Below are 137546 nucleotides of genomic sequence, written 5' to 3'. Positions count from 1 at the left end.
GGCCCAGCCTCCTGGTAGTTGTGAAAAGATGTGAGATGTGGTTTTTTTCATGATTTTCTGACTAGATATGTCAGGCTCAAAAATAAAATTAATAGAAAAAGTATGTAAAAATGAGTTAAAAATCTTTATTCTTTGTCATCATAATCTGAAATTGTGCAAAAATGAAGGAGCATGACTTTTTTTTTAGATTTTATTTATTTGACAGATCACAAGAAGGCAGAGAGGCAGGCAGAGAAAGAGAGGAGGAAGCAGGCTCCCTGCCAAGCCGAGAGCCTGATGTGGGGCTCAATCCCAGGACCCTGAGATCATGACCTGAGCCGAAGGCAGAGGCTTAACCCACTGAGCCACCCAGGTGCCCCGGAGCATGACTTTCTATAGCCTTTTACCTATCCCCCAGAGCAACATCGCAGAACATCACAGAAGCAAGTACTTTGAGAAGAGGTTTGTTAGGGAGAGAAAAAGTCTTTTCCCCCTACCCATCTTAAGTTTATTGGTCCCCGTGAATCAAATTTGCGAAAGACAGACTAAAAGAGAAAACAATTTAAAAAGAAAAAAAGAAAGAAAAACATTAACATGTAAGGCACTCATACACATGGAAGTGCTTAGTGATGAGCATGGGCTTACTACATCTTAACAGAAGAATAACAAATCTGTAGAGGAGTGACAAGACAAAGGAAAAAGACTGAGTTTCAAGAGTGACAAATTGTGGAAAGGTAAATATATGGGAAACTAATGGAAGATAAGGGCCAGTTAAGTTTGTGATTCCTCTGGTACCATCTGGGGGCTGATAAGGGTCTAGAGTTGTCTCTGGTAACTAACTTCTTCTTTTTTTAAAAGATTTTATTTTATTTTATTTATTTATTTAGTGAGTGCAAGCAGGGGAGGCTCCGCATTGGAGCCTGATGTGCAGTTTGATCCCACTACCCTGAGATCATGACCTGAACAGAAATAGTCAGATGTTTGACCTGAGTTGAAATCAGAGAGATTCAGAGGCTTAACAGACTGAGCCACCAGGCTCCCCCTGGTAATTAACTTCTGTCCTTTCTGGTAGTAAGGGGAGGAGGGACGTCTTTACAAATTTATGTTCTCCTTTTAGGCAAATGGGGGAGAGCAGAGAGCTTTTCTTATATCTGCTGCTTCTTAATTGTCTTCAGCTCAAAATACAGTTAGTTGACCCTCAAACAATTGTGGTGTTAGGAGCAGTGATCTCCTCCCAACACTCAGTTGAAAATCCGTATATAACAGTTGACTCCCCCCGCCTCCAAATTAACTACTAATAACCTGCTGTTGATGGGAAGCCTTACCCATTACATAAGCAGTTGATTAGTACATATTTTATATATTGTATATGTTATATACTATGTTTAAAGTAAGTTAGAGAAAAGAGAATGTTATTGAGAAAAATCATATGGAAGAGGAAATCCATTTACAGCACAGCACTGTTTTTATTTTTTAGCAGTCTTAAATATTTTAAAGTTCTTATTTAAATTCCAGTTAGTTAACATACAGAATGATATTAGTTTCAGGTGTACAATACAGTGATTCAACACTTCCATATGCCAACTGGTGCTTCTCAGGACAAGTACACTGCTTAATCCCCATTACCTGTTTAACACTTCGCCCCACCTGCCTCCCCTCTGGTAACCACCAGTTTGTTCAGTTAAGAGTCTGTTTTTGGCTTGCTTTTCTCTCTCTCTCTCTCTTCCCTCACCCCTTGTTTGTTTTGTTTCTTAAATTCCACATATCAATACTGTTTGTTTGTTTGTTTTTTAGATTTTATTTATTATTTATGTGAGAGAGAGAATGAAAGAGAGAGAGAGCATGAGAGGGGAGAAGGTCAGAGGGAGAAGCAGACACCCGGCTGAGCAGGGAGCCCGATGTGGGACTCCATTCTGAGACTCCAGGATCATGACCTGAGCTGAAGGCAATCTCTTTGCCAACTGAGCCACCCAGGTGCCCAGTACTGTTTTTTTTTTTTTTAATATTTATTTATTTGATAGAGAGAGGTCACACCGAGGTAGAGAGGCAGGAAGAGAGAAGGGGGAAGCAGACTCCCAGCTGAGCAGAGAGCCTGATGCGGGGCTTGATTCCAGAACCCTGAGATCATGGCCTGAGCCAAAGGCAGAGGCTTAACCCACTGAGCCAACCAGGCACCCCAACCCAGGACTGTATTAATCGATAAAAATTCATGTGTAAATGGACTCACCCAGTTCAAATTGGTGTTGTTTAAGGGTCAATTTTAATCCTTATGCCAAAGGGGTATATTTTGGTGTGGCAAATTCTGGTACTCTTCAGGTTCTAGGGCTATCCTCAAAACAGGTTGTGAAGGAAAATGTTACTAAATATGGGAATGTAATGTACTATATTAATTTTAAACTGTATAGAAATATAAGGGCATATGGTCACCCCTAACACAAGCAAATTATTTTTAAATAATTACAACAAATCAGGCAATGGTGAAGTTTCTTGAATGTCTTTTCTTTTGGTAAGTATAAGGCTTAAAATATATATATTTTTAGAAATAATACATGTTATTATGGAAAATCTACTCAGAGATCAGCATAGTTAATATTTTAGCAGCTTCTTCCAGTTTTTTAAAATGCATTTTGGGATTACACTGTATATTTACATATAAATGTAATTCTATAGCTGTCTTTATTGTTACCTAATATGTATATGTATATATGAGTAAATCAAAAGTATTTATTATAATGGGAAAGTATTTATGTAATATGGAGTAAAAATTAGAATACAGAACTATACATTATTTTCTTTTTAATACATGTGCTTTGCTCATATATATAATATATAAGAAATAATAAGAAAAAGGGAAAAATATAAAAAGAAAGAGAAAATCTTCATATATGCATGTATATTTTGCATCCATTGTCATATTCATGAGTAAAGTTGAGGTATTTGGATGTACTGTGAGGTGAGAATGGCATTTGACATGGACTTGAGGAATCTGGACTTGAGTTGGCCACAGTGTGACCTTGGGCAAGATACTCAACTTCTCAGACTCATTTTCCCAAACCTAAAAGAGGAACAACAGTGCCTACCTCCATGAGGCACTACATGATCTGCTGTGAGAAGCAAATGACCTTATAAATATGAAGTGTGTAGCATAGTGCCTGACCCAACAATGCCTCTATTTTATTTCTGAACCCTAGCTCGTTCTGCCTGAAGTTTGAAGTTTTCTCCACTAGATGGTGATGGTAGAAAAATAAAGTGAATCTACCACACAGATTTTTCTAACCAAATTTAAATTTTCTTTTAAAAATCAGCTAAATACAAATAAATTTAAACCATATGATAAGGTTGCAGGAAATGAGACTATTGTTAAGCAGTAAAATCCAGGCTTAAATTTTCTCTTTAAATAACCCACTGTTTGTTTTCAACTGGCCTTGCAGTTTACTTTGAGCCGCGTATGTATCTTCTCTGTCCTCCTTCCCCAGAGTCAATTTGGGAATGATATATTTAATGGGTAACTCGAATAAGCCCTCTGGTCAGTAACCACAAGTATTATTGAACCTCCAGACATCATCTTGCTGCCTCATATTCATACCCAAGATATGTTGGACATTTTGAGTCCATTTAATCCCTGACATCTTTAGTCGCCATCCTAGAAGTGAGCCCTGTGATTATCTGTTCTCCTTTCGGCTTTGTGATTCCTCTCCCTAACCTAACCTCACGTTCCTTTCTTTCCTGACATTCCCCTGTATCTTCTGGAATCTATGCCACATTTTTTATTCAGTTTATTCTAATAGGTTGTGTACATTTTCTTGATATTGTAATAAGGTCTTCTGAGTGTTCTATTTTCTTATTGGTCTTATTGGTATAAAAGAAATGCATTGACTTTTTAATTAATTAATTAATTAATATATATATTTGGCTTTTTTAGAACTCTTTTATTGGTTTTAAGTGATTTTCTATTGATATAATATAAAAATAATATATCTGAACTTTGTCCCTGGTTCCTGACACAGAGCTTCAGAAACCTTTGGACTCTACTGAGTGACAGTAGAGTATTATGCCAATTAGGTTGCCTCTGATAGATTCTTAACATAGCCTCAAAAAGGTGACTGGTCACCAGAAAGACCACCCACACAATTAGAACTTCATATGTACCTGGGGGTGAGAGGGACATTAGAGATTGAGTTTAATCACATGGCTAGTGATCTAATCAATCATGCCTACATAATGAAACTCCAGTGAAAACTTTGGACACCAAGGCCCAGTTGAGCTTTTTTATGCTTGGTTGGTGAGCATACTGTTGGGCAGAGAGAGTAATGAGCCTTGTCTCCAAGGGAGAGGGCATGGAAGCTCTGCATCTGGTACCCTCCCAGACATTGCATTCTGTGTATCCCTCCCTAAAAGAATTGTGATTGTGTGTAGAGTGCTTTCAGTGAATTCTGTGATTTGTTCTAGTGAATTATCAAAAAATGAGAAGGTCATAAGAACCCCTCAGGAGTGCAGCTGGCCCCTCATACTTGAGGAGGGTGTGGGGGCAGTCTTGTGGAGGACTTTTCCCTTAGCCTGTGGTGTCTGATACTAATCCTGGTTAGTTGGTGTCAGAATTGAATTAATTACAGAACACCGAGCTGGTGGTGTCAAAGAACTGTTGTCAGAACAATACTCTTGCCTTTTCCTTTTCAGTGCATTTATCTATTATTTTGTTTTCTTTTTGAATTGTGTTAACCAGTACTAGCTATTATTAAATTATTGGAGAGAGCAGGTCTCTTAATATTCTAAAGTGAAATTTGAAGTGGCGTAGACAAAATTTTAATTCAATCCCTGATTTAAAAAAACAACTTTTAGCAAAATAGGAGAAAGATGTCTTCTTAAGGTAATTTTATTTTTTGCCACAAACTAGCAGCCATTGTTATATTTCATGGCAAAAACACTAAAAATAATCATCATATTTTCACACATATGCATCTTACTTCCTTGCCCTAGGGTTTCCTTTTAGTCCTTTGCTACATCTGGATTACTATTTACTTTTCAGTTTAGATAAGTTCCTGTTTACCTGCCTCAACCCTGTAGGCTGCTTTGGCGCCGTTTGCCATATGCTCTGGTGCCTTTTGACACCTTGTCTATTCTTATCGTGGATACCTTCATAGGATTATACCTGCCCATTTACAGGTCTATTTGCACTCCCGCCTCCACTTCCATCATAGGATAGAGTTTGTCTCCTTGCTTGAGCAGGGCCAGACCACAGGCTTGTCATGTAGTGGACACTAGGAATGTACTTGAATGGAATCCATGAAAAAAAGCAATCAGGCAAGCTTCAAGTTCAGACTTAACACTTTTCTCCTAAGGTTCACATCTGGAGCATTCTGTTTCTTCGTAAAAATCACCTGACTGGGTTTTCATTTATGGAAAGGCTTGGTGAAGACTTCCTGCTGACACAGAGGTATTTAGACAACATTCCATAAAGAAAAAAGATACCTTTTTTCCCCATCAGGTGAGAATAAGGTGGTCATCTAGGACAATGGAGAATTGACCCTGGAAAGTCAGACTGAGTTGCTTTGTGGAGACATGGATTTTAACTGAAGGTGGCAGAAGATGTAGAGGGCTTACCATGGCATCTGTTTCTTTCTTGCCAATCAAACTGCATTTGAAACCTCATGTTGAGAGGGCTGAAGACCAGAAGATGAACAAACTGTGAGAAACTGGATGTTCTGGGCGTAAATGGTGCTGCTTTGGGAGCTAGAAGACCCAGCAGCACTGAGTTGGAGAGGAGGCCATATTCCCTCGCTCTGCTCTGGCTCCTGAGCACTTGTGGACAGCACCTGTGGAGAGCAGCCCCAGCACAGATGTTGATATTTGCACCGTGGACACCATGAGCTGCAGCAACAGTCAGGCTTCTTCGAGGAGGCTCTTGAGCATTGGCCTTCACTACATGTAGAGCCCTATAGACACAACATGATGACTGCAGCCCACAGAGTAGTTGGTAACACAATTAAAGCAACTCTTTGAGGAATTTCCATAAATAAGTTGGGGATACATTGGGAGCTGCTAGGTGACTGGTTGGTAGAGTGAGGCATTGCAAAGAAGAATCTTAGAGACCTTTTAAAAAAAGACATTTAAAATTAATGTGAAGGTCACAAATGATCTTGTCAAAAACTGAATAAACAAAAGAGAAAAATGAACTTTTGCTTCTACCTTACACCACAGGCAAGAATTAATTGATGGATCACAGACCTTGAAGTAAAAGCTAAAAGTATAAAGCTTCTACAACAAAATGTAGAAGAGTATCTTCATGACTTTGGGGCAACGATTTTTTTTGGAAAACACAAACAGCATTAGTTATTAAAATATAGGCATATATAAATTGGACTTCATCAAAATTTAAAAATACCTGCTCTTCAAAAGATATCTTTAGGAAAATAAAAACACAAGCCATAGACTGAGAGAAAATATTTCAATACCTTTATCTACATTGGACTTACATCCAGAATATATAAAGAATAATTGCAATTCAATAATAAAGCAGAATGGGGAAAAGGTATAAAATAATATTTCATGAAGGAGATACATGAATAGCCAAAAACCACAGGAAACATGTACAGGGAGATGCAGATTATTTATTTTATTTTATTTTTAAAGATTTTATTTGTCAGAGAGAGAGAGAGAGAGCAAGAGAGCGAGCACAGGCACGCAGAGGCAGAGGGAGAAGCAGGCTCCCTGCCAAGCAAGGAGCCCGATGTGGGATTTGATCCCAGGACCCTGGGATCATGACCTGAGCCGAAGGCAGCCGCTTAACCAACTGAGCCACCCAGGCGTCTTGGGAGATGCAGATTAAAAGTACAGTGAGGTGCACCTGAGTTCACTCAGTTAAGCATCTGCCTTTGGGTCAGGTCATGATCTCAGGGTCGTGGTATCAAGCCCCATGTTAGGCTCCCTGCTCCGTGGGGAGTCCGCTTTTCCCTCTCCCCCACTCCCCCAACTTGTTCTCTCTCTCTTCAATAAATAAAATCTTAAAAAGAAAAACAATGAAATGCCACTACATACCTGCTAGAATGACTGAAAAGAAAAAAATTACTCACAATATTAAACATCAGAAGGTAAGAAACAATTGGTGCTCTAACTCATTTCTCATACACCAAATTGGTATAACCATTTTGGAAAATCATTTAGCAATTTCTTAAAAAGTGAAACATACCCTTGCTGCATAACCCAGTGATTCCACTCCTAAGGAAGTTACCCAAGAGAAATGAAAACATGCCTACAACATCCAACACAACATAACTTGTATGCAAATGGTTATAGTAGATTTATTCATAATAGCCCCAAACTGGAAACATTCCGAAAGCCCATCAACAGATGAATGGAAAAACAAACTTTGGTTTGGTCATACAATGCAATTCTACTCAGTAAAAAATAAACTGCCAGTATATACTGCAAGATAAATAAATCTCAGAAACATTATGTTGAATGAAAGAAACCAGACGTGAAAGAGTCTCTATTGTATGATTCTAATTATGTGACATTCTAGACTAGGCAGAACTAATCTCTAGTGATAAAACTCATGTCAGTGGCTATCTGGGGCAGAAGGGTGGGCATTATTGATGGTGACAGAGTATTAGGGATTTGGTGAGGTAGCGACAGCAATATGGTGTGTATTGATTGAGGAGATGGTTACACAGTTGTATATATTTATAAAAATATCAAACAAAAAAAACCCACATCAAACTCTACCTTTAAAATGAGTGCAGTTTATTAATGCAAATTTTATCTGAACAGTGTTGATTTTTAAAAATACAGTGAGATCCTATTTCATACCCAAGCAAATGATTTAAATTCAAATGACTAGCAATACCAAATGTCAGTGAGGATGTAGAGTGACGGGAACTTCCATACGTTGCTAGTACGTTGCCGGTGGAAGTATAAATGGTGCAAACACTTTGAAAAACTTCTTGTAAAATTAAACATGCATCTACCCTATGACCTAGCACTTGTACTCCTAAGTACTTACACAAGAGAGATGAAAACATGTCTACAAAAAATTTGTTGAAGAATGTTTATGGAAGCTTTATTCTTAATAGCAAAAACCCCCAAATCAAACCAAAACAAAAAAACACCTGGAAACAATGTAAATCAGTAGGTGAAGGGATAAACTGTGGTCTATTCCCACAGTGAAGTACTACCCTGTAATATAACAGGATGAACTGCTGATTATGCAACAACATAAAAGATTTACACAAATATTAAGTGAAAGAAGACAAACACAAAACAGCATAGATTATGATTTTGTAATAGGAAGTTCAAGAAAAGGTAAGAGCAGGAGAAATATATTGTTTGAAATTAGAAGGATGGGGGCACCTGGGTGGCTTAGTAGGTTAAGTGTCTGAGTCTCGATTTTGGCTCAAGTCATGATCTAAGAGTTGTGAGATCAAGTCCCACATCAGCTCCACACTCAGCAGAGAATCTGCCTGGGATTCTTTCTCCCTCTCCCTCTGCCCCCCAACCCCTTAAAATAAATAAATAAATCTAAAAAAAAAAAAAAAAGGAATTAGAAGGATGGTTGTCACTGGGGTAATTGACTGAAAGGGGCCATAATGGAAATATTCTATATCCTGATTGGTTTCTTGATTAGTTGGGCATACACATCTCTCAAAACCCACAGAACTGTATAGTATTTTAGATTTCTGCATTTCCCCTTAAACAAATTTTATCTAGATTAAAAAAAAATGAGTGTGAGGGGCTTTCATTTTTAATAATGGCAGCTGGGAAATTCAGATCAATACCCCTGCTGGAAACAACTGAAGATGCTGGTAAAATATTTTAAAAATATTTGAAATATCAAAGGCCTGATAAAATAAGCAAAACTTCAAGGGAAGTCCAAATCCAGAGACAAGAGGGACCTGCACAGGAAAATTCTTGCCCTGCGGGATTTGGCAATTCTGCCAAATGTGGGCTTGGGTTTTGGTGGCCTCATGGGATGATAGTCCAGCTTGGGGTCTACCCAGGCGGAGGGGTCTACTATACCTTCCTCTGCTAAGCTGGTACCCCCAAGGGGCAATACCCTGATGGTAAGAGTGAACTGGAAGTAAACCCAAAGCCATAACTGCTCCTGTGAGATCATAGGAAAGGTTGCCTTGGCACTGAGCTATATGTTAAAAGTGCCTATCTTTGAGCAGTGTGGCTACAGGCTCAGCTCTGTGTGATTTTGTAGCCTGACCTTGCGGTTTCCTGAATTGAGCCTCAAGACAAAAACTTGTTAGGTCCTGAATTTCGGAGAAGTGCTCCTAGTATTTGGCAGAGGGACAAGGAGACCCTCTACGCAGAAAGAAACACATTTTGGATAACCCATTAGTCAAGAATTCAGAATGGAAATAAGAACATATTTTGAGGGGCATCTGGGTGGCTCAGTCGATTAAGTGGCTGCCTTCAACTCAGGTCGTGATCCCAGGATCCTGAGATCCAGCCCCACGTCAGGTTCACTGCTGGGCGGGGAGCCTGCTTCATCTTCTCCCTCTGCCTGCCGCTCTGCCTACTTGTGATCTCTCTCTATCTCTCTGTCAAATACATAAATAAACTCAAAAAAAGAACGTGTTTTAAGTTCAATGATACAACAATATTACATTTCAAAACCTAAGAGACATACTTAAAACAATAGAGATAAATTTAAAATTGTAACATTAATGCATGTGTTATAACAGAAAGAAGGCTGAAAACCCCATGAGGACTTTTTTAAAAGGAAAAACTGTAGGCTAATATAACTCAAGAAATAAAGATGGAGAAATCTCAAAAACAAAATATTAACACATCTCATTAAGTAATATGTGAAAGATAGTAGGGAATAACAAGTTGAGTTTTTCTAGAAAACTAGAAAGGTTGATTTTACACTAAAAGATTCAATAATGTAATAAACCACATTAATGGATCTATATTGGTGTATACATTGAAAATATACATCAGGCATGCACAATAATTTCATACAAGTCCCAAGCTGAAAATAGCCAAAATGTTCATCAATAGTAGGGTATAATCATAAATTTTATAATATTCAGAGAATGAAATATTGCATAATAATGAAAAATGACAGAGACAACTATGCCCAATAATATGATGAATCAAAGACGGATTTAACAGAAGAACAAGATAAAAAATAAGGCAAATAGTATGAATACATCTACACACAAATCCAAAGCTGGCAAAACAAAACTGTATATTGGGGCACCTGCATGGCTCAGTGGGTAGAGCCTCTGCCTTTGGCTCAGGTCATGATCTCAGGGTCCTGGGACTGATCCCCGCATTGGGCTCTCTGCTCAGTGGGGAGCCTGCTTCCCCCCTCTCTTTGCCTGCTGCTCTGCCTACTTGTGATTTCTTTCTCTCTGTCAAATAGATGGATAAAATCTTAAACAAACAAAAAACGCCCTGTATATCTAGTGTGCACATATAAGCGGTAAAACTACAAAGAAAATCAAAGAAATTGTTATAAAATTTCAAATTAGTGGTTAATTTAAGGGGGAGGCCAAGGGAATGGGATTTTGGGCTGCTGGCAGTATTCTAGTAGCTTTATGGGTGTTTCTAATTATTTCTTAGCTGTACATACAGTTGTATGTCCTTTCTAAATATGTATATTCCAATGAAAGAAAAATACATTTTGAGTTAGCATGACTTCATTTTGCAGCCATAGGCTGGTGAGGCCCTGATGTACAGTAACAGTAAGTGATCTTGCACTGTCCTTAAGAAAATTGAGGTACTTGGGAGTATTTTTCCTTCTTAGAATTTAAGCTTTAAGTTTTTCAACTGATACCTTTTATTTTTTATAAAAATACTACCAATGTATATATTGGTAATATTATATTACCAATGATAATAACCATGTAGGCTGAAATTTATCAAGTCTCTCTGATGCATTAGCCATTCTTATCTCCTTTCTTATATTTAAATGACCATATAAGGTAAATGTGGTCTTCATTTAAGAGATGAAAAAAGCCTAGGCTCAGGAAAATGGAGCAACTTTGCTGACTTCAGACAACAAGCAACCCTCAAATGCATGCCTAAATGTTTCCAAAGCCCATGCTTTATCCACTAGGCTGGTCTCCTTAGTATAGCATTTATGATTTTAATGGCATTTTTTTCAGATTAAGAGGAAAATACATGTTTATTTTAGAAAAACTGGCAATTCTTGAAAAGCACAAACCGTAATTCCCATCTCTACTCTAGAGTTACCCATTGTTAATATTTGGTGTAGCAACCTTATCCATTTTCCTAACAGTGTATCTATCTGTATTACCATTCATCTATATATTTATAGAGTATCTTTTTTAAGTCAAAGTTGGAATCTTATTGCATACACTGTTCTATAATCTGTCCCTTTCCTCCTGACTACCACAGCCATCCTTTCTCATGTTGTTAAACATTCTTTTACATGGGACTTAATGGAAGCCTAATTTTCTTTTTTCTAGAAGTACCATATCCATTCAACCAGCTTGTACTTAGGTTCTCTTACAGGGTTTTAAATATAATAAATAATGTCATCATGGATGACTTAAAATATAATATTTTGTGTGTAACTATTTCGGGATAGGCAAAATTCTTAGGAATGCACTTCAGAGTCAAAAGTTATGTCTGAATTGCCTTTCATAAAGATTAGAACAATTTACATTCCAACGAGAAGTATATGAGAGTGTCCATCGCCCTATGCCCACCCAGGCTTCATTTATACTGAGAATGTTTCTGTATAAGGCCACTCTACCAGCTCTTATGGTCCTTTCTGTGTAATGCCATTTTGCCAGTTCCTATGGTCCTTTTGCACCTCACCCCCAAAAACGAATCAGTGCTTTCAAGTATATAGCATAAAACCCAAGAGCATACTGTGAACCATTACATAATAGCTAGATTTATTTTCTACGTAAAAATACCACTTTTACCTTTATTAGGGAATAACACATCTCTAAAAGTAGGTGAAGTATTCACCCATCTCCTCATCAGCCACTAATACCCTCTCTACTGCAGTATTTTTCCCCATGGAAAATTTCTCCCCTGAACCTTACCCTCTTGGGAAGAGCAGGCCAACATTTGGTCAGAAGAGCGTGACTTGGGCTTTGCACTTCTGTAATTTCATGCCTTGTTACTATCATAAGCTTCTTCTAGCTCCTGAAATTCACTTCTAATTTAGAAGGTAGAAAAGCATTCCCAAGAATGTAAACATAAATATACCCTTCCTCCAATTCCCAAAACTAAGAAAATGATGATTCACGCTGTAGAATGGAATTTTTAAAAATTGGTAGTGAACACTTTTAGACTTTGCTCCATTGCTTGAAATAGGTAGTCACATAGAAGCATGGATTTTACCTTGTAGCAAGCATTTTATTATGTTTTTTATTTTTATGGTTAAATAATTAATGGGAGGGAGATATGTATATGGAATGGGGGAAGGGGAAGAAAGAATCCTATGGTGTTAGGTTGGAATTAGAAATTTACAAGTATGAACTCATGATTTTTTTAAAAAACTATATTTCTTAGTTTTGTCCATGAAGGAGCTAGAAGCAATGACACCCCAGTAACAAAGAACACTCCTATTACCCTTGTCTTAAATTTTAAATACCATCCTTCTCTAAAAGGAACCAGGGCTCCTTTGAGAAATGGCAGATTCTAGAAATAGAGCTGGAAAGGTACGACGTGAGCTATGAACATCTTGTTATGCCAAAAAAGTAAGGAAGTACTCAAAAAATAATGGTGGCATGTCAAAAGTACACAGGAGCATGCTCAAAAGTGCTCCCATGGATCAAATCTAGAAGAAATTGAGCATCAAAATGAATAATATAGGGAATGCATATTCATTTTTAAAAATCCACCAGTTCGTGGTGATACTAAAAAGCAAAGGGGGCCAGGATGGGGATGGAGAACTCTTCTCTTACAGATGAATACCTGTTAATAAACGGAGAAGAAATGATACAATTAGAAAATCACTGCTTTGAGTGCTGTGAAATCTGTAAGCCTGATGATTCACAGACCTGTACCCCTGGGGCAAATAATACATTATATGTTAATAAAAAATAAATATAAAAAGAGAAAAAAAAAAAGAAAATCACCACCTAAGAATGGCTCTGGTAATGATTCAGGCAAGAATAGATACTAAAATCATAAGGTGATAGATTTTTGGGGAAGGGGATATCCATAAATTCACAGAGCTGCTTATTAATTCCAAAAAGAAAAAGGGTAACTTTACATTGGAAAACTTAATCAGATCATCAAATTTCACATGACTGATCATACTACAAGCTACACCATGTACCACCTCTTGTGACATTTGGAAAGGCACAACATCACTTACATGGTTTTCATACCCAATGGTTTGCTCAGTTCTAAACATGAAGAAACAAGGAGATAATTCAAATTGAGAGATATTTTGTGAAAATATAGGTCTGGAGTCTCCAATGCTATCAATGTCATGAAGATGACTGGGTGATTGTTCCCCAAATATGTAAAAGTAGACTAAAAAGACATGCCAACTAAGTGTGCTGTGTAATTTGTGTTTGGATCCTGTTAGGTGGGAAAGTATCTTTATTCTCAGGAGATATACACTAATGTATTTAGGGATAAAGTTTCATGAGGTCTGTGACTTACTCTCGGAGAAGACAGCAAATATAGGAAACATTAACATTTAGTGAATCTATGTAAAGAGTATATGGATAGTCATTGTTCTATCCATGTAAATTCTCCGTAGGATTTAAGTTTAAGAAATAAATCAGAGGACGGATGCCTGCGTGGTTCAGGTGGTTGAGAGAGGGACTTTTGGTTTCAGCTCTCAGGTCAGGATCTCAGGGTCTTGAGATCAAGCCCCGTGTGACCTCTGCCCTCAGCAGGGAGTCGGCTTGAGAATCTCTTCTTCTCTCCCTCTAACCCCTTCCCTGGCGCCTGCCTACATGTGCTCCCTCTATATATAAAACAAATAAAAAATCTAAAAAAAAAGAAAAAAAGTCAGAGGAAAGGAAAAATATTTAACAAAAATTATATGAAAGTCATATGAGCTTTGGAAATTTATTTATGCACAATATTTATACAATGTTCTTTCTTCCAATTGAATATTACATGTATTGTTTAAGCCATAGTATATTTAGTCAGTGACATGTATTTACATTTTATAAGAAAGTAAAAAAGAATATAAATAGTCGAACAAATTGTTAAACCATTACAGAAGTAATGAGCTAAAACGTTATTTAATATTTCTGAAGATTAATTTTTAAATTGTCCCATCTATATTTTTATCTAGTATTTTTTAAACCCTCCTGTTTTTATTTTCATTTTTTATTACACAGAATTTAGCTACTTATGCAAAGTCACTTGGAAATATTAAGGGTCTAATGTAAATACATCTGTACTTTCTGCAACATCATTATCCTTGCTCTAAGAAGAAATGTCTGTCTCTGAGAAGAAAATGAGAGTTTAGTTTTAAGTTGCCACTAATTTTTCTATTAGTTACAAATCATGCACTATGTAGTGTTCATACCAGAAGAAGAGAAGAGTGAGAGTCTTGACTTTTCCCCCTCATTGTTTCCTTCTCCTTTTCTTTGGCCCCAGGTGACCCAACAAGTATGGGTATATTTTATGTCTCCTTGGATCCCAGCCTTGGTCACCCGGAAAAGCTGGCCATAAATGTTCAGGAGTGCTTTATTCCTTTATTTTCTTTTAACAAGCTTACTCTTTGTCAATTGTATTATTAGGTTTTCTTTTTTCTTAATTATATTACTGAGGTATAATTTACATGTAAAATCCACTCATTCTAAGTATACAATCCAGCAATGTTTTAGGAAACTTAATGAATTGCACGCTTATCACCACAGAACAGTTTTTTAACATTTCCATCACCTCAATAAGATTTTATTTATAGTTAATCCCTGTTCCTGCTCTCAGCTTCAGGCAGCCACGAATCTACTTTTTGTGTCTGTGGATTTGCCTTTTCTGGACATTTCAAACAAATGGAACTCTTTAATATGTGGTCTTTATTTCTGGCTTTTTTCACCTAGCACAACGTTTTTGTTTATCCAAGTTGTAGCAGGGATCAGTACTTTTTTCCTTTTTATTGTTGAGTAGTATTCCATTTGAATGGATGCATCACATTCTCTCTTTCTTTTTACCAAACCAATTGATGGACATTTATGGTGTTGCCAATTTTTGGCTCTTGTGAATAATGCTGCTATTAACATCCATGTGCCAAGCTCTGAGTGTTCATGTTTTCATTTCTCTTGGGTAGATATCTAGAAAAAAAATTGTTAGGTCACACAGGAAATAACTTTTTAAGAAACTGCCAAACTGTTTTCCAAAACCTGTACCATTTTACATTCCCACGAACATATATGATGAGGGTGCCAGTCACTCCACATCCTCGCCAACATTTACTCTTGTCTGTCTTGTTAATTATAGCTCTTCAAGTGGGTGAAAGAGGCTATTTCATTGTGATTTAATTTGCATCTTCCCTAATGCCTGACTTTGAACAATTTTTCTTGTGCTTTGTAACCACTTGTTTATGTCTCTTCTTTGATGAGATTTCCTTCAAATCTGTTGTCCCTTTTTAAAAATTAGGTCATTATTATATTGGTTGTTGTTGGTTGTATATTCAGGATACAAATCCTTTATCAAATGTATAACTTCATAGTATTTTCTTCAGGTCTGTAGCTTGTCTTTTCATTTTCCTATGCTGTCTTTCGAAGAGCAAATTTTGAATTTCTGTAAAGTGCAATTTATCAGTTTTTGCCTTTATGGCTCATTTTAGTGGTGATTTTTGAAAGGAAGAAAATTCAATAGTTACGTGGATATCAGGGATGTCTTTCATTTGCATTTTGGTATTTGTGAAGATTGCTCCACTTTTGTGAATAAATGTTCAAGAGGCTTGCTGTTCTGGAAACATTCAGAATGCTGTATCCAAATAGAAATTATAAGCACTATCCAGCTTTGTTTGAATACCAACCAGCACACAGTCATTGGCAATCCATGCTTTATATGGCTTTTTTGACATTACAGTCTCTTGTTAATTAGTGAAAATGTCCCCTGAAATGAATTGCAATTCCCATGGCTTTGTGGAATGTGGTTTTTCTGAGGGTAGTACTTTTTTTTTTTTAAAAAAAGGATTTGTATCTCCATAATATCAGGGATAGCCAGGAAAAATATCACCGAGTCTGTTTATAGCCTCATTGTCAACTTTTCCAAGCATAGGAGCATCTTTAAGACATTCCAATTATTTTTTGGGTATGGACTTAGGATGCTGAGGCTATGCAGACAGATCATAATGGACATGCATATGTTACATGGTTTTTTGTTTTGTTTTGTTTTTTGGTGGTCAAGTATTGTACCAGGCTGCTTGTCCTCTGTGCTATCAGAAGCTGGAAATAATATGACATAGCAGGAACTGGACTCTCATCTAATTTTAGAAGACAAGTAGCATAGATTGCTTTAATTGAGTTTTCCTTTTTTATGATAAATAGACATAATTTAAAAGCTTCTCTCTAGTTATTAATCAACAAATATCTATCAAATACATATTGTGCATAGAACTATCTACATGTGATGACTTCCAAATTTCTATCTCCAATCTGGACTTCTTCCCTGAAGTCGAGATTTCCATTTCACAACCTATTCAACTTAAATGTCCAGTGGACCTGTCAAAAGCTGAGCTCCTGATCATCCACCCCCAAAATTGTCCCCCCTGCCATGCCCTTCTCCATCTTAGTTAATGTCTACTCTGACCTTCAAATGCTCAGGAAAAAAATTGAAAAGTCTTCCTTGTCTATCATCTTCCTTTCACACCCCAGATCCAATCCATCACAAATTCTGGTGGCTTTAAATGGAATGAAAATCCCTAGATGAGATTCTGACACAGAAAAGGGACATTAGGGAAAACCTCATTAACTCTGAATGAAACATGCAGTTTCATATCGGCATTGGTTCATTAACTGTGACAGGTGTCGGATGTTAACAATAGGGGAAATTGGGTGTACAAGAGGGCATTTGGAATCTCTCCGTGCTATCTTTTCACTTTTCACTTTTTCTGTACATCTCAAACTACCCTAAAATAAAACAACTTATTAAAAGAAAAAGCATAGGAGCAGATCTTGCTGTTTTCTTGTTCATTGGAGCCTGTACCTGGTTTGCTGGACTGAGGGGATGGAAGATCTGATCCTATATGGATGGTCTGGATGGAAGTTATGGTCAAATCAGCAGAAGGCCATACATGCTGCCTTTGGGCAGGGGATTTGTCATTTTATCACTTTGTCACTTTTTTCACGATTTAACTAGTCCAAGCAAAATTGTTAACCTCAAATTAGTTCACTCTTTTTGCAACAATTTTGTTAAATAATTTACTTTTAGCAAATACCTAGTTTTGTTTAGTTACTCCCCCTAAAGAGCAAAGTTCTCTAATCCTAGAAAAACACCTAAAGTTTTCCTTTTTAAAGGTCTTGCTACAATTCCTTATATGCTACTCAAAATGGAAATGTATTTTTATATTATATGGAGCACAATGATCTGAGTTAAGAATAAGAACTTTTTTTCTTTTGGAAAAACAAGAGAACTCTAGAGGCTGGTGTTGGTGTGGGGAGTGCAGGGGTCAGCTAAGGCTCCAAAGAGGAAGATAATTTCTGGGTCTTGAAGAATTGTACGATTGTCTGTATTAGGAGCTCAAGTAGTCGAGGTTTTATGCCACTTAACTAAATCCAGGGATACACTCCTGTTAAGATCATGTAGGTGGGTTGTTTGCATTAGATTCCCTTTTCTTGACCTGTGCCAGACATTGGGAGGAAAGTCACAGTGTTTTTTGTAAGGAGAGTTTATGAAAATTCATTCTTGTTTTTGCAACTCTGTGGATACCTAAATAGTTGACCTTTCCTAGAGCTGGAAACAGTTGGAGATATGGCAAATCAATTTAAGGACTGAGAAAACCAAAACTTGCTGTGTTTTCAAAAGATCCCTCACATTCTAGTTATGTATGTTCTACATGCCACATGGGCAAACAAAGGTGGCTGTGGGATTCCCACACCCAGAATCCGCTTGGCTGGGAATGAGCACTTAAATCATCATGAGTCTAAAAGGGGCAGGAGAACAGGGCATCTGATCGCCAAAGGCAAATGGTCCTTGGTAATTCTGAGAGTATTGCCACACTGATGAGAAGAAAAGGTGAAGGTGATATTTCATCCACTGTTCCCAGTACATCCTCTCCTTACCTGACCTCTGAAATGGAGCCACTGGCCTTGAAAAGCCTGGTGTCTAAAATTAATGTTCTTCCCTTTCTGACTAAGAAGGCAACAGCTGAGCAACATGAGATCAAGGACCATATTAGTTTAAACAGGGGCTCAAAGTGGCATTTGAGAGAGGATACTTCCTTTCAGAGAGGACATTTGTCTTTTCAGAAGACTTATACCAACTGAGAGTAAAGACTTTTACCAGGGAATTGCATAGTCATCTTGAACTCTGCAAAACTTCCTTTTATCTGCCGGAAATTATACTCTGCACTTGGAGTGGTCCAAACCCTAGGATGTCCTCCTATACATGGTAATTACCGTATTTTAAATAATTGTTATAACCTCTTGCATCTCCTCTTTCTATATTGCCTTAAACAACAGGTTGTACCAAACTCCAGGTAGAGCTTAACACTTATTATTTCTTTGCAAAATTATTATATCTTGGACCTGTTTTCTTTTTAATATGTTAATTTTTATGTGGCTTCCTAATCTAACCTGAGTACCATCTGCAGCTACATATTGTATATAAGTCTTAGTTTGCCTTAGAAATAGCCATGCATCTGCCTCCTTATTTTAATAATGATTTTTTTCAGGGCAATTTGAAGGAATGCTAGTATTGATCTATAATGTATCGTAGAGAACTCTGGTTGGTACTACTTACATTTCAGAGTGTTTGAAGTAAGGTCTTTGTGTCTAAGAAGAATTTCACAGAGCATTGGATTTTTAATAATTTGGAACTCAAGGTATATATGAATTTTCCTATCTGAGTTCAGAGAATGAAAAATGAAGTTTTGTGGAAATAATTGAAGGTGATTTTAAATTTGAGAAAAAGCTGGAAGTAATTTTCAGAAAACGTCCAGCAGGGGGCCTCAGCAGTCAGCGGTGAGAACCCGCCACAAATTCCAACCAATCTCTCCCCAAACCCCCATACCATCAAGTATGTGGACACATACTGTGTGTAGATCTTTAGTATCAGAGCGGTATTATGTGTATTACTTAATTTGTAATGAAAGTATTTCAAGGAAAGCACAACGAGTTGCACTCCTTGATACCTAGCAGTAAATGACAATGTGAAGAAAACTATCTGGGTATCTTATCTGTGTGAGAAGCCTGTAAGGAAACTTCATTTTTAAAATAAGCATTTCTGGTGTAAGCAGAGAAGAGCTCTGGAATTGAGACATCTGGTGGAGATCACTCCCCAGATGGACAAAATTCCCCCAGGGAAAGGATGAGAGACCCCCTCACACAGGAAGGAGCCCTTCCCACTGGAATGGGAGGAGTGAAATCTGCAATCCCAGTTAACCCCAACGAAATTTTATATTCTATATTTAAATTGGCCACTTGATATAAATCTTATTTTATACAATGAGGGACACAGTCACCCAGGGAAACTGAAGGTTGCCTTTTACTGTTCGCTTTTGTAGGAAAAGGTGGGGAAAAAAAATCTTTTTTTTCTTTCAAAGTTCCAGCATTTGAAACTTGATATCAACATTGGCATTTCTCTTCCTAATTTTGGATCTTCTTTACAGTTTAAATAGAAGGGACTTCAAAATTCTCACTGGTCATTTTCTTCAAAAGTCAAATATGTGAGTAAGTGATGAGAATTTTGTTTCCTTTCTTTTTTTTTAACAGTCAAGAGGAAGGCACCCTCAAAGCTCATGATTGCGTCTTAATTTACAAATCAGAGACAGAGGGAGATGAAAACCACACTCCAGACAGTAACTTAATCGGACTCACCACCAAGATGTTAAAAGTGAAGAGGCTGGAAGAAATCAACACATGTTATAACAGTAACAAACTGGAGAAAATGGCCTTCTTCCACTGCATGGAAAAGGTTGAGAAAGTGAAATGTTTTCTGGAAGAAAGTTCTAGTGAACAGGACTCAAGATCTGGAAAGAATGAGGTAATTATGTGGTAATTTAGTCTTGTAAAATGTATCAGTTCTACTTTATCTATTTTTACGTGAATCAGTAAATGTAGCCACTTAACAGACTCGTCAAATTCTATTTTTGTCGCTTGTGTGAAGAATTAAGAAACTTTTACGGTTAAGACATTTTTCGTTGTGTTTCTCTGAGGATTACGTGTTGTAGATTATACACCTGAGTTTGGTACGTAGATGCCTTTGAATGTGCATCTCTACCAGCAGGCTTCTCTTCATTGTGGTTAGTGGCTTAGACGTTATGAATGGGAACTTCTGGAAACACACATTTCTTGAGCAGGATCATTTACAAGGATGGATCTGGGTGTGAAATTCAGAGAAGCACTATGAGGGGCACAATTGCTCTGCAGAAGAGTTTCTAATTTTCTCAAGACTTTGAGTTCCTCACAGCGTGGGTGGCATAACTGTTGACAGTGACAGTCAGTGACGGGGACAAGCAAACCTTCCCTGAAGGCTATGCCTGGGTCCTCAGTTGTCCACAATGAGGTCCTGAGCCTGATTCTGACTACTTGATCTTTGGCAAGTTCCTAACCTCAGTCAAGATGCTGCCGCATCAGAATAATGGGTTGATGACTGTTGAGGAAGCTAAGTGTGATAATGTATATAAAGCACTTAGCACAGTATCTGTCATCATGATAAGTGTTTGAGAAATGTCATCCAGCAGCAGTCTCCTCTCCTCTCTTGGCTCAGTCAATCCCACTCGTGGATCCATGGAAGTACATTTCCTGGCCCAGCGTTGGTCTCACAGCATGGTGTCTGTGCCTTCCTTCTAGCATATGCTATTGTTTTGAACGTCTGTCATCTTTCTCTCAACAGTGCTCTTCAAGGTCAAGACCTTGAATCATTCGTGCTTGGACTCTCCTGGTAACTAGCACAGAAGAGGTCCCCAAAATGTCTGTGGAATGAACAGATCTGTAGAAGTGAATTCTGCATTCTGGCTGAAGGCTAGGAATGAGTATTTTAGAAGATCAGAACAGGTGATTCTTACTAGGTAGGATTGGGAAACATCCTTTGTCCAACTACTGTTCTGAAGAGCGCTATTCAGATAGGGAGGGCATTTCTAACTGCGCCACGGACAATGAAACAGGGCTCTTAAGTAACTAGGGCAGAAGAGTCTTCTCACTGTCAGTGAGTATGGAATGATAAAACGTGCTGGAGAAAAGAAATGAGTTGGGTTGAAACTTAGGTCTCTTGAGAAAAGAAATTTCCACAGACTAAATGGAAGTCCCATATGAAGGACTTCCTCCTTAGGGCTGTTTTGATGCAAATGAATAAACAGAAGGATTCCTTTTTCTGTTCATTCATTTCTCTAGGACAGGGAAGACAAAACAATCTCATTGGATAACTTTGAAATAACCAGCTACTGGTCATAGTTTATATGAATTTGATTATTTTTCCAGTACTGTTTTTCTCTGGGTTCTGTGGTATAATTTTTAGAAGTAGGAATGATCTTTGAAGAGTGAGGTGGTGCTAAACTGGAACAGAAGAATTTTTAGGAAGAATTGTTTTCATGATAAACTGCTCCAGGATATTTGAAATCAAATGATTGGGACATTAAATATTTTGGGATATTTCTGAGGACGAGACTCAGAATGCTGCTCCTCAGAAAGGAGTGTCCTTCGCACTTGGTCTGATGTCCCACGTCTAACCCGGGCCTCCTGGCCTCGATCCTGCAGTCGACGCCACGCGGGAGGTGGAAAGGAGTGGCTGGAAGCTCCATAGGTCCCATTCAGCTTCTTCTTTGTAAGTGGCGAAGGGCCCAGAGATGTCAGCAATAAATTTCCCTGTCTCTCTCTCTCTCTCTCTCTCTCTCTGGCCCTCTGGCAGATGGATGGAACATGAAGGGGAGACACAGAGCTCTTCTTTCTGTGGCTGCCAAGGTCATAGTCCTGGAGGCCCTGGATGGCCCAGTCAGCGGGTGCCAGGATAGGCAGCGGGCCCTGGCCATGGGTGGGTGGAGAAGGGCACGCCAGCTGCTCAGATGTCTGCAGGTCTGCAGACAGAGCTACACTGACATGTCTCCATCTTCTGCAGGGGCCACAGTAAATCTTTACAATATCAGTCGTCACTCTCCAGGGATGGTCTAAAAAAAAAAAAAAAAAATGCTTGCCATAATGTACCGTAAGTGAAGAAAATTTATTCTCCTTTCTCTTTTTATTCCTTCTCTTTTTGAGAAGATTAGCATTGCTAATCACAGTAGAAAATGTCACTGTGATGCACTGGAAATAATTTACTCTGAATTTCGAATATTCTAGTGATGTGGAAGCTTTGTTTGGAAGGCGTGAAGCACAATTTCTTTCTAGAAAGGTCTTTGCTCCCTAGTCCAGGCTGGTTACGCTCAGATTCCTTTTTTCCCCCCCCTTATTTTAACCAAGTTTTTCTATTTCACTTACTTTTCCTCCACTAGATTAATTTTAACTATCTTCTTTCTTTTCCTCTACTTTACTTTTTGTTGAATTCGTTAAATGCCACATATTCTACTTTTCTCCTGTGGTTTGCTCCCTTTCTTTTTCTACTTCCCTTCTAATTCTGTTTTCTAGTGACTTTTCTCATTGCATTATATTCTAGAGGGTGGTTCAAAATCACCTAAATAATGCAAAACTTTTAAAAAGCTTATAGCAGAGATGCCATAATAAACAGTCTAAACCTACATAATATGGTGTTGAAATGAAGTAAAACACAAAAAAATTAATCTGCTCCATACAAGGGATGAGCTTACTAGCGACTGTTATATTATATTATATGATACTATTAACTCGTAGATGGTAAATGACTCTCAATTGTAATTAGTATCATTTTTATAGAATCAAGTCCAAGTTTTCTTCTTTGGTTAGTTCCTTATTACCTATATGAATAGCCCCTTGCTATACTTCTCTTAGATATAATTTACTGTTTAATACACACACTTCTCTTAGAAATAATTTACTGTTTAATACACACACACACACACACACACACACACGTGCATGCACACACTTGTTTAATAAAAGACAAAAGGGCCAGACAAGGAGGGTTCTACTCTCCCAATTGGTTCTGTCTGCCTCCCTTTGCCTACTCCCGCTTATGAAACATACATCTACTTTCCATGCCCAAGGTTATCTATGTTTCCCTCCTTGTCCTTTGCTCTCCCTCCCACCCACCGCCCTTCTGTAGAACCCCGTTCCCATCCTCCATCTGAAAGGCACGGTCCCAACCAGGGGGGTGAGGCAGAGCTGTGGGGGTAGAAATAAGGATGACTCTACCAGAGGCAGACTCTTAAATGCCTGCTACAAAGGCTCCAAAGGCCAAACAAAAAATATTTATCGACAGGATGTGAATAGCACTGAGTGGGTTGGAGCAAAGCGTGGAGCTCCCTATTTTGATTGCAGTTGGTGTGCTTAATAGCAGATGGCATTTCCTGACTAACCACTGTGAAATTGTACCACCAGCGGTGCTCAGAGTGACTGACTTTTATGTCAAAATACCACGGCCGAGGGCGGGCGTTTTGTGATTTTTAAAATTGCATTTCCCCACCCGCATCTCTTGGCTCCTTTGCTCCGAAGGGCGGGAGAACGCTCCCTGGCGGTGACCCAGCCAGAGAGCCAGAGGCCCGTTTCTGTGGTGCTAATCGTCCTTGAACTGGGGACAAGTGCACTGGAGTCGGTGTCCCTTGTCACCGGCGGGTCTGTCGCTGCCCCTACACCTGTTCCAGATCTGTCATACAGGCCATCCTATTTTTCCTTTTAAAGAGACAGATTGTCTGTTGATCGTGTAGCTGGAAACACAGATCGCAGGACCCCGCGGGAACCCTCTGCCATTGGGCAACGCCTGCTCCTCGGAAGCGGGCGTGTAAACAAGCGTGCGCTTGGGAACGTGCTCGTCGTGCTAGATCAGGTGAGGGAAGGAGCATATAAGCCGGGTGGCTTCCCCTGAGAAGTCCATTCTCGCTCCCCGAGAATGGACTTAGCGCTTAGAAGAAAAGGCATCTGGATTGTAGGTAGCGCGTGCCTTATCTCGTCTTCCCTACTCTGGCGTGTGTTCCAGTCCGTGATGACACGGGGAGGTCCCAGACAGGCTCCTGCTCTGGAGGACACGCAGGTAGTAACATCGCTTTTAACTAAGACAGAGTCATTTTACTGTTCTATTTACTGTGCTATTTCCAACCAGGGAGCGGTGCTTGCCAAAGGAGACGGAATGCATGCCCCGTCTTAATCCTTGCCTAAGACTACGGCCTGAGGAGGGGTTGGGATAATAATAGTGGCATGTGGCACATTTCAACATTCCACACACTTGCACCAACTTTCGGGGAACCTCAAAGCAGCCGTTCCTGATGCATGTTAACGTCGGTGAGCTATTTTTGTTTTCAGAGCTAAATAATGTCAACGGCTCTCCACTCCCCTACTACGCATATGACTTAATTATGAAAATAAAAAGACACGAGAGCAAAACTTCCGTCCCCCTTATCACATCTATGGTGAAAGCAGCACGTGAAGGGTGGCCACCTCCCCTGGGGGAGGCCCATGGGGGAGCCAGCTTGCCCAGCCTAGATGCTCTTTCTTTGGAACCGTTGCCAGATAATGCCTTTCACGTGACGCTGCCGCTATTCCAAGAATGGAATTCAGTCAGGAGAATAGCCCAATTCTGAAAGAAGAGAAATAATTCAGATTCTAAGGATTTTAGCACCTCCCAAGAGAGGGTATTTGCGTCTGGGAAAACAGCTCTTTCCACAAATTTAATTCTTTTATCAATTAGCATAAGATATATTATTTTAATGACAGTAGAAAACTTTGGAAGAGACTACAGAAACAAGCCTGGTTCCCAGGAAGGGGATGTACAGCAGTGTCCCTCCACTTTGCCTGATCACCATCTACTCTCCGTACAGAGCTTTTAGGTTTTTCTCCCCCTAGTGAAACCCCTCCCATTAAATCTTTTTTAAAAAAAAGTATTTTGTTTATTTATTTGACAGAGAGAGAGAGATCACAAATAGGCAGAAAGGCAGGCAGGGAGTGGGGGTGGGGGGAAGCAGGCTCCCCACTGAGCAGAGATCCTGATGCGGGGCTCAATCCCAGGACCCCGAGATCATGACCTGGGTTGAAGGCAGAGGCTTAACCCACTGAGCCACCCAGGAGCCCCCCTCCCATGAAATCTTAACACCACGGATATACAGTATACCTGCTTACGTATTACAGGTATGTCTGTGCTTTATACTTAAAAGGAATACTTTTCTTCCACCCCTCCTAAAGAAACAATTTTACCCCCTTGGGGGGTGATACTGTCCTTGTTGAGAATGCATGATTTATAGTTAAAAAAAATTTCTCCAGGGGAGTTGGGCATATATCCTTGTCCCTATACCTGCATGTAGATGGCTTTTTTATATTTATTCAAAAAGGAACTGCCCCCTCAGCATCCTGATGGTGTTGGAGGACTGAGAGCTCCGGGCATTGGACTTTCATAATGCTCCCTTTCCAGGGGACCCTGACACAATCAATATTTCGGGGACCGTTAAGTTCACTTTCAGAGGAATTGCCAAACCTTGGAATGGTTTATTATCTGATCTATCTTTGTTGAGGACAAGGTAAAAGAGACAGGAGAAAGATAGATAGGCAGGAACAGACTTTTTTTTTTTTTTTTTTTTTAGTGAGATCATAAAACATTCTAAGTCTCTTTGGGCCTGACCTAGTGTCACCGTTAGGTCTGTGTTTTCAGACTTGGTCAGTGTTGTCCAAGCATTACTCATTTTTGGCTTGCTTAACAGATCTCCTATGGGAAATACCATGAGGGTTTTCATCTTCTATATGGAAAAAAATGAGTTATTCACCCAAGCTCTCAGAATGTAGCCTTCATACTATTTCCCAATGACAAGGTCAGCAAGATATATGCGCTAATTGGGAATGTTGTGGGAATGTGTTTCAAGAAGTTTTTGCAACTTTTTAGCTGTAATGAAAATGTCTCTTAAGTTAGATTTTTATAACATATCTTATTGCTTTTCTCCCCCCACTGCTAATGGTTATTTAGAAATGTGGACAACTTATTGTCTTAGAAATATCTGCAAGCACAGAAATTTTAGGAACTGCCTTTTCCAAAGGCATCAGGAGATCATACTTGTGATATTAGTGTACTCTGTATCCATAGAACATAAAACATAGCATTGGCATACAGGTATAGGGATATCCATAGAACATAAAAGAGTTGAAAGATTTTTCCAATACATTGGGTACAAATTCTTGCCTATGTAAAGCTCTGGATATCCTAGACCAAACACACTGAGGAGTCATATTGTTTGTGTCATTTCAGGTTCTCAGAATAATTAAAATTATGAGAGTTTGATGTTATTGGGTGTAATATGAGAAAAAATCTTATTTTCTTTAAAAGTTAAAACTATAAAAAATATAAATATTGCAAATCAAGTCTTTGCTCTTAAGTAAGAACATGCTTAACATACTTGATAATGAAATTCACCTCAAACATTAGAGTTGTGAAAGCATGTTGAGCTGTTAGGGTTTCTCAGACTTCAGGTTTTCAGTCCACCTTCATGGGTTTTGCTGTATCTGCAAACTACTTGAACCCCTATCGATTACCATTTTCACATATCAAGTCATTTAAAAAATTTTAGTGAAAGCAACAATAGAGTGAAATCATGGTTTTGATATGTTTATTCTAGATTTTCAAAGACACAGTAACACACACACATACACTTTTAAAAATGGTTTATTAGTGTACAATCTAAAATTACCCCAAATCCCTAATGATGAGGTGATCCCACCTTAGCCTCTGGACCCTCAGGAGGCTAGTTCCAGTTTTTTGCCCTGTGCTACTTGGTACTTTCAAATCTATTTCTCATTTTCTGCTCACTGTGTAGCGACAATAACAAAGACCAGGGAAACTGGTGATGAGCAGACAGCCTTGGAGAGAAGAGAAATTCAAAGTGTTCCTTCAAGATCATGGGTACACAGAAAACTGGTAATAGGTAAAGTCTACATGGCGCTTCTTACATGCCTAGACCCGTGTTCTCCCCATTGTCTCTTTTTAGGTCCCCTCAGAAGGCAGAGCTGAGACAAAAGCATGTGGGTAGATGGTTTGTTTTTGGAATTGACTTCAACAAGTATGAGTAGGGGCCTGGGGAGTGTGAAGTAGAGAAGGAAAGAGGCCCCAACAAGCTCACATTGCGAGGCTCACCACTGCTGTGTAGGATGACCTCAGAGCCGTCCACCCAGAGGACTGAGGCGGGCAACAGTGATGCATTGGGTCATCGCCACTCGTCAAGAGTTGTCCCATGGGGTATCTAATCCCCTGGCCCTTTCAGTTGCGTATAGGTGACTGTCGGTTCCCAGGGGCGTCCCATGCACTTCAACCTCATTTGCAACTTTGACTCCAGGAAGAGCGTCTGATTTGCTAGTCCCTTGATTTGGTAGGAATAACGTGCTCATTTGGATCCCAGCACAAACCTGCAGCATAATCCATGGCTCATGGCCTTCGTCCACTCGGGGGTTCTGAGGAGCCCAGGTTAGTGTGGCATTTCCATAACAAATGGGACACTAAAGACCTGTGCTCTAGCAAGGAAGCTGTGACTCAGAGATTAGGGACGTAGACACATAGGAGCCTTGGTGGTCAGCTCATCCAAATCCTTCTTTGAAGGGGGGACTCAAAGCCCAAGAGAAGTAAACTTGTCTTGACCAAGATTCATTACATGGAGGGACTATTCTCAGCTAAAATCAGAATTCCCATCCCAACCATGTTTTCCAAGTCGCTCTTTACAAAAAACAAAAATTTCATTAGAGTCAGACTTTTTCACGGAAGGAGTGGGCAGCGCTTTGCATGGTGGCTGTGAAGGCTCGGTGTTGGTCATGTCCCATGTGAACACAGTGCCACAGGTATCCTGGGCAGGTGCTGGCTCGGCCGGCCTGGAGCAGGACAGCTTTTCGAGTCCTGCAGGCCTGCCTCGAAGGATGGCTGGCCATCATCCAGGCCCGCTGGCATCTTGCCTTGGCGCCACCTCTTTCTAGGCAGGAGCATCCTGTGTCTTAACTTTCCCGTGCCTCAGGCTCTTCCTCTCTGAACAGTTCCCACAAGGCTTCAACTCAGGAGGTGGGCACCTGAGCAGCAAGGTGCCCAGCTGGAAGGCTCCGGTGGTGAGAGAGCAGGGTGAATGCTGCTGTCAGTGGCGGGATGTCAAGAAATTCTAAAGCAAGGTAGTGACCTGGCTGGAATGAGGGGCGTGTGAGCCCAGCCTCTCGTTTGTCTACCTGATCTTTAGCTTTTAGCATTGGCATTCCAGATGTAAGCAGTGAACAAGGTTGTAAGCTTTCCCTGTTCTATTTATTATATGGTTTGGGGCTTATCTGAACTAATGGGGGTGAGGGGTAAGTATAAAAATGAATTACAGAGACAAGATTTTAACTCATAAGTGTATTTTTTTCTTGTGTCCTTGAGAAATGACTTTACCTTGTGTGCAATATAAGTGTTTTATAATAGCATTTCCCCACATCCAGCCATATGGATTTTTAAAAAAAAAAATTTATTTATTTGAGAGAGAGAGAGAGCAGGGGGAGGGGCAAGGGGAGATGGAGAGAGAGAGAGAGAGAGAGAGAGAATCTCAAGCAGATTCCCTATTGAGCAGGGAGCCCCATGCGGGACTTGATCTCATGACCCTGAGATCAGATCAAGAGTCAGATGCTTAACCGACTGAGTGACCCAGGAGCCCCCAGCCGTACAATCCTACATGGACTTTTGCTCTGCTATTTCTGGAATGCCTAGTGCAGGTATACCCATAGAGTTTTTAACTGCAGAGTTTCGATGGGGCATAATAATCAACTTCTGACAAGCATTGTGCTATCTCTCTATTCCAGAGTATCTGCCATTTCAGGGGTCCCCTTCTAGCTTGGACATCTTTGCTTTTAGCATATATTTGGTCTAGAGGATGGTTTCTGATTCTGAGCTCCCTTGGACACTGGAGGATAAGAGAAGAGGAACTAGCAGGAGCTGAATATTTTATCTGGAGCTTCTAAGTCTCCTAGAATCTGCCAGAGGCCTTTGCACGTCCCTGAGTCACTCATGTCCCTTCAGTTCTCTGGAGAGGGCTTCAGATAATATCATAGTACGGCCTCAGAAAGTGCTCATCACCCATTCCAGCCTAAACCCTAAGGAAGGTCTTAGCAACCCTTGGTATTTTCCCAAATTGTCCAAGAAAGAGAAACAGGGGGATGGAACAGGCAAGGGGAACTCATGATGAATCTTACCTTGTTCAGCACTGTCTTTCACTGGGACATCGTCTGCTAGGCCAGCAGTTCTCCAAGGGAAATCCCTGGACCCCCTGGGGTACCCTAAGGCCCTTTGGAGGTCCGAAAGTTCAAAACTCTTTTCATAATCATTCAAATTATTGACCTTTTGCACTGCACTGACATTTGTCCTGATGATGAACAGGCAATGATGGGTAAACTCCTAGCTCCTCAGCACAAAATACGGTAGTGGGACCAAAGTGTCCTAGTAATCATAGCATTATCCACCACCAGATGCTCAAAGTTTTTGTTCTGTTTTGTTTTGAAAGAGCCAGTCTTCCTTAAAACTGTACTTGATGAAACAGGAATGTAAATGTAGTTAATCAGCCTGTATCAAAAGTCATTTAGATCTTTGTGTCCATATTCTATATTAATCTACTCAATAAAGAATTACTGAGTTTCTACTGCATGAAGACGCACCGTTGATTCTGCTGGAACTGTCCCATAGTCGTTGCAGGATACGACTCTGGTTTGGAGTGTGGATACCTTAAACCCAAAGACACAAGCAATTTCACATATTGGTGCCCACTGATGGCGTCAAAAAGAGGCAGAATCTGATGAAACAAGATTATTTATTTAAAGGGTAAACACAGGATAAGCATTTAGGTAGAAAATGGCTCTTTTCTATTCAGTCTGAGTTCCCTGTTTTAGAGACGTTTTATGTTAGGATCTTCCTTTAGACCCCTTGGCAATCGGTAGTTATTTAGAAATTTAATTTAATTTTCTTCCCAACCTTCCAGAATAAGCATGTTGAATTAATACGATAATATAGGTAAGTTTCTGAATTCTTAAGGCTGTGTTTGCATTTGCCTTCTAGGATTTATGCTTTAAGTTGGGTCTGTTTATTTATTTACTTATTTTATTTAACAAGCACGTAAGTGGCCCTCATTGTGTTCCAGACCCTGTTCTAAGCAATTTACAAATAAGAACTCACTTAAACCTTGTAGGCACTACCTGATTGGCTCCATGGGTTACACTAATGATTGCTAACACTTATGTTTATTGTGTCCCAGGCACCTGTTAAGAATTTTCATAGAGCGTCTCAGTTAATCCTCAGTGGTCCAGTGCATTTGTATAATTATTACATCTATTTTATAGATAATTGAGGCTTAATGACATCAGGCACTTGCCCAGAGTTATAACGCTATATATCATGATATCTGCTGAATGTGTTAGCTTGCCCAATAACACGAAAAGGAAAATTACATTTATTTGAAGAAAATTTAACTGGAATTTATTTTTTTTAATTAAATGTGAAGTATTTGAAAACAAATGGTCTCTGATGAATTTTCCAAGGACAGTTTGTATTATCTTCACATTATCTGAAATGTAGCTTCCATTTGGTGAATAGCTTGCTTGTTTGTTCTATTTCTCTATGCAAACAGAGCCAGAGCCGCTAGGTTGAAAGCGGTCCAGTTTCTTTGGCTTGACAAAGTGAGGCTCTGTTCTGGAAATGTGATGTAACAGTGACCTCTAGTGGGGAGAAGTTGCAAAAGTTAACTGTGGCTGGGCAGTGACGTCACATCACTTTAGGCTAATCCTTATTGTAGGGACTGTGTGTCTTGTGGCTGCAGCCATCAGCAGGTGTTATTCCATGAACACAGCAGAAGCCAGGTGAGAATACATTGGAACTAATGCTTCTCTCAAACATATGATAAAGCTGGAAAATGATAAGCCAAATCAACTTATTTTATTGTAAAAATACAGTACATCACATACAAAATACGTGTTAATTGGCTGTTTACATGGTTGGTAAGGCTTCTGGTTAACAGGAAGCTGTTGGTAGTTAAGTTTTGGGGGAGTCAAAAGTTATATGTGGATTTTCAACCATGCAGTTCAAGGGTCCACTGTGTTTGACACAGAGAAGGATTTAGTAACGTCGGCTTGATAGAACATGAGAGAAGGAAGAGGCCATTTATTTTATTGGACACATGTTACTGAACATGCCACAGGACCAGGCAATGGGTGGCTCATAACGCCTGACACAGAAACAGTTAACAAAGATTTATGAACTCCCAAATTATAACAGTTACTATCACCGGTATGACGAAAGGCACAGGAGACTCCACTGATGTCCTGTCCAGCACCATCATCTCTTGATATTTCAAACGGTGAATGATAAGACCTGACTTACCTACCTGTTGGGTACCACAAGAGAAGTTGCACTCTCTACCTCTCGACTCCCCGACCGTGTTCCCTGAGAACCACCCCTGGTCCCAAGCTCAGGAGGGCACACACAGTTTACTAACAGAGCTGTACATTACTGGGGGATACAGGGAAGAATGGAAACTCACCAGACATAATATCTAACTCTTAAGCTTGTCCACCAGAAGATAATGACCTCTAATTGAAGTCTGTCAGTCTATTTCCAGTTATTCTATTTTCATACTGTATGTTTGTATGATCATATCATGTTATGTGGGATTATTAATATTATTTCCCAACATATAACATTGGAAATTCCTAATGCATATTACAGTATTAAAAGCTCCAAGAGGTCCTCTGTTAAAACAACAGAACCATTTTAACCAGGCACATGGGAAGCATTCAATAAATGTTAGCTGATATCTGAAACATTATGAGCATTCTACTTTATCCTAGAGCTTTCAAAATTTATCTAACCACTGAACTCTTGTTTCCTGACTCATCTACACGTCTTAGGATGCCATAGATGCACCTTGGGGAATGCTGGTTTGGAGAGATCCATTATCGACTCTGGTATCAAATAGTCCCAGATTCACATCCCCGTGGGGCCCCTTACCCCTGTGTGACCTTAGCCATTTAACCTGAATCTCTATCCCTAGTTCATCATAATGGGTGAGAATGCCCATCTTGCAGAATAATTGGGAGAGTTAAATTAGCTAATCTGTCTGTTAACAAGTGGCTTGGTGCCTAGCACAGAGATGTGACCCCCAAAATTTAATATCTGTTCCCACTTCTTCTTTTTTTTTTTTTTTTTTTTGGTCAGAGAGAGTGAGCACAGGCAGACAGAGAGGCAGGCAGAGGCAGAGGGAGAAGCAGGCTCCCTGCTGAGCAAGGAGCCCGATGTGGGACTTGATCCTAGGACCCTGGGATCATGACCCGAGCCGAAGGTAGCCCCTTAACCAACTGAGCCACCCAGGTGTCCCTGTTCCCACTTCTTTATTTTCATCATACCTTACCTCATTCTTTCTCCTCTTCTATGCCTTTTGAAATTCTTCCTGTCCTTCAAGGTTAGATTCAAATCACACCACCATTGATTCTAATCTGACATCCCACCTCACCCTGCCCACCAAATTTGCCTTGACTACGTCATTTTAAGTACACCATTTAAATAACATGTGCCATTTGTGTGGATAGTTTTTGTATCCTTTCTGGTAATAATTTTTTCACAGGTTGGGTCTCCGCTCCTAAAAAGCTGGGACTCCTTCCCTTTGGGGATCACTCCCTAGATTTCTTGTATCCTTCTTCGTAACCATGTTAGGCATGTCCATTTTCATTTGTGCTCTAGTTATTACCAACACATTTTAGGAACAATTTCATATTTTAAGTCTTTGAAGTGAAGATAATTATTAATATACTTATGTCAAATATTTAAACAAAGCAATGAGTAGAATTCCAAGTAGCAAAATATTTGGAATGATATTGATATTGGACATTTCCCTCCAAAGTTCCAAGAGGTTGTGCTTGAATAAAATTTTAATCATTTCTAGACAATCAGAATCAGTTTTGAGAGATTGGTATGATCTGATACACTCCAGCATTCTTCATTTATCCACAGATCAGTGTGTCTGCAATAAGAGAGCACCCATAGTTCTGGGTGCTTTCTGCCTCCTTCTGAAGAAGGAGGCAATCTACTTCCTCTTTCTCTCAAGTCGAAATCTGTCTATCCACTTGTACTCTGAAATGGCTCTAATAAAATTGAGTGAAAATTGTTTATAATTATATCTAAGGGACACTGCATAGATTCTGAAGCCCCTTTTGAAATTAATTATCCAATAAAGAGTAAATTAATTTGAACATAGTTTTAATTTTTTTTTGTTCCTATTATATATTCTGATCCTTAACGGTTCCTGTTTATGTGCGATGAAGATGGTCATCCGCTACAGATCAGAATCTCATAGTTCAAAGCATGGTCTGTGACTTATCAGCATCTCCTGGGAACTTGTTAGAAATACAGACTCTTAGGTCGCACCCAGATCTACTAAATAGAAATGCATTTTAATAAGGCCCCTGGATGATTCATATGCATATTAAAGTGTGAGAAGAACTAGAATATTCGTTACTCCTAGAACTGAAAAACAAAGGGCCAAAGTTTACTGCAAAATATTGCTAAAAGGAAAATACACATTTCCGACTGTACTTATGAATATATGCTTACCTAAGTAATATATTTGTATATTACATGTATACACACACATATATATTCAGGACATAAATGTATACATGTGTTTCCTCCAAGGGGTCTCTCTGACTGCCTCTTGGGAACCAGGCAATATCCTTTCTTGAACATTTTATGAGAATATTTTCCTTGATAAAATAAATATGTCTAATAATAGTTCTTTCCATAAGATTTCCCAGGCTGACAAAATACAAAGCTTGCATTCTGGCCAGTGAGATTAGCTGGGTGAGAGAACTTGTGGAGTGTCAGGAATGGCCTGCTCTCTCTGCGAGGGTCACACTGGTCCTCTCAGCGATGGGTGCGGGCATCAAGTTCCTTGCTCATATGAGAGTTTGCAGCCCTCTGATGAGACTGTGCGTCATGGAAATCCCTTGGTCTGCTCTTGCCGGCAAAGCAACAGGCGGTTTAATTGAAAGCCACGTATGTGCTGAGTAAAGGACTAATCCCTGCGATTCTATCTGGTCCCTGAATTTCTTCTTGCGCTGGTGCTTCCTAGCACGTAAGCATGAGCACGTGTGGTGTGGAGCAGCTGGACCCATCGTGTTCCACTGGCACTGGTTTTGGGATGGCTTTTGATTCAGAAGCAGCTCTCAGGGTCAAGTGGAAAGATCACTGGTGTCTGGAGTGTGTGGGTCCTTCTGGCCTTTGCCACTCACATTAGATAAGTGGCCTTGACTACGTTATGTAACTCTCCGGGAATTTGTTTATCTGGGAGGAGAAACACTGTTGGAAGGCAGCATATCTCAGACGCTCTTGAACATGGGGATCACCTAGGAGCCTTGGGGAGTGCACAGATCCCCAGCCCCCCAAGAACCACTGATGAAGAATCTCCTTGAGTGGAGCTTGGGAATCTGTGCTTCTAATCACCCTTCAGGGGATTCTTATGGGGAGTATGGTTAGCGCTGTTCTAGGGAAACCATTTGATTGACATCCTGCTCATTTCCCTTCTTCTATCCCTAAACTTTTTCATATCGGCCGATTCTGACCGGCAACTAAGAAGGTGTTGTTATGTGATTGCTGGGGTTGGTTAGACTATAAAAATATATGAAACTTTAGGGGTGTTCTGGGTGGCTCAGTGAGTTGAGCCTCTGCCTTCAGCTCAGGTCATGATCTCAGGGTCCTGGGATCAAGCCCCGCATCGGGCCCTCTGCTCAGCGGGGAGCCTGCTTCCTCCTCTCTGCCTCCCTCTCTGCCTACTTGTGATCTCTCTCTCCGTCAAATAAATAAGTAAATAAAATCTTTAAAAAAATATATGAAACTTTGAAATATCTGGCCTGAGGACTCATCATCCCTACCTCTTACTATGAAGTTAGTCTTGTGACCACTTGAATTTTCTTATCTATAGAATAAGCTGGTGATAATACATATGGATGAGGTGATTTTTGTTCTGAGTCAATGCTGTATAACTGTCAGCTGATATTATAGAACTTCTTGACCCTCCTGTTGCTTGTTTGGTTTCTGGGGATTATGGATTCATGGAAAATTGTGGGAAACTATAGTTTTTACGTATATATTTCCATTTCCACCATAACTCTTCTCTCCTTGCATCAGTTGCATCAAGACTAAAATGAGAAATGTTTTGTAGGATTAAAAATTTGGTTCTCTCATACCCAGTGAGAGAAGAGAGAGTGCTGGCTTCCTCACAGTTGTGTAGAAGATACACTGGGTAGTCAAGGTAGCCTACAAAAGAGGATTTATCCTGGATAAAACCAACAGATTAACAATAATCCGGTAAGAAGAAATATATAATACAAAGGTTTAAAGAAGATTTGAGAACCATTTTGCACGACGTGCAAGCAGGTAGGAAAGCCTGTCCCTGTCTGAATCATTATAATAAAGTAAGCCTTCTTTGAATGTATTTGAGACACTGGATGAAATCCAACCCCAGTATTCTTAGCCCTCAACATAGCCACAAATAGATTGGGAGAGCAGTTGGGGACAGAGGGTCAAGGAAGGTTTTCAATGAAAGAATGTTTGGGAGGAACAGCCAAGGTCAGGCGGAGTGAAGCCTAAGCCTTCTTCAGTGTGAGGTCACTCTCAGCAGAAATGAAGCACAGTCTAGTCCCTTTGGCCCTTCTTGCAAAACTCTGTAGATTTTCAGTTTTATGGCATTGGCAATAAAGATTCCACTAACCTCCCGGAATGCTGACTCCACCTCCTCCCAAGACTCCAGCAGCTTCAGGGGTCATGACCTGGCACAGAACGGCATTCCTAGGGTCACTGCAGAGTTGACCACTAAGCTCCGTCAAGACCAAGGTCCAGCTCAGATGGATCCTGGCTGTGTGTGTGAGCCCAGGTGGGAACTACTGTCACCAGAAATGCAAGGAACTATACTGTTCGGCTCAGGCCAGCTGGAAAAGATTTATGAAATGCTTCTTAAGTGCCCAGATACCCACTAGGCTCTATAGAGGAGGCCAAAGAAATGGGATTTACAGTGCCTGTCACGATTAGCTGTTGGACCTACGTCAGTTCCTGTAGCTTGCTGAGCAGGTATTTGAAATATGGGGTTAATAACACTGCTGTCATGCGGCCTGCTATGCGGAATACATAGACACTTAGCATCCTGCCTGATACATACTGAGCACTCAGTAAATGGGAGCTCACGTTAATATTATTGTTACTGTTACTCGAGAGGCTTATCATTTAGTCGAGGTTGAAATGTCTGATTATATGAATCAGGAGGAAAACCAAGCTGGGCAAATTCAAGCATGGTCCTTGGGGACTGTAATTCTCCAAGCGCAGCTGGCAGGCGGGTCCAGGCCGACCTCCTGTGGGACAGACCCACACACTTTGGTTGTCTGGGGCTTTCTCTCCTCCCACTTGGGTTTATGCAGAAATGGAGTCACCCGCAGGACAACCTCACTACCATGTAGAAGGGAGCACTCATGGACATCTATTGTTATGATCACCCCCTCCTCGCTGCCACTTTCCCTTCTATACCAATTCCCTTAAGTCTCCAACTTCGGAGCCGAATCTCCAAGTCCTTTCGGAATAAAAGATAAACCAGATAAAACGGCCCGTGAAACTGGGATCGCGGTTTGGAGTTCATTCGTTTTGCCAGTCCTCGCTGGACACCCCCATGGGTGGATGGCGGGTGGGTGGTGAGAAGGTGTGGATGCAGCTGTGAGTGAAAGAAACCATCTCCCCTCTGTCCCCACTACCTCCCAGAGAAGTCAGGCCATTGAAAACAGGGCTGAGGGAGAAGAGAAGCCCAGAGGCTGGGGGACCGGACCTCACCTGCAGGTAACTCGCCACGGCCTCTTAGAGCACACGGTGCTTCAGTTCACCTCCGCAGATGGAACAAGAATGGACAGAGCCCGGCGGCATACAGGAGGTGCTCAATAAAGGCGGACTGAATAGGTGGACTAAAGAAGGAGGCACAGCAGAGGGAGATGGAGGGGAAGGGCTGAGTGCCCCTCCAGACCTGCCTGACCAGAGTCTGGGGAGAGAGGACCTCGTAGCTGGCTCCGGAGTGCAGATAGCAAAGGGAAGCCTGTTTCCTTGCATTTGACAGCTCTGATTTCCTGCTAATACCCCTACCATTATTTCATCGCCCCTAAAAGTCAATTCTGGCAATTCCAGGGCTCATTTCTGGGACTTCTTAGAAATGAAATTATACTTGGTGCCATTTCCCTTCCTTCTGAAATTACTATTGCTATATTTTTAGTATGTTTTAGGGGAGTAAAAAGCATTACTTACCTCTAGTTTTCCATATAACCACTTCTGATGACTACTCCTTTTAAATACTTCTTCTTTTTTTCCAGGCCATCCAGCCTGAATTAACTTTTCTTTAAGGAAAGGTCTTTCGTGGTTTATAAATTTTAATGCAAGATGCTAACTGCCAGGATATTTTTGGACCACAACCAGGGATTTAACCAGCCTCCCTTAACAGATGAAACGAGGCGAGCCTGTATGCACCTGGACACAGTGGCCCTTTCATCGTTCACTTTCAAAGTCATGACACCTCCTGGTTTTAACCTCAGGACGTCAGGAATTTTCTTTTAAAACCTGTTTCCTGGAAATAGGTCTTTGCTGTGCTAATGGGTAATTTTTCACTTCATATTTCTTAAGGTGCATAAATTCTATTTTTTTTCCTCTTACAAATAAACACACACGCGCACACATGCGCGCACGCACGCGCGCGCGCGCGCACACACACACACACACACCAGGGTATGGAGGGGCATGGTAAGAGTCTCCTCTGTATTAAATAGTACAGACCATCCCTGTCCTGGATTTTAAATATTTCATTAGCAACAAGGGATTCTTACACTGCCCTATTCATTCCCTGTTCCTCCTCGGACACTGGACTGATTATTTTGATTAAAAGTGCTGAGTAAGAGAATGTGGGCTGAAAATTAGCCTCTTAAGCAAACGCCAGAGCCTTTAACCACGTAAGGACCTGCTCCTCTGGCTATTTGGAGTTCTCGGTCCAATGCTGTAATTAAGGAAAACTGATTTTTTGAGACTTGCCCCTCTCGATGTTTCCTTAGTCTTTCTCCCCTTGTGCTGGGCAATTCTCCTGAAACAGAGTCACTCCAAGCCGGGAAAGTACCTTTGTGCAACATTTTGAAAAGTGTTCCCTCTAAGGCAGTAGATTTGCAGGAACATCCTTCTACATGTCCTATGGGCTGAAGTCTTGGTCAGCTAACATCACTTATGGGAGAAGAAAAAGGCATCTGTTCCTTAGGCTTAGCTGTGGGAACACACTGGCTTACCGTCCATTTGCCTCCTGGAGGAGCAGCCTTGTGTGGTGTGTGACCCACACACTGAATGTGCACGTCCGGCTGGAACCAGAACTTGCTCTTAGTCTGCTCTCCATTCATTCCTGTTGAACTGCTGAGAGTTCATCCTTAAGAATGTAAATAATGCATTTGCGAAAGCTTAGTGGGTTTCCTGGGAAGGCAGTGCTTTAGGGAGAAGAAAAGCTAGCATTTGCCAAATGCATCTCCATCTGGATGGAGGCAAAAAGTTGTCTTGGGCCCAGTGGTCCTGCTGGGAGAAATTGCTTGAGTAACCCTTCTGGGTTATGTAAATAAGAAAATCACAGAAACCACTGCCTCCCAGATAGGTTTCAACAGGCTCCTTTGTAGTTGGGCAAAAACTCCTCTCCCAACGGTCTTGGTGGGTGAATGCTGAAAAATGCCCCTAAGGGGGAGCTCCTAGAAGGAAACAAAATGAGACCTTCGCTTTTCTCCCTGAAGTTATTAAAACACATCTGATGAAGATGAAAGTCTCCCGTCTGGAAAGGGTCCAAGAAGGCCTAAAGAGAAACTCCCCGTGGGGGGTTCTGGCCCACTGCTGGAGGGCAGGGTTGCCAAATAAAGCTTAGGACCCCCAATGAAATCTGAATTTCACATAAACCGTGCATCATTTTTAGTGTAAGTCTGTTCATGGAATATTTGAGATGTACATATATATCCTAAAGTTACTCATTGCTTATCTGAAATTCAAATTTCTCTGGGTTTCCTGTAGTTTTATTTGCACAGCAATGGGGCATGGCTCACAAGTAAGGCTGCCTAGCATTAACTAATGCCTAGCATTAGTTTGTGCCTGGGGCTGGTTGCTAAAGCCCCAGAACCTTGGGTGTGATTGTGAACTGGAAAGCTGACAGAGGAGCTTAGCTTGAAACTCCCAAAGGCTGGGTGTTATCAAACTCTTATTTTTTTTTTTTTAAGATTTTTTATCTTTATCTGACAAAGAAAAAGCACAAGCAGGGGGAGCAGCAGAGGTAGAGGGAGAAGCAGGCTCCCCACTGGGCAGGGGCTCCATTCCAGGACCCTGAGATCATGACCTGAGCCCAAGGTGGACACTTAAGCAACTGAGCCACCCAGGTGCCCTCAAACTCTTTTATTTTTAAGCTCTTTCTTCAAACATTGCATGATTAGGTAGGTAAAAGACTGAAATGGCCCTTCCAGACAGCGTGGTGCAAACCTCTCGTTGTGTAGCAAACAGGCAGGTTTCATTGTACCCCCTTTGTCTTACCTCTGAAAAACACCTTAAAACAAATAGGAAGAAACAAAGCATGCTGCTCTGGGACAGGACGGGACAGGACGGGACGGTACTCCCTCACCCCCCGCCCCCTCGCCACTGTCTGATGCTACTTGTCAAGATTTTGTGGCACCTGGGTTACCTTTAAAAATCGAGATAGCCACTCTACAAATTACTACCCACGTTGCCTTGGATTCATTACTTCACTCTTCTGTGCCTCGGCTTACTTGTGTGTGGAATGGAAGAAAAATGAGCAAGATTGTGGTGGCTTAAATAAGAGCAGAGCCAAGCCATTGTGAAGTCCTCAGTAAATGCTAGCTAATAATAGTAATAATTACAAGAAGAAGAAGCAGAAAAAGGAGAAGAAGATAGGAACCAACGAGGCAACTCTTTTTTTTTTTTTTTAATTTCTGAGCTCTACCCCAGACCCATAAAATTAAAATCTCTGATCCTTATATTTAGGTACGACCCATAGTAATTCGTAGGTATTCTAAACTTTTGAAAACCCTGCCTTTTTTTTGTCTATGAAAGGATGCCTGTCTGTGGGCGGCTTCCCGCCTGCTTTTGGGGGAGATTGTGTCCTTGAGACTCTGAAGGAGAAGGGGACCTTTCTAGTGCCTTCCTGTCACCAGCTCGGCGGCAGCATCTTATCCTGGCATGCCCCCCACTCTTCTCAATTTCCATTTTACCCCCCAAACCCCTGTGGGGCTTCCCTGTGCCTTGTTCTTTTCTTGTGTCCAGACTCTTAGATTAATAGAATCCCAAGTTTTTGTGTTTGAGGAAGAAGATTGGATCCACTGTATTTTGTTTTAAAGAGTAGCAGCAATTGACTTCAATTTCATTAATGGAGCCAGTTCTTTAAGATTAATAAAGATTGCCAAAGAGACCAGAAAGAGCCAATTCTCCAGGCCTCGGGGGTTCCACCCATCTGCCTGTGCCTACGCTCTCTGAAACCACACAGTAGACTTGACTAGCGCCACATTTCAGGTTACAGTATCTGACACATATTTATAATTCCAAAGTATTACATACCACAAAATTGGTCTTTCCTGCTGTAAGGTAATAATCCAGTCTTAAGATATTTACATAGAAATTTGTTTCAGCTTGCGTTATCATTTGGTTAATTATATAGGAAAGAAAAGCCAAGGGTGTGAGGGCTGCTTTGGTCTGGGGTTGCTTTGAGGCACTTCTACTTTTCCTTCTGCTTTCTCATCTCTTGTAATGGCCTTACAACTCTGGGCAGGGCTTTTGTGTCTTCTAAGTTGGAGTGAGGAATTTTTTCAATGGCTGGGAGAGTGCACCAAGGATGGAATTTACTTAAGCAGACACCTAACACTGAGATCTGGTTTCATGAAAACCACTCACCTGCCTCCAAACACTTACAACTATTTCCTGGCAAACGGCTATGGCTTTGTGTGCCCAGAGCTCCTTCCTTCCTCTCACCTCCTACATCTTCTCTGCTTTTTATTACATCTGTCTGTAACTTGAAACATTGTACTTTTTTGCAATTCTATAGTTGCAGAGTCTTAGTACCATTTTTGGACTTCAACAAGCATTATATGTTTCCTAAATACGTTGGAGATGTTGATTATTTCTTAGTCTTTTTAGAAATGCCTTAGTGCCTCTCAACTCCATGAGACATTTGATAGTAGGTACAACTGATAAGGATAGAAGTCAGCCGAGAGAAAAGAGCCCAGCACCAATGGCCACTACTTGCTCCTTGGTAAACTCAATGTTAGTGTCTTTGAAGATGAGACCGGGAATGCGGACCTTGGTATATAAGAATGGACCTTCCAAACACTGAGGTCTTTCCACATTGGAACATGACTGTGAAGTCATGAGCTTGTAGCTGGACAACTATTTGTCAGGGTTTTGAATGAGACACGTTCACATGCCTCTCCAGACTGTAGGATTCGTTGATTAAAAAAAAAAAAATATATATATATATATATATATATAGAATCCTGAGATATGCTGAATTCTGATTTATATTCCCCCATATATGTGAGATTATTTTGAAAAGTGCTCTGCACGTCAAGATTTAATTCAAAAGATGCTAAGTCTAGCATCCTACTTAACTACACAATATATTTTTAATTTTATATATAGTTTTAGTAAACTTGAGTTATTTGTGTCATGAGCTTGAACTTAAAACATTATGTTTCTTAATAGAATATGAGAATTCTCCATGAGGATTTCCCTGTCAATCTTAATTATCATCAAGAAACGAACTGATTTTTCATTTGTCTGCTGCTATGCTACATGCAGTGTTTAGAAAGACTACATTGTGCTCTAATATGTTCACCCCATCATGATGAAATGGATTCCCTGAAGATCTCCAGTAAATAATGAACTGTGGAGTAGATTCAAATGTCTTGGGTTATTCCACAACTGACCATAAAGGTCTAAAGGATGAATTTCTGTAGTGTGAGTTTACTTGGCAAAAGAAGAAAAGAGGCTTTCTTCTTTCCTTTACAATTTCCCTTATGGCTCTCAGTGACCCTTCTCACTTTCGTTTCTCAGCACAGGGTGACTAAGATCTGTAGATGCCTTTCTGCTTGGCTGCTTCTCAGCTGGTTCGAAGTTGGAGAACCCCTTCACAGCTCCTATACATCTGAACCCTCTGGGATTCCTGTTGTTTTTCCTTAACAAACCCCTAATCCAGAGCAAACCCCTGCTGGACCCTCAGGAGCAAGAACATCAGGATGATGGTGGCTAAGCGGCCGCCAGAATGTCATAGGTGTCTACCTCACCAGCACAGGTGCTAGGTGAAAAGGAGAACATCATTCTTGGTTACAGGGGGGACTAAAGGAGGACAACGTAATCTTTAAGGGCCGGTGTAATGAATATCAGAAACAGTCAATAGAACTTTGTGTAGAAGAGCCCAGAAAGAGATAGGTTCCTCGGAAAGCTAGCAACCTAGTGAAAAGTGTCTGTTTAGCCAGATATGACTGGAGCCAGAGTTACCCACAAACCAAAAACTTCTACCTGAGCCCTTACTGAGGATGCAAAAAGCCCCAACTTTATTAGGTGTTTTGACTAAGCCATAAATGAAGAGGAAATTTGGAGAAAGGATTCTAAATGAAAGAACAAATGCAAGCCCTAGGGTGTCAGTGAGAAAGAAAACCTCAAGATAGCCTAGTGTGGGGGCAGTCATCCAGTTTTATTGAGATCTTTGCATCTTCTGTACTTTTGACTATTTGAATGCTGAATTGCTTGAACAAATTTACTTCACTGCAGACTTTAAAATACACTCTTTTTGATGCTGCACAGGGATGAGAAAGCTTACCTTTAAAACCTTAGTCACCTTAATAGTTAGCAGACATCACAAAACTTATTTTTTTAATTAGAGAAGAAACAATATGAGAAGTTGGTGTATCATTGAAAAAATGTGAATTAGGAAATGTAAAAGTGAATTATTAAGGTGATATAACAGGGTCTCAAACTGTCTTGCCAAAATGGGGGCAGCTCACTCATAATTAAAATATTTTACATATAAGACACATAAAATATTTTTACATAAAAATCTTCATATTTTTCATATAATTTTTAAATATTCATTATACATTCACATAATCTAAAGAGTCATAAAGTTCTATAAATTTTTGGTGAGAAACAGTGGTCCCTACACTTATTCTCTATTTCCCCCTTATCAGAGGCAATATTTTCATTTGTTTTATCTGATTCTTTTGTTATTTACCTGTCTGAATAACATGTATGTGTTGTTTTACCATTTCATATTTAGGCTTCTTTAATTGAATGCTGTAGAAAGAAAGATAAGAATTAAGTCTCTTTCATCTCCTGCCTCCACCACATACACACCCCTTTTATATCCTGCCTACTCTCCTCATTCTCCCAACATAATTGTAATTTTTGGTTAAATAAATTTTCAGTGTTTCAATTATGCTGTTTTTGAAAATTCTATTCATGACTGAGAGCAATGTAGAATTTCACTGTGTATTTTCATTTCTTGCTCAGCCTTTTCTTTTCCCTGGTGTTAATGGTTGCTTTGATTTTAAAAATTTGTTTATTAAAAAAATTGTCATTAATTTCAAAACAAACTATTAAATGTCTAAATCTTTTCTATAAAATTTCAGATATATTAGGTATCCTATCGACTTTACATTCTTGAAGGAATTTCTCCCAGAGACTGCTGATCAATCTGAACTTTAATTTGTTCTATGCTGGTTGCTATCTAGGCCTGAAGCACAGTTGATATTCTAGGATTTCTACTCCCACTTGGTGTAGAGAGATCCTGTCTACTATATTGGGTATCTTCTGGTAGATATCCTTTGTTTTTCTTTCTCGTTTTACTCCTTTGTTTAGATAGAACACATCTTCTAGTAGTTTCCTGGAAAGTGATGGAGGAATGTAATATTTTGAGAACTTATTTTATATATGTACTTGAATAATGGTTTATCTGGTGTATAATTCCAGACTGGAAATAATTTCTTTTCAGGATTTGGAAGGCATTGTAACTTGTCTTCTAGCTTTCAAGTTACTATGAAAAAGTCCGATAAGTTCAGAATTCGGATCCTTTGTATGTGGCATATATTTTTTTTTCTTTTCGCTCTAGCAGCTGTGAAAGACCCTCTATTTTTTTCTGAAATTTGGAAATTTCATAATGATAGGCCTTGTCCAGTTGTTTCATCCATTGTGCAGGATGTTGCTGGGATCTTACATCTTTGAAGCTGGGAAACTTTCTTGGAGAATCTCATATTTCCTTGTTCTTGAGCTTCTAGTATTTGAATATTGGATCACCTAGTCTAGTCTTCTAAATTTATTATCTTTTCACTTCATTTTTATTTTCTATATCTTGCTCTGCTTTCAATGAGACTTCTTTATTGTGGAAGTTTTCTTTAAATTTTATTGTCTACTATCATAGTCTTAATTTCCAAGAATTCTTTTGAATTCTCTGAGTGGTTCTTTTTTAATGAATCCTATTCTTGTTACATAGATTTAATACATTTTCCTATTTCTCTGAGGGTGGTGATGAGTTTTTCAAAAAGCTTTCTTTTCTCCACATAATCTCTGTTTCCTCCAATTGCTTTGTTTTATTAGTTTTAAATATCTGTTTTTCATGTTAGGGCAGGGATCCCAAAATTTGTCTGCATATTAGAGTCACCTAGGAAATTTGAGAAAAAGTCCAAACTCTAGGCCACATGCCAGAAAACAATTTTTGGGAATAGGACTTGAAGATAAGCACATTTGAGGGACACCTGGGTGGCTCAGTGGGTTAAAGCCTCTGCCTTTGGCTCAGGTCATGATCCCAGGGTGCTGGGATTGAGCCCCGTGTCGGGCTTTCTGCTCAGTGGAGAACTGGCTTCCCCCTCTCTCCCTCTCTGCCTGCCTCTCTGCCTGCTTGTGATCTCTATCTGTCAAATAAATAAATTAAAAAAAAAAAAGATAAGCACATTTGAAGGTTTCCAGGTAAGGTTATGGTGTTTTGTGGGACAATTTAAGTTACTTCTCAGTGTTTTCCTCTGAGAAATTTAGCTCTCCTGCATGTGCTCAGTTGATTACCACTTATTCATCTGCCTCCAGCTTCCAAAAGTCTATTACTGTCATCTCCTTTCATTTTTTTTAACTGTGTGTTTGTATTTTTGTTACTTCACAAATCCCTTTACATTATTTTAAGAGGGTTCAAAGAAGGAGCAGAGTGTGGAGTTAGGAAATTTTTGAATCTGAAATTTCCTATTGGTACATTTACAAATATATCAGCTGTGATTTCACTTCACATAATTTATTCATAAAGGGCTATTAGGTCAAAAAACAACACCAGTTTTCATTAAATATGAGAGCATATTAACACAATATTCACACAGTAAAACCTCATGTAGTCCAACTTTGCTAACCTATCATTAGTGATAACGGAATTGGTTAAAGTTTACCTTTGTTCAGCTTGGCAGGACAGGATTTGCTTAAGAAAAACTACTTTTGTTCTACTTGGCAGAGGGAGGATTTGATTAAGAATATTAGTGTAAACAAGATTGTAGATTAGCAACCGAGGTAAGAGAGAAAATATTCAAGGATATTATTAGAACTTACACATAGAAAGACAAACTAGTTCTTCTGATTACAAACGCTCCTTGTTGATGTGAATCTGATATGGCATGTACTTGAACCATACTTTATTAGCTATTAATTTGTATTATAGAATTAAAAGACCTGGATTAAATTTGCACTTCTTTTTAAACAAATTTCATACTTCTTTTTTTATAGACTTCTCAGGTACCCGAACTTGGAATTGTTAAGAACTTACTCTAATGAAAATAACAGAAAGACAAACTGTGAAATATAACATGTCATTTATAATTAATAAATCACTAAACACAGGCAAGAAATTCAAGGGCTATAAAATGCCATGCATTTTCACAGTCAATTAATACTAAATTATTTGGCACATTCAATTCTGTAGCTGGGTGGGAAAAATTACTATGTTTAATTGCTTTCAAAATCACAATTTTACCTGTGAAACGGTGGCCCTCTTTTCACACTCTAAGGGACTATTATAAAAGATGGGGAAATTGTGCCTCAGCCTTCCATTTCACAGGAATGTTGTTTGTTCTGCTTCTTTTTAATACTACCCATTGCTCTTTTCTTTCCACTGTCCATTCTTTCTTTCTTTCCTCCTGTCCTACCTTCCTTCCCTCCTTCCTTCTGTCCTTCCTTCCTTCTGTTGTCCTTCCCTCCTTCTTTCCCTCCCTCTCTTTCCTTTTTTCCTCTTTTTTCTTTTCTTTTCTCTTCTTTCTTTTCTTTTCTTTCTTTTCTTTTCTTTTCTTCTCTTCTCTTCCCCTTCCCCTTCCTTATTTCCTTCCTCCCTTCTGTCCTTCCTTCCTTCCTCTGTCATTCCTCACTGATAAACATTCAATGTGCTAATCTTTATGCATAAAATTGGAGTGTTTTCTGCCATGTGGATGGATGTGATTCAAAGAAATAACCCAAGATTTAGCTGCACTTCCTGCTCTTTGAAGAGTCTTCTTTGTGAAGAGTGCTGGCTTTCCCTAAGAAGCCCCAAGAATTTTGCTCAAAATTAGCTCCCCATTTCTGCTCACTCCCTGTTTGTATGATCTGTCTGCAATAGCAATCCAAAGCAATGCCAGTGGAATGGTGGAAAGAGGACCCCATCATGAATCTAGAGAACTAGACTTACAAAGTCACTTAGGGATCTAATGAGCTTAGTGACTTCCAGCCTTATTAATGTAAAAGAAAAAAGGTTCACAGACTCCCTTACAATAGCAGCCATACTTCTGTTATTTCCTGTTGAGAAAATACATGACTGAAAGCTATTTTTATTCAGCAGTTCTTTCAAGTAAGCCTGAATTTTACTAACCACACCAGTATAAACAAACATTTGAACAATAGTCCCACATTCAGTTCGTGCTATTATTTAGCCAGTATATCACTTAGAAATTTTATGTAGCTTCTAGACAGAGAGCTCTAGCTATGGTGGAATAAACACATAAAGATTCAGACCCTCACAATAAAGAAACCCAGAGGTGTTGGCTTATAGCCAAAGTCTCTGAAATTCTCTGGCCTTTTCTGCATGGCCCCAAGGTGGTTGCTGGAGCTCCTGCCACAATCTCTGCTTTTCTTAAAGCTTGAAGAATGGAGGGCAAAAAAAAATTCTTTAAAGCTTTTTATTCTTTTATGCTTGTATCTCCATATCTACCCCATTTGCCAAGGAGGTTGAAAGGATGTAGCACATTATGCGGTAGCTCAGGTGTCTGTTAGAAGGGAAGATGGGAGAAGGATGTTGGATAGGCAATGCATGACACAGGCTCTAGACAATGCTTAGGGTACGTATGGAATCATGGGCAACAAGGGGGTTCTCAGTGTATGGGTTGGAGACCACAGGGTAGATGTTTAGGACTTCGTCCATCTTTAACACTCTCTGATACTGTGACATCTTGGTGTGCTGAGTTTAAGGCATTTCTCAGAGGAGGCAGCAGATAGTGAAAAGAGCACTGAATGCAGAATTAAGATGTGGCTACAAATCCTAACTATCGGCCAGGAACTTGGGCAAATTGTGTAACTTCTCAGAAGCTCAATTCTTCCCCTACAAGAAGGAAATCAGAATGCTTTCCCAGAGGCTTCTTGTGAGGATTGAGTGAGACTTAGCACAGTGTCAAACACGTAGGTGCCCACTCCAGGTGACTTTGAGTTGAGGAGTGTAAGGTCATGGTCTAAACTCAGATCTGGGGACAACCAGGGGAATGTGATGATGGGCTGGACTTTGCCTTGAATCCCGCTCAGTGGTGCTGAGGCACACCCGTCACAAGGCCATTTCCCAATACCCAACAGTGTGTTGCAAATGACTCAACCCCAGAAGCAGGTGTCAATTGGATTGCAGAGGTGTGAGGCCTGCTCCATCCTGCGTGTCTGTGCTCTGGAGGTCTGTGTAGGTATCTGCTTTATATTTCAGGATTTTCATTTCTTATACTAGTTCATTTACAGATGTTTGATCAGGTGTGAACTTCTACCAAGAAGACTATAAAAAAGCAATTTAACAAGTGAGTCTGAAATGCCATATGAAGGGTCAGACTTTACACAAATTACGTGCTGGACTTTAAAAATGAACAAAGTTGCTCTTTCTTTTTCATTTCCTTGAGACGCTCCTGGAAGGAAAGTTCAGGAGTTCAAACTGCCTGTTTCGGGCGGCTGTCCAGGCAGTCACATCGCCTTGCCCTTTCTCACACTGCTCTCTTTCCCTGAAATGTCCTTTTCCTTCTATTCACTGGCAAACATGGATTTATCTTTTAGGGCCTGGCTCAAGCAGCGTCTTCATTTCAAAGCCTTTGATAACCCGGGACCCAGGCAAAAGAAATCTCTCTTGTCCTATGCTGGTGTACTACCTATCTCACATCTTTCCCATAATAACATTAGGAGTTTCGTGAGAACGTCCCATGTGCCTGACACTCTCCTAAGTGCTTTACATATGTTCATTCAGTGCTCATAAAAACGTGATAAGGTAGGAGCTCTGATTATCTATGGTAGGAGCTATGATTATCATTAGCTATGATTAGCCTATTGTGGATGAAAGTTGAGGCACAGAAAGGTTCAGTAGTTTGCCCAAAATCACACAGCTAGAAAATGGCCAACTTAGAATTTGAACCCAAGTTCTTAAACAATTATAGCACATACATAATTATTTAATTATTTAATAATGTATTTATTAGATTCTCTTACTAGATTATAAGGAATTCTCAGGGGCTCTGTCTTATTCTTCTGAGCATATCCAACATTTTATCTTGAAAAAATATATATATAGTGTGTGTATATATATGTTTATGTATATATGTATATGTATATATGTATATACATATGTTTATATGTATATATATTTATCTTGAATATATATATTGTGTATATACATGTATATGTGTATATATATACATTGTGTGTGTGTGTATATATATAATCTATAAATATAGATAATGTATATATAGGCCTGGATTAGCAAATTCAGTCTGTACAGAAAACTTTATTTTATTTTTTTTAAGATTTTATTTGTTTATTTGACAGACAGAGATCACAAGTAGGCAGAGAGACAGGCAGAGAGAGAGAGGGGGATGCAGGCTCCCTGCCAAGCAGAGAGCCTGATGCAGGGCTCGATGCAGGGCTCGATCCCAGGACCCTGGGATCATGACCTGAGCTGAAGGCAGAGGCTTTAACCCACTGAGCAACCCAGGTGCCCCATGTACAGAAAACTTTAAAATGGACAGAGATTACTCTGTGGTCCTAATTCAAGTTTCTCTCTTCACAGTAAACACTGTTAATCATTTCTTGTGATTTCTTTCAGAAGTTTTTATGTACATATCAGCATATATGCAAAGACTTTAAAGGATTTATCCCAGTAGGATCACACTTACACACATTCTGATCCTTGCTAGTATTTGCTAGTCTATTTTCAACCTAAAAAGAAAAAGAAAAAGCAAAGAAGAGATGATTCATATTTTGACTACGATGCCTTGAAAACTCCATCGACCTAGGGTCCATAAAAATTGTTGTCATTTAAAATTGTTGATCATGGTACCAAATCCAATTTTTAAAATGTTTTAACCACATGGTAGTAACCTCAAATTCTTTAGGGAAGAGGAAAAGAAATAAGGAAAGAGATAATTATCTAGCTTAACCAATGCACTTATCAGTAGTGCCTATGCAGAATCTTTCATTTTTGTTATTCTTGTGCATTTACAAAGAAGTATTTATTGGAGGTTTTTTCAGGAAAAGGAACTGGGGAATAGAGAGCTTTGAGTGTGGTGTGAAGACTCAAAAATTCACGGTGGCAGCAGTCTTGGGAACCTGGGTGGTGGGTGTGTAACAAACCATGGGCTCTTGCCTAGCAGAGAAAAGGTTCCATAAATCTTGGATTTTCCAAAGAACTTTAGTTTCACACATGCTCTGAGTTCTTCTACTGTGCAAACATTTCATCTCCTTCTCTGGCAGGGAAAAAACCTTCATTTTCCATATGGTGCAAATGTGTACCTCTTTCAGAAATGGAAAAAGAACAAGTATTTCTGCAAAGGTGAACCAGAGAAGAATAGCGTATTTGTTTGTGATTTTGATCCTCACCTATGGACTGCACACCTGAAGCAGGACCAGCTCGTTCTTGAAAGTCAGCAGAAAGCTTTGACTCAGATGCCCTTTAGGGATGTACTCCTTTCCCCCTTAGCAGATAAAATCTTCTGTGCTCAGCCTTTAATGTAGCCAGGAAACCTTAACATGGCACTTTTCTCTGTCCACAATTGTCTGGTTAGCCTACTTTGTCTCCAGAAAGTTCCCCCAAACAAAACATATATTAGCTTCTATGGCTTAAAAAATTATGGTAAAATATAACTTAAAATATACCATCTTAACTATCTTTAAATGTACAGCTCTGTGGCTTCAAAGGATATTTACACTGCTGGGCAATCATCACTACCACCCATCTCCAGAACTTTTTCATCTTCCAAAACTAAAGCTTTGTACCCATTGAAGACTAACTCCCCATTCTCTCCTCCAGCCTCTGGTAAACATCCTTCTGTTTTCCGTTCCTATGAATTTGACTCTCTTAGGTACCTTGTTTACGTGGAATCATACACTATTCTTTTGCGATGGGCTTATTTCACTGCTCATGTTTTCAAAGTCCATCCATATTGTGGCCTGTGTCAGAACTTCCTTCCTTTTTAAGGCTCTATGTATATACCACACTTTGTTTATCCATTCATCTGTCAATAGATCCTTGAGTTGTTTCCTCCTTTTGGCTATTATGAATAATGCTGTGAACATGAATATACGGACGGTTCTTTGAGTCTTTGCTTTTAATTATTTTGGTATAAACCCAGAAATGGAATTGCTGGATCATATGGTAATTCTATGTTTGTTTGTTTATATATGTATGTATTTTTGTTTTTAGCTGCTACATTATTTCCACAGTAGCTGCACCATTTTACATTTCCACCAACAGTGCTCAAGGGTTCCAATTTCTCCACATCCTCACCGATACTATTTTTTGGTTTTTGTTTGTTTTTGTTTTTGATAGTAGCCATCCTGATGGGTAGCATCTCATGGTGGTTTTGGTTTTTGTTACTTTTCACTAAAAAAGAAATTCATTCTTCCTTCTGGGTTCAAGTGGGAGTGGCCATGACTTCCTTGTGTTTTGAAGACGAATAAAAAACGCAACGTTCTCGACTGAATGGTAGCTCAGGGCACATTGGCCAGCCTCTCCTTGGTCCTAAATATGGAATACGACCTTTAAATGGTACTGGCTGGGAAACTCTGCACCACCTGGCCATCCGTGCTGGTCCTTAATGACCTCCCCAGGGGATTTCTGACAGTTAAAGCGTGTCCTGACTCTTGGGGTGGGGAACTCCCCCTCTCTCACGGAATACCAGTGGCAGCTTTGTGTGAACTCTTATGTAAGAGGGAGAGTGTTCTTCCAAGCATCAGGGTCATGCTTGGACACCTTCTATTTCAGCAGTGGTGACAGTCTAGGTGTAGAGATGCACAGAAATGTTTCCTTTGCCAGTAGAGAGAGGATTCAGAGCAAACACCATTTGTGCAGACACTTGAATATGCTTGTTTGTGGAAGTCTAAATCGTAGTGTTTAAGTTGCTTTCCTTTTTCCAAAAACACTTCCACATTTATCCCTGTATCTTAGCCTCCAAGTAATCTTTGGATCTAGTAGAAAGTATGTCCATTTGGCAGAGAAAAGTAGAGTCTTTGGGATATGAAATGCCTTCCTCAGGGGCACACTGTTGGTAAGCGGAAATGGGACTAGAACCCAGGACGCTGGGTTCAATTTTGATGGAGATGATCCCACCTGGGAGTTAACATTTCATGGGTTTGAAGAGCCTTTTTCTCCAGGACTTTTTATGACTTGAAGCACAGTACCCTGCCGAGCAGTGCAGAACAGCTTGTATCTGGCCCTTTTGCCATAAAGTCTTAGTGTGAAAGGAGTAGGACTCTGACTCCTTGAAGATAGGCATACCTCAGCGGGGCTTTCTTCACCTCAATACTCCTAACCCTTAGAAATTTAGTTTGGTTAATCCTGCTTTAATTAAATTTAGAAACCACTGCTTATGACTTTCATGATCATTAAAATCAACTTCTCAAAATATGGGTGTTATAGACTATTGAATATTCTAGGTTTTTATTGTTAATACTTTGCTTAGCTCAAGTCAGAGATCGCTTGAAATTTTGTATCACTGATGTTATTCTCCGAATAATTGGTGGTTTCCTACTGGGTTTTAAAAGGCCTGAGGTAGACACGCAGGCCTGGGCAGAGCTCATCAGGCTATTTGCAAATATGCAAGCCTCTGCATAAGCGGTCCATCCTCTGGAATTTGCTAGCTTGAGACCTATGAGACCCACGTGTCAGAGAGAGCACATGGGTAGTTATGAACACAGCAGGTGAACACCACTGATAGACAAAAGGGAACCAGCTGGGACTTATGGCTTCTCTCCACAGAGGTCATCCATCAGCTCAGGTGGCCCCTGATGAATAAGAGCCCCAGAACATGATGAAGCTGTTGTTACTGGGAGAGTAGTACCAGCGCTTGAGGGTTTTAGATTACAGTGAGTATTAGTGGGAACACGGTGATGGTTTCTTTAAATAAACCACTTAACAGCAGTCTTTCTTCTGCTTTAAAACTAACGCTGAGAAAAAACTTACTTCAAGGGCAGACTCTGATATGTGCTCTAAAACATATTGGCCTGCATAATGTATAACTATTATTTTTATTGTTTATATCGGTGTAGAAGTACCTTTGGAGGGAAGAGCATTAGTGACTGTGGGAAACAATTATTACTGTATCTTGCTCTCTGGAGTGAAATCCTCAGTGCCTACTTTAAAATTACAGACCTTAAAATTTGCCTTATTTTTTTGTTTAACCAAATATACCCAACTTTAAGCATTACTGAAAAACTGTTTTTAATTAGTGGATTCCATTACATGCTGAATGCTGCCTCAGATGCCATTCCAAACCATTCTGACACCTCATAGAGCCTCAGATAATACCATCCTGTTAAAGCTTATTCATGTACCATCCCACGGGGCTGACACCCCACGGAAGAACTCACGGAAAACAACCAGAAAATTTTCTTCTGGTGTCATCCTAAAACACAGTTTGAAAATAAAAAGAGACTCTTCCGCTCATTTTATCTCATCTTTACTGAGCCATTTGCAAGAGAATTTAATGAAAAATTTGAAACTAACTGGTAGTTAAGAATATTTAGTAAATAGCACCATCTGGGAGTGAAAGTAGGGGTTTGCTAGCATACCAACACCAACAAAAAATTGTAGCTTGCATTCATCAAGAAAATGTCATGCTAAACTCATCCCTTTTCTCCTGGGATGTGGGAATGCCATGACTTAGATTGATTTCTGCAATTGAAATCTATGTCTACCATGTCTAGTGGGAAATTCAGAGGTATTATAAACTGGATAACAGAAGGTTGAAGTTTTAAGTAATTAAAACACAAGACTCAATGTGTATTCATGAATGGATTGATAGGAATCTAGAGCTGTGGTTTTCAGCATGTGCTCTGCTGCAGCATGCATGGAAGATGACGGTTGCTATCCTAGATTGTATACATGGTTGTGGGCAGGGCTGTGCATTGGGCAGCAGACTGGCCACAGGTCCACCCTATCTGTCTCACTCAAGAAAAAAACACCTGGCAGGGCACCTAGGTGGCTCAGTTGGTTAAGTGTCTGCCCTGAGTTCAGCTCATGATCTCGGGGTCCTGGGATCAAGTCCCACATCGGGCTCCTTGCTAAGTGGGGAACCTACTTCTCTCTCTGCCTATCACTTCCCCTTCTTGTGTTCTCTCTCTCTTGTCAAATAAATAAATAAAATCTTAAACAAACACACCTAGAGATGAGTTCGTGCAAGATATAGTATTATGAAAAATCAACATACCACTCTGATTTGGAAAATAAAAGGCTTACAGATTTCCATACCTTGTGCATTGTTAGTAACAAACTATTTGTGATGCTGTGAGATATCAGCTGTGATATTGCAGTACTATAAAATACTCAGCCCTTTGTCCTTTGATCTCACCCTGTTCAACATTTTAAAACCAACTTTAAAAAATACTAAAAAGTGTGCTTTGAATCTCCTAAGGAACCACGTGGCTTGAGAACTTCTAACACTACCAAAAATGAAAGTGGGCTGCAGGAGGGAGACATCATTCAACACTGGAACTAGCTTTCAGTGCTGGAAAACCTATAGATGAAGGAAGCTTTAATCCAATATTTAAAAGTTTGTTTTTAATAAGGTACCTTTGATAACTCTATTTAAAGAGTTGTTTTCCTATAAGTCATGCTCCAAATGGACTTTTCTTAAAAGAAATAATGACAAGAATGTCAATGTGATCAATTACTATCTAGGTAATTATTTTTTAAAAGGTGTTTCTTATTTTAATGGAATATATGTACAAGTATGGAAGATTTTATTTATTGTCAAATCTTAGCATGTCCTCAACAAACACTGGTAGTTTGGTGAATGAAACTCTAGTTCACCAGATCTGAAAGAGGAGCCTGAATGTGGTGACAGAATTCACTTTCCACTAAGACAAACTTTGAAAATTCAAGGGATAGCACCCTAGCAAGCTAACCTTAGCGCACTTGTCCCCAACCCTTGACTGCACATTAGAGTCACATAGATTGCCAGAGAAAATATACAAGGCACCAGTTAAAATAAGACTTCAGATAAACAATCAATAATTTTTTTAGTATAAGAATATTGTATGGACCATAGTTATGCTAAAAAATGTATTTTTTTATTGAAATTTAAATTTGACTGGGCATCCTATGCTTTCATTTGCTAAATCTGAGAGCTATAAGCCTTGAGACAATACCAAAGTGTGGGCTCCACTCCACAATTGTGGATACAATTGGTCTGAATGAAGACTCCAGGATTGGTATTTTTCAAAGACTCTTCAGGTGATTCTATCATGCAGCTAGGGCTAGAGGGTCATTGTCCTGTCATGAATGTTTTAACTTTGAACCTTGTTCCATGACTTCCAAGTGTAAGCTTAAGCTCCTTTTCAAGGGATCTCATGTCTTAGTTTCCCACAGCCACCCTCAGTGAGCTGTGGATCCACAGGCTTGGTGTGAAGTAAGAACCACTAGGCAGCCTTGACCTCTCTGCCATTCCTTAGATGGGGGGGCTTTTATTTTAGGAATTTCTCACTATTCAAATATTTGGGAAATGAAATGTTTCTGTGCAGGTACTGGGTTCCTTTTGGTATCTCAAACCATTGCATGAAGCTTAAGCTGATCCTGGCCTTAACATAGTTCACAAATGTGTGGCTTACCACTGTGGGTTCTCTGAATCCTCATAATGAGCCTGTTACACCTGAACCCCTACACCAAAATACTCCATCTCCTGAGGATGTGCCAGATATTAGGATTAGGCTCTGCTGGCCCCTGTTTACATTTTTGATGGTGTGTGCAAGAGCTGAGTCTAGACCTCAAACCTAGGTTGTCTTTTAGAGGCTGGAGCTGTATCATTAGACCTGAAATCAGTACATAGTTCATTAATAACCATGGGCAGACCTTTCGAAATGTAGTCTTGATTGGAATTCACAGCAATGTTTCTCTGGATTCCCATTTGTTCTGCTTTGTTCACTTGTTGGATTCCTGTCGCCATTCAAGGGCTCAAACATTGGAGATTGTCATGGCCTTGGATTCTAAGATGGGTGAGCTTATTTTGTGAACTATGCATGGTGAGAGGGTGGAGGGTTCTAGTGCAAGGCCCATATCTGTCCTTGTCTTGCACTGAGTGGGACCTGACGCCTCACTAGAAGATTAACAAATAGGACACAAGTATCATTGCACTATTGACAGAAACTGGAAAAACAGGAAGGCAAGCCAATGTGGGGCATCGAATTGTTGAGTTTTAGTTTAGATATTCAGAGTTCAAAATTCTTATACCATGTCCAGATATTAAGATCTAGTAATCACTGGGATTATGGGAATAAGACAGTTTTAAGATCATTTGTATAGAGTTGAGTGAAAGGATTGGTGAATTCTTCATGAGGAATAAATCTTCGATCAATGTTCGTAGACGTCAAATATACCAGTAGATGAAAAGACCGGTAGAGTGTTACGATGACCAAAATAAGGAGAAATGTCACACAGCTATCAGTTTCTGATGATGCATGAATAATTAGTACCACTAACAGGATAAGATCTAAGCAGAAGAAACCAAGGGATCTTTTAAGAGAACAGGAACCACCAGAAATCCGATAGGTACATGGCTTACCAAGAGATGTTAAAGTTTTAAGATATTTTTAAAAGTGCCATATCAGAGCTGCTCATTTAGAAAGAAACCAGATAGTGTTTGCAGGGTGATGTGCTAGGTAGGAAAATACACTGAGGTGTTGAAGCCAGAAGGTGAACCCAGGCCTTCCTATAATATAAAGACTTCAGCATTGAGGGAACCATGTAAGGAGGAAACCAGAACTTGTAGGTGTGAGTTGGAGTACAAAGTCACAAGCCAAAAGATTAAGTGGACTGGAACATATAGTCCTGGGTAGAAACAGAACAACAACACTGGTGAGAAGCTGAGAGCTCCCAGAATCTCTCAGTGTGTTAAGGAGTAGCCAACTTATCCCTGCACTCCCTCAGGCTAGTAAGACTAATGGCTTAAATCAAAGCAAATATATTTTTTGATATTGGATAATTCCTTCTGTTTTGTTAGCAGAGGAAATGGAAAGGTGAGCCATGATTTTTTTTTTCCCCACAGCCAAAGTTTATGACAATGAAACCTATATTATATGGCAACTTTGTGAAGTTGAACTTTGATAAGTAGAGGTCAACTCTTTCACATCCTCTGAAAAGTTATCCGTAAAAGCATTGAAGGAGAATGTACCAAAATATAATGCATCAAGACAAATTTTTTAAAAATGGAACTTTCATCAAAGAATATCAATCATATGCACACAGTTCTATTATTTCTAAGCACAAGTATACAAATATATTTATATACTCACTGTCAGCTTTTTCAGGTTCTAGTTTGGAGCTAGTATTCTTTGATTGGAACTTGAGCTTAGAAAGGGAACTTATTTTAATATTATTAGTTATTAAAATGAAACATTATTTAGATACTAGGTTGGGGTTAATTCTGTTAAAATTCTTATTTTTAAATTTTAATAATGATATTAGGTCATCTAAGGGGAAAGGTTATGTATAGTCTGCAGACATTAATTTGGTTAAATCAGTATTGATGGGGCAATATTTAATAAAAATATGGATGATTGTGAAATGTATGTGAATGGTATGCTATTTCATTAAAATATATATCCACATTATATAATATACTAGCCCTAGTTATTTAATCATTTCAAAAAAAGATTTTATATATATAAAATATATATCCACATTATATAATATACTAGCCCTAGTTATTTAATCATTTCAAAAAAAAGATTTTAGGATTTTGAGTTGAGGAATTTTTGCAGCTGCAGTCTCCATTTTATAGAGTGTGGATTTTCATAGGAGTTGTAATTCTTATCTGGTTAATTCTCTTTAAAATTCTAAAGAAAAACTGCATTTGACTTGACATTTATTGTAACAACTTTCAGTAAATTTTGTGGTGATTCTAATTATAAGTAGAATTCATAAAATGTACTTAACACTATTATAACATCTACCTAGAACTTACTTATTTTTAAATAACACTACTTCTCTATTAGATAGGAAAAGTTGGTGCCAATAGAGTAATTCTGTGGGAGTGAACAGAAAATGAACAACAGCAAAGTAATAGCATGTGAAGAAGTTCAGAGTTGACCGATATTGCTAGTAAGTTATATATATGTGTGTGTGTAAATGTATTCCACCAGTAATGAGGTCAGTTTGAAAAATATATTGCTTATAGCTGAATTAAATCAAAATGAAACATTTTATAGCGATTGTTAAATGCCAAATTGAACTGATCTCATTAAATGTGAAATTCAAGTATATTTAGACTATTGCCTAAATTTTAATACATGAACATAATGAGATATGACCAGAATAGTTGGAAGTAGTTACTTCTATTTTTTTTTTTTTCCTTTTAGCAGTTTCTCATTTCACAGTTTAGATTTATTTTCTGGAATTTGATGAGATAGTTGGCGCATGAGTATGAGGTATGTAGTCCCTTTCAGTCAATGGAGGACGAGCACACACATATATTGGTCTATGCTGTCTTATACAAGTATTTTGCTCATAATAGTTACTTAAGACTGTAGCTTTGAGTGTAAGTCAGTGTTCACAAAGAAGAGAAAGTTCATTAAGCACGTTGAGAGAGGTGCAGCTGCATGTAGTAAACACAGATGGAGTACACTTTTATGGAGGCTCCTAACTGAAAACAGACTTTAATCCTGTTCCTGGAATACTCACAATTGAACTTTCCCATCAGTGATTGTGCATTTCTGCTGCAGAGACCAGCTGTCACCTCATCATTGGCATGTATTTATGTCTTGCTCTCTGGGTGTAGTCTAGCATAATCCCCAGGAGGGTAGAAGTGCAAGTCTGCAATTGTTTTTTGCTTCCTATGGAAATACATGGCATGCATGATAGTGCTCTCCTCTCACCTCACAGAGAGTTCCAAGTGGGGCTCTTCACAAGCCAAGGAAAATAAGCCAGCCACTCCCCATTCTCAGGGGATGTCTAGCCTAAGGCTAAAGATTCTCTTCAGATAGTTACTGCAGGTGCTAATAGAGTTTTCTTAATCCTATCCATCATTATGTTTTATTTGAGAAGGATTTGTTTATCCTCCAAACAAAAATAGACACTTTAAAGCTTACTTGACCTATGTACTTCCTACAATAGTAACCCAGTACCAAAATATATTTTAATGCTTATGCTTATGCCTATACCTAACACAACCTATAGCCCCCTACTTATTTTAAACATCATAAAAAACTGATATATAATAACAAATGAAAGGCCAAGAACTATGTGTACATTCAAAAACTCTATTGTGGTGGGTGGATTTTTAATGAGAAGAAATAAAGATCGAGACTGTATGCCACAATGTCCTATTATGTTTTTAAGGATGAAGGTGTTTTGGGAAAAATTACCAGTAATATCAACAGCCTTCCTCTCAGCAGGAACATGTTAAACATTGTTAAAATCTATACTTAGGTGAAATTGGGTAGAATCTCATTTCTCATCTCCAGTTGAGCTGATTGGGCTATGTTCTATCAATCTTTTAAAAGAGAAATCTAGTTTATTTGGGAATAACAGAGGAATTGAAATTCAGGACAAGCAAACTAAGGCAAACCACTTGCCTATGAGAACAAAGGAGGAAAGTGTCCATTTATAAAGAAAAGGAAGAATTTGAAGGTGTTGTTTTGAACAAAAGTTCATTGGAGAAAGAGAAGTTTGAAGTGGTGGCAGCTTATCATTGGTTGCAGGCATTGGAAGTGGTGGTGGCCTTTCCTTCGCTGTAGGTTGGGCAGGGGAGAGGAATTCTTCCTTTCTCTTGCTGGATTTTGGAAGCTGTGACAGGTGCCAGGAGCATGAGAACTACCCCCTTCATGGCCTCCTGGCTCCAATTTTGTATTAGGTTTCCTTAACACATTTTCACATTTCCCCCAATTGAAAGAGATGTTTCTTCAAAAAGATTGCTGATCAAGAATTGGATCATTTATTCCTTATTAGAATTGTTTTTGTCCCTTGGTACCAGGAAGGACCTTTTCTGTGTGTCCTGTCCCATGCTGGAGGGAAAGTACACAGACTGGGAAACACTGAGGCCACATTTGGATAACAAGCAAGGATGGGGTGGGAGAGCTTCCAGGCATTTTCCACTTAAAGTCTGCATCTTTTCAAGGTTGTAAGTGTTGGGTCCATCTTGAAGCATTGAGTCAGCATCACACTACTGGTTACAATGTTTTTACAAAGGTTCAACAGGCAATAGGCACAAAGCTTTAAAAATGTTTACAGAAAATAAGATGAGGAGCAGAATAATGACCCCAGCTTGTATTATAGCCCTAAAGCAGGAGCCCAAACCAGTTGAGATCAAAGGACCATGGATCATCAGGTGGAATTTTTTGTGGCCAACGTGCTTGTTCCCAAGTATTATGTAATTGGGTTTTTACTTCTCTGGAGGAATTTATTCTTGTGAACAGGTACAATTCATTGCATTGGGAGTTGTGTGAGAGATGACAAAGCAAGATACAGGAAAACCTGGTTGTTGAAGTTTGACTCAGTGAGAAATATCTAGAAGGGTGCAAGTATAATTAGGGATCACATTGGAGATGAAGGGAACATTTGTTTTTGGAAAGACTAAAGAGTCATGTCTGTCACAGTGATCTAGATTTCTGATGACAGGTCCTACAATCAGAAGGGCTTCTTCCTTTTGTGATGAATTAGGAAACACAAGCAAGGGCATTGTCTCTCCAGGACAGAGAAGGAGAAAACAAGGTGAGAAAAGGCAGAAAGGAAAGAATATACAGGCCTGATCCTGTCATCTTGGGAAAGCTGTCTGCTTCAGTTCCCAGAGATCTTTAATTTGAGGTCACCAGTTGGTGTTCAGGTCCAGTCAGGGTTTGGGGCTTTCGTTAGATGAGACACATGGATCCAGGAGTCAACTCCTTACAGTGTGGTGACACAAGGATTGGTTAGTAAGATTTGATAGGGGCCTTTCCAGCATGGCTGAAAAGAGTCTTTCTGGAGATGTCTTTCCAATAAGCAAACTTCTTAGGTTACAGAGTGTGGTCTTTGATGTCTTTGTGTCCCAGAAGTGTGCTGTGGAAAGGCTGCTCTACTAGAGTATGATTATTTTCAAGGGATGTAATTAGAACTTTGTAACAGTAATGTGTATCTCCTTTATTAAATGCAGGTCAGAAGAGGGAGACGCTAGATTCACGAAATGTCCAATAATTTTCTCAAAGGATGAGGGTTTACGAGTTCTAAGGGGATGGATCTGAGATTTAGAAGGGCCAATGGCAATACTTTTGGTCAAGGTACTTGGAGGGTTTCCATAAATTTTTCTAATTGAGTTCAGTTTGCTTGAGTAGTCTTGAAGACTGAGGATGGTAAACAAAAGGAAAATGCTTTCCAGCTGCCCAAAATGGCACAGACTTATAATATTTGATGAATAAAATGGGCTCTTCAGTTGCTATGGAGCTCAAGAGAAGTTCTCCAGGTAGGGATGGTTTTATCCTACTGAAGAAGGGTAGTAGCTTGCCTACGTGGAAAGGTTTTGGCTCAGTGGGAAAAGATGTAAATCATTACCAGGACATATTTGATTCCATGAAATGGGGGTAGCTGATAAAATCCATTTGCCAAAATTTGAATGGTCCATAAAGCAATTTAAGTGTCCAGGAACAGTGTGGATAGGTTTCCCTGGATTGTATCTGAGGCAGGTAGGGAAAGCAAAGTAGGTGCTTTTGCAGTCTTGTTGATATTTCTCCACCAGTGTTGATTTATAAACATCATTTTATCTATAGACCAATGGTTAAATGCATGTACAGTAGTCAACAGTGGAAGCTTCAGAATTTCTGGTAGGACCAGGTTTATATTTGGTCCAAACCAGAGGTTTCTCTTCTTATCATACTAGCAACTACTTGATTGCCAATATTGTTTTATTGTTGGGTGTCCATAGTTAATTTCTCCATATTATCATCTGGAGGAGAGTTCCTTCGGACCATGACAGAGATTTGACTTCTAGACCCTTTGAGGGTAGCATTTTTAAAAAATATTTTATTTATTTATTTGACAGAGAGAGAGAGATCACAAGTAGACAGAGAGGTAGGCAGAGAGAGAGGGGGAACCAGGCTCCCCGCTGAGCAGAGAGCCTGATGAGGGGCTCGATCCCAGGACCAGGTTGAAAGGCAGAGGCTTAACCCACTGAGCCACCCAGGCACCCCGAGGGTAGCATTTTTAAATGGAAATGTCAGTGGTGTGATTTCCTTTGGCTTCCAGAAAGTTAAGTTTAAAATGCCCCAGGATTTTAGTAACAGTCAAAGCAGCAGGTAAGAGTATGGCATCCAGCAATTCCTGAATGTAAGGGCTGCTTTTAATTTTATCTCCACTGGAAGTAAGGAAACTGCATTCCAAAATTACCAGTCACTCTCAAGGCATATATACTGTTGGTGTAAATGTTGGCATTTTCACCTTTGGCTAGACTTGGACCTGTATATGCGTATAGTTCCTTTTTAGGCTGAGGTAGTCAAAGGCAAGGGTGCTACTTTGCTTGCTTCAAAAGGAGTTAATATTGAATATCCACTTTTCATCTTTCAGCTAAGAACCCCCAGTGAACAATGAAAAGTCACTGTTATCCAAAGGAGTTTCCTTTAAGTCATGACAAGGGTCAGAAGGTGATCTGTCAGTATTAAAAAGTTGTGGGTGTTTTCACTGGTAGAGGAGGGGAGACAAGTAGCAGGGTTAAGGTTATTATAGTAAGAAAAAGTAATATAAGGGGCAGTTCACAGCAGAATTTCATAGGAAGTGAGATGGCTTATTGAAAGATGCTGAGTGTGATGAGAGGTAAGAGGAGCTTTGGCAGCACAGAATGGGTTAAAGGGTATCCCAAGGTGATTTCCTCAGTGGCCTTTACAAAAGAGGCAGTAAGTAGCATGTAGGACTTTGAGGCATGGAGGGTATCCCCAGGCTGTGGGACCTAGTTGCTGCTGGATCCTATGGATTGGTGGTAATCTCCATGATTTTGGTTGAGTGTCCCAAGGGCATTCCCTTTTTTTATGTGGGCAAAAAAGAAGAAAGAGAGCTGATAATTTGGATGTTCAAGGGCAAGGGGCCTTATTAAACTTTTTTTTAACATTGGAAAGTCATGTCATCTGGATCTCCTTAGATGATAGGGTCAGGTTTAATTGTTTTTAACAAGGTATATAAAGGTGGGGTCATAAGAAGAAGTTTGGGATACAGTTGCAATAATAGTCTGACAATTCAAGAAAACCTCACAGTTGACATCTGTTTTGGAGCTTTAGGAAGCTCAGGATGGCATTAAAACTGTCTAGATCCAAATGCAGTCCTTGTTCTGAGATTGGATGTCTTAAATATTGAACTTGAGTTTGAACAAATTATAATATTTCCTTAGAGATGTTATATCTTTTTTTTTTTTGGCTAGGAGTTTTAGCACATGGATGCTATCTTCTTGTGAAGAGGCTTGGAAAAGGGAGCAAAAGTAAGTCATCCACAGAATGTATTAAAGTGGAGCCTCCGGGGAACTTGATATCATCTGGGCCAGCCTTTAATGTTTGTCAGCTTTCTGTGAAACCCTGGCATTCCTGTCCCATAACATTGCTGTCCTTCCCAAGTAAAAGCAAGAAGATACTGACTACCTTTATCTACGGGGATACTAAAGAAAGCACTACATAAATCGATCATGAAAAAATTTGCTCTCAGTAGTGTTGGAGGTAAATAAAGTGAAGGTTGGGAAAAATAGAATGGTGGGGGTTGACAATATTGTTTATGGCTTGGAAGTCCCGGACAAGCTATTTGGTTTCTTCACAGGTAAAAATAAGAATGTCGCAGGGACTGATAAGGGGATAAGGGGGCCCTGGCCCTTACCGTTTTATTATAGGCTTAAAGTTTTGAAGGGCCTCTTTATTTACAGATATTGATTAATTATGGGGAGAGGTTTTGGGGGATCTATTTGTATCTTAATAAGAGATGCACTGTATATTCTGACAATATCAGTTGAGGATTTACCCAGAAGGGTGGTAGCTGATCCAACAGGGACAAATGATTAGCATCCTTGGAATTAGCTCTAGGGGCGATCAGAGACACAGCAAATAAAAGATGTCGAGTGTCCTGAGATTTACCTAGTGGGCTATTTTGGTTGCTGCTGTGAAATTCTAGAATTATTTCCCCTTTTCAGGAGAAAGAACTTCCAGCATGTTATTTTCCTAGGAAATCTTGGCGCAATAAACCAATAGGGGTGGAAGAACTAAGGAGAAAAGGATGGGTATCTCCTAGAGCGCCTAAGCAGAAGCGGATCATTAGACACAACAACCTGTTGCAGTTTATTACAGACTTTCACTCTTTCAACTATTTAGGACGCTGAGGCAGGGGCTGTTTAATGGTAGTGGATTTGAACACTAGAGTGTAGCTCTGGTGTCAATCAGGAGAGAGAGAGAGACTAATTTCCAGTCTAGAGCGTGGTTTCTCCAAGCACATTCCAAGTACAGAGAACAAAGGAGGAGAGTGTCCTTTCACGGAGGAGAGGAGGAAGTTGGAAGAGGTTGTTTAGAACAAAATTTCATTGGCGCAGAAATGAGAGTTCATAGTGGTGGTGGCTTCTCATTGGCTGTAGGTGTTGGAAGTGAAGGGTCCTCTCATTGGCTGCAGTTTAGGGCAGTTACCAGGGTTGATAGGAAATCTTCCTTCTTCCTGTGGAACAAAGCAAGCTACAATGAGCGGCATGTGTGTGACCATCCGGGCATGGCTTCCCCCTTCCAGTTTTGAGTTAGATTTCCTTAACTCATTTCACAATGCTCTTTAAGGTCTCTCCAGATTCAAATGGATTTTATGATTTAGTAAGTTTTTGAATTCCTTGTCTTGTTTTGAACCCTTAGAATATTGTGGATTTTGGGGAGTACCTTGTGCGGTTGAGAACACAAAAGAATACAAAAGTTAGGTATCTGACCCACTGGACTGTGATACAAACTCCTTCCCTTCCCTTAATTTCTCTCTAAAACCTCATTTAAATTTGTGGTGTTAAATCTAAGGTGATTTTTCAGACTCCTTCCTGTTCTGCCATGAACCAACATGAAAAATAAATAGCTGATTTCCACAACATCAAAAAGGTTACCTTTTGCTTTGTTTTGCCTTTGTCTATTGAAATAGCAATCTCTTGGCTTTGAGAATAAGGACATTGTTCTTCTCAGAATCAGCAAATGAAGCTCCCTGTTTAAGTAGGGAGGCAGGCTCTCTGCCATAGCTGCCTAAGACCATGAATTTGGAAAGGAACCTGAGCGGCATGTTTTAAAAACTCAAACCCACCTCACCGGTCACTACCTCTGAACAGTGCTTGAGAAGACACAGCAGGAGAATTCTGAAGAACTCGGGGACTACTCTCATCTCCTGGTAGCAAGGAGCAAATCAGAAACTTTGCTGATAAAATCTGGAGGAGAACTCCTTTGGTGTTGACAGGGCTTAACGTGGTTGAAGCAAAGCCCTCACCTGCTGAGAAATGGAGACCTAAATAAATAGCACAAATCAAACAAGCATGATTTTTTTTCTATGATCTGCCAGAAAGACGCTTTTACTTAGGCCTTACTTCGGTAAATCATCCCCATAAATAGATGCCAAGAGGCAAGATCCATGGAAAAGCACCGAGCAGCAGATTCTTGCCAGCGTGGGAAGCTTCCGAGCGAGCTCTGTAACTGTGCCAAGATTTATTCTCGATTCTCTGGCATCACAGAACTTGAGCGCTAAAGGGATGTTGGAGTAATGGATATGACGTCTGACTTAATCACCATTAGAAATATGGTAAAGGGCTTCGGCAGGAAAATGCAGAGCCATTTATTTAGCATCTATTTTAATGTTGAGTTAGGTGCTCTCCAAAGAAGTGTAATCAGACACTTCAGAGGAGATAGGTACTGCTTGTCTCCTTCATAATCATAACAAAGTGAAATGTGGCAATAACAATATCTAACCTCTTCTCATTTCTATTACCAAAAGTATCCTTTAAGCAGCTCTTGAGGCGCCTGGCTGGCTCAGACAGCGGAGTGTGCGACTCTTGATCTCGAGGTTGTGAGTCTCAGCCCCAAGTTGGGTGTAGGGATGACTTAAAAATAATAAAATCTTCTAAAAAATATATTCATTAAGTGTCTTTCTATGTTAGTATTATTGAACGTTAAAAAAAGTTATATATAACTTGGTTGATATAATTATATGAATAATAGATCTTAAATATATGCATTAAGCAAATGAATATTTACAGGACATGTTCTGATTTTTATGAGGTCTAAGACTTTTGCTGAGAAGGTGGTCAAATGATACATTAGTTCAATAACCCACACTCAGGGTGGACTCTCAGATGTGAATTGGTAACACAAGCTTTTAAGTTCTTGCAAAGGTCTGAGAAGACTATGAGCTTTCTCCTAGAGGTTCAGGCCAACAAATTTCTCTAAGTGAAAGAGGGAACTTCTAGGTGTTGCACAGGAGCCTAAGGGCAAGACCGTCAAGCCTGAAACCGGATATAATAAAGGGTGTGCTACAGCACCCCTTCTGGAAACTTTACACAGCTGGTTGAGATGCTCAGTAAATATTGCCCCGCATCAGCCCTGACCCCTATTTTCTACTCAGTCTGTGTTTATCTGTTGAATGCCGTGTGAGATGCTAGAAATACCAAGATATGCAGGCAGAGTCAGATGTGAAAACAAATAATGCAAACACAGTATGATAAATACGTGATGGATGTATCATCAATAAATATGGAAGAAAGAGTGACTCCTCTTCTGGTAGAAGGATGTGGAACCAGAGTGTTTAAGGAAGAATTCACAAAGGGAAACTTCTTGAGGTAGGTCTTGAATAATGAGTAAGAATTTCTACACTTTCTGAAAGTATGATCCCTGGAGCACTTACAACAGAACCATTTCCAAAGCTTGTGAAAAATGTTCTTGTGCTGCAGACCAGACCTACTGATTAGGAATCTTTGGGCAGGAGATAAACTTTGGACCACTGTCCCAGGGTCTCAGGTGGGCAAAGGTATTGCTGATAGAAACTCTCCTACCTCTTCTTTACTCCTCTGCACTGCTTCTCCTTGAGTGTCAAGGCACACTTTCCAATTCCTATGAATAATTAACTTCTAGGAACAGCACAGATAATATTAAAAGCTTTTATTCCAATATTAAAAATTACACAGCCATGAGCCTACTCTTGTGGCCAGGTGCACTCATACTATATTCATGTTTGCTGATGCAGAACTGAATTTCATAGCTGGGAGTCTGCAGTCACTCACCTTTCAGAATAGACTGCACTGGATGGGGGCATAGAGGTCCCAGCCATGCCAGATACTGACTGTCAAGGTTTCGGATCTTAGGAGGGTCCTGAGGGTGGTTAGGTCATGAGTTGGGTGGGAGGGCTCAGGACATCCTCCAGAATGGAAGTACTTCCCTATTTTTATAACTGGTAGAGTACCAGAGTACCGGCTAAATATTCTCCTGTATGTACATAATAAAACAAAAGAATGAGATAAGAACACGAAGAGTTTACTAAGGTGTTCAGAATGTTCTCCATAAATTGACCCTTTAAGTCTATCTTAGGAGTGAAAGCACAGACAGTTAGATGGTATCAGACATTATGTATTATCTGTGTACTTTAAAATTTTTGTTTCATTAGAACTGGGCTAAATAAAATTTCTTTTGCTCCCTTTAAGGGGTTGATAATCACCTTTATAACAACCAAGTTATAGCACTTGTGTTAACAATCCTAACTGTATTCTTTGCATTTTTGAACTGATCAGAATATATTAATGATTTTCTCTTGACTTTACCATTGGCACAGTTTCCTTGTACTTTCGGTCAGGGTGTTGTAACAAAATACTGTAGACTGAGTGGCTTACACAGCAATTTCTCACAGTTCTGGAGGCTGGAAGACTGAGGTCAGGGTGCCAAGGGTGGTCTGGTTCTGATGAGAACCCTTTTCCTGTCTTGCAGACAGTTGCATTATCTCTGTATCCTCCCATGGCAGAGAGATAGAGGAAGGACCTGGCTTCCTTCTTATAAAGACACTAATTTCACCAAGATTCTACCCTCATGAACATCATCTATACCTAATTACCACTTAAAGGTCCCACCTTCTTATACTATCATATTGGGAGTTGGGGCTTCAATATATGAGTTTCGGCAGGACACAAACCTTCAGCCCATAGCAGAACCTTTATAACTTAGTGTTGCTTTTCTCTGAGACCTGAGTTTGGCAGAGACCCTAAAAATTAGTGGAAAATTCTAGGTACATCAGGTCTCGCTCACACACCCTTCTGAGTCCTTGCTAGGACTCCTTGGGTCAGTGTCAAAATTCTGGGCATTTTTCAAAGCTCACTGATATTCCACAGAGTCTGGACTTCTACTGGCCACTGCCCTCAAGGGCAGCAGACATCCAGACCAGCGGAGCATTCGTTGGCTCCTTCCTGCTTTCTCCACAGTCCTCCCTCTGAGCTTAACCAAGTATGACAGCAGCTTTTTTGAGGATGGAGGACAGATTCAAATAAATACAAGCAGCCATGACAGATATTTTGTGAAATATTTCTTTGCACCAAGTCATTATGGATGTTATCTGGATCAGTGTTTTCAACATTGTAATGTGCATGGGAGTCACCTGGGGAATAGTTAAAGGGCAGATTCTGATTGGATAAGTGAAGGGAGGGGCTGAGAGGCTCTACTTCCAGCAAGGTCCTGGGTCGCTGTGGTCCCCAGACCTACTTTGAGTAGAAGGGACTAGACAATGAAAGGTTTGGGGATAGTCATGACTGATTGTTTCTATCTACTGAGTTTGGATTATATATTCCAAAAAATATATAACTTTTTAAGAGCTTTAAGAAACTTTTTAAGAGCTTTGCAACTTCTCATTACTTTTTCAGAGATAGCTTTTTAAAGCTACTTTGTAGTGTGCTTGCAAAATTTGCTGTGCAGGGCAAGATATGGAAAGACAAACCATAAGGGGGTTAGATATTTTGCTCAGTAAATCTAAGTTCAAATCTCAGCACCTCCTTAACAACCCGTGGGACCTCACATCACCTCACCTGAGGAAACACTGAGCTCCCCAGGAGCCTCTGCCAGCAGACGCTACTTCCACGAGCCAGCCTGTGGTGAGAGGCTGGACCAAAATGCTGATTGCTTACTCAGAGCAGGAGACAGGAGATGGAGTGATAAAAGTGAACCTAAAATAAAAATTAAAAAGCACACTGAGAACACTATGTGAAATGAATGCTTGTAAAACTGTCTGCGGCAGGAAGAAATAGAAGTTTTATTAGGTGATGAAAAAACACTGTATACTTCATGTGAAAACATTCCAAGGTTGGGTCTTGTGTAGTATAAAAGAAGAATCTTACTAAGTAAGACTCAATTTAATCAGAGGAACATCAAAGAGCAATAATCCCATTTATACCTCCATTTGAAATTGGTTGTTCTCTCCTCTCTCTCTGTCTCTCTCTCTCTTTCTCTCTCTCTCTTTCTTTCTCTCTCTCTCTCTCACCACACACCACATTGCAATTCCTTAATAATCCTGATGCATCATTTCTGAAGTGCTCAGGTGCTTGTTTTTCTGGTGGCAGAATCCCAATAGGGCAGAGCATGCCACCATTTATGGTTTTCAGATATACTTTTGTGTAAAGGGCTATAAATAATTCTACACCATGTGAAGTGGTGTTTCTCCACTTAACCGGAGTCAGGCTGCCTTCTGCTCACCTCCGTTTTGGTAGAGGAACTAAATCACTTTCAATTAATTGAGCTTTGACCAGGAAGCAAGGCAGAGGATTTCAGGTGTGGTTAGAAATGCTGGTTTTTTTATTGGCTTGCCCTCCTTGGATGCCCCTGAGATCACTTTTGGAGAGGAGGTTTTGTGGTCTCCGGGCCAGTCTACCTGAGGCTCATTTCCACACATGTGTCCCTGGGTGGCCAGCAAGGAAGAGGCAGTGGTTTGCTGGATAATCCATCCTAGAGAGGATCAAATACCTTTGCTGGTGGTTGAGAGGAACTCGGGATTAGGAGAAATACCACGTCTCCAGTGTTATTACTATCATTTAAAACTATGGCACGGCAGCCTGGATGGTAAGAAGGACTCAGGGAAAAAACTCCACCTCGACAAAACAACCCAGAGTAAGGGGAGCGGAGAACACAGAGACAGTGACTCCCAACCCTTGCAGTACCTTGGAATTATTGGGGTGTGTATGTGTGGTTGTGGGGCGGAGGGTGGCGTGGATATTAGAAAAAACAATAGTGTGCAGCCGCACCCCTCTTTAGGGGTAGAACCCGTGCATTAAATATTGTCAAACGCCTGCCCCTCGCCCCAAGTTTTGACCTTGTTAGAACAAAGGAGGGTTTGGGCCTGGAAGGTGGGGTATAGTGTGTGTGGCCAACCAAAGTCACGTACGTGGGTAGTTTGAGTGGGGGAAAAAGGAGCAGTTAGAGTCAGAGGGCTCAGCATTTTCTGGTGGGGAGGGCAGGAGAAGTGATGATGAGAAGGATATAAAATAATATGAGTTCATTTATAAGATGTTTTGGGTAAGCTTATCCCTTGGGCATAAGATGAGGGAAAAACACAATCTATATGATCAAAGTACCTGATGTGACTAAATATTTGGGTGATGATTCTTAACTTGTTCTAACTGCTTCTTTTAAAATCGACAAAGGCAGGCTGGTTAGAAGAATGGAGGCGAGCCTATGGTTTTAATGACTTGTAGCTCTCATCCACAGCCTGGCCTGGCCCTTGCGGTGGTGGGGCAGATATTAGGGGTCTGCCACCCCTAACTCGTCAGTCTTCATACATCGCATCAGGACTGAACATATGGTCTGCATGGTCTTGGCCATAACAAGGGGTTATTGGAATAAGAAAACCTGAAAATGTATTTAAATTAAGAAAAGTCTGTAGTCAATGAGGAATAACCTGATACAGTGCATTTGACCAGTGCTGTTCCCTATTCAGCCTTTCCTGCTCGAGGAGACAGTTAAATGTGGTAGTACACTCTTTTTTTTTTTTTTTTAATAGTTCTGTTCAATACATCTTAAAATTGAATAAAAGTAAAATTACCACATATCTTCACTTGACAGATAGTCTAATTAGACTCTCCTGAACCAACCTTTAATTTCAGGTCTTTTTTTTTTTTTTTTTGGATATATACCCTTGAGGAATTCCATTTACTTGCTTTCTGAATGAAGCATTGCCCATGTAACAGTGAATGCATCAAAAAGCTTTAATTTTCCTGCAGGGTTATTTTCTCAGGTGACTGATTATCCTTGATGTTCTTCTCAGCAGCAGGGGAGGGTCTGCTTACTGAGCTTTGAGGCCAAGGTGAACACTTTTCCTCCCTGGATTTGGTCAGTTCGATCCTGTCCTGCCTTATTTTATGCCAGTCCCCATGGACCACAAAACCGGTTATGCTTTGTGAACATTCCTTTCATCAGCCCAGGGACTTTAGGGAGTCTTCTCACTTAGGGCAAGAATTTGAGTGTGCCCTGAAGATGAAAAGAAATAGATTTATTTTACAAAGGATTTCTAAAATTATCTTCTTTACTCAAGCAAGGAAATGTAGTTTTGATATTCTGAAAATTCCTCTTTTTGTATTTCTTTTATTTTATTGTATTTCTTTTATTTGTATTCCATTTTTTTCTCTCCCTCACAATGAGCCCAAAGTTTAACAGTCATTATACATTGTTATCATTTTGTTTTTGTATTTCTAGGCATTAGGTTAAAATTACCAAAAGGTGTTCCTCTTGGCTCCTCCACAGCGGTGATAATGACAAGCCCTCAGCTTGGGCTGTGCAGTTAGTATAGTCATGTTCCATTGTGATGGTAAGAAAACAGTTTTCTGTAGCAATCATAATCCCCAAATGCAGGGCCGAGGATATAACTTATCATCAGTTAAGTGATGCAAAGGATATGAGCATCAGTGACAGGGATACATTTTGGATGGTGCTGGGAGAGTGGGGCTTTTCAGTGACACAGCCTGATTAAAGAATATTGTCAATTATCATATGGATTCACCTGTATGTGGAACATAAGGAATAGCGCAGAGGACCACAGGGGAAGGGAAGGTAAACTGAATGGGAAGAAATCAGAGGGGGAGATAAACCATGAGAGACTCTGGACTCTGGGAACCAAACTGAAGGTCACAGAAGGGCGCGAGTTGGAGGGATGTGGTAACCGGGTGGTGGGTATTAAGGAGGGCACGTGTGGTCATGAGCACTGGGTGTTATATGCAACTAATGAATCATTGAACACTACATCAAAAACGAATGTTGTATTCTATGCTGGCTAATTGCACATAAAAAAAGTAAAAATAAATAATAAATAAATAAATATAAACTCTTAAAAAAAAAGATATTGTCAGGATGGGGGTACCTGTCCTGCAGGCACTTCTTTCCTTTACTATACACGGGTTCACCAAGCATATTCAGCATGTGGTGCTGGGGAAACAAATGTGAAGAGAAGAGTCCATATCCCAGGTGGGGGACAGGCATGTCAAGTGGCCATAGAACATCCAAAAGATGCTCACTGCTTTGAGGGCATCCGGAGGAGGCAGTAGCTCTTTGTCTCTCTGTTCTTTGGGTTTAAATCCACTTTAAGATGAGTTTTGAAGTTTGATTTGTATTGAATGGAAAGGAGAGGGATGAGGCAAAGTCGTTCAACAGAACTAATTTTCCTTTTGGTTGTTCTTCCACGTTGAGGAGAAACAGAGTTGTATGTAGTACTGGGACAGGCTTGTGGTCTGCGGTGGGAGTGAACTCCACACCGGGTAGGTGGACACGTGCTTCCGGATGGATGTTGCCTTCCTGCGTAGCTCTTGTTTCCATGGCAATCAGTGAAACTGCCTGGAGACCAGAGTATGTATGAGGTGCATACAATTGGTCTAAATGTCAAAATAGTCATTAAGCAATGAATCTTGACCTCTTAAAAGCAGTTTGCAAGAAATGAGCTCATTGTTCAAATTATGTACTTGTCCTTGAACCTGCTGATTATAATAATTCTTCTCTAAAGCACACATTTCAGAAAATCATAATGTAAGAAATGGTGTTATTTGGAAGAATGGTCCTCAAATTATTTTGATTTTGCACTGCTATCAGTAAAATGCATTTAAGTAAATCCCAATGTTTATTCAGAAATATGCACATTGATAAACAATATGTGTATATTTATTTTTATAAATAAATTTAGCATATGGCAGAAACTTATAAATTATATACCTGTCCAATTTTATTCATACATGTTTTAAAACATATATAAAATGTAAATTTTAAAAGAATAGAAAACAAATAGAAATGAGTTCTAACATGTCCTTTATACAACCTGAAAACTACTTTGGAAACATACTCCCCACTCAGGACACCAGTCAAGAAAACTGTACAGAGTGGAGAGAACAGAACTTGTTTTTAATTCTTGGGCATTTGGGCTCCTTTTTTCTGTATGTCATTCTAAATGCATCAATGGATTATTATAAAAGCAATGAATAATTGGTCACAAAAGGAATCCATATGCAAATGTAGAAGTATTTATTAAGTGAAGGAATAATGAGTGAATTTGAATGCACTGAAGCCCTCACACTCATCTCAGTCATCAGTGTGATTTTAGCAAAGGAACTTAGTTTCTGACATGACTTTTATCTATTAACAGAAGGCGACAGTAATCCTTACAGGAACATCATGCTTAACATGGTAAAATCGGTAGAAAATATGTTCATCTTTGGACAAGATATATCTACAGACTTGTGCTTCCTATTTTAGCATCTTCTTCAGATAACATGGAAACCCTCTTCATACTGAAGTTGCTGTTCAGAAGCAGGAAAGGAGAAATACAGCTTCTGTTTTTTGGAAACTCAGTTCAAAGTTCCTCTAGATGTCAGTATTACATAGAGAAATAAAAATACAATGGCCTGTGGCAATGAATAAAGACCTCCTTACATTATTTAAGTGATAAAACATATGTGATATATAATTGACAAAGAAAAAAACCAGCCTCTTTTGGAAGCTGGTTTCTTATATTCTTCAGAATTGACAGCTTCTCCTGTTGGTCAACTCCAATTGCTCTACCCAAGAATGTTCGCACAACTCCTAAACCTTTGCCACCAGTACTGGGACGACCTTAGAGGCAAAGGCTCATCAATTTGGCACTCCATGGAGTCTTACCTCCAAATTCTCCATTTTACCTATTTTGATGATCAGAAATTGATTGATACATACCCGTTTTCTTTATCAAGTCCACCTATGTTCACATTATCCAGAATAAATCCAGAAGCACAATGCCTATCCACCAAGAATTTTCATTTCAAAAAAGAAACACTGAAAAACTAAATTGTACAGTATCTTAAACACAGTTTGTTAGACTATCTTATTTGGCTAATTTGGCTAAGTTGGACTTGAATTCTCTCTCTCTTGCCTTTCTTCTATGTTAATTCTAATTGTTTGGTAAATATTTATTTCTTCACTCTGCTAACTTGTTTCCATTTTATACCCTTCTCTCTCTCTCTCTCTCTTTTTTTTTTTAGATTCTTATTTATTTATTTGACAGAGTGAGAGAGAGATCACAAGTAGGCAGAGCAGGAAACAGGCAGAGAGAGGGGGAAGTAGGCTCCCTGCTGAGCTTAGAGCCCAATGTGGGGCTCTATCTCAGGACCCTGAGATCATGACCTGAGCCGAAGGCAGTGGCTCAACCCACTGACCCACCCAGGTACCTCTATACCCTTCTCTCTTAATCTTCCTTCTTATCTCCTGTGGTACAGGCTGTGCGATAGATACTCAGTAAATACTAACAACACACCTTCCCTGTAATCTATTTTTTTTCTGAGTGACAGTACAGTGTAGTAGTTAAGAGCACAAAATGAAGGAGACAGCTGACTAATGATCCCGGCTCGACTATTTCTGAACTGTATAATCCTTGGGAATTGCCTAATTTCATTATAAAATGTGGCTAATAATATCTGTCCCAAAGGGTTGCTATGAGGATCAACTGACATGCTCAGAAATGTGCCTGGTATGTAGATAGTGCTTAGTGTATATTAGCCATCATCAACATTGACATCATCAGCACCATCACCCTCTTCATCATCTTCATTACCACCACCAGCAGCATCATTGTCACCACCATCATCATCATCACCACCACCACCATCATCATCACCATCATTGTCATCATCACCACCATCATTGCTATATCCTAGTCACTGGGCTAAGTGCCAGAGATTCAAAGATGAACCAGTCTTCCTGCTCATTTAAGCAAGGCCTACAGGCTAGTGGGAAATTAATGGGGAAGATATTTAAAAGTGTTGTTGGTGATGCTGGGGTGGGTGCATATGCTGTGCACAGAGGGGAGAGCAGCTGGCTTTGCCTGAAGAAGATGAAGAACATTTGTCTTGTACTTTCATTTAGAAGAGGAAGTTATAAACTCTGAGGATATTATCTCTAATTTTGGTTTTCCACAGATTTACTAAACCTACCTTTGTGTTTCAATGTCTCTATCTGAAAAATGGAAATGCTCTGAACCTATGAGACTGCCCCTAGGATTATTTAAAAGTACATTAGCAGTCTGTCTTGATGCCCCCGAGCTGCACTTACATGGAATTTCATGCTTGCAAGTCACCCTAAGGCAGATTTCACTCTCTTTCCAAAGAAAAGAAACTGATTCTTTGGACATTCATACAATTTAATTAATTTATAGTGCACAAATTCGGAATTTATGATAACTTGGGTTGATTGTGTTAATGTTTATATTTTATGTGGTATTTAAGAAAAGTTGGCTAAGCAAATTCAGAGAAGCCAGAACTATGAGAAGGATGTTTATCTGCCTAGGAAAAGGGTCATCTGTTCTAAGCCACGTGAAAGCTCATTTACAGAGGCTTACTTTAGTCTCCTACTTTTTGGTTTACAAAATCTTAGTCACATAGATCCTCTCGTTTTTATCTGATTTATATATCAAGACAATATAACCAGAGGTCAGAGGTGACGATATATTATCAGTATCCTTTAATCCATTCATGAAGATGCGCCTTCTTTTACAAACAATGCCAGAGTTTAACAGAATTTCTTTTAGAAATTAATTAATTAATTGAGTTAATTAAGTGAGTTCATTTGTTTTCAAATATTGTAGTCTATACAGTTTCATTAATTCAGACTGTCCTGCCCTCTAACTTACTATTAAGTCTAGTGTGTTTTCTTTTCTTTTTTTGAATCATGCAGTACCGTGGTTTTCTATCTGGGATGGTTTTTACCCCCAGAGGACACTTAGCAATTTCTGGAGACATTTTGGATATCACAACTGGGAGGGAAGTTACCATTGTCTTCTGGTGGGTAGAAAACAGAGATGCTACAAAATGTTCTATAATGCTCATGACATTTTCCACAACAATGAATTACCCACACCATGTGTCAGTAGTGCTGAGGTCAAGAAACACTGATGTAATTAATAAGTGACTTCAGTTATTCAATTGTGTATCCACAGGCTAAGGAGAAGTCACGGTCACAGCTTGGCCTGAAGGAAACAGCCCCTGTCAAAGAAAAAAGGACATCAACCCTCACAGGTAACATCTTTAGAAGACTAGAGATTTATGCATAATGAAAGCTCTGGTATGAAAGTCCTGTTGTCATTGTTCTTATTCAGAAGGAATTACGTGTTCATAAAACCCTGTGTTGGGAGAAGCGCTGTTTGAATATCTTTATTTGATTGGCTTTGGGTCCTACTAGTTACAAACTAAAAACTCCTTGGGAACCCAAATGTCAGTCAATTGGTCATGTTCACATCTACTTTGCTTTTTAAAGCGTATATCTTCTGATAAAGAGAAACCTGAATAGAAATGCCATTATATGAAGCCGAAATTATGCTGATCACATGCGTCCTCCATTAAAATATTTTGTGGCTTTTAGAGAGATCTTCCCAGAAGAACCAGTCCTCCTCTGAGAAAGAAAAGGTTAATAAACTCAATGAGAAAAATTCTGAGAAGACCAATGCCTCTCTAGTTCAGAGAAGTTTTGCCACATTTCATACCGAAAGACCACAAGACAAGGTAGAAGATTTTGCTCTAAGAAGTTCCATAGAACCAAGAGAAAATAAAGACACAAGAGACATTTCAAGCACACAGAGACTGAACAGACAAGAAAACAATAGTGCTGGAAATGATAAGCCAGCCGTTGTGGATAAAAATGAACGTCCAGTTTTCAAAGGAGAGAAAAATGGACTTCATTCTAAGGAAGATACTAGTGGAAGAGAAGTTGAGATGAAAGGAGGATCATCAATTGCAAATGAAACAGTGTTGGACAAGTGTTCAGATAAAAAACAGTGTGTTGATAAAACTAACGGTGATCAATTCTGTGAAAGGTAGGCTTTAAAGCATTGCTCGCCTACAACTGATGTCTTTGGTAGACCTGTGTGCCATTGCAATTTAAGGCCATACCAAAAGGAGAACTGAAGTGAGTTTTTAAAGCAACGGTTTAGAAACTAGTTTCCCAGCTGGTGTGGGTTTCTCTTGGCCCTGTTTCTTGCCATTACCTTTTCTTCTTGCCCGTGATATTTTCAGGCATTTTTACTGTTTCTTCTACTAACTGATAGATAAAAATAATGATTATTATCAATCGATATTTTTTAAAAGATTAAGTAAGACGTTCTTATTTTTAGCAATATAAAGCACATCCTTCCTAAGATCAAGAATTGAATAATGAGATCAGATTTATCCATAAGTTAAGAAACTAATTCTTAACTTATGCCTGATAAATTGGCTATTTTCTGAGGATATTGTAAGGTTTGAGTAAGAAGTAGATTGTCGAAGGCCTCTTCCTCAACTGCAAAATTTCACATATAAATTCAGGTAATTATGTAGCCAATCACAATCAATTACTCTATATTGTGATGGACCACAGAATCTATCTGGAACAGAGTATCCAAATACCTGTGTGTTTTTTAGGGAATTAAGATATAATTTTTATTTCATTTATAAATAATGTATTTGAAACCTGATCATGGAGAAGCCTAATTTTTAAAGAATTAAACGTAAAAACCAATCTTTATTAAGAAAGTCCATCACTGCGAGGATGTGCTTAGTAAGGTAAGGAGCTGTTAAAAAACTGAAATTAGTTCAATTCTTTCATCGATAAAGGTTTGCTCTCCCTGCTGTTTATATTCAGAGAGATGATTACTTCCTTTAGTATACTTAATTTAGTAATCTTTCTCTTCTATAAGAAAAGGAAGTGGAAAAAATGAAGATCGAATTAGCTAGGTATCATAAAATGACTCCTTTGGTAAAGATTCCGAGGAATAACTTGGGGTCATAATGAGGTTATCAGGGGAGTCCTTGGATCCAAGTCATCTACATCTGTTCTTGGGCTCCTTCGTTTGATGGCTCCATTTTATCCCAAATGCCGAACCAGCCCACTCTATCATGAAGCTTCACCAAACCACCGTGTTCAGCAAGCTTTAGCGCTAAGAACTTGACCGGCTAAAAGTTATCTCCTTGAAACGTTGAGAGCTGCAGCTGGATTTTATTTTCCAGGTGTATCAGCAATGTAAAAGCCATTTCTTCATCCCGAATCCCGGAAAACTCAGCACTAGCGCCCACTTTCCAGAGCGCTGAGGAAGCAGAACACACTGGCAGCAGCAAGCGGAGGGTGATGGAGGAGTGCTTCACCAAAGAGGACAACAAAAAGTGCAGAATAGATGTAGCGAGCCCAGGTGAAGGACACGCATTTAGGACACAGGAAACTGGACAAGCCCAGGGGGGCTTACAAGGCAAACCCCTGGAGTCCACTGGAACTAAGACCTCCAGACAGCAAGATCTGGTGGCCTCACTGGGTAGGAAATGGCTTTTGTTTCAGTCTTTTAGAGCTTCTTAACCTTTTCCAGCAAACATTTCCAACTGAATTCCGCCTAGCCTAACAGCCTGAAGGAGACACAATGCCAACTGATGCCATTTGTGTATGTAATTCAATCACCTCCCCCCCCCCACTTTTGTTTTGTCTGAAGAGCTGAATGCCACCAAGACAATTCTTGCATGACTTCTTTCGTTTTCAGCATATTTATGGTGTGAGAGATGAAGGGCTATATCAAATCAGATTCCTGGAGACTTCTAGTATCTGAATTTTTAAAAATGTTAGCACTTGGCAGAGTGCCTAGCACAAGATAAGTGCTCCAGAATTACACGTTGAATACATTTAAAGTTCTGAAACCAAAGTTATTATCTACTCACCTCCCCGTGTACCCTTGTATGCGTGTAAGAAGCTGAATGCAATAGATGCTTAAATATGGAATAAATGGGGAAATGAATAGGCTCGTGGAAAGCAAACCATGGAAAAATTAAAAGAACACTGGAAGGATATTACTGAGTTTGTGCTTTAGAACTGATCATGATGTGGGCTAGAGTTAGAACACTTAGACTTGAGGGTGGGAAGTAGGAGAAATTTGAGAGCTGTAGAATATGTACTTAGCCAGTTTTATTGGTGGTTTTATTTTCAGACAGGAAAAATTCATCTTTGTGCCTTAAAAGTGTCTTAAATAAAGTCTAAAATATTTTGGAAAGTAATATAGAATAATAGCCAACATTTCAATGACATGAAGAATCTCTTCATCGTTCTTTCTTTGTTTTAATTAAAATAATGGACCTTATCAGTGTTTTGTTTTGTTTTTTTTAATGGATCAAACACTTTCTTATCTTTGAACTTAAATGGTTTCGGGCTTAGGAGAATTATCTGTATGGACTGTACTGGGGTTAGAGCTTTTCAACTATTGTGGCATTTCTAAAAGTTGTTCTGAAGATGGTACAAACCATAGTTTTGTGGTCCTGACATTCTTTCTGAAAGATGTCAGGTGTCACCTTTATGTATTACAGACCATAATATGCAATAAAAACATACATTCTCCGGATCACTAGCCATAAAATAGATGGCCCATTTTATTTTATTCTTGGGCCCAGTTTTGGTGCCAGAAAGAGGTCTGTTTAACAAATGGCCCTTCTCTTCCTCTCACCATCTAGATGATGTCCCGGCTCCTCCCGCCCCGTTTAATCACCGTATCGTGACAGCCAAACAAGCAGCCATCAACAGTTTTTATACTGTGAGCAGAACGGAAATTTTAGGAGGGTAAGTAAGGCTCAATTTTAACACGCTTTCAACAAAGGAAGAGAGTTTTCAAAGAGGCAGATCCTGAGGATTGCATAAATGTTTGCCAGCCTTGACCCGAGAACCAGAAACATCATAAAGAAGCATTTTAAAGAGATTGCAAGCATTTCTGAAAATCGTCACTGATGTCAGAAAGGTTGATGTGGTGACAGTGACCGAAGTCCACATTTATTATCTGCTTTACTTCCCATGTTGTAATGTCTGAAAGTGGGAGAAACCCAATGAGTCACCAGGAGGCTTAGAAGCCATCTGAAACTTGAAAATAGAGATTCAAAATGTAGAAATGAGTGAATACTGTGTATTTATTGTGGCATGTGTTAAATCTTTTTTTTTTTTTACCATTGTTGTTCGTTTTCCATTTATGTTGTTACTGTATTAATTGCTATTATGTGTTTTGAGTGATTGCTTCCGTCACTGAAGAATTTTTTTAAAGGATGTCTAAATGTACACTCTCCCCTGGAAGGAGGAAAAGTACAGTCCATCAGACCAAATTTATTACTGGGGGATATTCCTTCCGTTCAATAATAGTCACAATCCTCCTTTGATATCTTGTAATTTAATGTCTAAATTATAAAGTTTGCTACTGTCAGCATATCTATGTGAAATAGCAAAAGGAAGCAGAATGTTTATACTGTTATACACAAAAGTTACTTAACAACACATGGAAAATATGCATAGAAACTACAGGGCATGTTTCCGCATTTGGTCATTGGGGGTGTCATCCCTACTGTGAAGTCCCTTCTTCCTCTTCCTGCTCCATATTTCGTTTGTCCTCCACCACGGGGAACCCCCTGAATGCTTTACTCCTCAGCCTGCTGATTACACAGAACTGCCCTTGAGACTATGAGGAAGGGCAGACAGACAAATGGGAACTCTGAAACGTGAATAGGTGCCATGGGAGTCTTTAGTACACTGCACGTAGTAGCCCGTTTGGGTCATAAGGGACCTCAGTGGAAACCCAGCAATTGTCTCAGAAGGAGAATAGTTATTTGCTGAAGACGCTTTGAGACAATTCCAAGGGCATTTTCTTTCTTTCTTTTTTCTTTCTTTCTTTCTTTCTTTCTTTTTTTTTTTTAAGATTTATTTATTTTAGAGAGACAGAGCGAGGGAGAGAGAGTGAGCACAAGCAGGGGGAGGGGAAAATGGAGAGGGAGAAGCAGGCTCCCTGATGAGCAGGGTACCTGATGAGAGGCTCCATCCAGGACCCTGAGATCATGAGCTGAGCCGAAATCAAGAGGGGGGTGCTTCACCCACTGAGCCATCAGTGGCACCCCCAGGGCATTATCTTCATCAGTAGTCACAGGTGAGTTTCCTGGGCTGTGTTCATGTGGTCCAGTAAAGAGACTAGATCTGGAATGGTAGCTGAAATTCAGGTCATCCTTCGGCTTATGTTTACAGAAATGTCATTCTCTGAGACCCATCTGTTTTTGCATAGTTGTAGCTGAGTTAAGTGGGATGTAGTGGTGGTCACCACACTGCCTCTGTCAGTTGTTGCCACCATCCTCACCTCTGCAGTCCTCCAGGAATGTGGTGGGCCTTCAGGTCACAATGTTGCTTAGGAAGATTCCCCTTCAACCCACACCATGATAGCCACATTGCACAAGCAGGCACCTGTGTTCTATTTTACTATATCAGGAATCAAAGCAAGAAGTCATATTTTAAAATTGTTCAAGAGTGTGCATTTCAATATGTGATTACATGTGTAAGAAGCTGTCCTTCAAAGTATATATAAATTTATATCCAAGCTAAATTGCCAAAAAAATCTCATGGGTGATTATGTAATATGTATTTTTATTATGTGTGTCTATGTGCAATATTTTTTTTGTCTATGTGCAATATTGCTACTACTTTATTTATACGCAGTTTCCAAAATAATTTTATATGGCTGACCTACACCCTGTATTGTTCATACGCTTATAAAGCCTAGCTTATTCCACTCATATGTATTCAGAAAGCTTCTCTTTTTTTCTATAACAAGTTCTCAAATTTTAGGCTGCATGTGAATCACCTAAGGAGCCCTGAAAATGCAGATTCTGGGGTCTCACCCTGGATTCTTGCCTTAGTAGGTCTGGGGTAGGGCCGGGAAAACCCTCAGCCCGTGATGGAGAGACCGAACTTTAATATTATTTTAGAAGCTTATTGGCTATAGTAGATACACTTAACAGGTTTGCTCCCTCAAACCCCAAAAGCGAAATGCCCCGACAGCTGCATCTTCCACTTGGCCCCACTTCACGCTGCACCACATCCTCTTCTTCCGCAGGGGGCGTTTTGGCCAGGTTCACAAGTGTGAAGAGAAAGCAACAGGTCTGAAGCTGGCGGCCAAGATCATCAAGACCAGAAGCGTGAAGGATAAGGTAAAGAAGGTGCAACGTGGATCTCTCCTTGTCATCATCATCTTCACTTCCCTAAAGCATCTGTCCTTCTTCTCAGGATGAAGTGAAGAATGAGATCAACATCATGAACCAGCTGGATCACGTGAACCTCATTCAGCTCTATGATGCCTTTGAGTCAAAGAATGACATCATCCTGGTCATGGAGTAGTACGTGTTCTACCCGCCCCCGTCCCCTCCCCTGCACAGCTACGTGCAGCCCCCATGATTATGCAGTCATAGCTCTGTCTTGCTTTGGAAGTTGCTAGATCTGTGCTTAGTGCACTTCTGATTCCGACTGGCATGTACAAGACAACTGCATCGGTTTCAGAAGGAAAATTACCTAGGAATCCACATGTCCATGTGTGACTTTACTGAGAAGTAGAATAACCTCATAGACATAGCTTTAGATCTAAGCTATAAAACTGTCAAATACCCAGCCTAAAGGTTATTATGCTTAACTTGAAGGAAAGTGATTTTCGAACTACAATTTATTTTCAACCTAATCATTAATACAAAGTTCACATCATATTCTTAGTAATTGGGACTAAGAGACTTGCAATTAAGTTTCATTTTTATAAAAATTTAGTGAGTAGTTAGAAAGTGAGTAGCTCTCAGTAATGCTGATTCAGTATTGTGATTCAGTTCATTCTTTCCTCTGCTTGGGGTTTTGTTTATCATTGCACAATAGGAATTTGGGGTAATAAAATGTCTAGCATCAGAAGCACATAGGAAGGGCACTTGGGTGGCTCAGTGGGTTAAAGCCTCTGTCTTCGGCTCGGGTCATGATCCCAGGGTGCTGGGATCGAGCCCTGTATCAGGCTTTCTGCTTAGCAGGGAGCCTGCTTCCTCCTCTCTCTCTGCCTGCCTCTGCCTACTTGTGATCTCTGTCTGTCAAATAAATAAATAAAATCTTAAAAAAAAAAAAGCACATAGGAGCTCTTTAACACTGAAAGTCTGAGGAGACCCCATTTGACCTTTGCTTGGTATTTGGGATTCCTCACCCTGCCTTTGTAAGGTCTTCTTTATCTTTTGTATATGTTAGGAAATGGCAGATGTGGACACACTTCAGAGCTGTAGCCACTGGATGATGGGGACCTTGAGGCTTTCCCGTAGTGAAATTGGTGGTAGCATTAAAGGGCCTCAGCTAAGCATCATCTATCTGAGATAGCGACGGAGGTAGAGAAGTCACACACACCTGCTGGAGGAGTTAGGGGAGCTTAAACACCCAGCTGCTATGCCAAGAAATAGCTGTGTCCAGGAAGGAGTCATACTCAGGACTTCACACCTCTTCCTTCTGCAGTGTGGATGGAGGGGAGCTGTTTGATCGCATCATCGATGACAACTACAATCTGACCGAGTTTGACACCATCCTGTTCATCAAGCAGATATGTGAGGGCATAAGACACATGCATCAGATGTACATTCTCCATTTGGATCTGAAGGTAAAACATGCTGTTGATATGAAGCCCCTTCCACTCTCCCCTCCTGTAGATTAGTGGGTCCCATCAGATACTACTTGCTAGTTTGGGAAATTTATGCTGTCATGAGGTACATATTCGGGAATTAAAGAAAACCTGGATTCTTAGCATCATCTTCCTAATCCCAACTTTCATCACCCCCTAATATTTGCACATCTCTACCTTCAGGGACTACTATTCAGATTCTTGTAACTTCCCTGTGAAAGAAATCCATGTGGGAGATCCTTTCCCTAAAAGTTTAGGATTAAAACCACCACCACCACCACCACTACCAGCACCATGGGGGTCATTGCTGTGTCCCTCTCATTTTAAGAATAAGTAGGTAGGAGGATTTTAGCTAACTCAGAATTCCCTAGTGTAGCCAAGTTTTCCCGCTCTGTAAGCATCCTTAGCAGTCTCAAACTCTTTTAGGAGGCACTGGACTTCAGGGATTTGTGTTTCTGTGGTCATGCTAGAGCAGTGAGTAGAAACCTATGGCAGAATGGGGTATAGGACAGCCAGAAGGGCAGTGCTAAAATGCTGAGGAGCCAGGAAGGGTGGTGGGAGTGGGGCTGGCACCACATTGGACATGGTGGAGAACCTATGTAAGCAGCAGGGAGCCAAGCCACCTGCCTTTCTCATCTAATTTAATGACCCTTCCCTTTTGATCTCTCTCCCATTATGAAGTGCCTAGAATTGGACTATAAATTGTTAGAACTAAGGAAAGACCCAGGCTCAATGACTCTGATAAGCTCTAATATTGGGGCTAAATATCATAAATTGTCTCTTCTTGTGTGGCACAATCATTTTCTCATTTCCCTGTTTGCACAGCATGACCGTGAGATAAAATATATATTCTCTAAAACATACCATCTATTGCAAGTCATAGGGGATTGTAGAGCTAAATAAATTTAACTTCCTTAAATTGGTTTCCATGGTCTACACTTCTTGTAACCTAGCTTCCCTCACTGTTTTGATTTATGTGTGCTACCTCTCCCATTCACAGGGCAGGAGGAAGTGGTATATGAAAGACAAAGCCAGAGGTTGAAAATCATTAGCAAAGCAGTGGCTTCAAACTGAGTTTGATAATGTGTGTTTCCATGGAGCATTTTCCTTGAGTGTAGATACTCTGCAGATATCTCTAAAGGGATTTGATTGGCAATTATAACTAGGACCTGACCTATCATAAGTCAAAAAGCTCAGTATGTGGCTTCATAACATTGATTGAGGACTTGCAATGGGCAATTTTAGTTATGGCTTGAAGGCAAAGATAATAGTAAAGGCAACATCTGGATGGGTCATTAAGGACCACTCATCCCGTACAGAAATCTCCTTGGAAGAAAAAGGGCCAAAAATATTAAGAGTGCTTGTCACCATTGGAGGGGAGATTATAGGTGACTTAAAAATGAAAAATGGTCTCCTTTATATTTTTCTGTGTTTTGCAAATCTTATTCAATGAACATGCTTTTCTTTAATAGTTAGAAAAAAAATTAAGTTTTTGAAGTGCCTTCAAAGCTGTAAACACATTTTTATATCATAGTATTCTTTGACAATTGGACAACTTTATTCATATTGATTGGTTATTTAAGCTTGAAACCAAATGTTCTTATAGAGTGTCCACTTCATCATAAATAGCTTTTATTCATAGACACCAATTTCAGAGATATTTTAGAAAAGGGTTTCCAAAGACATTATGTGAACCAAACGGTCCATTGAATGTTGATCAAGTGCTTCTTAGTTTCTGATCTCATTTGAACCTCCTTTCCACCCAGACAGGAAGAGGGGGGATAGCTGTGATCCCACTTAAAGGATGGGACGTGGGATCCTGGGGATTCAGCAACTTGGCTAATGTGCCCCAGCTCTTAGGCATGAGTTGGGACTAGAACTTGAGAGTTCCAAGCAATTCTTTGAAAACGTTTTTATGGATGACCCAGACTTTAAATCAAATTCCCTATTTTTCTCAGACCTTGGTTTTTCTGACCTGACAAATACAAGCATCCTTATAAGACACTCCATAAACACTGAGTTGCAATTCTAATATCCATGTTTTCTCCCTCTTCCCCCCCGCCCCCCCCCCAGACTGTCACCTTGACAGAGAGCAAAGACGTAACCCAAGTCAAACTCAAGAGAACACTTAGTCAAGGGTTTGGGCACTGAGAACAAACTCAGCAAAACTTTGGAATTGCTGAGAATGAAGAACGAATGGGGGGAAGTCTTCCTTTTACACATGACTTTCCCATAGACTAAGCGCAAAGGGAAAATCTGGAGGTCAGGAGTGTTCACGTTCTATTGCATACTCAGTGTGGTTGTTTAAATGAATCAGGCTGTTTCTCCTGGAACTCATAAATCTTTGGGAAAGATATTCCTCCAAGAAGGGGAAATTCGTACTTAATAATTTTAGAGGGGCAGAGTCCAGTCCGAGACAGCCTCCACCAGTCCATTTGGAAGGTCCTGAAGCAGGCTCCTTGTCTTTCTTCCCTCAAAGAGGCCTCTGCTTGAACTCACACATTATGGTAAACTGCAGAACCAGGGAGAGAGACAGGCAGGGTAATGCAAGGTTGGCAGGGTACCCACAACCTCATCCACCACAAAATTAAAGGAGAAAATACCCACACAGACAAGCCAGACCCAAAGTGAAAGGCCTGATATGTTTTTCCTGAGCATTGCTGTATTTTTAGTTGTGGTTCAAGGACAATTTGAGTGAATGATGGTTGTTTTCATTGCTAATGTGTCTCTTTCTCCTGGCAGCCTGAGAATATCCTGTGTGTGAATCGGGATGCTAAACAAATAAAAATTATTGATTTTGGATTGGCCAGAAGGTATGTGTATTTGGACATAGGTATATGAATGGAGGTAGTGAGGATGTTGGTGCTCTTTCTTTGCAAAGATAAATCTGATACACTTCTTGGTTTTAGACTCTCATTTGGAATTAACTTGACAAAAATTATATCCCAGCCTTACCTTGCTGACTTTGGAATTGGAATGTTTAGAGGTTTCTACAGTGTATCCAAGAAAAAAAAAAAAAAGAAAACTTAAAATCTTATACAGTGAAAGTTATTAAATTTGAAGACATTAATTTAGAATTTGTAAGTTTGTCTTAGTCTTTTTATTTGTTCCATCTGTAAAGAGAAGATTTACTTTAAAAAAAATGAATAAATGAGATTGCAAAGGGTTCTGGTTCCTATAAGCTTCTTAAGTGAACAGAGTTTATATGTGGACTTCAGTCCATTAATGGTGAATATAAAACGGATGCAAATAATTGCTTTCATCTACTCATTAATATGGGCATACTCAAGCCATTGGCATGTCAAGGGTTGTATCAGTTTCCTTTCATTGTGTTCTAGATTTCAGGTGTTCTAACTATTCTCACCAACTTTCCCCACCACTTTTTCAGATTATTAAGGTTTTCCAGTATGAATTATGACTCTTAAACTCCTGGAACTTTTTAAAACAAGTTTTTAAACACTATTTCCTAAATACATGATTTCCTTTAAAGCCTGTGTATTTAAAGTTTGCTGCGTGGCTGAAGTTATTTTGTCTTAGAGATGGCATCTTTTCAGTTTCTATGATTGTTGCTCTTTGATTGACCCTCTCCATCCCTCCACTTTGTCTCCCAAATTCCAGGTACAAACCCAGAGAGAAGCTGAAGGTGAACTTTGGAACTCCGGAATTTCTTGCCCCTGAAGTTGTGAACTATGATTTTGTTTCCTTTCCCACTGACATGTGGAGTGTGGGCATCATTGCCTATATGCTGTAAGCAGGTCTCCAGTTTCTCTGACACTTACACACAGGCATCATGGCCCAATTTAGGTCTTTTAACAGATAAATAACACCATGCTATGTTGAGTCACTTTCTGGGCTCTGTGAATCCTGTGGGTGAAAGGAGTAAATTCTTTTCCTGCTCATCATCTGAAAAAGTAAATGTATGTCTACTCGTAATTGTGTTAACTCTTAGCATAACACCTCAAGTCCTAAAAGCAATTAAAAAGCAACTTGGGTCCTGATCTCCTAAATGATGAAGGCTAGCCTTACCCCTCAGGGGTGACCCTTTGGCATTTGCCATCTGAGTGTGTGGCAGACTTCAGCAGCTGTAAAGACTTTAAATAGGAAGTTGTTTTCTCCTTAGAGATTTCATATTTCAGGGTGGCTGCTGACTCCATGACTGCAGGTGTTTCTTTAGGGGCCAGGGTTGGGGAGCGAAGCGTTTTCCTGATTGCAAAAATATATGATAAAATTATGCTTAATTATTAGGTTATTTGCCTTCTCTCAATTTTAAACAACAGAGCCAAGAAAAAGCAACCTCTCTGTAAAGGGTTTGAAGCTATTTAAACAAGACTCACTCTGGTTCCTCTGTCTTACAGACTGAGTGGTTTGTCTCCCTTCCTGGGTGACAATGATGCTGAGACCCTGAGCAACATCCTGGCCTGCAGGTGGGACTTAGAGGATGAAGAATTTCAGGACACCTCAGAGGAGGCCAGGGAGTTTATCTCCAAGCTTCTGATTAAGGAGAAGAGGTAACCCAAGTTGGTTCCGGGCTCTAGAGGAAGGAGGGAGAATAGGGAAGCATAGGCTACCATAATACATGGAAATAACTCCCAAATTCTCTTTGTGACATCTCCGATGCCTGAGAAAAGTTGTAAATGGAAGGAGTTTGATGCTCTTGACCTTGCTTACTGAGATCAGGGACTGGTTTGGTCACAAGGCTTGAAAGGGGCTACAAAAACTTCCCTGCTCCTGCCTTTTGCAATAAGACCCTAGCAATTAGGGCTCTTGCTGGGCCTCAAAATGAAGGGTTTGGGATAAGTTATTTCCATAACCCCTTTCACATCTACAAAGCACATATCCGGCTCTGTGTAGCTGAACACTTAACTATCATTTCATTTCAGAGCCTGCTGTGGACCAGACTGTGCCAAGTGCTTTATAGGCTTGTCTTTTAACCCCTATCCATCTCCAAGAGGTGGGAATTATCATTACTGTTTTATTAATGAGATTCTAAATAGTTTGTCCAAGAGCATATGGCTAGTCAGTGGCAGAACTGAGCGTCCAAAATTCAACCTTCCCCTAAAGCTGCCCACTTAACTATTACATATTATGTGGTCTTCTATTTTCTGTCATGCTAAAACCACGTTAATTCAAAATTCAGCAGATGGAGGCGCCTGGGTGGCTCAGTGTGTTAAGCATCTGCCTTCGGCTCAGGTCATGATCTCAGGGTCCTGGGATCCAGCCCTGCATGGAGCTCCCAGCTCAGTGAGGAGTCTGCTTCTCCCTCTACCCCCCTCCCCTGTTTGTGCTCTCTCTCTCTCTCAAATAAATAAATAAAATCTTAAAGAATTCAGCTAATGAAGAAGAGTGACCTTGAAACATAGGGGCTTGCATTTTGGAATCATAGGCAGGGGAAGGATATTATGATTTAGTAAAAAACATGGTTTCAGGTGGTTTTATATTTAAAATGTAAAATGGTAAACAGTGTTTAAGATTTTCAAGGCCAACCATACTGGCTTCACTGTTTTATTATCTTTATGGCTTTTAAGTTATTAATAAACATGACCGTGAACAGATAGGAGGGTGTATTTGGGGAGAGGGGATTAAAGAAGCAACATGGGTCTGGAGCTATACCTGCACCAAGGAGGTGTTTTATCAACAATCTGCCAGGAAATGGGTCTGGGGCATTGAGAACACATGTGTAAAGTCTGACCCTGTCTGTAGGTAACCCATGATCTAAGAGAAGAGATAGGTATTTTTTTTTAAAGGATAGGATACAGTGTAGTTAATGCAAAGGGAGTCTATTGAAAAGGGTCATTCAGGGCTGCATCCTAGAGGGTAAGGAGGACTTAGTCAGGCAGGGGGTGTCAGTGTGAGGAGTGGGCACTGTACAGACATGGGTTTTATCTTTCATGGAAAGGCACAACACCTGACATTACCATCATTATTATTATTAATATTTGTACATCACTGAACAATAGGCAGTGAACAAATGGAAAATGTCAACTCTATCAAATCTTTGGTGGGAGAGATCTACATTTACCGAGAATCTATTAGACAGATACACTTTTATGTGTTATCTGACTTAATGCTCTGGATTAAATGAAGAAATGGAGGCTGATAGCAGTCAAGCAGTCACATGGCTAGCACAAGGCAGAGTCATAGCCACGCTTTGTGGTCTCCAGTGCCATGTCATGCCTGCTCCTTTGGTCTGAGCAATTCACTATTACCTTAGGGGGGATAACTACACATTTAGGCAGAATGACAACTGGGCGAGTGTTCAAAGCAATAGTTGGATGAAACTATGGTCAAAACCTGATACCACTATCATAGAATAAATTTCTGCGTGCAAAAATAAACTTGAAACTGTACCAAAATTTTAATTATTCATACTATGTTATTGTTTATTTTTTAATAGTCAGCTTTCAGAAATTTATATTATTATAGTACAGAAATAATAATTTTTGGCACTGTCAGTTATTGGAATGCTTCAGGAGGTCCAATACTGAAAATTTATGATATTCAACAAAATAGCACTTCCAGCTGAGGTTGGTGGAGGTCAAGAGTTTCAAAAAATTGTATCTGGCTGTTTAAGATCCTACTAATGGTGATGTCACCAAGTTATCAAACTTTCCTTCGTGGATTCAAGTTAAGAGTTATCATCTCTTCAGATCTTTTACTTAAATGTTCAGTATCTGACAAAGCAATTTTACTGAAGGAATCTACAAACTGGAGCTCCATACCTGTTGGAAACTACTTTCTTGATACTATTTCAGAAGTAGGCTCCAGACTGTTGCACTCACTTACAGTTTTTATTTCGAAAGGTTATTTGGTTTTATGTCATAAATGTTAGCACACAAGACAAATTTATAAAACTTGGAATTAGTAGATAATATCATCTTTATAATTTTTTCCCATGTTATTTTTTGAAATCATATAAACCTTTGCTGGCTCAAAAGGATAGAGTTTCTTTGTAAAGGTATCTAATGAACTCTCTCTTGGTACTTACATTAACTCTTTATTTAAGTCTTCAAAATTTCTTTTTAAAAAATGTTTACTTATTTAATTTGGGAGAGAGAGAGAGACAGAAGAATGTATCGGAGGGGTAAAGGGAGAGAGAAGGAGAATCCCAAGCAGACTCTGCACTGAATGTGGCAGAGCCTGACGTGGGGCTCAATCTCTTGACAGTGAGATCACGACCTGATCATGACCACGAGTTGGAGCTTAACCGACTGTGCCACCCAGGCACTCCCAAAATTTCTTAATTCAAAAGTTAGTGATGCATATTATTCAAGAGCTTTAATATGTAAAGTCACTTTTACAATTATAAAGAATCATTGTAGCATTTTGTTTTTGGAATAGTAAGTGTACATTTATTTTTTTTCCGCTGATGGATAGAAGTTCAATTCATGAAGCTCAAGCATTGCATGAAAAATGGTTACTTGTGTTGGAAAGTGGATGTTCAACTATGAACAACAATTTTGAATTATTTGCCTCACTTGTCTCACTGCTGTTGTTACCCTGACTGGATTTGATAGTACCCTACAGTCATCAATGATAGTTCCAGAGAAGATAGAACTGCCTGTGAATTTGACATTTGGCCATCTGGTCTCTCAAAGGCAATGGCCAGAGCTGAGGTGAATGACAGATTCAGGCCTCCTTAGTGTGTCTCTGCTAACAGCTTTCCAAATTCCCCTTTAGCTGGAGAATAAGTGCAAGTGAAGCTCTCAAACACCCTTGGTTGTCAGATCACAAGCTCCACTCCAGACTCATCACACAGGTAATGGAGGCTTGTTGCTTTTCCTCTCCTTTTCTACCTGACCTCAGTCTTTTGATGATCAGAGGCTAAAAGCATCTTAGTCTCATATGGGGTTCTGTCTAATTCCATCTCTCATAGCCTTCCAATTTTGTGCTAATGTTGAACTGCTTAAAATGTTTTTACTGAGCAGTTGTGTTTTTTTTTCAATAAATACTTCTTACATGGTTTAGGAGATATTATTTTCAGCATAACTATTTATTATGTTTATTATTCAATCATTGTACTCATTATGATATAAATTACATCACTATACTATGTGCACACACTTATACACATATGTAGTCTAGATATAAACAAACAATATTTTGGAATATATGGGTTAGTGTACATTCAGGATAAATATGCTTCCCTAAAACAGAACTCAGAATTTTAACGTTTATGGTTACCTTGTTCAGTCTTCTCTGGGCACCACAAAGCTGTAATACTCAGGTTGATCCAGATAACAATATAAATATATGTGAAAGAGACTCTTACCAAAGACTGAATGAAGATGACCTAAGTACTTGTGGTTTTTTCATCTTTTTTTTCAAGTTTCTAATTAAATTCAAGTTAGTTAACATAGAGTGTAATACTAATTTGAGGTGCAGAATTTAGTGATTCATCACTTACATGCGATACCCAGTGCTCATCACAAGTGCCCTCCTTAATCCCATTCCTCATCTAGCCCATTCCCCACCCACCTCCCTCTATTAATCCTCCGTTTGTTCTCTATCCTTAAGAGTCAGCTTCCTGGTTTGCCTCTCTCTCTTTCTTCCTTTTTCCCTGAGTACTTGTTGACAATAATTGAGCCCACACTCTGTGTTAACTTCATACGATAAAATTCCTAATCTACTCTTACTGCCTCAATTGCCATTTATGTTCTTATAGCCATCTGCCTCCTTAGCACAGATTCTTTTCCTAAAGTTTCAGATCCATATATCCCCCTGAATACTTGACATTTCCATTTGGATCTTCTCAGTCCTAAACTGAACTTGTCTTCCCCATCTCCCTTTCTTCTCTACCATCCTCCAAGAATGGCCCCCACTGAGTGGCCTAAAGCCAGACCCCCTGGGCTTTGCTGTTTCCTTCCTCACCTCCATCCTCCCATCTCGTATTTCATTCATCTCCAAGTTCTGTACATTATTTTCTCTAATTACTTCTAGAATCTAACCTTCTCCATCCTGTTGGTTATCCTGGCATATGACACCCCTCATCTGAATTACTATAACAGCTTCCTCTAGACTTTTCCGCCCACATCCTTATGGATCATACAAATAACACAGAACCAGAAGTGTAATATTTAAGAAACTCAACCAAACATTTAGGATGTTTAACTGGCCAAGATATATAGAAAGGAAATAAGCAATATCTGTCCTCAGACCTCGTTGGGAAGGTCTAACTTTAGCATGAGTTAAGATGGTGGTTGTCATGCCCTGGAGCCATATGCGCTTGATACACTTTCATTTCTTCCATCTCTGCTCCCCATCCTTCCTACTCCCCAAGGGTTTTGGAGTGGAGCTTTTCACTGGCCAACAAACCTTGGAATGACTATGTTTCAGGTACTCATTTTTTCCACATCCAGTTTTTATTGAAATTAACTTTACTTCTAAATTCAGCATCAGAACTAAGTTTTATTTGTGTCTGAATATACCTTTCCTTGATAATTGGTACTGATGTCAAGTAAAAATAGACTTTTTACCTAGTTGGTACCTCACCCAGACTACATAAACTGCTTATTAGGGTTACCAACCTATTTTGGGCCAATTTTCCACCAATGTATTTTTATCCAAGCTTATTGGTGTCCAAATAGACGTGGGGACAATATGGAAACCACGGCAGATAAATAATGACATTATACAGTTTAAAAAGTGCTTAAAATATTTTTAAGCCACATAACAACAACAAAAACCACCTTTTTGTTATTCTGTCCAACCGTTGGTACCTAGGTGAATGGACATATCAAGAATGATGGGGATTTGGAAAAAAATTTCCATTGTAGAAATCTAGTTAGTTATCATTAAAGTTATAGTTATATGGCACTGTGCCAGGCACTGTTCTAACTGCTTTACAGAAGTTAATTCATTTACTCCACATACCAATTCTCTGAAACAGGTACTGTTATTCTCCTCATTTAGATGAGGAAACAGAGGACAGAGGTTAAGTACTTGTACAGGATCCCACCAGGCGAAAATGATGGAGCTAGCATCCCAGTGTAGACAGGCAGGCTCAGGAGTCTGAGCAGAACTTCACCACTCTGCTATCCTGCTGGATAATGGGCTTCTGGGCAAAGGGGGCCTGATGATGTTTCCAGAACTCTTTATGTTCTGTACATTTTTGGTGTTACTAAAAGCCAGTATTCAAGCTTAATATATTTTATTTTTCAAGGAAATATTAAGACTAGATTTTTCCAGAAGATTCATTTTTGGAATAATCTTGGTTCTGATATGTTCTATAAAATCAGAATTTAACTTTATGTTGAGAATTTAAGTCTTATCCAAAACTATTTACTATTTAAATCTAACTTTTATTTTTAAAGTCTTTCCAGAACTTTTATTTATCTCTTTTAATTGTTTCATGCTTAAAAGCACTTACCATTCCTTAACCACTAAGCCTGCCTATAATCAGTCATTAAATTTAAGAAGGATTTTTTCCCGAAGGAATTAAAGCCCTGTAGCTCTCTGCCTTCTGTATTATGCTCTTACATTTCCATATATAACCCATCTTCCATCAGAAACAGCCCTCAGCTGGAGTGGAACAAAGCATTCACAAATTACAAATCTGTTAGAACTCATCAAGCACCTACTGCAGACTTAATAAATGCTTTGGGCCTGGAGGAAGGAAAATTGAACAACTATGACATTGTTTCTTCTTTGCCAGAACTAATAAGTCTATCTTTCCTTCCCATTCCCAGCTTTATGACCTTAGATCATGCCCTTTTTCCAATTTACTGAACTAATAAAATACCTTAGAACATGATATTCTACCTCTGTCCATCTGTTCTCTAATTCACCAAATCATTACTTCATTAATGACAACTCTGATCATCTTACTGTGTCACCAAAAATTCTTCCACTGTTCCCCATTGTGCACACCAAACACCCCCCCCCCCCCCACCGCAGTCAAGGCCTGCTATGACAAGCCCTGGTCTCAGGCGTCCAGTCCTGTCTCTGCTACTGCTTCTAGATTAGTCAAAATCCCTCTGTTTATGACTCTGAGAGTGATGACAAGGGAAAGTGGGGACATGCTCAAGTTGGACCCTGAATGTGGGTCAATGTGTCTGTCAGAGGGTCATGAACAATGTGGGCTTTTTTTTTTTTTGTAATTCTTTTAATTTTTATTTATTTTTGAAATTTCTTTTCAGTGTTCTAGAATTCATTGTTTATGCACCACACCCAGTGCTCCATGCAATACGTGCCCTCCATAATACCCACCACCAGGCTCACCCAACCTCCCCCTCCCTGCCCCTCCAAAACCCTCAGGTTGTTTTTCAGTGTCCATAGTCTCTCATGGTTCTCCTCCCCTTCCAATTTCCCTCAACTCCCTTCTCCTCTCCATCTCCCCATGTCCTTCGTGTTGTTTCTTATGCTCCACAAATAAGCGAAACCATATGATAATTGACTCTCTCTGCTTGACTTATTTCACTCAGCATAATCTCTTCCAGTCCCGTCCATGTTGATACAAAAGTTGGGTATTCATCCTTTCTGATGGAGGCATAATACTCCATAGTGTATATGGACCGTGTATTCCGTATCCAATTGTCCATTGAAGGGCATCTTGGTTCTTTCCACAGTTTGGCAACTGTGGCCATTGCTGTTATGAACCAACAATGTAGTCTTTTAGAACATCTCTCTAAGAGCATTTTCTACTCAGTAGCGGGTCATTAACTCTTCAGGTGTTCTCATATCATAAGTTAGGAATGAAGTGATGAAAAAAAAGTTCTAATCTTTCTCTAAATGTTTTCTGGTTTCTCTAGAAGAAGAAGAATTGTTGCTCTAATGCGAAGAACCTTGTGACCAAATAGCCCATGGAAGGCACCCATTTGAAAGGTTGGTGTTGGATCTTTTCCTAAAGAGATGTTTTTGCAAGCCTTCGGAGAGAAGAACAAGAAATAAGTCAAATGTGTGTTACACTATGTGGGAAGGAGGGCAGTGTTTCTGCTGAGAGGGAGGGCCCTGATTTTAGACTGCTTTGTGTGCAACATGGATCTGCCATTTTCTAGCAGGAAAAACCATTTCCTTATTTATGGATTGAGGATAGTCTTACTTCCTATGCTTGTTGAGTGGCTCCAACAAGATAACCCAAGCAAAGCCTACAGACCAGGGCCTGGCACATAGAAGGTGCTCAATAATTAGCTCAGGAGACGTTCATAACTGAAGAGGACAGTCTCTGGTAGTCCTCACAATTGTGTGGGATCAGAGGAAGTATTTGTTTTTGTTTTTGTTTTTTTTTGTAATGATGGGAAAACCAATCTCAGAGACTCATAGACTACATAACTCCCCCAAAGCTATGCTGCTAGTACATGGTAGAATGTGACTTCTCAGTTGTCTCTAAATTTAAAGCCCATGCTTATTTTTCTTCCCTGAGCTGCCTTCTGGTATTGGCCCATTCTTGGACCTGGAGTAATCACCACTTCATACAAAGCTTCTAACCTGCTTAGAATTTTGTCAGAAAACTTAAGCGATAGTTTTACACATGAACACATTTGATTATATCAATAAGCTAGCTTAATTTATGCTCTGAAGGAAAAGCCTAACACAGTGTACTTATTACAGAGGACTTTTAGGAATCCCAATATTTATATTGTTGTTGGGGGCCCATTTACCCTCCAGCAAGTCAGTTCTCTAATTTGGGACAGTAAGTCCATGGCCATTGTTTCAACTCAATTTTAACAAATGTGTAAGACCTTCCGGTCTGTGTTCTTGCTTCCCACTGGTCTTACTCTTTTATTCTGATTGGTATTTATTCTGGTCTGAAGTTTTGGTTTGTCTGTTTGACTTTATATTCTTGTAAAGTGTTGAATCTTTCATAGAATAAGATCATGCAGAAATAAATCAATAAATCATAACAAAGTCACAGACCAGATTAGGAAAGCATTCAGTCTTTGGTGCATGGGTCATTTACTTAGAAATCTGTCATTTATCTAGAAATCTATGAAACATCAAAAGAAAGCCTTGGCCTTCCTACTTACAAAGACCATTCTCATGTGTCAAAGTAAAGTTTTTGGGAAAGTAGAAGAAAGCTTTACGTCTTGTGAAAATGCAGAGAAGGAGAGTACTCTCCATGCTCCGAGGCCTGGGTCATTGGGCTTGCTGAGGTGCAGATCAGCCTTCCCTGTGAGTGGTGGGCACCAGAGTTCGCAGGCGGCTCTCCCTCCCAATTTCATCCACAGTGACCACAAACCTCAAGGGTTCACCACAAACTGCATTCCCACCATGAGCACTGGAGTCACTTTTGAGGCCTGGTAGGAATGAATTCATTGGGTGACAGGAGGTTGCATTGCAAGGCAGGCCTGTGACCAGGGTCCAGCAGGGAAAGAATGAGGAGGGAATAACAGTGGGAGGTGGTAGAGTCCTTCCATGTCACGTTGGCGCTTTGACCAATGTGATGGAGGATGGCGGCAGCCCAAGAGGTGACATTCTGCAGAGGACAAAGACATGTGAGCCAGTCACACTGGCGCTGTTGGATACCGTTTTGGTTGGAATTGCTTGATGCAACCTTGCTCTGGGCCCGCCTCCAGACGGTCACTTGGGCTGGCTGCCTTCCTCTCCTTGGTCCCTCCAGCTCCAGTTAGCCACAGAAATTCACCTTGGTTGCACTGCAGGTCGGGGAAGAGCTGTTTCAGGTCCATGGGATGTGGGCACTTCCTAGTTTACTTTTTTCCTTTTCTTTTTTTCAAATTAAAATGTAAGCTTAAGATATTAACTCTGAGTGCAGCCTCATTTGAGAAGAATTTTTTTTAAATCATTTTTTTATAGTATTTCCTGCCAGGATAAGATGGGGGTTTTGGCAAACTCTGTTAGGAGTAAAACCAACTTTGTGATAATATTGATTTTTAAAATCTGGTGGTTGAAGATTACTCCTGTGGAAAAAGAATGACTTCCAGGCCCTATGAATAAGGCAGGATCCACAATGTAAATTGAGGCATATAAATCTCCTGCAATTTGTTAGAGGTTTTTTGATGCGTTGAGGAAACACTAAAAATCAACCCGGTGGCATTTCTCTTTGCATTTCCATTCCATCTTCTGCCAACCTGTGAAATAAAAATTGAGGATACGTCCTCAGATCCATAGGAGTGATGTAGGGCTGCAAACTGTGTAGGCCCATGTTACACATAGTCATAATGCAAATGAAAACGTTCCCACGCCCGCTTCTTGGTGTCACCTTGATGTGGGGTCAAGCTGACAGGACGGACAGTGTGGCAGAAAGCTCGGGAGCTGGCTAGGCTTCATATGAAACAAAGCGGCCTTGTCCTTCAATCTTGCAAATAGTACGAAAATATCTTGCATAAACTGAAAAAATAAAAACCCAACCCAACTCTGGTAAGCAGTGGAATCCTGCAAGGGGTTTCTTTTTTTTCCTTCTCACACGCACACATGCATTATAAAAAATCATGTGTGGTTTTCCTAAGGGGCACAACCAACTAATTACAATTTTAAAAGCCCTGCTGAATTAACAAGAGTCATATTTTGTTTGCTTTGCAGGAAAACTGCTGCGGTTGCTGCTGCGTTGGGAAGATTTTTGGAAAAATCAGCAGTTCTGATGCCTTGACCCCAATGATGACGGGTGGCTATGGGGGCTGGGGGTGACGCTGCATTTGAACTTGGAGCACCCAGTTCAGGGGGTGCCTACTGCTGTGGTTCTGGGGGTATAGACAAACCCCATGCCCCTTTCCTCACATCCCCACACCCCATGGTAGGACACAATTGGGAAGATGTTTCCTTGACATCTTGAGTTTTCAATGTTTATTTTTTTATTTTAGTCGCTGGGATAAGGGGTACGTGATTTCTGCTCTTTCTCAGCTTACTAGAACAATCAGACTGGAGATTTATAGGAGACATTTAAACCTGGAGGATACCTTGAGAGGGAGAAAACTGCTTCTAGTCCTTAAGCTATGCCTTTCAAAGGGGTGATCATATCACCAGAAGAAAATTATGTCTTTTGCACCTTTGAACACTTTGGTTTCTCAGATTTTGTTATTTTGATTTGGTCTGAAATCAGGTGATTCCAAATGATAAATAATTTGCTTTCTGTAACTTGAGCTGTCTCTGAATCCTGAGGCAAGAGGCATCAGACATCGTGTCTTCCACTTATTCTGAACTTTGCTCCCAGTTCATTGGTTACTTCCAAATAGCAATTCTACTTTCAAATGAGTGGCATGCATTTCACAAGGCACTCTCTGCTCTCTTCTGACCGAGCATCATGAGATGAAAGGCACTAGTTTTCACCACTGGAGCAAGAGGTGTTTGCTTATGACTAGTGTTTAGAATTTGGAATAATGGTAACAGTCACAAGAGCTTTCCTCATGCTGCTGTTGTCAATGAGAGATAGGTCATGAGCACCCCAAGGAAGGATGGCACTTTGCTTCCAGTGTTGAAATTATTTTGACAATAATGCTCAGGTTTCTGGTTAAATTCCAACATTTCTGAAGCCCAATGATCTCACCTACGCAGAGTCTCACATGGCTCAGTGGTTGTGAAGAAAGAACACTCAGAAATCAGAGGTGAGGCAAACACTCCTGTTCACTCTTTGGATTTGAGAATGACTCCAGTTGGAAGCTTCTTCTTGTTCCTGAGCTCCTGTGCCATCTCATTATGGATTTTTAATAATGTAAGTGAGCCCTACCATATGTAGCACAGAAAGGCGAGGGCCTCTCATGAGTGAAACGTGTGTGTCATTTCTTGATGAAGAAGAGGCGGTGCAGAGCCACACGAAACTCCTATCACACATCCAGCATCATGCTCACCATTCAGCTTCTTAAGCTGTACTCCTAGTTCCCATTTCCAAATAACTCCTGCGTTGAGATCAGCTATAAGAATGCATTTTTAGCTGTAAATGGTTCTAGGCTCCAATAGACACCATACACTCTAGCAATGGCTGTGTTAGTGAAGGCAGTTTTACCTGGCATTGGCTTTTCTCCATTATTGCTCATATCCACCTAGTGGATCCTTCTAGCATGCCCGTGAATTACTGTATGTGTAATGTTCTTATTCTCATGTGCAAGGTAAAGGGGAGGTAGAGACAGAAGAAAATGTGTAATTTAGTGAAGACCATATGCCAATTTAGTGGTCATGCTAGCTATAAAACTGACTCCTTCCTAGCTTTGCTCTTGCATTATGATGCATTTCTTTTTTCCTTTGGCCTATGCATTTATTCAAGGTTGGTTTTCTCCTGCTCCTGTTATGTGACTATGCTTAAAATGTTTAATTTGGTTTCCTTAAAAAAAAATACAAAAAAAAAAAAAACCCCACAACAAAGTCCTGTGACTGAAGTGTTATATTACTGTGCTATCTTTAGCTGATGGTATTCATCGAGTCTGGAAAAATACAAGCCAGTGCATGCATTAATACGCAGACCGCAGAGAGCTGGCATCCTCCCAAATGCTAAATAAGATGCAAGGGTCTGATTTGAAACCCCTCATGGAAGGGCGTTTTCTGTCCTGTAGGGTGGAATCTACCAGATAGAGCAGGAGGTCTTTTGCATCCAGGTCCCATTCTGACTCACCTTGGCAGAGAAACTTTCACCAGACTCCAACACATGGGAGAGGCAGCTTAAGCCAACTGAAGGAATGATTTCTTTGTCAAATGAATCCACTAAGGACCCTGCAGTCAGTGGGTGTAATTTTTTTTTTAAAAAAGAGGTTTAGAAAGGAGACTCTACTTTAAAAAAAGGATCCCCTTTGAATTCGGAGTTTAATTTCCACATTCGGATGGGGAGCCCCCCCATGCCAGCAGGGTGCCTTTTATACGAGAGCTGAGGATAGTCTGCATTGCAGAGTTGATGATTACAGTCTCGAGTTACAGCGAAATGGGAGAATTTCGGTCTCCTGCTCATCCTGTTCCCTCCCTCCACACCCAGTGTGGCTGCTCCTGCAAGAACTGGTAACTTGGTAGATTGCCACTCTGATGGGAAAGGGGGCTTTGCACAGCGGAGAAATCAAACCAGATGCAAGCACGGACCAGAGAAGCTGAGTCTGGCAAGACCAGGGCTATTGTGATCAATTTTTCCAAGAAGTCATTAGGATTTGATAGCCTGATTTGCTCCTCCGCCCTCCTAATGGACGTTATGGCTTCAGTCGCTTGCATCAGGCAGTAGCCACTTCTTTGGAAAAAGGCAGAAATTCAGCACGGATGTGGCACTTCCCACTGCCTGGAGAGAAATAAACCTCACAAAGGATTCAAGAAAAAGCATGCCCTCATATGTCATTTGTAAGATACCAACACTTCCCCAGAACCTGTTGCTATTTAAAAATCAGGGAGAAAAGAGCTCGTGCCCCAGTCCATGCCATAAAAACATCTGAAATTCGATTCTCACCTGAACTACCTTGGGGAAAGATTTCCAGGTTGAAACGGGGTAATTCTCAAGTTTGTTTTTAGTCTGACTTGATATTACTTTGCTTTCTTTCCTCAAAAATGTAAATAGGCATGCTGCTATTGTTGTGGCTTACTTTGATGTGAATGTGTTTTGAAGGATGCGTGAATTATGACATTTTCACCATTTTTATGGAAATTAGCATAACAAAATTTTTTCTTGTTTTAAAATCAAAATATGTATTTGATATCGGGAAATGAGGGTCTTATTTTTTATTTCATTCCTTTTTTCTTCCTTCTGCTCCCACTACCCCTACTCTAGGCATGAGCCAAATGGTGTCAGGTTGCATACGTGTACTAGTTCAGTTTTGGATGACGGGCCAGTTTTGATGAGGAAACCTCATTTGGAAAGTCCCTCTGTGCGAGTGTGACAAAAGGGCAAGGCAGGTGTCTGTTCCTGGGCAACTTCAGCATGGGTGTAGGCTGTGCCCTCGCTGTGGCTCACTTCTCAAAACCATGATGCTTCCTACCTTGCTTTTGCTTTATCTTTTCACTTTTTTTTTCTTCTTTCTCTTTCTTCAGTTAGAATCAAAGTCCATCTTCTTATCCATCACGGTGCTCCCCTGAAGCTTTTTTGAGATAAAAATGATATTTCCAAAAGTCAAGTTGCTTGCTGTCCTAAAGGAAACTTGAAGCTGGACTATTAGATGATTAGGTGTTCAAGTCCTGGATGAAGGTGACTTCCTTGTCTAGCATGAAGTCAATGGTTTCTCCCACTAGAAGTCCTACATATGTCTCCGAGCTCCATTTTAGTCAGGTGTGCTTTCTGTAAGTGATCTTGATGTGGGTAATTTCACCTTCCATGAAGGCTTATAACTCAACTACTACTTATTCGAAAGAGCAGAAAACATGAATACCCTAGTGTTCCTGTCTTGAATTGTATGTATTTTGTAGTTGTTCCAGCCGATGGATGTCAGTGAGTCCTTCCGATGAGGTTTAGTAGTATAGGTAAGAAATAAAAATGGATTTGTAATGTGGTGATTGCACATGTCATGTATATTTTTTTTATTTCTGAAAATAGTTTCATTCAGCTGTATTTCTTTGCCTTACAAAGATGTACAACTGTCACATATATGTATTATATTGAAGAATAAACATGGACCTTATTTATCCTTTGGTTAATGAGTCAAATTATTCAAAGTGGACTTGGTAATTGCAATACAAACTCTGTATCTTTATGATAAGTTCTGATATGTTAAAAATCCCATGGCATTTAGAACACAATACCTTAAGAATAAGGTTTTCTTTTTTTTAAAGATTTTATTTATTTATCAGAGAGAGAGAGAGAGAGAGAGAGAGAGACAGAAAGAGCATGAGCAGGGACAGGGGCAGAGGGATAAGCGGACTCTCCACTGAGAAGGGAACCTGATCCCAGGACCCTGAGATCATGAACTGAGCCAAAAGCAGACACTTAGCTGACTGAGCCACCCAGTCGCCCTAGAACCTCATACATTAAAAAAATGATGCCACACTACTTATTTGGGGTTCTAGAAGCATTCATTTTTGGCCGGGCTCAAGGTGGAAAAATGACTCTCCCACTTGAAAACAATGGTGGTTGGGATGTATCCACATAGATTTAGGATTTTTTCCCTATTAATTTCTATTAATAGAAAACATGGGCTGAGGTATATGTAAAGTGTCTAGTGCCAGAACAGTGTTTAATAAATTATTAAGGCATTTAGCAATTCAATCTCTTTAAATGTATCTTCGTGATTATTCCTCAGACAGGTGTCTGTAAGGTGTCTGCTTCAGAAAATTTGCTCCTGAAATATTTCAGTATATAATGGCTCCCCGTTGTCAGCTGCCACATCATTTTCTGGGGTCAGCATTGGCTGGAAATGCTGCTGGGATGCCTCAGCTCCCAGCATGCATGCATGCTTGAAGATGATATGCTTTCTGTACTAACAGTCACATGTTAGCCCGGCAATAACTGGTACTGACTCAAGGTCAACAACCCCCCTCAACCCCCACCTGGCTTGAGATAGCCCTACCAAATTTTCTATTGTCTCACACAAAGGTATCCTATCCCTCTCATTGAAACTCCGATTGTTTCCAACTTGGACTGCTAGGTGAAGCATTCTGACTTCTTCCCCAAAGTGAGGAAACCTCATGGATCATCTGTGATATTGTGATATTTTAAAAACTATGTATTTGGTATCATCCCTGGTTCCTGGTGCAGAGCTTTCAAACACTTAGAATTTCCTGAGTGATAGGGGTGAGAGGAGTATCTTTTGTTCTCCGTGATCAGCCCCTTCCAACCATTCCTGAGTTTATGCCACTGAGCAGACTCTTGGAGGATGGGGTTGGTTGCCTGAGGAAACAACAGTGTGATTAGAAGGTTGGAATTTTCAGCCTCACCCCTCCACCTGCAGGGAGGGGAAAGAAGATGGGGATTGACTTAACCACCCACAGCCCATGATTTTATCTGTCATGCCTATGTAATGGAACCTCTATAAAAACTCCACACAGGGGTGCCTGGGTGGCTCAGTGGGTTAAAGCCTCTGCCTTCCAATCAGGTCATAATCTCAGGGTGATGGGATCGAGCCCCACATCGGGCTCTGCTCAGCAGGGAGCCTGCTTCCCCCTCTCTCTCTGCCTGCCTCTCTGCCTGCTTGTGATCTCTCTCTCGGTCAAATAAATAAATAAATAAAATCTTAAAAAACAAACAAACAAACAAACAAAAAACTCCACACAAAGAGGTTTAGAGAGTTTCTGGGCTGATGAACAAAAGCACCTCCTTGTGCCAGAAGAGTGACTTACCTCAAACTCTACAGGGATGGAAGTTCCTGTGCTTAGGACGCTGCTAGATCTTGCCCTATGTACCTTCTCATCTGGCTGTTCATTTGTATCCTTTATTATGTGCTTTATAATGAAGTAGTAATAGTGAGTAAAGTTTTCCCCTGGATTCTGTGAGCCATGGTAGCAAATTATTGAGCCTTAGGAAGGAGTCATGGGAAGCCTCAATGTGTAGTCATGTCAGACAGAAGTGTGGGTAACCTGGGGACCCACCGTTGTGATTGGTGTCTGAAGTAGGGGCGGTCTTGTGGGAATGAGCTTTTAACTTGTGAGGTCTGTGAGAACTGCAAGTTCTTCATGCCAGAATTGTTTAATACAAGGGAAAACCCCACACAGTCAGTGTCAGAAACGTTATGAGAAACAGTTTTCCTTTACCCTCCAACACTGGCACAATATAGGTCCCAATGGACAGCTCCGCTCTTCAACGTAGAGGTTCAGATCCTGGGTCTCAGAGATAAGAGCCAATCATCTTGCCGCCCTTCTCCTTGCTCTGTCCTGAAGTAAAGTGAGTGGGGCAATCTCTCTCACTACCGCTACAAAGGGAGGACCCTGCCACCCACTTCATCACTTCCTCCTACCACTCCTTGCTCTCAAAGGGGACACCAACCCCACCTCATGATCCACACTCATCAGGAAGATAAGCAGGTCCCGATGCTCCTCCTTCAGTAACTTACTTCGGCTGCTCCTCATATTGGGCTTCTCCGAGTGCTTGGAACTTGTGTTCCCCAGACATTGCTGTGGGTACAAATAGGGTCTCGTAAAAGGTACTAATCTGTATTTAGTTGGCTCATGGCCTCACCTGCAGAGCTGAGGGCTTCTGAGCCTCTTCCAAGCTCACCCAGTTATTTTTAGAGATTTCCAAAGGCTTCATACATGAGTTTAGGAGCCAGCACGTCAAGCAGAGAAGTTTCTCCTGGCAGGACACCATCTGAGGGCACCTCCTTGCTGCTTTCAGCCCACCCTGAAACAGTTGCCCCTGCCAAGCCCTACCTCCTCGCTTCCTTCAAGAGGCCATCACTCTAAGATGTCGTTTCTGGAGTCCCCATCACACTAACACTAGGTGCACAGTGTCATGAAAGTGCCGAGAATGCTCACTGCCCTGTCAGTCTCATTCTTGGTGCTGGGAGCGACGGAAGCCACCACAACTCCTGGGATCTTCTTGGGAGCTGTTAGAAGCTTCCAAGAGGTAGAAATAAGTGAAGGCTGTAGTCTCCCACCTGAGCCAGCTACTTGGTGGTTCCTCAACCTCGCTGCTGCCTAGGGAAGTTTGAGAATTCAAAGACCCCTTTCCTCTCTGTGCTCTCTTTGCCCATTTTAGTCCAAGCTGGTGGTGCACCTGGTGACATGAATCTTTTAAAAACTTTATAGGTCGCCTGTGAATTTTATTGGGATCTACTCTATTAGAAAAGACCACCCCCACAGATCTCTTCGAGATATACTTTTCTCTACCTTAGACTTCTGCTGAGCCTATTGAGGGACTTAGAAGTTCTTAGAAGCCCTATTATTTGACTGAATGATTCCATGTTGTATTATCTTGGATGTTTCGGAGGTTTTTAAAAATTTTTGAAGTTCTTGGCTTCATGATTGGACCATTTTTTCTTCAGAGTGCCCTGGATTTGGTCTTTACCTGGTAGCCATTTCTTTTGTTTTCTTTTTTTAAGATTTTAATTTTCTAAGAAATGTGCACGCCCAGCGTGGGGCTTGAACTCACAACCCCAGGGACCCCAGCCATTTCTTAGTTGTACTATCATTTGTTATCTGGAGAGGCTGGAATTTTTAACTTCCTCTTTGTGTAGAACTCCTTCCTTTAGTTTACCTCTCTTTTCTCACGTTTTATTATAAGCAGCAAGAAGAAACCAAGAAGTACTGTCAACAGTATCTGGAAATCTCCTTAGCTAGATCACAAAGTTCATTGGTAAATTTTCTACTTTCCTTCCTATCAAGTGACAGTGCTAAATTTCTGCCCCTATATTACAAAGATCATTTCCTCCAGTTTCAGTTAACATTTTATTCACTCTCTTCCTCAAGCCATCACTCACAAACTCCTCAAAGATTATTAGGATTTCATGAAACACTCTTCCAGGCTCTTCAAGCCTTCAAATACACCTCCCTCACCCAAGTCTTCCCAGCTTCTTCCTACAGCCTGTTTCCAAAGCCTCTCCCACCTTTCAGGTGTTTCCTACGGCACTGCCCTACTGCATCTGATGGTGACCACACAATAGGCTTGCTTGTAATTCTGCAACTTCATACACCCCCTTGTCTCTCTCTGAAATGTTTGTCTCTAATGTTGCCTACCTGATAAACTATCAGGTAGACTATCCTTCCCCCTCTGGGGCAACGTCCTTATCCCATCTTGTATGTTTCTCATGGGGATTGTTACATTATTTCCAACCTTCTGCTTTTGTCGTCTGGCTTCCCTCTTCCTGTAAGCTCCTTGAGTGTAGGACTTAGGTCTTATTTTTGTCATAGTTATTCTTTTCTCTGTAAGTTTCAACAGACATACCCTTTGAATGCACGAATCCTCATTTTGCTGGATTTGGGAGAACATTTCAACAATATTAGCAAGACTTACTGAATTAACTTTTAAAAATATTTATGTTTTTCTTTTGGTTTAGACCCCCTTTTTTTCCCTTCCATGTGTCATCAAGTGATTAATGGCAAAAGTTTAGAATATTATGAATAAGTAAGAGTTTATTTTCCATGTGTATTCATAATTTTAAAAATTTCCTTCATAATATGCTTAAAAATATGCCAACTTGAGAGAAAACAATTCAACAAGGATATTCATAATTCTTGCTAATTAATGTCTGAACTTTTTTTCCCCTCAATTACTTCACACACCTGTTCACTGTAAATTTCCTGAGCAATTTTTATACCATGTTAATGTTGCCCAGAACTTGGACGTACACCTGAGGTTTTTCTGTATTTTAATTATTTTCAAATTAATTTTAATATTCTGAATAATTTCAAACTTACCCATATGTTTAATAAAATTGAACTTTACATTTCAAAAATTATGAAGTTTTCCCAAGGTTTCAAAAGACAATGTATGGTCTACTTTTATAAATACTTTAAAATAGTTTTTAAAAAATCCTTTTACCAAAAAGCTTCCTTTTTGTCCCATATCTTATCATGCAAAATTAACTTGGCAGCTTTTGTGGTGTGCAGTACCTCACAGCTTTCCAAAGTGAAACATGTTTTCACTCCTCTGCCAAGCCTGCCTTCCAAGTTGCCTATAATCAGATCCCATGGCTCTGCTCAGTTTCTCTGCAATAGCTTTCACTTTCCTTACATCCCTCTCAGCAGTCCTTTTGCTTCAGCTTGTGCTGTCTTACAGATTTGGGTAACAACCAGATGTTTCTTAAGACATCGAATATTTATGTTAAGGTACTTTACAACACATTACTAATAGCATAAAGAGAACAAATCAGATAATAATTGTTTCTGGTATGGGAATCCACTGGGACTTGTAATTTTCAAAATAATAGCCTTCAACATATAAGATAAGAGGAGATCTTGTTTGTATCAGCAAAAGGAGGTTTCCATTTTCTCCTAGTAAGTTGTAAACAGTGTTTACTGTTCAGCATTTATATAGTGATTTATATTCCATATAACTTAATAGCCATTTTTATTAGTTATTTGTAGTTATTATGTGGTATTGGTACCCTGCGGAGACAGCTAGAGAAATTAAAAAAAAAATAGGCTTAGATGGATATATGCAGCACATGGACTTTCTGACTTTAAAAACAGTCTATTGTTTTTGTATGAGCATATACACACATGTACACATATTCCCAGACTTATGAACAGAGGTACAATTGTCAGAACAATGGAAAAATCAAATTAAGATCAAATAGAAACTCATTTAGTCAATATAAACTTAACTTAGAAGACCAAAATCCTGGGGCACCTGGGTGGCTCAGTCGTTAAGTGTCTGCCTTCAGCTCAAGTCATGATCCCAAAGTCCTGGGATCAAGCCCCGCATTGGGATCCCTGCTCTGTGGGGAGCCTGCTTCTCCCTCTCCCACTCCCTCTGCTGTGTTCCCTCTCTTGTTGTGTCTCTGTAAATTAAATAAATAAAATCTTTAAAAAAAAAAAAAGAAAGAAAAAGACCAAAATCCTAGGCCAATATTTGCCTATTCACCATTTCCAGTTTTTCTTGGAAACAAACAAAATGGACAGATAACAATGATAGCTACCTGGAAGTGGTGGGATACATAAAGTAAGGAGGATTTGAAGATACTTACTTTAGAAACATGCCTAAAATATACATTTAAATGACCATTGTACTCAAAATAGTCATCTTCTTTGGCTATACATTTATTCCAATCTCTCTCTCTCTTTCTCTCTTTTTTTTTTTTTTTTTTTTAAATTTCATGCACGTTTGGAATTCCTCTTCAGGAATTGCCCACTATCTTGTTTGGAAAATGCCTCCATCAGATCAGTATCAGTTCTTTAGGCCAACAGTGGGATTGTTGAGTCTCACCACTCACTTTATGCACTAATGTGGCACCAAATGACTTCCGTTTTCAAAAATTATGTAAAATCTTTAAAGACTTGCTATCATTGAAGTTTTTTTTTTTAAATTGTAATGGATACCCTAAAAATTATTCCTTAAAAGTCCTAAAATGGTTTTGAGATATATTGGTACAATTGAATAGATGTAACTCTCAAGTTACTTCCATGATGGTGATCACATTCATCTTTAATATAAATGTTAACAGTCATATAAACTGGGTATAAGCCCTGCTTTCCCTGCATCCCCTAAGTTTTGATATGTTGTGTTTTAATTTCATTTATCTGAAAGTATTTTCTAATTTTACTTATGGCTTCTTCTTGACTTACTGGTTATTTAGGAGTGTGTTTCTTAATTTCCACCTATTTGTGAGTTTCCTTCCATTACTGATTTCTAACTTGGGATCAGAGAACATACTCTGTATAATTTAACTTCTTGCAAATTTACTGAGGACTTCTTTTATGACCTAATCTATGGCCTAATCTATGGACATACTGGAGAATGTTCTTCATACATTTGAGAATAAAGTATATTCTGCTAAGGTTGGGTGTGAAGCAAAGCAAAGGCTGGACTTGGGTCCCCTCAATTCTAACTGCAAAATCCAGCATTCCTTGGCTGTCTCCATAAAAAGAAAAGCTAAACCTCGGTGCCTCTTAAATAGTATATGTTGCAGGAATGCAGAAGCAGGAGGAACTTAGAAAGGAGGAACTCAGCTATGAAGGCTGGAGAAGACAGGACCAAACCTCTTTCTGTGCCAAGGTAGACCCCAGCACTGACCTTTCACCGACATGTCCTCTCACTGTAATACTAAAAATCACACCCAAGGGTGGAGATTAACATTCCAGTTAGACATGCAGTACATGAAGAAGCATGACCTTTAAGTGCACAGGAGCCAAGAAATCTCTACCTCTACATGCTTAAATGTCACCCTTTTTCCACCTGGGCCTCTTTAAAGCTCTCCTGCACCTCTCCTCGGGGCCAGCCTGAAGGACTTTTCCTCTGTGCTGTCTCCCTTGTGCTTGAGCATAAGCCGCAATAAAGCCTCGCCTGGAACTCCTGTTTGGCATCTTGTCAATTTCCATTGTTTAGAGAGCCCAAGGGCCCAGTTCAGTAACAGGTGTTCTATACACATTTGTTCAGTGTAGTTGGTTCACACATTCTCAATTCTTCTCTTTGCATATGTTGATCTACTGTTCAGTTGTTCTATTCATTATTAAAAGTAGGATATTGAGCTTTCCAACTGTTACAGTGAATTATCTATTTCTCCTTTCAACTCTTGAAGTTTATGCTTCACCCATTTTGGAGCTCTCTTGTTAGGCACATATGTTTGTAATTTTTGACTTCCTGATCAATTGTCTCTTTTGCAATTTAAACAGCATCCTTCTTTGTTTCTAGTAGTAATTTTTGTCTTAAAGTCTATATTATCTGATGTTAGTATAACCACTCCAGCTGTCTTTTGCTTACTGTTTGCATAGTATATCTTTTTTCCTACAAACTAACTTTGAATCCAGCATTTGTCACTTGTAGGTACCATGTAGTTAGATTGTGCCTTTTTAAAAAAGTTAATTCTGCCCATATCTGCCTTTTAATTAGAATATTTAACCCAATTGCATTTAATGTAATTATTAATCAAGTTTTGTTTTCTATATGTCATATCTTTTTGCCTCATATTCTTCTATCATTCTTTTATTTTGTGTTAAATAGTATTTTTTAGTGTATCATTTTAAATCTCTCTCTCTCTTTTTTTAACTACTTTTTAAAGTTATTTTCTTCGAGATTTTCCTGGGGATTACAATTAGCATGTTAAGTTAAAACATTCTGCTTTGCATTAATATCAACTTAATTTAAATGGCATATAAAACTTTGCTACAAAATAGTTCTATTTTTATCCTCTCCTTTGTGCTCTTATTATCATATAAATTATATGTTTATATATTATCATCCCATCAACATATTTTTATAATTATTTCTCTATGCAGCATTTTTTAGATCAGATAAAAGATGTTATATTTACCTGTGTACCTTTACTAGTGCTCTTTTTCTCTACATATGAATTTAAGTTACTATCTGTTGCCCTTTCATGTTAGCCTGAGTGGTTCATATTATTATTACTATGACTATTATTGTTTTTTAAAGATTTTATTTATTTATTTGAGAGAGAGAGAGCACAAGTAGGGGGAGCAGCAGAGGGAGAGGGAGAAGCAGGCTCCCCGCTGAGTAGGGAGCCTGATGCAGGGCTCAAGCCCAGGACCCTTAGATCACGACCTGAACTGAAAGCAGATGCTTCACCCACTGAGCCAACCCAGGCACCCCTGAATGATTCATATTATTATTATTTAAACTACTTTACTGAGATATTTACTTTATTTTACTTCATTAGCATACAAATGGTTTTCCTTTACTATTTCTTATACAGAAGGTTGGGTATTAATGCATTTTCTCAACTTCTGTTTATCTTGTAATTGCTTTTCCTTTATTTTTGAAGTATCATTTACTACATATAGAATTCTTGACTGACAGTATTTTTCCTTCAGCACTATGAATACACCATTCCACTGCTTCCTGGCCTCTATGGTTTCTGACAAGAAGTCAGCTTTTAACCTTATTGAGGATCACTTGCATGTGATAAGTTCTTTTCTCTTGCTATTGTCAAGATTGTCTTCTGGCAGTTTGACCATGACATGTTGCTAGGTGCGGACCCCTTTTAGTTTACTCTGCTTGAAGTCTGTTGGGCATCTTGATGTTTTTCATCAAATTTGGGAAGTGTTTGGTCATTATTCCTTCAAATATAATTATCTTCCTCCCCCAAACTTTTTCTGCCTCTTCTCTCTACTGGGACTCCCACTGAGTATATGATGGCATGCTTGATGGTGTCCCATAGCTGTCTGAAGCTCTGCTTATTTTTCTTCATTCCCTTTTTTTCTTGCCTCAGGCTATATAATTAAATTAATCTATTTTCACATTTACTGATTCTTTCTTCTACAAATTAAATCTACTATTGAGCCCCTCTAGTAAAGTGTTCACTTCAGTTGTAACTTTTTAACCATAGAATTACTAATTTTTAAAAATAATTTCTATCTGTATTGATATCTATTACTTTTTATTTTTAGAGAGAGTGTACACACAAGTTGAGGGGAGGGGCAGAGAGAGAGAGAGAGAGAATCTTAAGCAGGCTTTGCCCTGAGTGTGGAGTTCAGTCTCATGATCCTGAAATCATGACCTGAGCCAAAATAAAAAGTTGGAAGCTTAACCAACTGAGCCATGCAGGCATCCTTCTATCTATATTTCTTATTGATATTTTCTGTTTGGTGATACACTATTTTCATATGTTCCTTTAATTTTTTAGACTTGATTTCCTTTAGTTCTTTGCATAAATTTGTAATAGCTATTTGTTTGCTTATTATTTTTATTTTTTTAATATTTTATTTATTTATTTGAGAGAGAGAGAGCAGAGGGGAGCAGAGGAAAAGGGAGAAAGAATGTGAAGCAGACTCCGCACTGAGCACAGAGTCCTAGGTGGGGCTCAATTCCATGACCTCAAGATCATGACCTAAACCAAAGCCAAGAGTTGACATTTAACCAACTGAGGTACCAAGGTGCTCTATGATAGCTATTTAAAAATGTTTCTAATAAGACCCTAAATTTGGTTTTTTCATGGATGATTTCTATTGATTACTTTTGTTCTTTTCTATGTACCATACTTCTCTTTTTATTTCAGTGTCTCGTATTTTTTTGTTGAAAATTGAACATTTTAAATAATACAGTTACTCTAGAAATAAAATTCTTCTCTCCATACGGTTTGCCATTGTTGCTCTTGTTTAATCACACTCTTTTTTTTAAAAAAAAAAAAAAAGGTTTTTATTTATTTATTTGACACAGAGAGAGAGAGAGAGAGCGCACAAGTAGGCAGAGCAGCAGGCAGAGAGAGAGAGGGGAAGCAGGCTCCCTACTGAGCAGAGAGCCTGATGCAAGGCTCAATCCCAGGACCCTGAGATCATGATTGAGCTGAAGGCAGAGGCTTAACCCACTGAGCAACCCAGATGCCCGTTTAATCATATTCTTGGACTAATTTTGTAAAATCTGTATTCTCTGTCATGAAGTGGCCACTGAAGTCTCTACTCAGTGTAAGTTTAGTGATGAATTCATAATTAGACAGTGATTTTTATAAATGCTTTAAACATAAGTGTTATACTTTTTGCTCAGGGACTGTCTCTAAGTATTGGGGCACTTCCTCAATGAAACAGCAGTTTAGAGCTCTGCCTTAGCCTTAGTACAAGGCCTCAAGGTCAGTCAGATGTGATAGATTATGGTCTTTTCAGTTTTTTCCTGGGTATGTACATAGCCCTGTACATGTGCATGGCTTTTTAAGTCCCCTGAAATATGTCAGTTTTTCCAAACCCCCTATGAATATCTCATTCCCCAGATCTTTCTTCTAGGTTTTTGATCAGTCTCATTAGCCCACCTGGTAATGCCAACTGAGGCCACTAAGATGTTAAACAATTGTTATTGGTCATTTTTGACAATTGCGCTGGGGATAGGGCCTCTTTCACTGGACAAGATCTAAGTCAGGGCAAATAACAACAAGCCCTGAAAAAGGGATTTCTCAGGAAAACACCAGACAGGTCTGATACTGGCAATGCTCTCAAGATGAAACTTTTAGAGGAATTTCAAATGTACCACATACCCCCTTATAACTGTTAAGCTGCTGTTTTTCAAGACTACCACAGAGCTGGGGAGGAGGGAATGAGAATAGGGCAAGTTAAGGTGTTGCAAAGCTGACTGTACTTGTGATATTCAGCTACTCTTAAATAAATATTCCTCAGATTGTTGCAAGCCTTTGATTAATTTCTAGAGTTCTAAAAATGTTGATTTGGACTAGTTTTCTGACAGTTTTGTTTTGTTTTATTGTTTGTTTTGTTTTTTAAGGGAGAAGTGGATATTCAGAGGTCCTTACTCCACCATTCTGGGTCCCACCCATATCATTTAGATGTGATAAAATTGGTTGTTCCTCTTTCTTTCCCAGATTCTCTTATGGCCTGGGCATGACCATGCGATCCAATCCTAATTAATAGAGAGGAATTATGGAAGGATAGTGTTTCTCAATCTACAAGTCAAAAAACACCAGGTGTTTTGGATTGTTTGCTTTAATTTTCAATCCTTTTCAAATTGATACTTTTGTGAAATACAATGGAAAATTACTAACAAAATCAAATAGAAAAACAAGACATTAAAAATACAGGTCTTGATTTTTCACTAGATCCAAGAGATGTAAAATTAGACTTTAATAAATATAAGCTGAATAAAAAGAAGAGAGTTACAAAAATCTATACACATTCTTCATTGAAAAGGTGCTTATAGGCAATTTATATAGAAAATAGCTAATATACTCACAATTTTAGTAGCTTCAGTGACATATAACTGACATCCAATAAATTGTATAAACTTAGAGCTTATAATTTGGTAAGTTTTGATATATGTATATACTTGTGAAACTATTTCCATAATCAAGATAATTAACACAGACAGCAATTCTCAAAATTTCCGACGCTTCTTTGTAAGACTTCTTTCTTGCCCCTTAGAACTCACTCCCACATTCCAATACAAACATTAATCTGTTTTCTATCAGAGCTAATGCTAATTAGTTTGTATTTTTAAGAATTCCATGTAAACATAGTATATATTATTTTGTATGGATCTTTTCATGCAACACAGTTAGTCTGAGATTCATCTATGTTATATGAAAAGTCCATTAATTTTTGTTTCTGAGAACTAATCCATTTTATGCATTTATCTGTTGAGGACCCTTTGGGTTGTAGCCAAAGTTTGCTTATTAAAAATAAAGCTGCTATGAAGATTCATGTACTGTATATGTCTTTGAATGGACATCTGCTTTCTTTCGTTTTTTTTGTTTTTTTTGTTTTTTTTTTTTAGGGGTGTGTGTGTGTGTGTATGTGTGTGTGTGTAAATACCTGGGAGTAGAATGGCTGAATAATAGGGTAGGTGAGTATTTAATTTAGATGAATATTTAACTTACTAAGAAACTGTTTTTCACATTAGTTGTGTCATTTGACATTCTTACCAGTTCCTCTACATCTTTCCTAATGCTTGGTATGGCTAACACTTTTGATTTTAGCCATTCTAATTGATGTGTAGTGGTATCTCACTGTGCCTTTATTTTTATTTATTTTTTTAAAATATTTTATTTATTTATTTGATAGACAGAGATTACAAGTAGGCAGAGAGGCAGGCAGAGAGAGAGGAGGAAGCAGGTTCCCTGCTGAGCAGAGAGCCCGATGCGGGGCTCGATCCCAGGACCCTGAGACCATGACCCGAGCCGAAGGCAGAGGCTTCAACCTACTGAGCCACCCAGGCGCCCCTCTCACTATGCCTTTAATTTGAATTCCCTAATGGCCTTTTAATTTGAATATCTTTTCATGTATTTAAGTTCCATCTGTATAGTTTTTGGTGATGTGTCTGATCAGATGTTTTTTTCTCCTTTTTATTAGGTAGTTCAGGTGTTTTATTGTTGAGGTCTGTGAGTTTTTGACATATTTTGAAGGCAGATATACAATTTGAAAATATTTTATCCTAGTCTGACTTGCCTTTCTATTCTCTTGACAGTGCCTTTCAAATGGCAGAAGTTTTTATTTTGTAGTTCCATTAATCAATTTGTTCTTTTATAGATCATGCTCCTGATGTCATACCTAAGATATCTTTGTCTAACCCAAGGTCACAAAGATTTTCTTTTTTTGTTTTCTTCTAAAAGTTTTATTATTTTAAACTTTTCATTAGATTCATAATGCCTTTTGGGTTATTTTTTGCATATGGCGCAAGCATGGATGAATGTTTGTTTGTTTGTTTGTTTGCCTGTGGGTATCTAATTGTTCCAGCACTATTTATTGCAAAAAAAAAAAATCCTTTTTGCATTGCACTCTCTTTATGCAGTCAGTTGAGTATATATGTGCAGTTTAGACTCTTTATTGTGTCTCACTCATCTATTTGCCTATCTTGAGGTCAAGACCACATTATTTTGATTACTGGAGTTCTATAATAAGTTCAGAAATTAGGGATTATTTGTCCTCTTTTTTCTTTCTCAAATTGTTTTGGCTATTATAAATTATTTACATTTCTGCAAGAATTTTTGAATGAGTTTGTTAATTTCTGCAAAGAAAGTCCTCCTGAAGTTTAATTGAAATTTCATTGAACATATAAATCAACTTGGAGAGAACTGACAACCTAAAAACACTGAGGCTTCTAACACAAAAACACAGTATTTTTTTTTAATTAACATATAATGTATTATTTGTTTCACTGGTGTAGGTTTGTTATTCATCAGTCTTACACAATTCATAGCCCTCTCCATTGCACATACCCTCCCTAATGTCCATCACCCTGTCATCCCATCCCTTCCACCCCCCTTTTGTCCAGCAATCCTCAGTTTGCTTCCTGAAATTAAGAGTCTGTTATGGTTTTTCTCCCTCTCTGGTTTCATCTTGTTTCATTTTTCCCTCCCTTTGCCTATGATTCTCTGTCTTGTTTCTCAAAGTTCTCATAACAGGAGATCAAATGATCCTTGTCTTTCTCTGACTTATTTCACTTAGTATAATACCCTCTAGTTCCATTCACAGCATTGCAAATGGTAAGATTTCAGTTTTTGATGGCTGCATAATATTCCATTGTGTGTGTGTGTGTGTGTGTGTGTGTGTGTGTGTGTGTGTGTGTATACACCATGTCTTCTTTATCCATTCATCTGTTGATGGACATCTAGGCTCTTACCATAGTTGGGCTATTGTGGACATTGCTGCTATAAACATTGGGGTGCACGAAACATGGTATATTTATGTATTTAACTAGATCTTTAATTTCTCTTATCAGTGTTTTGTAGTTTTCTGTGTCTAGGTCTTACTCTTTCTGTCAGATTTTATCACTAAGTATTTCCTGTTTCTTGAAGTTAAATGCATTTTTAAAGATTTAGTTTCTGATTGTTTGTTGCCACTGTAAAAATAAAATTGAGTTTGCATATTAATCTTAATATCCTGCACCCTTACTGAACTAAAAAATTCTCATAGATTTTTGTGTTTTCCATTGAATTTTCTGCATAAACAATCATAATGTCTGCAAAGAGAGATGATTTTACTTTTTCCTTCCCAATCTGGATTTCTTTTATTTTTTTTATATCTTATTATACTGGCTGGAAACTCTAGTGCAATATTAAAATTGACAACCTTGTATTTATTATTCCTGGTCTTAGGGGGAAAAATCAACTTTTTAACCTTAAATAAAATATTAACTATGTTATTTATGGATGCCTTCTATCAGGTTAAGAAAGTTTCCTTCTGTTGCTATTTTTATGAGAGTTTTCATCAGGAATGAATATTGGATTTTGTCAAATACTTTCTTTTCATATATTTATATGATCATATGGCTTTTCCTTTGTAGGCCTCATAGAATAAACTAGGTAGTATTTCCTCATTTCACTTTTCTGGAAGAGTCTGTGTAGAATCTCCCTTAAATATTTGGTAGAACTCACAATGAAGCCATATTTTTTAGAGTTTTCTTTGTGAGAAGGCTTTTAACTTCAAATTAAATTTAATCTTGTAATAGATACAGGGCTATTCAGAGTTTTTATTTCTTCTTGAGTTAATGTTGGAAGTTAATGTCTTTCAAAGAATTTGTCTATTTCACAATAAGTTTGTTGGCACACAATTGTTCATAAAATTCTCTATGGTTCTTTTAATAACCTTAGAATCTGTGATGCTTCCACCTCTCTCATTTCTGATTTGTTTCTTGTCTGTTTTCTCCTGATCAATCTGACTTGGGGCTTATCAATTTTATTGATCTTCTCAAAGAACCAGCTTTTGTTTCATTGGTTTTCTCTATTAATTTTCTGTTTTCTAGTTCATCAGATTATTTTATTATCTTAATTATTTTTTTATTTGGGGTTCAGTTTGTTTCCCTCTAGCCCAAGTTTCTAGAGAACGAAGCTTAAGTCACTGATTTGAAATATTCCCTCTTTTCCAATATAAGCACTTAGTGCTAATAATTTCCCTAAATACTGCTTTAGTGGTAAACCCAAGGAAGTTTGTGATACAAGTTGGGAGATTCTCAGCTTGTGCCATAAAATAAAATATCCACTAGTCTCCTAATAACACTGTATATGGGATCCATTCCATGGGATATTTTTGCAGACAAAACTGTACTAACTCCCTTACGGCTGTACTCCTTGGATATAATACATAGGTATTAGTGTCACTAAATTTTATGCTCTCATGTACCATTTTAAAATGAGGTCCCAATGTGCAGCCAAAAGCAGCAGACTGGCCCCAAGACAGGGACAAATCAAGGAGGTATTCCATCACTGGTGCTTATGTGCATGAAAAGTTATCTGACATACCATGTTCATAGTTATCATCATTAATTGAATGGATATTTTGTGCTAAGAGATTTACCCTCATTATTTAATTTAATCTCCATAGTAGTCTGTGTGAAATGTTGTATCATTCTACAATACCAATTTTCCATATAAGGAAATGGAGTCTTCTACAGCAAGGTGAATTGTCAAGGTCATTCAGTGACCAAGTTGGGGTTTATCCTAAGGTCTTTCAAAACCAAAAGCCACAGTGAAACAGTCTATCACATTACCTCTAATTTCCATTCACAGGCATGTCCTGACTACATGGATATTACTCTGATGAGGATAGCACTAAGTCATTGGGTTGGGGAGAAACATGTAAAAGAGCCAATTTGAAAAGGTTTGAATTCTTTCCCTTGTGAAAAATGCATCTCCTTCTTAGGGGTTACAGAGGAGATGCTCCTTTGATACATAAGATTGCAGCAATGGCAGCTATGGTCATAAAGAGAGTTAGCACATATGTGGCACTTATGGTATCATAAAGAAACTCTATAGAGAGTCAATTATCATATGGTTACACTTACATGTGGAGCATAAGGAATAACACAAAGGACATTGGGAGAAGGAGAGGGGAAGGGAGTTGGGGAAACCAGAGGGGGAGACGAATCAGGAGGACTGTGGATTCTGAGAAACAAACTAAGGGTTTTGGAGGGGAGGTGGGGGGTTGGGTGAGCCTGGTGGTGGGTATTATGGAGGGCACGTATTGCATGGACCACAGCGTGTGGTGTATAACAATGAACCTTGGAACACTGAAAAAATAAAATAAAATTTAAAAAAAGGAGAAGCTCTCTTTATGCCTATATTCACGTAGGTATTATTTCCTATTCTCTGTGAATTCACACATGCGCCCCCCCCCCCCCCCCACACACACATAGAGCTTCCCACAGGCTGCTTTGCAGCATCTGCCATGAAAGGACATAAATTGAACTGGAAGACAAGGAAGCACATTTTGGATGATCTGATATTCCAGCCTTCTTCTTAGGTTAGGTCAGTATTTTACCAGATAATTAATCATTGTAAACATGTCTTTGGGTTTGACTTATTAGATGCTCTTATCTGCCATATTTGTTTTAGAGTCAATCTGGCCATTCAAAATGAAAATTCCCCATTACATTTTTATTATTAGGTCTAAAACTTTGTTCGTATTTGTCAGCCATTCTGGAATTGTTGAAATTAATGCAGGTGTTTTTTTTTTTTTTTTTAATTGAGTGTCAAATACACTCTGGGGATAGACTGGACTCTCAGTTACCCAAAGTGTTTAGCCAGGTTCTGGAAATTTGCAATACAGGGAAACACTATTGCTAATAAAAGGTTTAGTTATTAAGAGCTTATCTGAAATCCCTCCTCTTGACTTCTGATTTCCCATCTGTGAGCTGCTTGGGGATTGGGTCTCCTCTTTTGCGAGGACAAGAGTTTTGTTCCAGGATGTGAGCTTTTTGGAGAATTAAAGACATTTCCTCAAAGCTTCAGGGTGAAGTGACCTCCACAGAGCAGGCTGGGCACATTCAGATAGTATTTCAAAAATGGCAGAAACCTGCTGATCATCCCTTGTCTCTAAAGAAAAGTTCAAAAAGCACAGATAATCCCCCAGGCCATTTGGCAAGTATCTGGTCCACCCCCACCCCCAGCTCATTTTACGCATGTGCTTATTCTACCCACCCACCCCAGGAACAAGGCTAGGGTATCAGATTTTCTTCAATGCAACTTGTCTTCCATTTAGACCTGGAGCCTTCATTCCAAGTGCAAGGCACCGAGCAGAAAGTGAGCCCTCGGCTTGCACTGGAAGAATTAGAAGCAATTAAAGTGAAACCATTAAGCCTTGTCCTCATATTTGTTTGTGTGATGGCTTAGTCTGAGTCTTAAGTTGAGGGCTTCGTGCTAATAATTTCCCACCTCCAGTTCTTCCAGACAGGGAGACCCACACCATTTATTGGGTCACAGGATCAGAAGGCCAATGGCAGCTTGGGAACCTCTCCAAATTTATCTTCTCACCCCTGAGCAGCACTGATGTGGCACCCAACGCACCCAGGGTAAATTATCTGCCCCACTCTTTTACTGTCTGGCACCACACCCTTCAACTCACCTAAGTTTAGTGCAGCTGCAGTGGGTTGTTCCAAGTCCATGCAAATGTGTACTCCAGCTGACTTGCTTCTTTGGCTCCAAGGCTATGCCTTTGCTCTAGGCACAGCCTTGAAGCAAAACCTATTTGGGGGACCCTCAGCCCATGGGAATTGAAAGTCAATGGGAAGTCTGCAACTTCTTGTCCTCTGGAGAGAGGATGCTGAGGCACATTCTTCACAGTTCCTCAGAATCCACAGGGGAGATGAGCCCAGTTGCCCACTGGGTTGGCCAGGCCAATAACAATCTTGATGGACTTTTCTTCTCTTTTGGTCTTTCTTTCTCCATTCTTCACTCTGCTTTCTGGGATTACTTTCTCTATAAACTACCTGCATCCAAACTCTTGTCTCAGGCTCTGTTTTCAAAATAACTCTAAATGATGCCTTCCCAACATCCTTAAAGTTGAAACTCCATGGGAACAAAGTGACCAATTGGCTAGGTCATTACAGCTAATTCTCCACTACTCAGTAAAGTGGAAGAGAAGGTCCGTTTATTTAAATAAATACCCACTTGGTTATTTGAATGAATTGATGGCAGTGTATTTAGTTTTTACACAATGGGAGCCTGACTACTGTTCCCATTAATGCTTTGCCCTATTACATGCCCCTGCATTGTATTCGAGACCTCCTCTAGGGTTCTTTCTTACACAGGACATGCCCCTTCAGCACAGTCTGTACCATCTCTCTCTGCAAGGCACCACCACCCCATGTAGAAGTAAGGGCTTCCTGAGAATAGCAACAAATGGACATCTGGAAGCCTCTCTACCACCGGCCTCTGTTCCCCGAGCTTTGTCCCAAAGGGCGGCATACTTTACTTTTGCACTTGTCTGGTTATCCTGCTGGAAACAGGATGCTCTCAAATTGCAGTTGCCCTGTGGGCCAACGAAAGAAACAGTTGTCCACTTAGAATGTGCAGAGGTGGTAGAGTTGAACTGAGGCTGATCCCTAAACTTGGCCAACAGCCCCATAAGTGAGTGATACTGGCCATGGTGGGAACCAGCAGAGACTTGCTTGCCCTAAGGCTAATGCCATAATGATAATATTAAAAATAGATGTTGCACGGGGAACTTAATTTTTTAAATTAATAAGGCATTATTTACATACAACAAAATTCAGGCATTTTAAGTGTACACACTGTCTACATCATACACATGGTAGAGTACAGTGTAATGAATTTTGGTCATTTGATATAGCAGCCATCACCACAACAAAGATATTCCCATTACCATAAAATTGTCCTTGTTTCCCTTTACATTTAATCCCCTCTCCTGATCCCAACCCCTGACAACTACTGATACCTTTATGCCACTATAGTTTTGCCTTCTGTGCACTTTTATATATACAGAATCAAGCGTTATGTAATTTTTTGTGAAGAAAAGTCAACTTCCTTCACTCAGCGGAACATTTTGAGCACCATTCATGTTGCTGCTTGTGTTGCTATTTTGTTTTGTTCAAAAAAATGTTTTCTTCCCTTCTATTGATCAACAATTTTTATCCTATGGATATTCCAGACTTTTCTTTATTTAGCAACCAAAGGGCATTTGCTTCCAGGTCTTCATTATCTGAATAATGCTGCCATGTATGTTGGCATTTGAGTCTTTGCGTGGACGTACAGTCCATCTCCTTGGGTAAATACTCAGGCATGGTATTGGTGGGTCATATGGAGGTACCATAATGCCACGTGGTATTCCAGACTGATTGTGCCGTTTGGCAACCCCACCAGTAGCTGTTCCCATCCTCACTAACATATGGTATGGTCAATGCCTTTACTTCAGCCATTCCAGTGGGAGTATAGGGTAACCTCAGAGTGGTTTTCATTTACACTTCCCTGGTGAATAGTAATGTTGAACACCTTTTTATGTGCTTATCATCCAGATACTACTGCTGCTAAACAACATGCCCCAATGTTCTTAGGGAACACACCAAGCCTAGGCAGATGTTATTGCCACCAATTTACAAGTAAAGATCTGAGGTCTCCAGTGGTTGCATGACTGATCTAAGTTACTTCTAGCAGAACTGGGAGTGAGGCTTCCTAGAACAGTGCATTCTCCACTAGACCACAGGCTCCCAAGTGCCTGGGACAATTTTTGTCAAAGGGCCTTGCAGATACATTAGTAACCTGAAGTTTTGGCAGGTCAGTGGCACATTTTGACACTAATATTTGTCATATTTTGACATTAATTGTTGACATCAGCTATTCAACATTTGCCAAATATTTTGTTGAAATATTTTTTCTTTCTTCAAATCTTAGAATACCGGGGAGATCTTTTGCTTTTTAAAAACCTCTTTTCCTAAGTTTTGCTAATTCCCAGGGCCCTTTTCTCCTGCACTTCTTCTAAAAATAAATATGCAAGTCCGTTGGGTTTAGAGAATTTCATTTTTAAAAAGAGCAAAACAGACTAGGTTAGAGACATAACAAGCAAGTGAGATTACAGAATCTAAAAAATGCAGAAAATTCTGGAAATTCTCTAACCATTTCTACTATATCTAATAAATGGCAATGTCACATGCTTAATTAGTAAGTGCTGAAAGTTATTTTGCTGTGAAGTATTCCCCTCCACTAACTTGGCCCATTTGGGGTTTTGCAAGAAGGAAGCCTTCCATTTATCTTCCCATGTTCTGGGGAGCAGGTGGCAAAGACCTCATGTTGCTCAATATTCCCTCCCCTGTTCCTTGATGCCCCAAATACTTTCTCCCCTTGTAGAGATGGTCTTTGAACTTAGGGCTTAGAGCCTATTGGGAGTAAATGCCCAATATATACCAGCTGGCAGAGATGCTAGAAAGGGGGTCTAGTGACAGATGAGTCCTTCAGGACTGAGCCAGGAGTGTTGGAGGGGGTGGGGTTGGGGTGTGTGTTTCACTCCCAGGAATAAAAACAACGACCTGAAGCTCTTGGGCTTCCCCAGCCAGCCACTGGGAAAAACAGATAGAAACCGGAGGTAGGAGAGTGTTCCAGATCTCCTTGAAAAGGCAATTAGGAGTGTCGGAACCATGGTTCCAGAATTTTCTGCATTTTTTAGATTCTGTAATCTCACTTGCTTGTTATGTCTCTAACCTAGTCTGTTTTGCTCTTTTTAAAAATGAAATTCTCTAGGGGCGCCTGGGTGGCTCAGTCGATTAAAGCCTCTGCCTTCAGCTCGGATCAGGATCCCAGAGTCCTGGGATCGAGCCCCACATCGGGCTCTCTGCTCAGCGGGGAGCCTGCTTCCCCCCTCTCACTCTGCCTGCCTCTCTGCATACTTGTGATCTCCCTCTGTCAAATAAATAAATATTTAAAAAAAATGAAATTCTCTAAACCCAATGGACTTGCCTATTTATTTTTAGAAGAAGTGCAGGAGAAAAGGGCCCTGGGAATTAGCAAAACTTAGGAAAAGTGGTTTTTAAAAGACAAAAGATCTCCCCGGTATTCTAAGATTTGAAGAAAGATGGAGATTCATAAAATATTGATTAGTGCGCGCATGTGTGTGGGCATGTGTGTGTGTGGGTATGTGTACTTGCGTGTTTGTGTGGGTGTGTAGATGCACATGTGCACCTGTGTTTTGCGGGGTCGTGGGGAGGATGGATCAAGTTCCAGGGCTCCAACCAAGGGCATCGCTTTGGTTCTTCGCACAACCAGAAAGAATTGGTTCTCCGTGGTCATTTACTCTTTGGAGCCCATTAATTAAATCCGTACATTGAGTGGATTTTTAAAATGAGGATGGAGGAGGGAAGTGTTTGGGAGAAGGGGGGCTCACAAGTCTCTACTGGGTATTGGTGTCCGGTCTTTGGTATGTTTTCTTTACTTGCATCCTGCCCGAAAAGTCACAATTCTCTTAGAGATCAGCTGCTCACTGCCCAAATCAAAGAGTCTTTGATTCATTATATCCTTTTGAAATGTCTTGTGGCTACAGTTCCCCACCTGCACGATCAGATTGCCTCTGGAATGCTCTGGGGCCACCCATTTGCCCGGCAGTGGTCATGCACCTCATGTGTCCGCGAGAGTCAGCTGCTGTCCGGGTTCCGCCCTGAGGGCGCCTAACCCATCCAGTGTGTCTGGGGCGCAGGCCGGGCACTGGGCCCTTCAAAATCTCCCCAGAGGATTCTCCTATGCATCAAGATTGGGGACTACTCATTGCCGGAAGAAATGGGATTGGGTTTTTGTTTTTTTTTTTTTACTGAGTAACTTGGTTTTTTTACTAGTAACATTACTCAGTTTATTACTCAGGCGGTTTTTATTGAGTCCACTCTTATGGTTTACAGATGGGAAGGCTCTAACCACATCTGGAATTCCACACTGTCCCTAAGAGGACAGTTCCCATGCCTCCAGGATCCTTGGTCCTGGAGTTCCCATTTACAGCCCCTTGAAAGGGGCCCATAACTGAGGTTTGTATGGGCTACTCTGCACCAATTTGGAATTAAGATGGGCTTTTCAGTAGGAAACTGACTAAGGAAGATGAATGCTGAGATGTGAAAAAAGAGGTGATCCCTTCAGATTATTTTCATCTTGCTTTAAATATTCAAACGCCTAAATAGGCACAAGGCCAAATTAAACTTTCTCTCGAAACGCTTCTTTGTGCCTGTCTTCTAACCACAGCAATAGTCTGGGGTTATAATTCTCTGCTACCTACAGTAAAGTTATTTCAAGTACGAATAAAAAGCCAGTGATAAAAGTGACCAGTTTAGGACAATTGCACTATAGTCACCAACCGTCACACAAGCAGCGCCTGAGGAAGTCAGATCATCGGTTATAAACAGGCTATATTTAGATGACTTTCCAACCCAACTCATTCCCAGACCTGGTCAGGGCCACAGCGGCTTCCCACTTGGTCATTTTTGTCTATCAGGGTCTTGTTCCCTTATAATCTGGGGTCCCTCCCTTTTCCCAGGCTCCCTTGGAAACCACCGTGTGGTTGCACATCAGCTTACAGCCCCAGCCAAGCAGGCAGCCACCGGACACTGGACCTCAAAACTAATGAGCTTAGAGTGTCTGGGCTGTGTGAGGTGGCTGTGAGGTCTAGTCTGGTGGCTGTTGCCCTCCGGATGCCACCCAGGCATTGGGTCACAGAGGCTCCAAGATTCCTAAAGTCTTGGGTCTCCTCCCTCCCTCCATCCACCAACTCTCAATGTACTATTAGGTGGGGAGGCGGGGGAGAGGAAATGGGGGAGGGAGGGACAGGAGAAATGGAGAATCCCCACGGAGACCAAGTTCCATCAAAAGGCTGAGTAGATCTTGACTTACTACATCCCCCAAATAACTTTCTTGTCTAAGAACGAAAAGAAATCACTTTTCTCTAAGACTCCCTGGGAGTGTCATGATCACATTTATCAAAAGAAGGCAGCTCTACCACTTCATGCCGCTCAGGATGGCTTCTGTCAAAATATCAAATACATGCTGGCGAGGATGTGGAGAATGGTGGGAATGTATGATGGTGCAGCTGTTATGGGAAATAGTGTGACGTCTCCGCAAAAAAAATTAAATCTAGTTTTACTATATGATCCAGCAATTCTACTTTTGGGTATCCACCTGAAAGAACTGACAGCAAGGACTTGACGAGAGAGTTGCCTGCCGTGCTCACCAGCAGCATTATTCACAATAGCCAATAAGTGGAAGCTCCCCATGTGTCCACCGGCAGAGGGATAAAAACAATGATTGATATATATAGATATATATGGAATATGCCTCAGGCTTAAAAAGGTAATTCTGACACATTCCAGACAATGGACGAATTTGAGGACAAGAAGCTCAGTGAAACAAGCCAGTCATAAAAGAACAAATACTGGACGTTTCCACTCACATAGAGTCCCTCTCACAACTGTTTAATGGGTACAGAATTTCAGTTTTGAAAGATGCAAAGTACCCTGTGGTCACACAACAATGTCAATTTTAACACCATTGGGCTGCACCCTTAAATATGGCTAAAGTGATAGATCTTATGTCATTGTATTTATGACAATTTTTTAAAAAAGAAGGCAGCTTTAAAACCAGTGGAAAATGAGCTCTCAATGTAGAGATCATTTCCCTCTTACTTGAGGACGCTTGCTGCTGTGCATACGCTTCACGGAGTCCCTCCAACCTCTAGTCACAGTGATTGATCTTTCCTTCACATGCGTGGCACCTCTGGTCGAAGTTCTCTAGGATCCATGGTGGGAATAGCACCCAGTTCACGCAGCACAGTTTGGGCCTTTGCTTATCTCTTTTTGTGTTTGTTTGGGTTTTAGTTTTCCTAACTGTGATGCTTATAACTTTATTAGAAAACAACACTTTCTTCAGATCAATATTTCTATTCATCAGGCACTCAAGCACCATAAAATAAGTATACAAGACCTTTTTCATGTTTCCCTGAAGTTTATATCTTTTGGGGCGGGGTAGATTTGATCTATAATGTTCTGAGAACTTCCAACTTTGGAGCATCATATATAAATGTGAGTCTGTTCTTTTCTCCTTTACTGAAGGTAATGTGCCTTGGAAGAAGCTCAAAGTGCTTTATAAACCTCATAAAAAAACTTACAGGGCTAGAATGAAAACACTAGGATCTTCTAGTTATGAAGAAATAGAGTTCAGGCTTCGAGATTACACAGCTAGCGGGTGGGTGGAGATGGCAAAAGGAGTGTGTCTTCCTGGACTACGATACTCCATCCCGATTTCCAAGTATGCTCCAACAGTTACTTCCGTCTAGACTAGAGATATTTACAGCAAGTGGTTGAAACTTTAACAAAATGGGCTGTTAAAGACAAACTTCATCAAACTTGGGATATACGTTCAACTTCAAACACGCCATTCTCAAGGGGCATGTGGATGAGTGCAGAAGCCAGGCTTCTGGCTCAGAGAGAAACAAAATTCTGAATTTGTATATGATGTTCAGAATCTGAGTGAATTAAACATGAAAACTGGCGTTTTTACTTACTGCAAAAGAAGCACAAACTTTCATTCCTTTCAGAGTTTCACAAGCATTTTTGGTCAGTAGTAACCCTCAATAACAGGGATGACAATGGTTTAAATATTTGTTTATGGAAAGCAACATTAAAAATACCCTAGAAAGTCTGGGCTTCTTTGGTGAGCCCTGAACGACTCAGAAATTTGGCTCACTATCTGGAGACAAAAATAAAATAAAATAAAATAAATTCAAACCGTACAAAAATGAGATTTTTCTACTGTGTTTTCTCCCGGGTTTAGTGCTTCCTGGGGAATTCTTTTCATTGCCCGATATGGTTTGGTTTCTATGGGATTAGTGGGAAATCTCATCTGCATTGTGTAGAAACCCAAAAGCTGCCTGCTTCGGAGCTTACCTCCACTTTCTGGGTTCTGGTTTAGGTTGGCCACCAGAGGGCAGTATCGTCATTCACTATCCGCGCTCCATTGCTCCCTCACCCTTTGGGGTTGCCAGACCTTTTCCAGCCTGCAGTGTTTAGCGTACACTCCATTATTATTTTTTGATTTATAAAGCGCCATTCCTCCGCAGATTCCAACCCCCCACCCCCAGCTGCTTCAGAGAAAGCTCTCAGAAGCATTAACGAGCAAGGAGAGCAACCCCAGCTAAGTTTAAGGTGGTCTGATGGAAGAACGCAGGTGGACATCTGGAAAGAAATCTGCTGACAGTAGGGCCCTGGTGACAAAGGCACCGGCCAGGGTTGGGGGGGTAGGTCAGCAGCAGGGCGACACGTGTCCACAGCAAGCAGGGAAAACAGCTCTATCCAGTGGGGCGCAGGCATGAATTTGTTCCCATAAAAGATAGAGGGAAGACCAACTTTGGACATTAGCAATCAAAACATTCCAAGCCAAGACCTGCTGGGCCTGAATCAGTCCTTGTTCTCAGTCCAGCACTGGGATTGGCAAAGGAAGGGCCGGCTCAGCCTGCCTCACTCCACAGGGAGCTGAAGGAGCTCCTCATTGTTTAGGGAACTGATGCAAATGAGTCCCCTGAGCAGGGATTGGGGACACTGGGGACTAAGCTAAGCTGGGAACCCTGAATCCTGAGAGAGGGCCCTGAAGAGGGCAGAGGTTATGGATGGAACCTTTGTATAAGGACAGCCAAAAGAAAGGATAAAATATGGTGTACCAGGACACCGGGAAGGGGGTAAATCATTAATGGGGCAAATCAGAGAGGAGCATGTTGGTAAGATAGCAACAAAAATAAAGATGCCTGATAAAAACAACAGCTCTTGGAGTCCAAGGGAAACAATGAACCAGGAGGAGTCGGCGGGTGCCTCTGACACACAGTGGAGCCCGTGCCATTTCCAGGGCAGCCTGTGCACGCCTGGATTTTGTTCTAAGGCTCCTGGTTCACCAAACATGCTGGTTAGTACCACTTTTATTTCAGACGGTTCTTCTAACAGTCTAACCAGGTAGGTCTTGTGTTCACCCCTGCACAGAGGAAGAAACTGAAGGTCAGATGTTCAGGGTTACACGGCCAATGAGATACATCTGAGAGCTGCAACGAAGCCCCACAGCCCTACGACACCAGGTCCCACTGCTGTACTTTGCTGGTTTCCTAAGTAAAAAACATAAATGTGCACCCAGAGAAGTGAATGTGCAGGTCCACACAGAACCTCAAAAGGATGTGGCCTTTATCCCACAAGTGTTCCTGCCAGCTGAGAGGAGAGAAGCATCCGGAACAACGAGGTCTGTCTGCCCTTCCTGCAATTCAGAGCGGAGCAGGCTCTGGCCTCAGGCTGCAGGTAAGACACTGGGCCAGAAGGGGCTCCTCAGGCTTATTCTTTGGCTTTATTCTTCACCTCATTTTAGCACCATGTGTGCAGGAGTGGAGGGAGGTTTGAGAGCTCACCGCGTGGAGGGGTGGGGGGAGACCCTTTTTGAGCACCCATTCAGGAGTTTAGAGGAAGGACACCAACCTTCGTCACCAAGGCCACAACAGTGTGCACATTTGGTGAAAGAAAGGAGCAAATTAGAACTAAGAGAAATGCCTCTCTAGACACCTGAGTGCCCTGGGCCAAATACTTTTAGAATTACGTATTCTTTCAGTTTATTGTTATTTTTAAAAACAAGACCATCATTCTGCCTTGGAGAGAAAATCCCTCTCTGCTACAAAATTGCAAGTCCTGGGAAAAGTCCCCAAGTCCATGTCACAATAAAACACTTCCATGCTCATGGTCGTGGTAAATGGCGAGCATTGGATTAAAACAAGGAGAGAAAGGTGGAGACCTTGGGAGGAAGGAAATGGGAGGAGGGAGAGGCCGGAGCCCCCGGGGTGGCCGGGTCTATTCTTGGCTTAGCTGAGCAGGGGAAGGAGGCGAGGAAGATCTGGAAGGATTTGCTGATGAAGTTATTGATGAGCCGAGAGTGGATTACCGGCCCTCACGAGAAATCTAACCTGAAGATGGAAAAGACAGAGAAGCTGGCCAGGGGGATTTGTCTCCAGCCAACCTGCCAACTTTTGGAAAAAGATGGATTGCAACGGTTGGAAAGTGGAGGAGGAGAAGAGGAGGAGACACTGTAGAGGTGGAGGGTCCTGGGCTGAGCCCGAGCTCTTCAACTTCACTCTCCCTAAAGTCATCCCTCAGCAATGAACCCCTGGCAGAGCCGGGCATGCCCGCCTATTTTTGTCACACACATTTGTGTAATCTGTTCAAAAGCTCCAAGATGCCGAGTTAAAAGGGAGATGGGTTTGAGTCACTACTCCCTCTGCCTTAGGGCCTCTGCGGGCAGGATGGCCAGGGGTGGGGTCGCCTGGGTGGGCTTGAGCAGAGTGGCTGTGGCTTCAGATACCTTCTCTGGGGGCTGGATCTCATTTTGGCTGTGATAGCTAAAATCTGAGTAGGTGGACACCGACATAATCCTCTGGTTTCCACAGCTGTGCTTTTCATAGTCCCCTCCCTTTCCTCCCTCTGCCAGTGTCTTAGGAGGTGAGGTAGAAAGTTCCCCATCTCTGATTTTCCTATGGAAAACTGTGATGGAAGCCATTGTCAGTCTCTATAAACACCTGCCATGAGAAATGACTTGTCCCAACAACTTGTTCTAGGGTATGAAAAATTTTTTAAAAATTTACCACTTTCTGAGCTCTAGTCTAGATGTTTTGCATATCATAAGTTACCCACTTTGAGCTTCAAATAATCTAAGAGGGAGTTACCATTATCCCAGATGTGGAAACCTAGGCCCACAGTAGTTCCATGTGACTTGCTCAAGGTCCCAACTAGTGGTGGTAGATTTGGGATTTGAAGACAGGTTTCTGACTTCGAACCCTGAGTATCTCCTCTTCCTTTTCACTATTTTTGTTGTTGTTCTTGTTGAAAATGGCTTTATAAAATAAAGTGTGAAAAGTTACCTCAAGACCCACTATCCAGAGATAACCAGAAACATTTTAACGAATATCCTTCAAGACAGCTGTACTCTGCTTTAATTTTAAGACAAGCTTGTTAATACCCAAGTTATTGCTACTTGAAAATCGGTCACAACACATTGAATTGAGTCGAAGTGGTGGCTTTGGGTCTTCAGATTTGTCTAACTGGGTGGGCCTCTGTTTTGTGTGAGGGAAAGCGCCTTACTGACTACAGAGTTTCCTCACCCCAGACCCCTAGTGTCTGCTACTCCACCTCTGTAAAGGCTTTGTTCTAATTTCTGTGCCTCATCAGCTCTTCCTAACATGGTACAGGATTGCCCCCAAGTCAACTTGGTCAGCTTCCAAGTCAGGGACTATTACGCTTTCTGCCACTAGGGGGCAGAATTCCACGGATGCGGCGAGCCTATGAGCATATCCTGCGTTCTTTCTTGATCTCACAAGCGAGGAACCTTTGGGAATTTCCTTCCGGTCAGTAGGACGAGAGTAAGAGCTACCATTCAACCTGGGCTTAGACTGGACAAGCTCTCTGTTAAGGATTTTTAATACTCATGACAAATTCCACAAGGCAATACTATTAGCCCATTTTCTACGTGAGGAAATCAAGAAGTTCAGTGTTGCTCAAGCACACACAACTGGTAAATGTCAGGATTTGAACTCAGGTCTTCTGAGCTACAAAGCCTGTGTCACCACATTTCACTGTTTCCTTAAGTCACTTCTCTATCACATGTGAGATGTCTTATGTAAAAGGTCTGAAGAAAAACGCCAATTTTTGGCCAGAAAAAATTAAGGCTATGCAAGACTTAATGGTAACAAACAAACACAGGCACACATACACAACTTGCATCAGCACACAGCCTATCCCTTTCTTTTTGAAGTGTCTAAATAAACAAACCTGTGCCAGTCAGAACTCAAAGTTGAGTGGCTTAACCACATTGGTTATCCCACACAATCCATAAACCTGCTTTGTTTTTATTATTGTGCAAAGAATGTTCTAATCACAGTATGCTTTTCTGAGTCAGATAAGGGGGGTAAAGCATTAGGCTATTAAGTGGTATTTGTGAAATCCCAGTGGAAGAGACTACACGTTGATTTTAAGGCGTATTTACTATAGTTTAATAATCCTAAAGAGAACTAACTGAGCCATAATAATTAACGGAACAATGGTGATGGAAGGATCTGTAAACGTTGACATTCAAGGAGGTCAATGGCTAAATAATGAGATTGATGCTTCTCGGTCTTGTATTAGTCAGGAGAACAGCTCATGCTGCAGAAACAACCCTAAAGTTTACTTTGTGCTTATCAAAAATCCAGATCAAGAAGATTTCGGATCATTTCTCTTCCCAAAGGTATGCAGGATCCAGGCTTCCATCTTGTAGCTATGCCATCCAGAGCATGTGATTTCCAAGATTACTAGTGTGAGGAAGAGAGGGCCAGGGGGCAGGTGGGAAGCTTTTAAGACCACATTCTAATGCTAAAATTAGAGTCTTGTACCACCCCAAGAAGGACAAGAGTTGGTTAGGTGCCACAGTGAAATCAGATCTAATCTTCATACTTCTCATGACATCTTCATTCTTTCTTGGATATATTAACATACTTTTGGATGATAGTTCCAGAATTTTGGAAGCAGAATTGAAGTCTGTGATGGTAAGAACTTGTCATTAGATTTAGGGCCCACCCTAATCCAGGATGATCTCATCTCAAGATCCTTAACTTAATTACATCTGCAAAGACTCTCTTTCCAAATAATGTCACATTGACAGGTTCAGGGTGGATGTGTTTTTCTTTGGGGGTGTGTGTGTGTGCATAATTCAACCCCCTCCAAGCACTATCTAGAAAGGACAAATGTTAACATCTTTTCATATACTCCAGGTAATTTTTTATTAAAAAGTAACATTACTGATAAAACAAGTCTACTTTCTGCCCCTTCTTGGTCCCATTTCTTACACTCTGACTTCCTTCATCCTCTCTCTCCACAGACCCACAACTCTGAGTAATTTACTGTATATCTATCCAGATCCATTTTATATTTTCATTACACTCATATTTTCCATAATTAAAGGATGGTATTTTATATTTTCTAAAAATTTACATAAATGACATCTTGTTGTATACATTGTTTAAGACTTTTTTGCATCTTCAACATTTTGTTTTCAAGAGCTATTCAAGTGGAAAGACATGAGCATAATTATTCATTTTTTAAAAGATTTTATTTATTTATTTGACAGACAAAGATCACAAGTAGGCAGAGAGGCAGGCAGAGAGAGAGAAGGAGAAGCAGGCTCCCTGCTGAGCAGAGAACCTGATGTGGGACTGGATCCCAGGACCCTGGGATCATGACCTGAGCCAAAGGCAGGGGCATTAACCCACTGAGCCACCCAGGCACCCCATAAGTATTCATTTTAATGAATATTTTAAATTCCATTATATGAGTGTGGTGCTTTTAATTTGTTGGCTCCAATAATGTTGGGAGTTCAAAATGTTTTCAGATTTTTTTCTTACAAACTAGTGAGTGTTAGGGTTCTTCAGAGAAACAGAACCAACAGGATGTGTTTGTGTGTGTGTGTTTATGTGTGTAAAATGATTCTATCTATACCTATATATATAAATCCATAGTTACATACTAATATATCTCAATATATATACTGAGAGGGAGAAAGGGAATTATTTTAAGGAATTAACTCACATGATTATGGAAGCTGGCAAGTTTAAAATTTGCAGAGTACATCAGCAGGCTGGAGACACAAGGAAGAGTTTCAGTTCAAGTCCAAAAGCTGACAGGGTTCCTTCTTCTTTGGGGGAGGTCAGTATTTCCCTTCGATCTTCATTGGATTGTCTGAGGCCCATCCACATGATGGACACAATCTATATTATGTTTTACTATATTATGTTTTACTCGAAGTCTATTGATGATGGACACAATCTATATTATGTTTTACTATATTATGTTTTACTCGAAGTCTATTGATTTAAATGCTAGTCCCATTCAAAAAATACCTTCATGGTGGTTCACAGAATAAATCTAGTGGGTCCTGATGGGCATTTTATATTTGTGAAATGGATTTGGTTCTTTAAATAAAAATTATGATTGTTTTAGCACACAAACAATATGTGAGTACACACTCTTTGTGAAATGTGCAAAATGATATGGAAGTACAAAAACCAAAAGTCTTTATTGCCATACTTTTAAAATGTAGCTATTTGAAGGATGAAAGGGGGCACTCCATTTTCTTCACTTGCTTTTTCTTGATTATGAAGAGTTTAAACATCTTCAATTATTAGTGAATAATTGAGTTTCTTCTGAGAATCACATAGATTAAGCTGGATACAGGTCCTTTTTCCAGTCCTGAATTTCTGTCCCCTCCCCTTAGAAGCACATACAATTATAACCATTCTCTGAGGGCTCAGGTCCACTCATCCTTATAGCTTCTACTTTTTAACCGGATCATTCACATTTTGTAACATCAAACCCAAATAAGTAATAGTCCTCTAGCTTTAAAAATCCATTTTTTTGGGGGGGGGTGCCTGGGTGGTTTAGTGGGTTAAGGCCTCTGCCTTCGGTTCAGGTCATGATCCCAGGGTCGTGGGATCGAGCCCCACATCAGGCTCTCTGCTCGGCGGGGAGCCTGCCTCCCTCTCTCTCTCTGCCTGCTTCTCTGCCTACTTGTGATCTCTGTCTGTCAAATAAATAAATAAAATCTTAAAAAAAATCTTTAAAAATCCATTTTCAGGAACCCATAAGCATTTCATGAAACCTACAGGATTTATGTGACCTACTTGGAGTTACTGCTTTCTCTCTGTCCCCTCTCTGTGGCATTTATCTCTTCTATTTCTCTTTGGTTCACTTAATTCAGGATTTCTCAACCTCAACACTATTGATATTAGGGCTGGATAATTTTATGCTATGGGAACTGTCCTGGGCATTGTTCAATGTTTAGTAGCCTCCCTGGCCTCTACCTACTTGATATGCCAGTAGCACAACCCTCCCCAGTTGTGACAACCAAAAATGTCTCCAGACCTTGCCAAATGTCCCTTAGGGGCAAAATCACCCATAGTTAAGAACCACTGATTTAATTGAAAAACCAAAATAAAATACCTGTAGCAGATCCTTTCGGAGAAAGTACTCACTCATCCACCCAGCAAACACTGAAGAGGAAAGGAAATAGGGATTTGAAAACATCACTTCCCCATCTGATTTATCCTTTCTGGCATTGCCTGATTTTTGGTTGCTCTAAATTTTTCGGTTCTGGCTGAAATATTTAGGAGGAACAATTTCATAAGTAAAAATACATGGTCAAGACTAATGGAGAGCAAATATAGGCAGAATCTGTCTTTTATTTCTATGGCAGGAAATGATAATAACCTAAAAGGGAGTTTTGCTTAAATTTTTCTGTCTCCTTAATTGAATTTTCTCTTTTGCTTTCACAGTGGGGACTAGGCTTCCAGATGTTATTATTGCATTTTGCCTTTTGATGTGAAGGGGAGCTTTAGGCAACCAAGATTCACAAGAATCAGAGTCTTCCCTTATTTACAGGTCAGATATGTGTCAATCACACAATCCAAGACAAAGTTAAGAACCTGAAAGGAGCAAAAATGTTTTCCAAAGCACAAAAATGCACACCATGAGGTCCATTCACAGGATGTGTATGTAGTAGTTACCAAGTGTGATTATTGGTTTTCCCTGACCTATGTTAGGAAAGAGTGGACATAAGCCAATTGCTGCTCACACCCCAATGACAGAAGACAAAGAACAGCAAAAATGAACGCAGTTAAAAATGCTATCTCAAGACTTCAGTATCTAGCAGCTGGAGGTTGTCTAATATATGGGATAAATAACCCTCAACATTGTGTTTGTCCCCATGAGTAATATCACAACGCCATGTAATGCTGGATATTTGTAATGACATCGGAGTCTTCAAAGCCAGGTTCGTGGATGTTGAAAATAATTGGTTCTTCTGGGTGATGGTGATGGTTCTACAACCGTTTGAATGTATTTAACACCATTTAAATGCTGTACACTTAAAAGTGAACTGCACTTAAAATGACTAGAAGGGTAGATTATATGTTGTGTATATTTTGCCACTATTTAAAAAATGAGTTATTAAGAGGGCCGGGAAGCTTGTGGTATGTTTTGGGGGAAAAGATGTAACCAAAATGGTTATGATTAAAAATAAAAATATGCTGCTTAAAAAGATAAGCAAAAGCTATCTTGATGATTCACTCATGAATAGTCTCTTTCATCAAAGAAGCTTGATACACATGATGTCACTGGAATTAGTTTAAAAATAGAAACAACGACGTTCTAATAGAAAGAATTGAATGTTGTGATTTTCGGGGACTGACTTTTATTTCTAACTCTGACAATGAAATATGATTACAAATCTTGTGGTGTGATAATGGAGCTTATAAAAAATAAATAACTCGCATTCTGTGGCCCAAACCCAGCCTGGCTCCTCTGGTGAGTGTTGGTTTAGGCCCTTCCATATAAGCATCTGGGGTTGAGGGATGAATACATTTACTGTCCGCATTGATAACAACGAACAGATTCCTGGTGGGCGCCATGCACACACATAACCCTCAGGGGCCTCTGGGAGTAAGTGCTTTTATTCAGAGACACCAGCATTTAAAGTTAATTATAGCCATCATAGCCACGGCTCACTCACAGAAACCCACACTGTCATGTTCCCAAGACCACGCCAGGTACACTAGAAGGCGCGTTGTCATGTCAAATGAGAAGGCTGGACATTGCCTGCTTCCTGCTGCTGATCCTTAGCAATAGATTTTACTTGACATTTCTTCTCTCTTACATTAAAATGGGAGTCATTTGACCCCCATTAAAATAGGAGGGCTACAGAGGAGTGGCCAAGAGGTGGCACTGTGTTTGGAAACTCAGTTGTTTTGTACTGACCACTGATCATCCCTGAAATTGTTTTTTGGGAAAGGCAGCTTCAAATCTCTTTTGGGGAAATGAGATGCAGAGTTTGCATTGGAACTCATAACCTTTCTATTTGTTTGTTTGTTTGTTTGTTTGGGTTTTTCCTGTCTAGCGAAAACCCCAGTGTTCTGCAAATGAGTCTTAAATAGAAATTAGTGGATGAGGGCCAGTAGATTCACTCAAAACTCTTCGTTTCCATCACATGCAAATCGCAAAGCCTGTTTCTCAGTCAAAAGAAGGGTGTTACAAGAAGAGCTGGAAGCGTCCTCCATTCAATGGCTAAAAAGAGGACAAGAGTTTGAAAAGATCAGCCATCAGTCCACGGAGAGCTCTGGGCTGCCAACTGGAATGGAATTCTCTGAGGGAAGAAAGGATTTTTCTGAATCATTTTCTTAGGAGAGAAATAACCACACCAATTTTAGTCTCAAACTTTCTAAGTTATTTCTCAAAATCTTTGGAGGATTTTCAAACCAGTTCTGAAAGTTTTTATAAAGTTGAAATATCCTGTCCAAGTGCAGAGACTCTTGCTGAATGGATAGGGTGTGATGTGGTTTTCTGAGAGCTTGTTTAGATTTCAGGAAGTGAACAAGATAAGCTGAATGGCCTTTTCCTGCTCTGATGCTTAAAAAAAAAAAAAAAGACTTGCCCAAAGATGCTTGAAAGAAACCACGGACATTTCCTAACTTCAAAAGAGCAGAAAATCTAACTGGGAAAAAAGAAAGTCACAATTAGAGGTTCAGGATGTAACAAAGACATATTAAACAGTAATGCAGATTGTGACAAATTTAGAATCAACACACAGCTCTTCAGGTTGCATTTTTTATTTGCATTTTGTTTTGTTTGTTTTTGTGTGAACTTTCCTGTTAAAAAGGCTGAACTGGGAACACACCTGTACAGTCTGAAATGCTTCCCTTTTCCTTCTATTTGCTTCTTTTCTTTGCAATCACAATTGGGAACAGAAATAACCTTGGTGGCAAGGAGTGTCCTGTTTTGAGATTGTCTCAGAGAAGTTCTATGTTGATAGAATAGTTTGGAACTGAAATTTATTTTTCCTTTTTTTTTAATCAAACAAAAAGGCAGCTTCAAAATAAGTAGAATTTCCAGGGGGAAAGACCCCCACAACTGCCTCCTGGATGTGAGATTTCACCTTGAGAAAATGTGAATATATCATATTCACCTTGTCAGAGGGGTCTAATTCTATAGCTGCCTTGGGTCTCCCACCCCAGCCCTAAGCCACCTGGCAAAATCAGGGAAGTGGCACTCAGCCTTTCTTTGGAGAAAAGGAATGAAGAATCT

General features: G+C 39.9%; 1 protein-coding gene across 5 annotated transcripts; it reads left to right on the top strand.

Annotated features, from left to right (window-relative positions):
• The first annotated feature begins 18316 nt into the window (after positions 1-18316).
• Positions 18317-102315, top strand: MYLK4 (myosin light chain kinase family member 4). Of its 5 annotated transcripts, XM_080806112.1 has the most exons (16): positions 18317-18501; positions 19824-20094; positions 63318-63374; positions 76346-76424; positions 76768-77218; positions 78387-78685; positions 79863-79968; positions 82268-82361; positions 82438-82547; positions 83680-83821; positions 86585-86655; positions 87461-87589; positions 88198-88350; positions 91520-91598; positions 95590-95662; positions 98318-100053. In XM_080806112.1, the coding sequence occupies exons 5-15, from the start codon at positions 77118-77120 to the stop codon at positions 95635-95637; spliced, it is 1332 nt and encodes a 443-aa protein (XP_080662238.1). In that variant the 5' UTR covers positions 18317-18501; positions 19824-20094; positions 63318-63374; positions 76346-76424; positions 76768-77117; the 3' UTR covers positions 95638-95662; positions 98318-100053. The 5 variants fall into 5 exon arrangements, 3 of the variants coding, with proteins under 3 accessions (XP_080662238.1, XP_080662239.1, XP_080662240.1); XR_013966992.1 differs by lacking the exons at positions 63318-63374; positions 76768-77218; positions 78387-78685 and adding an exon at positions 101726-102315 and having other exon boundaries at positions 18319-18501; positions 98318-98481; positions 99287-99443; XR_013966993.1 differs by lacking the exons at positions 63318-63374; positions 76768-77218; positions 78387-78685 and adding an exon at positions 101726-102315 and having other exon boundaries at positions 18319-18501; positions 98318-99443.
• Positions 102316-137546: the final 35231 nt, after the last annotated feature.

Source organism: Martes martes (genome assembly GCF_963455335.1).
Source record: "Martes martes genome assembly, chromosome: 6".
NCBI lineage: Eukaryota > Metazoa > Chordata > Mammalia > Carnivora > Mustelidae > Martes > Martes martes.
The sequence above is the reverse complement of the archived record's forward strand: the minus strand, read 5'-3'. Positions and strand labels throughout refer to the sequence as shown.

Coding starts and splice junctions, on each gene's coding strand:
- MYLK4 (XM_080806112.1), top strand. CDS start 77,118: ATGAAAGGAGGATCATCAATTGCAAATGAAACAGTGTTGGACAAGTGT. Junction 78,686..79,862: donor AGATCTGGTGGCCTCACTGG/GTAGGAAATGGC, acceptor CTCACCATCTAG/ATGATGTCCCGGCTCCTCCC. Junction 83,822..86,584: donor TTCTCCATTTGGATCTGAAG/GTAAAACATGCT, acceptor TTCTCCTGGCAG/CCTGAGAATATCCTGTGTGT.